This window comes from Epinephelus fuscoguttatus, linkage group LG17 (assembly GCF_011397635.1).
Source record: "Epinephelus fuscoguttatus linkage group LG17, E.fuscoguttatus.final_Chr_v1".
Taxonomy (NCBI): Eukaryota; Metazoa; Chordata; class Actinopteri; order Perciformes; family Serranidae; genus Epinephelus; species Epinephelus fuscoguttatus.
In genome coordinates, this window is record NC_064768.1 from 5,843,266 (window position 1) to 5,970,814 (window position 127,549).

General features: G+C 41.7%; 4 protein-coding genes and 1 long non-coding RNA gene across 7 annotated transcripts in view; all 5 read right to left on the bottom strand.

Annotated features, from left to right (window-relative positions):
* Nucleotides 1-204: 204 nt before the first annotated feature.
* Nucleotides 205-36,755, bottom strand: LOC125904261 (pleckstrin homology domain-containing family O member 1-A-like). Of its 2 annotated transcripts, none has more exons than XM_049601570.1 (10): nt 36,515-36,755; nt 29,078-29,224; nt 15,902-16,042; nt 12,227-12,331; nt 11,898-11,999; nt 11,445-11,765; nt 11,186-11,283; nt 8,996-9,158; nt 8,723-8,835; nt 205-2,791 (listed from the first exon to the last, which is right to left on the bottom strand). In XM_049601570.1, the coding sequence occupies exons 1-10, from the start codon at nt 36,539-36,541 to the stop codon at nt 1,969-1,971; spliced, it is 2,040 nt and encodes a 679-aa protein (XP_049457527.1). In that variant the 5' UTR covers nt 36,542-36,755; the 3' UTR covers nt 205-1,968. The 2 variants fall into 2 exon arrangements, with proteins under 2 accessions (XP_049457527.1, XP_049457526.1); XM_049601569.1 differs by having other exon boundaries at nt 205-2,794.
* Nucleotides 36,756-37,385: 630 nt separating this feature from the next.
* LOC125904323 (saxitoxin and tetrodotoxin-binding protein 1-like) lies at nt 37,386-51,909 on the bottom strand. The gene is made up of 6 exons (XM_049601665.1): nt 51,830-51,909; nt 48,705-48,844; nt 48,513-48,598; nt 47,736-47,867; nt 39,078-39,197; nt 37,386-37,705 (listed from the first exon to the last, which is right to left on the bottom strand). Exons 1-6 carry the CDS (start codon nt 51,896-51,898, stop codon nt 37,665-37,667), a joined length of 588 nt encoding a protein of 195 aa, XP_049457622.1. The 5' UTR covers nt 51,899-51,909; the 3' UTR covers nt 37,386-37,664.
* Nucleotides 51,910-64,512: 12,603 nt separating this feature from the next.
* Nucleotides 64,513-78,161, bottom strand: LOC125904252 (toll-like receptor 13). Its single transcript, XM_049601540.1, has 4 exons — nt 78,068-78,161; nt 73,767-76,274; nt 65,860-65,977; nt 64,513-65,194 (listed from the first exon to the last, which is right to left on the bottom strand). Exons 2-4 carry the CDS (start codon nt 76,258-76,260, stop codon nt 64,963-64,965), a joined length of 2,844 nt encoding a protein of 947 aa, XP_049457497.1. The 5' UTR covers nt 76,261-76,274; nt 78,068-78,161; the 3' UTR covers nt 64,513-64,962.
* A 12,277-nt stretch (nt 78,162-90,438) lies between these two features.
* vps45 (vacuolar protein sorting 45 homolog) lies at nt 90,439-108,840 on the bottom strand. The gene is made up of 15 exons (XM_049601582.1): nt 108,584-108,840; nt 105,980-106,114; nt 105,839-105,899; nt 105,215-105,294; nt 104,897-104,965; nt 98,534-98,671; nt 98,335-98,445; nt 97,012-97,146; nt 95,398-95,511; nt 95,059-95,226; nt 93,051-93,209; nt 92,062-92,169; nt 91,763-91,884; nt 91,491-91,622; nt 90,439-90,690 (listed from the first exon to the last, which is right to left on the bottom strand). The coding sequence occupies exons 1-15, from the start codon at nt 108,674-108,676 to the stop codon at nt 90,609-90,611; spliced, it is 1,707 nt and encodes a 568-aa protein (XP_049457539.1). The 5' UTR covers nt 108,677-108,840; the 3' UTR covers nt 90,439-90,608.
* Nucleotides 108,841-116,962: 8,122 nt separating this feature from the next.
* Nucleotides 116,963-127,549, bottom strand: part of LOC125904340 (uncharacterized) — a 20,483-nt gene continuing 9,896 nt past the window's right edge. The window contains exons 2-3 of one of the 2 annotated variants that reach the window (XR_007451429.1): nt 119,535-119,615; nt 116,963-117,354 (exon numbers count right to left, since the gene is read on the bottom strand). This is a non-coding gene — a long non-coding RNA (uncharacterized LOC125904340). Of the gene's footprint in view, nt 117,355-119,311; nt 119,398-119,534; nt 119,616-127,549 lie in introns of those variants that run through there. The other variant, XR_007451430.1, reaches the window with a different exon arrangement.

Here is a 127,549-nt window from a genome sequence, read left to right on the forward strand (position 1 = left end):
TATAGTGAATCAATTACAAATAAATATTTTTTTCTAGATATTTCTACAGCAAATATAACAGATTCCCTTTGTAAGTAGGCTGATAGGGGTGTGTTTTTTTGCTGTCTCTGTTGTGTGTTTGAATAACCCAATGATGATTTTGTCCCTCTGTGTTTGCATGTGGGAATGGGATTGGTTGTGTAGAAATGACCACTCCCTATTTAAGATGGCTTCTCATGAACAAAAAACTGTTTGCCTGAAGGTCTAGTACCGAAACGTCGCAGTTGATGTAACAATTTTATTTTATCTTTTATTTATCTATCATTATCTTTAATTTTTTTACATTTTTTTTTCCTCTCTTTAATCTTATTCTATTTAATGTCCTTTGATTTTGTCTTGTGCTGCTCTGACACTTGAATTTCCCCCCTGGGGGATCAATAAAGTATATCTTATCTTATCTTATCTTAAATAAATTATACATTGCAAGTTAAACAGTGTGTGGAGTCCTTTTGCAACTTTTTGAACTTTTTGGTCTTCTCTCTCCAACACACCTGTCTTGTTTAATAGATGTGCAGAGTGTTTCCTTTGTTCTAGATTTATATTAAGAAGAAACTGTGAAGAAAAAAATCAATTTCATTAGATTTTTTAGGTCGTCCTTTAAAAACAGTTAGGGTACTATTTGTGCTAATTAAATTGATGCAGCACTAAAGCACAAATATCAGCTGATAAAATAAGCTGGGTGCTGCTGAATTACCTGATCTGGAGATTCTGTCTTGTAAATGTTCCGTTTTTAAAATCCTCATGGTTTCAGATTTGTACTAACCTTGTATGTATTCTTCATTTAATCTTATATTAACCACACAGCAAATCAGGAGCCAAGTAGTATTTCGGCAAAGAAAAAAGGTACATATTGCACAGAGAGTGGGAGGAGCAGGAGTTTACATCAGTTTGCCCCCAAGCAGGTTAATGAAGCCATGCTTTTTGTTCTGTTACATTAGCGAGTACAGTGTCAGAGAAGACATATTCTTTGTTTCTCACTGACATTATTGCTTATTCTCTCTTCATGGTGTAGAAAATTAAACTCCCTGATTTTTTCTTGAAGCTTGTCAAAGGTCTGTGAGATTAAAAATATCAACAGTGAACAGTGAGCAAGAGGGATGTTTTGGGAAGGATAAAGTGGGCTACAACTAAATCAGAGATTGACAATTTAGATTATTTTAACAGAAATATCACACAAGAAGACATAATATATATTAGTAAATAAATCAGGTAACAGATATTTAAATTCTTAGTAATCAGTGTCAATATTGGAAGTCCATATTTGGTGAATCCCACCAAACACCACTGTGCCCTTAGGAAACATAATGCTCTTCGGTGCCTTCATGTTTTTGTCATATTGAAAAAGTTTCCCATTGTATAAATATTGACATCTTTGCTTGGAAAAAAAAGTCTCTTTAAATGACAAACTGTCTTTTTTCATCTTCACAAAACCCTGAATATCTCTTCCAAAAGACTCTTGGGGAAGAACTTGTCTTTGAATTTGACAGAGAGGCTTTTCACTTCACTTTCAGCGATAAAAGACAAAGAAGAAAAACGTGCAGCACCATTAGAGAAGGTGAAGGGGAGTGCCTCTCCATTAAAATTGTATTTGCTCAAATTAAATGTGACACATCTGTCACACAAAGAGACTTTATGGAATAAAAAGGGCAGCAGAAGTGAGAGGGCATCTGAGTGATGACAGTCTGTGCACTGTGGAGGATTAAAGTCATTAAACCTCCTGGGAAGAACTGTATCGCTGGTTTCAAAATTATCCACATTTGCTTAAGTGTTCACGTGCATCCCACCATCCCCAGATTAAAAGATGAAAAACATTTGAGGAACAGAATTAAAAATCCCAAAATTCTGCAAATCCGTCTGCATGCTGAAAAATGCTGCTACTCCCACTGAGAAAATTCAATCCAATGAATATTTGTAAAAACAAAATCCTCATCAAGGTGTCTCGGACTCGTCATCCTCCTCAGGTGATGTTGGTGAGGTAGGCGTGTCATCCTCATCTGCTGGTACAGTCACTGTGGGCAAACCAGCCGCCGCTGCTGTTGTCATCTTCTCATAGGTCCTCCTGCGCTGCCGCCGCAGTGTCTGGCTCTGCAGCTCCTTCACCTCCTGCAGGACCTCCTGCGCCTCCTTCCAAGATGACACAGCCTCCTCCAGGAGGCGCTCTGCCTCCTCACGCCTTCTCTCAACCTCCAGGTCCTCTGACAGCAGGGAGGGAAGCGAGGAGGGCAGAGGTGGAGACAAGCGGTGTTTGTCTGGGGTTTTGGGCTGCGGGGACTCGAACGATCCAGAAAGACTCGGGGAGTTCTTCTGACTTTGACAGGGTGACCCCTTGCTGTTCCCCAAATGAGGGGAGTCTGTTTCACTCCCCTGTGGTGAATCAGATCCTTTAACCTGAGAGGAACCAGATCCTCCGACACTTGGAGGTGATTCATGTGATTGCTGTACAGGAGAGTTGTACTCCTTGTTGGGACAAGAAGAGGTGGACGATCCCTTGAGTTTTGGTGAATGGACTGTGTCGGAGCTCTTTGTCCGAGGAGAGTTGGTGGCATTCAGACAGGGTGAATCTTTCAGTCGGGGAGAGTCGTTTGTTTTAGCGGCAGGTGAATGGGATCCTCTGGAGCGAGGCGATTCGGTTCCTTTGGAGCGATTCCTCTTGGCTTTGGATCGAGGAGACTCTCTTCCTCTCAGACGAGGAGATTCTTTGCCCCGCAGTCGAGGAGAGTCGCTGCTCCTGCTTCGCGGAGATCCAGATGACCTGCTACAGGGGACAACAAAAATCAGTTAAACGTTGATTCTACTTGATATGACAGGACAAATTTTAAATTTTAACTGCACAAGCTGCAGTGTTCAAACCAACAGGACTTGGCTGTACATTTGGCAATTAAAACTTGGCTGCAGGCATTTAAAACCTCTGTATGCTTCAATATATCCAACCATCTCGATATTCAGGGGGCTTGACCACATATTTGGTGCTTTCCTAATCATTCCAAAAACCATGCCCACTTCTTGCAATGACTTGTAAATTGTGTGCATGACCAACACATTCTCACTCTGAACTCACATATCGACGTTTGGTCATGGACTTTCCACGTCCACATACACCCAGGGTGTGTTGGTTGTTGATGTCCTTGGACACCGTGTTAAGTTCTGCCTGTTACATGCATTGTCTTCTTTTCAAATACACTTCAGTTTTCACAGGACGTTTACCATTTACATCCAGTCTCTTTTAAAATAACTACACTATGTGAGTACAACAACATGAAATGACATCTTTTTAATTCCAACAACTAACACACGTGGTTGGGTTAGGCACCAAAAACACATGGTTAGGTTTAAGCAACAAAAGCATGTGGTTGGGTTCAGGATATAAAAACACATCAGATTTAGGCAACAAAAACATGTCAGGTTTAGGCAACAATAACACATGATTAGGTTTAGGCAACAAAAACACGTGGTTAGGCTTAGGTAACAAAAGCACGTGTGTGGGTTTAGGATAAAAGAAAAGGGGTTGGCTTTAGAATCTTATGGGACACGAACACCACTCTCTCGGGTGAAAGTCTGTATTTGTTGGACCCACCCTTCCTGCCTGCCCCAGTCAAACTTTCGCTGCTTAACTTTCGTCCTTGTCCCGTTGTGTTTCCCCCTGATGTTGCTGGGCGCTGTTAAACTATAATGGCAACCGGCTGCATATCATGCTGACATTAAAGGACGCCTTTTTCCGTTGGTTTCTGATGCAGCAAGTCACTGCCCAAGCACCAGATTTCAAAACTCTGGAGTGAGACCGGGCTTGTATGGGGAACTGCGCATTGGTTCGACAGCCCATTGGTTCGACATCCCATTGTTCCGACCATATTAAACTCATTGTTCCGAAGTCTGTTCCGAAATCATCATGATCTCCTGTAGTTAAGGTCTGGTTAGGTTTAGGCACAAAAACCACTTGGTTAGGGTCAGGAAAAGATCATGGTGTGGGTTAAAATGAAAAAGAAAGTGACAAACACATAAGCCGTGAGCCTGTTCCGCCTCAAGCCGGTCGCGGCACACCATATGCCCGCCGCGAGCCGTTCAGCACCGCAGACAGTTGGACTAATGGGATGTCGAACCAATGGGCTATCGAACCAATGACATGGACCCGCTTGTATGACAGTAGCTGGGGATTAAAAGATTTAGTCCCCCCCTCCCATTCCTAGTAGTGGTATATCTCACACTCTTTCCAACGGGTAGGGCTAGCAGCCGCAGCAGTAGCAGCGTGTGTGGCTGGAACCGCTGCCCACATCACCTATCGGGGGGTAAGATGTACACTCACGCAGACATAGTTTAACTTACACAAGTTACAACACATCCCATTTACTGTTACAACAAGCCCCAGGCCCAGGCTGATAATATAAAATGTCTGCAACATTTCTCCTGCATTGTTCAAAAGCCTACTCAATTACGAGTGCTGCTAAGCTAAAAGCTAATGATTAAGCTCAGAGTTTAGTGATAGAGAGGACAGGAGAGAAAGAAGAGGGAGAGGACAGGACAAGAGCAGTCAGTGGCGCAGCGGCTCGTAGCTAATGTCTGTAGGCTCTCCACCTGTCAGTGAGACAAACATGAGAGACGTGCAGTCTAACTGACGAGGAGCAGTCATTACGCGCGACTATTACTCACAGTTGTGAGGTGCGCAGCGGCAGATCTCACAGCACACTGTTTATAAACAAGTTTACCAGTTTAATTGCAGGAAATGTTTAGTTGTTAAGCCATTTCTCATAAGTATAGACATTCACTGTATATCCACTTTTCTACATGTGGCTGCTGCTGGCTTGAGTCTTAGGCTGACCAAATGTCCTCTTTTGCCCGGACATGTCCACTTTTCACGTCCTGTCCAGGGCATCCGAGGGGTGTTTATAAATTGATGATAATGTCCGGTTTTCCTAACATAAATATATAACAAAATAAGATAAAATAGGAAAACTTGTCTCTCTCTTTTATTTTATTTTCAACGTTTAATCAAGGCGGGCGGCGGAAGGTCCGAGGCTTCCAGCGAGGGGAGAGGTAGAAACAAACAGCCAATGTGTGTGTGTGTTCTGTTCAGGTGTTGTCATGTAAATAACAGTCCTGGTCCCCAAGCAATAAACTTATAAATTTATTTTTACACTACATTTTCACTGACAGCTGACCGAATCCGCCCTGAGCCCGAATACAGTTTATACATTTTTGACCAAACCCAGCCCAACCCGTCGGGTAGGCCTACCGTCGGGACCCATCGGGCTCGGATCGGGTAGCCACACTGTAGTGTGTGTATGTGTCCCCTATCTATAGGGGCCTATCTGAATTTCTGTCTTTGAGAGATATTATTTTGTAATATAACTGAATTTTTTATCCATACATATAAATTTTAAATATATTGAAATGAAAAGGCATCTTTGAGTAAACTGCGAGTAGGCTATCTCATGGCCGGGCCGAGTGTCCTCTTTTTTGGAAATCAAAATATGGTCACCCTAGTCTTGACTCTCTCGTTATCAATAACTTGCAATGCTGAAATAAATGTTTAAAGTCAAAAAATAGCAATTTATTACGAACAGCCACCTTCCACCTAATACCATTGTTTGTATTGCTGGGTGAATAAAGAAGAACTTGTATACAGGTAGGGTAAGGACTAATACAGTATAATGCAATAATTATAATTATCATTACTTTTGATAACATTTTTTAAAACCTTTGATTTGAACATGCTGACAGCTCAACACTGCAAGACAGGTTTCAAAGGAGAATAAGAGAAAGAGAGAGAGAGAGAGAGAGAGAGAGAGAGAGAGAGAGAGGGAGATCAAGTGGGCGTGTAAATACCATAATCTGATATCTTTCATCTGGAAAAAGGCAGTTATCTGATTATGAGAAATCTGATAAACAAACTTAGATTTTTGCCTGATAATTACTTTATTACATGTGTACATGTTAATTTGATTTCAATCATTTTGTTTTAAATCTGGACATGTGCAGGTGGACTTAGCCAGTGCTAAGAAAGGTCCTATGCCTGCCTGTTGGAGAGAAAGAGAGAAGATTAAAGCGTCAAATTGCGGTAAAAGATGCTGTATAAAAGACAGGCTACAACTTTTTTCCCTTGTCCCCCCTGGAATTATTCTCTAAAATTTTACTGTTTATTGTCTCCCCCAACTATGAAATGGGATTTTCGCCCCTACCTGACACACCAAGCCGATGGTCGGCTGTCGTCTAAAGTCGGGCCGTCGGTGAGCGTCTGTCGCCCTAGTTTTTGCGGTGTGTCCCGCACCATCAGCACTTAGGTGTCGGCGTCGGCAGCTTTTCGACTGATGGAGCATGTTGATGGAGCTTGAGGACATCACTCTGATTAGCTGTTCAGGTTTTATTTCCTCACCCCTGTAGCGAGTGAATCTGCCTGTAGTGAGACCGGGGCTAACCTGTGCTTCCTCCTCACAGTGTGTTCACCCCAGGCGCGAGGCGAATTTTTCGCGCAATAAGATTACATACAAAGTCAATGTAAAGACATAAAACTCACTGGAGACAGATGGATATTTATTTTGGTGCTAATACTAAATGCAGGCTCCACTTCACCGACGGTGACTGGGATGCTCGCCCTCACTGCAGGTGTCTGGGTTATGGAGAACGCAGGCAGCCTTCACACACTTCTCTGCCACATCTGGATGGACCTCAGTGGTCAACAACTGCCCCACGTTGTTCCGAAAATGGAGGACAAGCTAATAATAGCTGTTTGTGGCCACCCTGAGCTTTATGACGTTATGTCCCCAAATTATAAGCTTCGGACCAAGAAAGACCTGGCGTGGAGGAAAGTGAGTGAGGAGGTTGGTCTGCCTGGTAAGTTTTGAAAATTGATTCCAACTATCGGCTGTACGTTTCTATCAACAAAATTAGCACTAGCATTAGCCCCAGTTAGCACAACTGATGAAGCTTGCTTTCTGGCCGGCATACTTGTCTGATTTACTAGCGGTGTGAACACACTGTGACTCGCATGAATGACTCGCGTGAATGTCGGGAGTAAAAACAAATATTCCAGTGGTCAAACTCGCGCGAGTAGAGTGAGGCGAATATTTTACTTACGCAGGTGTGAACACACTGTCAGGCTCCACTTCACTCAGCTGCCTGACAGATCCGCTGCTTCTTCCCACTTTAACCTGAATAATATAGCGTTCACACCGGGCGCAAGTGAAGCGAATTACTCGCTCGTAACGCAAGTAACGCGCCGCGCGTAACGAGTGAGTTTAGACGCCTGACCATTTTGTTAATTTGCGTTATTGCGTCATTCTCGCAAGTAGCAGGGAAGCCGGCTGTGCTAACTGGAGCTAAGCTAGTGCTAACGTTCATAGTACAACCATTCTGCAAACTAATTAAGGACACATATTTACAGAACTTACCAAGTAGACCAGTCTCCTCTGCGACTTTCACCCAAGCCTGCTCCTTTTTGTTGCGGTCTCTGTAGAGTAGATACGTAGTATCATATAGCTCTGGGTAGCCGCACTAAGTTTCTCTCCCATCTCGGCATCAACAACTGGACGTCAGGGCATCAAGACGTCACTGATGACCATGGCTGAGATAACCACCATCGCTGCTTTGTACCTGCTCTGAAGTCCCAGATGCGTCGGAGGGCCAAACGCCGTCGTTTTTGGGTTCACCCTATCCTGCATTAGTGCATCCAGCTCGGCGAGTTTCACCACCTCCTCCAGGAACTCCGTCTGGATGATAGCCGCTTTCAGAGGTAATTCAGGCTGACTGGGGCCCAGTTTGAGGACCTGTTGGCGAGGGTTGGCGCCAGGATCTCCCAGCAGGACACCAACTACAGGCGCTCCATTTCAGCTGCGGAGCATTTGTCCATCTGTCTCTGGTGAGTAGCAGTGTGTCAACAACGTCCAGCATGACTGGAGGGAAGCACAGCCAGTTAGCCTCCGCTAGCCTCCCAGCTAGCCCCGGCTCTCCGTTTGGATCCAACAGGAGCACCGAGCCCTGGTTTGTTATTCAGGTTAAAATGGGAAGAAGCAGCGGGTTTGTCAGGCAGCTGAGTGAAGTGGAGCCTGCAGAGGAAACACCAGTGCTCGGCTGCAGATAGAAACCCCTCAGCTGACAGGATGTACCACTCTGTCACTACGCTCTCTCTCACGCAGGCACAGAATGTACGTGCTACTTGGCCGTCGGATGTAGTCCGTGTAGTGTGTTCAAATGCAACTGACACAGGGCGACGTGAGGCGACGTGAGGCGACTTGAGGTGACGTAGACGACGCAACAGTTGGCTTTCTTCGCCGCTAGTTCTTTGTTGATGGTTTGGTGTGTCCGCACCTTAAGGAATATCTTGCAGGCAGTTTAAGATTAGATAAGAGCCAGAGCTTTTACAGTTACCATTAAGGCCTGGTTGGACCAAAAACCTGGTGGTCAACAGGGTTCTGGATGAAGCTAGGTCCAGGTAGTTAAGATGAAACCTCTATGATTCATCCAAGACTGTTGCTGAGCTGTCCTCCACAAGGAAGTTAAGGGTGTAAGTCAAGTAATAGTCCATTTTCGTCGGAGTACTCAGAGGACTGATCACAGTGATTACAGTGACTTGGAAGTGTAAGTAAAACCTGATCAAGTGTATGTGAGACATTTTGTGTCACAGATAGAAAGACTCCAAAGACCTATGGAGGTCAAAATATTATTACATATTAGTAAAAATAATAAAACCAACCTGGAGTGAGGAGAGTCTGAGCCCCTGAGGTGGTGGAGGCGAGGGGAGTCGATGCCCTTCAGGTAGGGTGAACTGCCTCCTCGTTCTCTTTCTGCTTTGGCCTTCTGCAGCTCCTGTCAATCATGACAGACAACGTTAGCCTTAACTGAAGTACATTTATTAATTTCTGCATTTAAGTATTTGCTTCTGGTGACCAAACTGTCCCATCATACAGCCAGTCAATCAAAAACCAACCAGCCAAGCTCAATGAATTCATGGAAGAAGCGGTTGTACCTGCAGTCTCATCTCCTCCAGCAGCTCCTGAGCTCTCTGCATCCTCTGGGCGATGAGACTCTGCAGCTGACCGACTGGCTGCACTGAAGCCCCGCCCCCAGCCTCCTCTTCGGTTGGACAACGCTGAAGAGCTGAGCGCAACTCGGAGCGAATCATCGCTGGTCTGAAGAAGGTAAGGAGGAAGAGGAGAGAGACAACATAGACAAAAGAAAAAGTTAGAGATAAATAAAAAGACTTTTAATTTTGAAATGTTATAGTTAAACACCAGAAGTAAACTTAGCAAGACCATAACCTGAGTCCCAAATACTTTCCCTTTATGCTGATAGTTTCAAAATTATCCATTAATTTTTTTCTTTCTTCCAAGCAGCCATTGTTCTCACTTCATTTCTGTGAAAATCGTCTTGCCATTATTTAAAATTTGCTATGCGTAGACAATCCAAGTTACCCTACTCACAAACAAATCACAAACCAAGTGGACTTGTGGACAAGTGCAGTCAGCAGCAATGCTGACCCTTAGCGAGACTGTCATGGTAATTTTCGTCTGTCTGCATTCCAACCTTTTGGTAGTTACAAAAATCATGATTGAATGCAGGGTATCTAAGCTACCTTAGGGTGCTTTCACACCTGCCCTGATTGATTCAGTTCAAACTCAAGTTCGTTTGCCCCCTGGGGTTTGTTTGTTCAAGTGTGAACACAGCAATCGCACTCAGGTGCACACCAGTTACAAACAAACTGGTGCGGTACATTTGAGGTTAGAGTGTGTTCCTACCAAGATCTGAACCAACTGCAGTCACATTATGCATTGTTTGGGTTAAACAATCATGAACATGTTACAGTCCTGGAGGATTATCAATGTGTGCCTGCTCCTGTACTGCCTTAATATGCACATCTGGGGCATTAAACATTGTTTTCTAGTTGGAGCCATGCCTCGTTTTCAAACTGTATGGTTTGCCAAAAATGAAAAGTCTCGCCACCAGACAATCAGAGATCTCCCCCTTCTGATAGTCTGGGGACACTCCTTTCTAAACTGTGTTTAACACACCGGAGAAAACGGCCGGCAACAAAGCAACGCCTCTTGCATTTTTGAAAAGGACACGCCCTCCCGGAAATGTGCGCTCACCCTTTTCTCGTCTGCAAGGAAACAAACACACAGAGACCTTGAAAATGGATGCCGAGAGATTTAACTCAGTTTTATCAAACGTGTGCTCAGTCCACAAGATTGTGGAAACGAAGGACTTACAGCGACTTTGTTTAAAATTTTTAACACAGTCGGACTATGTTTACGAGCACTAGAGTTCAGCGAGCCACTGAAGGACCGCCCTGCAGATTTACTATTGGTTCTGCAACGTAGGGGGTTTTTTTTAAACTCTGAAATAGTATCCGCCCATCTAAACACAAAATCATGGAGAAAGACATCAGTCTTTAGTTAAGCAAAGCGTCTAAAGACTGACTTGTGAGTCTAAAAATGAACAATGCAAGCAATATAGTAAACGATGACCAGCGTAGTTGTCTCTCTATTGTGACATTAGAAAGTATCGCATTTATCTTGCAAGTGTACTCTTCTCCACGTTTTGTTTATTTCCTGGATTCTTCCTGAATGGAAATTCTGACCAATCAAGAGCAGCTTTCTCATGCAAGGCATTTCATCTGGTTGGCTTGTAAATGCTGCTGTGAGAACACAAACTAACTCTAAGCAATTATGCAACTTTGTAACAAAATTAGTCCCTGATTTGGACCAAAGCAAGACAATTCTAGGTCTGAAAGTACCCTAAGAGATAGGGTTAAGAGTTGGGCTAAAGGAGCCAGTTGGGGTTGTGCAAGCATCTGTTCAGGTTGCCTCCTGGGCGACTTCCTTGAGACATTTTCCAGGCACGTTCAACTGGGTGTAACCATATTTCCCGTGTGATCTAGGATTGTCTTGAAAACACCCAGAAAAATAGGAAGACACCACTAGGAAAACTGACAAGTAGGCTACCTTGCTCAGCCTGCTGCCACCATGACCCAGACATGAATAATACATAGAAACTGTATGAAGGGATAGATAATCCATTACATCTTTATATTGCTATGTTAAAGTGAATCCCTGAATGCACCAGTGGTGAGGTATTCAGAATTTGCTCATGTGGATGTGGTTTGCCGGGATAGAAGCTGTGTTGTGATGGTTGGTTTTACAATCAGGTCTTTGTGTACCTGGAGGAGAGAACTTCATCCATAGAGGCACAGCGACTCCGGCCCTGCATGCTGAACCTCTTCCCTGGCTGTGGCGTTCGCGACTGAGCCTGAAGGACCTGAAAGGTAACACAAGTCTGCTGTTTATATCTGTGGTTCGATGGTAAGTAGGAGATGTTCCGGGTTTGACAAAAAAAATTAGTTCATTTATATTCATAAAATGAGTATTGGTTTGTGTAGCAGAAGCTATGATCTACAGGGATAATAGTAGTTTCCCAACCTGCACCTGCTGGGGTTTGTGGATCTTAGAGACCTCCAAGTGGGAATGTTTGCCCCAGGACAGCTCACTCCCCCTGGGCAGACTGCTGGTCTTCACCTTGGACTCCTTGGAGGTCACCCGTAGCTTTGACACGTCAGTGCCAGCTCGCTGACGAACCCCCAAAGATCCAACTGCTGCCACCTGTCCACACGAACCACCCCTCTGCAGGTCGATTTGTAAGTTCTCCCAGGAATCCCGGGAGCTGCCTTCATAGCCCGGGGAGAAGCCATCCTCCTCAGCAACCAGGTCAAGGGTCAGCATGCCATGGGAGGAGGTGGATGCCTGGGGTGAGTGATCATACATTTTAGATTTTAAAGGTAACGTTAATAGTGTCATGCATTAAAAAGGTCTGATTAAGGAAAACGGAGAGATTTCAAATTACAATATGAAAAAGATATCAAGAGATCCCAGTACCACGGCCATGAGGTGCCCTCTGGTCGGCAACCGGCGGCCATGAGGGATCTTTGCCCGGTCTCTGGTGGGATGAACCAGGGCACTGTCCTCCCCGATAGTCACCTGGACAAAGACATTGAAACTGAATTTAGTTCCCTCTGAAATATTAAAATGAGTTTTACAACCCCAAAACAATTCATCAGTAGTGCCAACCATGCCTCCCCTGCATCAAGGTGAAACCTATATATTGTTGAAAAGCTTTTACCTTACCTTTAATAAGGTATTTAACAATTTTATCAGTTTCATCAAGTTTAACAATGACTAAATGTCAAGAGACAAGATGCCCATACCTCGTCTAAAATGCGGTTCTTGGCTTTGATGATTGCCACATTGAGGGCGTTGACCCATGATTCCTTTTCCTCAGGACTCACCGCTAGAAATACGAGGTTGGGAACCTGCAAAACAAAAAACTTCAGTATCTTTGGTGTATGATACAGATACATATGTTTACAAGCCCAGGCCTTAACCAGCCAGACATAACAAATTTTCAGGCAACACCTGACAACTGTTTCAAGCAAAGTTGTTGGAGCCAATTTAAACAAAGTTATTTGATAAGATAGAATAGAACAGAACAGACCAGGATAGAATATACTTAATGGTTATTGTCCTGCAGTGTAAAACAATAAGAGTAGGTTTCCCTGAGTATACAGTAAAACACAAAAAACACAATACAGAACACAAAAACACTAAAACACAGGGACTTGAGTTTGATGATGGTGATGATGTTGCTAAACAATGTTTGAATGTAGTGTACAAAGTTATTTGTGTAGCTGTAGCTAAAGTCTAAAATAGCTAGTGGAATAAAACTGGTTTGGTGTAGCTAGTGTTGTTTAGTAGAATTAAACTTCTTTGATGTAGCTAATGTGGCATTAATTAAATGTAGCTATGTTAAGAGTCTAAAATATCTTAAAGCAATGGTGTGGTTAGTGTAGATAAGAAGCTGTAGGAGTAGAGGCTCTACTCCAAGCTCCCTCCGAATGTCTGAGCTTCTTACCCATTCTCTAAGGCTGAGCCCAGCCATCCCACATAGGAAACTCATTTCAGCTGCTTGTATCCATGATCTCTGGTCACTACCCAGAGCTCATGACCATAGCTGAGGGTTGGGACGTAGATTGACCAGTAAACCAAAGCTTTGCTTTCCGGCTCAGCTCCCTCTTCATCACGATGGACCAGCACCACGCCCGCATCACTGCAAACCAAACTGCTTATCCTCCTCACGCTCCATTCTACTCTCATGTGTTAACAAGACCCCAAGATACTTGAACTCCTTTGCATGAGACAGGAACTTTCTCCCAATCCAGAGGGGGCAATCCACCGGTGTCAGGCCAACCATGGCCTCGGGTTTGGAGGTGCTGACTCTCATCCTGACCACTTCACACTTGGCTGTAAACCACCCCAAGTGCATGTTGGAGGTCATCATGTAATGAAGCCAACAGAACCACATCATCTGCAAAAAGCAGAGGTGAGATTCTGAGGTCCCCAACCAGACCCCTTCCCCCTTCCCCCTTCCCCCGGCTGCACCTCGAGATCCTGTCCATGAGTATCACAAAAAGGATCGGTGACAAGGGACAACCCTGGCGGAGGGCAACACCCACTGAGAACATGTTTGACTTAACGCCTGGTATGCAGACACTATAATTTGTAAATAGAAATGTATTTCACTGTCTTTTCTCACGTGAAGATGTTGTTTACTATTACTATTTTTAATAATCATAATAATTTTACTTAATGTTGTTATTTAAGTTTTGCTAATGTTATTAGCTGTTTTGCAACTCCAAAGCCCAGTTATTATCTTCACTATATGTATGTATTTTTAATACATTTAATGTGTAATCAAGCTATTATTCACTGTATATTTAACTAAAGGTATTTGGAGCTGCTATTGTTATGTTGTATGTTCTCCTGTGTACTTAATGTTCATCTTCTGTTATTAAAACTAATATTCTTCTAGACTTTAGTTAATCTATTGTGTAGATTATCTTCTAATTTAGGTTTATGGCAGATTGAATGTTTGTTAGTATTTTAAAGAGTTGTCTTAATACTACATAACCACTGCATGCAGTTCTTTGTTGTTAATTATCAGTGAAGCTCATGTCTGATATGTTTATTTTAATATACCAACTGATGTTCAGGTAAGAGGAATGTAATTCAGTTACTGTAACTCCTGACAGATCTGAGGATGAGGAGATGCTGCATGGTTGTCTTTGTATTCTGAGAAATAGAAATCCGTAAATTACAAATTGAGTTAATATATGATATTTCATTCGTGTGTGTCTGTAATAATCTGCAGCAAAGAGAGGCAGACTGACATGTGAAAGTGTTTGGACTCTGCAGGGATTATTCAGCTGTAACTCGTCCTCTGACAGACTAATGGGATTCTGTGGATTAAATCTTTTCAGAGGAGAAAAAAAAAACAGCACAGCTCCACCAATCACTGCAGTCAATGCTGGGCGGGTGGGTGATGTAAAGGCTGATCCGCCAATCCTGAGACAGATGTAGGTGGAAATCCACCAATGACGTGGTAATGTGAGTCAGGCGGGTTAGAATAATCTCTGTGCACAGAGGGCTAACATGAGAGGATGAAGATGAAGACAGAAACACTAAAGAAACACTTCTTCACTGAAATATCTCAACAAATGTTTGATGGATTGGGATGAAATGTGATTCGTACTCCCCTGAGGATGACCTGTAAAAACTCTGGGGATCCTCTGACTTTTCATGTAGCGCCATCATCAGGTTATGACCAAATACCCGCATGGAGACGTGCGGCAGGTGCACTCAAACACCAGAGCAATACCGTTCCGGAGCGCAGGCGTTCCCAAGTGCCCATTTGTCAGGGCGCGACAACTGTACTTTGAGCTAAACTGAGTTCAACTTTTAGGATGCAGCAGCGTGCACTGCATGCTGTGATGAGAAACAACAAATCACAGGCAACAGATATCTTTCCCTTCCGTAAATATCCGTCTGAGGTAAATATGGAGGAGAAGTTGATCATTTTAGTGCAGAGTTGTCAGAGCTTTACATCTGTCTCACTGACGATAGGCCTACACACTTCTGAACAGCGCCTGGAAGAAGATCAGCTCTGCACTCAGGATTTCAGGTAAAGGGGCTATGGTACCGTGCTTGTGGAGGTTGCTTAGCAACTAATGTTTACTTGAGGCTGGCTCCAAGAGTGAGTCAATCCCTACAGACCCCCGTGTTAAAATGTCAAACTTTATAGCCTGTATAAACATCTTTACAGCCTGGTACAAAAAATGGTTTTAGTCTCTGTGGCTAATTTCCCTGTTCACGACAACTGTACAGGGGATGTATTTTTGTATATCTCACCTGTTTAAATGTTATTAAGGCTCAAAGTTATGCGCAATTAAGGGCGTGGCCACTTTGAGTGACAGGTGGGTTCCATTTGTTGACAAGCCACTTTCAAGCTGACAACGTTGGTTAAGGTAACCATGGCATAACCCCAGACTCACACAGTATAGGCATAGACTTAGCTGTCGCTATTTCATGAAGGTTAGCCTAACCTTATTGTCTTGGTCATCTAAAAAAGTCTTTAGCATTTGGTTGTACTAAAAGACCCTCTATGAAGTCGAATGTTAATTCTTTTCAGGAGGTACATTTTGTTTTAATGGTTTTAAGCCTGTTTCTTGCTCACGAAAATTTGCATTAGCTGTAAATGCACCATGCTAATCAAGCTAGGAGCTAGCATTACCTCCAACCTCTCGTCCAAATATGGTCACTTCTGGCTCCAAAAATCCAAGATGCCAACCAGACAAGGCTTCAAAACAGGAGTCCACAAACAAATGCATGACACCACTGTGGGTATGTTCATTATTTAAAGTCTATGGGGCTGACATGGGCTTTATAGAGGGTGCAAGGGTTTTTTTTTTTTGATAGCAACTGAATTTTATGTACCTACATAAAATTAAACTCTAATAAGAGTTTTCAGTGTGGATGAAGTGACTCACAGTGTTTCCTGGCTGTCTGCAGCGCAGCAAAGTGAAGCGACTATGATTTTTCTTGCTGCGACTCTTTGCTTTCCTCAGCTCCTCCGAACGCTCGTAATCAGCCAGGTCGAACACTTCCTGTGCCTTCTGCTCGTCTTTCACCTGCAAACAGACAAAAACCCAATTGTATACCTGTGGCTGAATTACATTCAAACCTTCAAGATATCAATGAATCTATAAGAAGGAAACAAGAAGCAATGAAACAAAGAGTGTATCCATTAAAATATAAATGATGTGTAATGACAATGAGGTTGTAGGCCTTTTCCTACTATAGAGATCCTTGAGAAGATTCAGGAGGTACTTAAATAGGCTAGGTGATCTTTGAAAAGGTTCCAGGTTCCATATAGATTCTTCAGAAGGACTCAGAGGTCCTGGAGGAGGTTTCATGAGTTCTTAAGGAGATAATGGGGTCCTGAAGGAACAGTGTTCATATGGTTTCTGTAGTCTTTGACAAGGTTCCAGTTGTCCCTCCATCCATTTTCATCTGCTTATCGTGGGCCGAGTTGACTGGGTAAAGTATTCCAGACCTCCCTCTCCCCAGCAACTCTTTCCAGCTCTTCCTGGGGATCTCGAGACAAAATCTGAGGAAGACCATGGGCTTGAAATATCACTCTACATTAAAATCCTTCCAAAGAGGAGCTGCTTGGTGTGTGGACTCAATCGTTTTCTATTGTGCCAGATGTTTTTTGGTTTTTTTTGGGGTCCAGCACCCACTCCATTCAGACATCTGAGCTCCTCAACATATTTCTAAGGCTGAGCTCAGACACTCCATAGAAGAAACTCATTTTAGCTGCTTATTTCCACAATCTCATTCTTTCAGTCACTACTAAAAGCTCACCACGACAGTCTGGGGCAGCGCCCGCATCACTGCAGACTCTGCACCAAGCCGCCAATCCATCTGATGCTCCATTCTACCCTCACTCGTGAACAAGACCTTGAGATACCTGAACTCCTTCACTTTGGGCAGTAACTCTCTCCCCACCCGGAAGAGGAAATGCACAGTTTTCCAGCAGAGAACCATGGCTTCAGATTTAGAGGTGCTGACTCTCATCCTGACCGCTTCACACTTGGCTGCAAACCAGCCCAGTGTATTGTGGGATTTATACTTTTGCGTCGAGTTGACGCCATACCTATGACATAGGCTCTGCATCGACATAGAGCTTACCCTACGCCATAACCTGACATGCACCTCCCCAGAAATGTAACTACACGTTGCAGCAACGCAGACCTTCTGTCCATTTTTGTAAGCTGAAACCATTTCCCACAGTGGGAACAAAACTGTTATTTACTTTAATTTGACAGATAAGAAACAAAAATTATGAAGGCAGTAAAGCCTCCACAAAATAGCATTTTAAATCTTGTGTGTGATTTAATCTAATTTATACGATGTAAAATGCCATACAGTAGGCTTGTGCTAATAACGTAAGAATGTTGTATTTATACGGAAAACGTGTTTAGTATCAGACAGTTGTTTTGTCAGTGAAGCTTGTGAGTTGTAATGGAGCCGAATTCTGTAAGGTTATCTTTGTTAAATGTTGCTGTTGTTCCTGGTTTCATATGAATAGAGGAAAAGTCTGCTAGCTGCTAGGCTAATTTATACAATGTGAAATGCAATAGGCTTGTGCTAAGAACATTAGCATGTTGTATTTTTGGGGAAAATGTGTCCAGCAAAAGACAAGTGCTTTGTGTGTGAATCCTGCAAGTTATAATGAACCTGATTTGTGTACTTGTGTTTGAAATTGTATTAATCAACTAAACTTTGCAGCCCCGCCGCCGACCAGTGTTTTGGAGGTGTAACTACAGAGTGACACAGACACACCAACGCACAAGTATTAATGCTCACAACAGCATAGGCCATGTGGGTAGGTTATGGCATAGGGTCTGCCACGCAAGTATAAATCCTGCTTATGCTGGAGGTCACGGAATGATGAAAACAACAGAACCACATCATCTGCAAAGAGCAGAGGTGCAATTCTGAGGTCACCAAACCACATTGCCTTGAGATCCTGTCCATGAATATCAGAAACAAAACTGCTGACAGGGACAAGCCTGGTGGAGGCCAACACCCACTGTAAACCTGTTTGACCTTGTGCTGAGTATGTGGACACAGCTCTCACTTTGGTTATACAGGGACCTGATGGCTTGTAGCAATGACCCCTGTATTTCCACAGTGCCCCAAACAAGATTCCCGAGAAGACACAATTGTAAGTCTTTTTCAAGTCCACAAAATACATGCAGACATGGACAAACTCCCACTACCCCTCCAGCAGCCCTGCAAGGGTAAAGAGCTGGTCTGCTGTTCCACAACCAGGACAGCATCCGGTTTGCTCTTCCTGAATCCAAGGTTTGACAGTCAGCTGGAGCCAGAGCCTTTTCTCCCAGCACCCTAGAATAGACAGTTCTAGGGAGGTTCCAGATGTCCTTGAACAATTTCCATTGGTCATTAAGTAGGCTCTAAAGGTCCTTGAAAAGAATTACTGGTGGTCTTTGAGAGATGTTTCCAGAACTTCTTGAAAGTTTCAGAGGTCATCGAGTGAGTTAACAGCTGAGCATCAGTGCTGTCGCTATGGTTACATGCAGTTTGAGAGACCTCGAGCTTGGATTGTGAACAGAAGTGAGACTGTTCACCCCTGACAGCCAATCAAAGGGTAGGATTCACACGCAGAGAGAGAAGCTGTCAGTCACCGACACTCTGAGAGATTTGGTGCAACAGAAATAATCAGAGTGTCACGTCTTCACTCACAAACACTCTCCGAGCTCATAGCTGCTGTCTGTTGTGATATAATCAGGTTAAAGATGCACCCAGACACAAACATGCAGTGACACAGAAATAACTGTAACACCTGGGTACACATTAAAAAACACCTGTACTTCAGCAGAAAGCAAAATACATTCATTCAGTACAGTTTTGAGGAAGTTGTAGTAATATCTTTGTACCTCTACTACACCTCAGAAAATACTGTACTATTTTATTGCACTTTATTTATTCTGATGACTTTATTTACTTTGCAGATTGAGATTATTAATGCGAAATATAATCAATCAAGGAATACATGACTTTTACTTTTCACACTGGTATTAATACTTACTTAAGTGAGGACTCTGAGGACTTGAGGACCTAGTTTTTAACTTCAGTTAAAACTCTTCAGTTATGTTTGTCTATTAATCTGCAGTTTATTTGGATAAAAATACAGTTTGGCCTTTAATCACATGATTTTCTCAGCTGTGTTCTGATTTAAGATTTTCCACTTTCGAAATGTATGGTTCATTAACTCTGATGTTTTGGCTCAAATAAACAACAGATGGAAGTGAGTCAAACATTTTTATCTGTGATTGTCCTGTAGGTGTAAAAATAACAGCAGAATCTGGAAGGACTCAGAGCTGGTCTGACATCAGCTCAATACATTTACAGTAAGTTCCCTTTCAGAAATCAGGAGGCAGGAGCTGGTTTTTAAAAGTATTCAGTACATCGGTTCTCTGCAGACAGACGGAACATGAAGAAAGAAGTCGGCTGCAGTTTAAATGAAAATGGAGTCAGTGAAGTAAAAAAGGTTGACTCGCTGCATTTGGTTTCCATGTTTCATTCATCAGAGATGTTTTAACTTCGTACAACTTTAATTCACAAAGTTCATCTGAGGAGGAACAGAGATCCTGCTGAGAGTGGTGTCACTGCAGCATTTATACTGCTCTGTTACCACACCAGCTGCTGCCACAGCTAAAGCTACTTAAATGTCTGTTTTATTGCTGCTTACTGTGACAACAACTATTGATACTTCTATTGTTTACATACTAGTTAAACAACCAGTGCTTCCACAAATGATAATGTCAATACTGTTATTGCTATGCTACAGAGACAGTATCTCTGTGGTGTTGGCTAGATAACTCCTTTAAGGACATGAATAGTACCTGGGGAGAGCTACAGAGAGCAACCAGAGAAAACAAACATACTTAAAGTTAAAGAAAAATCACAAAAAGACACTGCAAAAATACGGTAGGTGTTCTAGAATGTTGGGTTTCTTAAATATTAGAATTCTAGACTGTTAGGGTTCTAGAATGGTAGAGTTCTCAATTTATATGGTTCTAGAATGGTAGTATTCTGGTTCTAGAATGTTAGGGTTGTCAATTGTTATGGTTCTGGAATGTTAGGGTTTTCTGATGTTAGGGTTCTAGACTGTTAGGGTTCTCAATTGTTGATGTTCTAAAATGTTAGGATTCTAAAATGCTAGAGTTCTAAAATTTTAGGGTTCCCAATTGTTATGGCTCTACAATGTTGGGGTTCTCTGATGTTAGTGTTCTAGAATGTTAGTGTTCCAGAATGTTAGAGTTTTCAAATTCTGTGGTTTTAGAATGTAAGAGTTCTCAATTTGTATGGTTCTAGAATGGCGGGGTTCTTGAATATTAGGTTTGTCAATTTTATGGTACTAAAATATTACGGTTGTTAACTGTTATGGTTCTAGAATGTTAGGGTTTTCTGATGTTAGGGTTCTAGACTGTCAGGGTTCTCAATTGTTATAGTTCTAGAATATTACTGTTCTCAGTTGTTAATGTTCTAAAATGTTATGGTTCTCAAATGTTAGAGTTCTAGAATGATATGGTTCTAAGTTTTTATGTTTCTAGAATTTTAGGGTTCTCTGATGGTAGTGATTAGAAATGTTATTAAGGTTCTAAAATGTTAAAGATCTGAAATGTTAGGGTTCTAGAATGTTATGTCCCCTTATTGTTAGGGTTCTATAAAGTTAGGGTTATTGATTGGTATGATTCTAGAATGTTAGAGTTCTCTATTTCTATGGTTTTATAATGTTAGAGTTCTCAATTTGTATGCTTCTAGAATGTTAGCATTCCCAAATGTTAGATTTCTCAATTGTTATGGTTCTAGAATATTAGTGCTCTCCGTTTTTAATGTTCTAAAATGTTAAGGTTCACAGTTCTTAATGTTTTAGAATGTTAGGGTTCTCAAATGGTAGGGTGCTCAATTGTTAGGGTTCAAGAATGTTAGGGTTCTGTAGAATGTTTAGTTATGGGCTCTAGAACCATTATGCCCATAACAGCCCTAGATGGCTACCTTGCTGAACTGCTGTGGCTGACATGCAGGCGGTGTTCACACAGACAGTGTGATACTACCGCAAATGTAAATACTGCTACTACTGCACTACAGCTAGTACTGTGACTTCTCTAACTGGGTCTACCTCTGATTACTGTTGTTTCAAACCATCACAGAGACTTTTAAACATCACCAACATGAACATAAAGTTCTGCTATTTGGTGCCTTAAAACTTCCACATGTGCTTCCATTAATTTTACTGCCAAAGCTGATGATATTACAATGCTTTACTGCTTGAATGACTTATGTTACTAATATGACCACTAACTATACCGTTAACACCACTGCTACATAATAAAAAATGGACAAAATATGTCCAGTGTTACATTTATTAGTAATATGATATAGCAGGTGTTATTAATATGATTTAATGACAATAACAATGTCTCGGTGAACAAAACTAAAGCTAAATAGAATTCAGCCAACACTTTTGTTATTGACACCTGTGATTATCCTGCAGTCATGTTAAAATATCTGCAGGGAACAAAAACACACACTGTCCCTTTAGATCTTAACCTTTGAACAACAAAAGGTCAAACACACACACACACACACACACACACACACACACACACACACACACACACACACACCCCATGATTTGAAGTCAGATCAATTCCAATTAACAGCTCTGAAATACATCCATCACTGTGTGTGTGTCTGTGTGTGTGTGTGTGTGTGTGTGTGTGTGTGTGTGTGTGTGTGTGTGTGTGTGTGTGTGTTTTTAAATCACAAGTGTGTGTTCACATCAACGAGATCTTATGGGGTCTGTGTGTGTGTGTGTGTGTGTGTGTGTGTGTGTGTGTGTGTGTTTGTTATAGATGTAGTGGACTCTCTGAGTGGAAACTGGTGCCATTTGTCGATATCAGTGCCAGCGTGATCAATATGATGTGCTTCAGCGCTGGTACCAGAAACACACAAACGTACACAAACATAAACTTGTACTCGACTGTTTGTTATCAGCTGTTATGTTGATGTTTTTCAATTTCTTTCCATTAGTAATAATTAGTTTTTTTTTAAAAAACCTATCATTCAGACACCAATTTATTGTTTACATTTCAAAAGAAGAAGAATGAAATGCTCTAAACATTAAGTTAGCCCCCTGCCCTAAATTCAGTGGTCAGATTGATGGGATTTAAACTGTTCACAGTTTGTTTAGCTGATATTCCAACAGTGCTAACCCTAGACTTACCATGTCTGTATCCTACTGACTAGCTCATCGCCGCTCTGCAATGCACTCACACGACAGTTACCACGGATATTAGTATGGCATCATCTTGTAAACTTAGGGTGCTTTCAGACCTAGAGGCGTCTTGCTTTGGTCTGAATCAGAGACTTATTTTGTTACAAAACATAATTGCCTAGAGTTGGTTCATGTTCTCACATCAGCATTTGCAAGTGGACCAGATAAAATGCCTTGTGAGAGAAAGCTGCTCTTGATAAGTCAGAATCTCCATGCGAGAAAACAAAACATTGAAGAGGAGTACACTTGCAAGATAAATGCAGCACTTTCTAATGTCACAATGGAGGGACAACTGTGCGACTTGATTTTAGCGCTGGTCATTGTGTATTGCTGTTCGTCTAAGGCAAACCACACAGTTTGAAAACGAGGCATGGCTCCAACTAGAAAAACAATGTTTTGATGCATTGGATGTGCTGAATGTGCAGTACAGGCAGAGGCCCACATTGATAATCCTACAGGACTGTAACATGCTAATGTTTAACCCATGTGTAATGCGACTGCAGTTGGTTCGGATTGAGCTTGAAACACGTTCTTACCACAAATGAACTGCACCAGTGGTCGTTTGTAACCGGACCGAGACCACCTCTTCAAGAGGGTCTCAATCCAGTTGTTTATATGCGCACCCAAGTGCCAATACTGTGTTCACAACTGGCCAAATGACCTGCGCTTAGGGGGCAAACAAACTTGAGTTCGACTGAATCGAACCAAAAATGGGCAGGTGTGAAAGCACCCTTAGCACCCTTGGTTCCTGCATGTTAACACCAGGTTTCACACCATTGTGCAATGATTTATTTAATTGAGGGGAAGGTGGCAGAGGGGAGGCAGTTTCGAAATCAGTGGTAGGGGTGTGAGGTGGTTGCCACTGACGAGAATGCACACAGATTTTGCTCTGCTGCATAGAGTTTTTCGTGTGAGTATCGACAGTGAGTATCGCAAAAGTAGAAAGACTAATAATGAACTCTTGCCCTTGTTTAGCACTGTTTTTTAGCTAGCACCATTAGCTACCAGCCACTGGCTCAGCTGACCTCCATGTTGAGAACTGCATGCAGACAATTCATATGCTCTGAATTTAGAATAGATCCCCTTTAACCTTAAACCAAACCTTAGAAATTTACTTACATTGTGGGGACTTTTATTTTGTCCCCATAAGGTAGGTCAGTCAACACAATGTGACACTAGAGTTTACTCAAATTACACCCAGGTTCTTGTTCTTGTGTTTGATTTACAGGTGAACTCTGCAGACAAAAAACAGCTGCAACGACTGATCGTCTGAACGGTCATTTAAAAACTCGGCCATGTCCATGTTGAGAACTCATACACACTTAATTACACATAAAGCCTCTTTAACCTTAAACCAAGCCTTAGCCCTAAGTTTGACTTATGTAGAGTGTGGGGACTTTTGGTTTGTCCCCATAAGGTGGGTGAGCCAACGCAATGTGACCATGGACTTTGCTCTAATTGAACGCACTTTTTTTTTTTCTTCTGTTTGATTTACAGGTGAACTCTGCAGATAACAAATGTTTGATCAAACATCTGCAACGACTGATCATCTGAAAGGTAATCTGAAAACTTTCAGTGAACTATTGCCATTGTTTAGTGCTGTTTTTTGAGCTACCACCATTAGCTACCAGCTGTCGGCTCAGCTAACCTCCATGTTGAGAACTGCGTGCAAGTAACTCATATACTCTGAATTTAGAATAGATCCCCTTTAACCTTACAGTTTTTCTCAGTTGTTTACACACAGATACTGGTACTTGAGACACAATGACCACAACATGTAACTCATGCACCAACCCCCTGAACCAATTCTGCTAAACTACAAGCATAATTCCTGCTTTCCACTCAAATTGCAGTTCTAAAACACTTTTTTTTTTCAAAACACTACACACAATTCTCTGCATTTGGCACAATTTTCATGAAGAAAATCTCTTGTTTTCACAAAGAACACACTGTCATTCAAAATTCTAAAGTTAATTGCCGTACTATGCACACTGACTCATCACATGGGCAAACACCTGTCACACAGTTTTACAATTAGCAATCAGAGCTTTAGCATAAAAGGGCAACAGGTGAGCTTTTCTGTTTTGGAGCAATGGATGCCAACGTTGGAAACAGCGGCAGAGCCAGAGCCAGAGGAGTGAGAGTAAGAGGAGGAGGACGGGGAGGACGAGGACCGTGTATTTGTGTGTTCTGAGTATAAAAACAATATTCTAAAATATTTTACAATACACTTATGTATGTACTGTCTGTAGTAAGTGTAACACTGAACAAAAAAAGGCCTAAGTCATTAAGATGAATGGAGAAGAAGTGTTTTCCATTCTTCATAGTGTTTTACATTGAGCACATCAGTGTTCAACTGGTTCTTATAAATGTCTATTCATATGATGGTTTGTGTGTGTCATTTGAAAACAAAATACCATTTTGAGAAGAAATAACATTGTTTTGAATGTAAAGTTTCATTTTGCAGGAGAATTGAGGGGTTTTGCCCATTGTGTGTGTTTTTTGATTTGTGTGTAGAGTTCTGAGAGTATGAGGCATGCTTTCAGAAAATGTGTGTAAACAATAGAGAAAAACTGTAAACCAAACGTTACAACTTAACTGATTTACATTGTGAGGACTTTAATTTTGTCCCTATATGGTGGGAAAGCCAACACAATGTGACCTGTAATCAGAGAGATTTTCTTTCTACTTAAACACACATTCTTGTGTTTGATTCACAGGTAAACTCTGTGGACGCCAAACGCTTGAACAAATTGATGCAATATTTGATCATCTGAACCATAATTTGAAAAACTAATAATGAGCTGTTTTAATGTTCCTGTATGAAGGGATGCACACCCACCCACACAGAAGCCTCCCTCAGACTGCTGCTTTATTAAAGTGTTCTGGGTCAACATTTGAAATACAGAAACAAAACGACTGATCTGAGGACACACACACACACACACACACACACACACACACATATACACACACACGTGGGTTAACGTGAGTCATTATTCTGCTGCTCCGTGTAGCCGGCCTCCCGAGAAAGACGGGAAAAGAGAAACAATAAAGAAATCAGAGAAGAACTCATTGCGTTCCTGAAACTCAGTGAAGTGAAAACAGAACAAATGGTCTGAAATAAAAATCTTTACGTGACATATATAAATACAGACAGATAAATGTGACAAATAATCCAGAATCACAGCATTTCACAAAGAAAGCACCAAAAATGAATCAAAATTATTTTTCTTGTTTCAGCTCCCTTAAGTCAAGTGCTTCATGTAAATGTGAGGGCAGTTTAACATAAACTAAATGTCTGAATGAATCAGCAGGCAGATGAAGCAGTGATGTCATCATCATCATCATCATCATCACCATCACCATCATCATGTCTGTGTATCTGCAGATCTCTTTCAGTATAAACACAGAAATAAAAAGTGAAGCAGTATTTGTACAAAGATCTGACTCAGCAGAGTGAGAGTGTGTACAGTTACATAACAGACTGTTATATAATGTGAAGTACTGCAGAGTCAGTGTGTGTGTGAATGCTCAGCACTTCAACATCTAACCACACCTGCTGCACACCTGACCTCTGTGCTGCTTTCAGGGACTCTGCAGCAATCTGACATCTGACAATCTGTTACTTTTCACAGCAATGTTGTCTTTGATGTTTTTATCAGCAGAGAAATAAATACCAACAAAGAAGAAGAGCTTAAATGTTAGTCTGTGTTGAGAAATTCCCTCCTCATGAGGAAGGAAGGAAGGAAGGAAGGAAGGAAAGAAAAAATGACAAAAGAAATTAGGATGCAGGAAGGATGATGCAGGAAAGACGAAAGATAGAGGAAGGAAGGAAAGAAGGACCAGTGGAGGAAAGAATAAAGAAAGGAAGGATGAAGAAAAGAGGGATGAAGGAAGGAAGTATGGGAATAAAGGTAGGAAGAAATAATGATATGAGAAGGAAAGAAAGATGAATGGAAGAAGGAAAGAAAGGAAAAGTAAGGAGGAAGGATGGAAGAGAGAAAGAAATAACGAAAGGACTGAAGGAAGGAAAGAAGGATGGGAGAAAGAAGGAGGACAAAAGGAAGGATGAAGGAAAGAATGATAGAGGAAGGAAGTATATGAGAAGGAGGGAAGAAAGAAGGATATGGGAAGAATGAAGGAAGGTTGAGGAAGGAAAAAAGGAAGAAGTTAAAGATGAAAGAACGTATAAAGAAAGGAAAGAAATGAGGATAAAAGAAACAAAGACGAAAGGAAGGATAGATGAAGTAAAGAAGAAAGGATATAAGAAGAGAGCAAGTGAGGAAGGAAGGATGAAGGACAGATAGAAAGAAGGAAGAATAAAGCAGAGGAGGAAGGGAGGAGGAAAGGAAGGAAGGAAGGATGGACAAAGGCAGATATGGGAAAACAGGAGGAAAGAAACAAAAGATGAGAGAACAAAGAAAGTTTAGAAGAAGAGAGCAAGGAAGGAAGAAAGGATGAAGGAGCACATATAATGGCTGCTTTTCATTATGCTAACATGTTTCCTTTTTCCCCTCACTCATGTCTCTGTCTCATGTCTTAGCTCCGCCCAGTGAGAATGTGAGGAAGAGACCTGAGGCAGGGCCGTCACAACTGGACAGGCAAACTAGGCAATTGCCTAGGGCCCCAAGCTGGAAGGGGGGCCCCCAGAGACGGCTGACATTGGTCCATATCAATGATGAATATATGAATATATGATATGATGGAGCCCCTATAGACACAGCAACAACGACAACATGTTGGAATCTCCCATAATGGGGCCCCCTACTAGCTGCTGCTTGCGAGTGGCAGTGGAAGTAGGGTGACCAGACGTCCCGCATTGTGTGGGACTGCACAGCATTTCTGTCTCTTTTCACACGTCACGCAAATTGAGACCATGTCCCGCATGATTGGATGCCACCTGCGCTAGCATTGTTGGAGTACTGTAGTATTACAGTACCTCACAGTAGCACTACTGTGGGATAAGTTCAAAGTCCAATCGCAAGAGGTTGAGTGTCCATGCGCCGTCCAATAACGGCGCACGCTGGCCACCTGGCACTCAATGTACTGCTCCAAGGTGCCTCTTGCCTGGGGCCCCCAGAGTGTCTTGAAACAGCCCTGACCTGAGGACAGAGGAGCTGAAGCTGCCAATATCCCAAGGAGTCATTCTTAAGCAACATCAGTTACTGTGCGAAATGTATACGTCACACCCCCTGATGTAGGACACACCTGTGTTTCCTCCCTCTGAGCTCCTCCAAGAGCCTCCTCTCTCCTCGAGGTCTAAGGAGGTCACAAGAGGAGAGAGGATGCAAGGAAGCATAAGTTAGCATAATGAAAAGCACCCTAATGTAGAGTCCTTCCTTCCTTCATGTAGTAAATAATCAGATTCAGCCTTTGGTTCATCTGCTGAGATCAGACAGCAAAATACAGCTCAACCAATCAGAGTCACTGTGTGTGTGTGTGTGTGTGTGTGTGCGTGTGTGCGTAGCTGCAGGCTCAGCTGCATCAGATGATGATCTTCAATTCAGCGGCACGTGTTGACTGCTCAGGCAACAGCCTTTCTGTGTGCGTGTGTGTAAGGTCATAGAGTTATAACAACTCTCTCTGTTTCTAAATGTCTCTCCACCACTCGTATCTTTCTCAGAATGTTATTACAAAGACATGAGCGTCACATCACAGGTCACATGATCACTGACTCAGCATCATCAGAGCTGAAAATAAAAACACGTCAGATTGTTTAGTTCAGTTCCTCCCCTGAGCCACTAAAATCTCAGGGTCTCTACTGAAGCCACTTTGAAGACATCTGTCCAGAAAGGACAGCAGCTGAGTCTCTTTTTCTTCTTTCACCCAGAGACAAACAAACTGAGGACAGGACAATGTCCTCTACCTTCAGACGTTCATATCAGTTTTTAAAACAGGGAGATCTTCAGAGAGTTCATTTAAAAAAAAAAACAAAAAAACAAACACAAACAAGCTAGAGTGGAGAAGAGAAGAGATGGTCAAGAAGACCATCTCTGAACCAACAGCATGTCGAACCTTGAAACAAATGGGTGTCAGCTAACAACAGAAACCTGAGGCTACAATTCACACAGGCTCACCAAGACTAGACAACAGAAGATTGGAAAAATGTTGACTGGTTTGATGGGTCTGGATTTCTGCAGCGACATTCAGATGGTAGAGTCAGAATTTGGCATAAACAACATGAAAGCATGGATCCATCCTACCTTGTATCAAGGGTACAGGCTGGTGGTGGTGTAATGATGTGGGGGATATTTTCTTGGCATACTTTGGGCCCCTTAATACCAACTGAGCATGGTTTAAACACCACAGCCTACCTGAGTATGAGATATCGGATAATGGGCCATGTCACAAAGCAAAAATCATCTCAAACTGGTTTCTTAAACATGACAATGAGTTCACTGTACTCCAATGGCCTCCACAGTCACCAGATCTCAATCCAGTAGAGCACCTTTGGGATGTGGTGGAACAGGAGATTCACATCATGGATGTGCAGCCGACAAATCTGCAGCAACTGCGTGATGCTATCATGTCAATATGGATCAAAATCTCTGAGGAATGTTTCCAGCACCTTGTTGAATCTATGACACTATCCTCCTCTGACACCAAACAGCAGTCTACACTCTGAGCTCGCCACTCTCTGATGGACCCGTCCGTCGTCTTACCTTGGATTATTTTCTCCTCTGAGACTCTCTGATGTTTCAGTTTCACGCAACAAACAGGAAGCTTCTCAGCACATAGAAACACAGTGTATATGTACACAAATATGTAACGTTTGAATACTCATCCTCACCTCCTTGTCAGAAATGTAGAGCTGGTCTCCTCTAAGGATCACATACCGGTTCCTCCACAGCTCCCTGAAGATCCCTCGACCGCAGAACTTCCTGATCCAGCCCACTTTCTCCGGCTGCTGGACGGCCTGCTGACCCAAGTCCTGAACCTGAAAAACAACAACAGGGTCAGATAAAGACTAGAAACCAGTGGAGCCCTGACTCCAGTCCTGAACCTGAATCCCAACAACAGGGTCAGAGAGAGACTAGAAACCAGCAGACTCCTGACTTGAGTCCTGAACCTAAAACACAACAGGGTCAGACAGAGACTAGAAACCAGTGAAGCCCTGACCCTAGTCCTGAACCTGAAACACAACAACAATGTCAGAGAGAGACTAGAAACCAGTAGAGCTCTGATCCAAGTCTTGAACCTGAAACCCAACAACAGGGTCAGAGAGAGACTAGAAACCAGTAGAGTCCCGACTTGAGTCCTGAACCTGAAAAACAGGGACAGAGAAAGACAGGAAACCAGTAGAGTCATGACTCCAGACCTGAACCTGAAACACAACAACAGGGTCAGAGAGAGACTAGTAACCAGCAGAGTCCTGACCTGAGTCCTGAACATGAAAACCAACAACAGGGTCAGACAGAGACTAGAAACCAGTGGAGCGCTGACTCCAGTACTGAACCTGAAACCTAACAACAGGGTCAGAGAGAGACTACAGACCAGTAGAGCTCTGATCCAAGTCCTGAACCTGAAACCCAACAACAGGGTCAGAGAGAGACTAGTAACCAGTAGAGTCCTGACTCGAGTCCTGAACCTGAAACATAACAACAGAGTCAGAGAGAGACTAGAAACCAGTAGAGTCCTGACTTGAGTTCTGATCCTGAAACACAACTGTGTTTCAGGATCAGAACTCAAGTCTAGTTCTGTTCTAGTTCTAGTTCTGATCCTGAAACACAGTTGTGTTTCAGGATCAGAACTCAAGTCAGGACTCTACTGGTTTCAGTCTCTTTCTGAAACTAACAGTTTCAGAAAGAGACTAGAAACCAGTAGAGCTCTGACCTGAGTCCTGAACCTACAATAACAACAACAGGGTCAGAGAGGGAGAGAGACTAGAAACCAGTAGAGCCCTAACCCAGTTCCTGAATCAAACCCAACTACAGGGTCAGAGAGGGACTAGAAACCAGTAAAGCCCTGACTTGAGTCCTTAACCTGAAACACAACAACAGGGTCAGACAGAGACTAGAAGCCATGAGGAAAACAACAGAACGTTCAGGGTTCAGGTCTTCAATAAAGGTACAGAATTTCAAATTCAAACCAACATCAACTAATAAAGGAAGGAAGGAAGGACGGAAGGACGGAAGGAAGGAAGGAAGGAAGGAAGAGAATGAAGGAAGAGGAAAAAGGGAAAATTATACAGACATAAAAGCAAATGAGGAAGAGATAAAGAAAGAGGGAAAATTAAGAATGATGTGAACCAAGGATGGAAAAAGAGGAAGAAAGAGGAGGGAAGGAAGAAAGGACAGAAGATAAAAAATAAGAAGAAAGATGTAAGGATGGAGGAAGGAACTAAAAAGAAAGGAAACAGCAAAAAATAGAATAAAAATGGGAAAAAATGCTGAAGAGAAGGAAGGCAAGAAAGGAGATGAAGAAAGGAAAGAAAAGAAAAAGGGGGAGGAGGAGGAAAGGACAAAATAAAGCCAGCAAAAACGAGAGATAAGATTGTGTCATGGATAACAGAAAATGTCACAAAGGACATTAAAACATCAAAATATTCTGAGCAGCAAGAAGAAAAACAAGATAAACATGACGAAGGAGAGAAAACCACGACTGGACTGAGATGACAATGGATGAAATGACAGAAAGAGAGGAAGAGGAGAGGAGACGGGTTAATCAGGATGAGGAAGAGGAGGATGAGTTGAGAGGACGTTACAGAGAGCAGAAGAAGACCATGAAGCAGGACAGAGAGGTGAGGTAGAGGAGTAATCTGTTCTCTGTCTGACCTACTTTCATTATATAACAGAAGGCGGAGAAGAAACACATCACAGACGAGGAAGTAGAAGAAGACCAGCTGGTGGGTTTATCATCGCTGTGATGAACTGACTGGATCTGTTCTTACAGAAGATCTGATCAAGTGATCAATCAATCAGTTATTGGTCAGAAAATGAATCCTCTCAGTGTTTTAACATCTTAAATAGGAGTTTTTAGCCTGACTGTGGTGCAGTGATGCAGGTAAACAGCACGTACCTGCCTGTTTGTGTTTAATTTTTACCTGCCTGCAAACACACACAGGTACATAAACAAAACTACAGCCAATCATGTTACAGTCTGTCATGTGATCTGTGACAAAAGGAGACTCTTGTCTTTAGTCTTTAAGGCCCAGACACATAAAACTGACATCAAAGAACCAGCAGTGATGAAGGCTGACTGTTGAGTCGCTTCATGTCACCTGTGTCTCGGCTAAGAAGTGTCTCTTCACACAGTCGATCACACAGGTAATTAGTCGGCAAGATTTCATTGGTCTCTTAGTTGCAGGAAAAAAACAAAAAACGTGAAACTCTATTAGGAGCTGCGACTTGTCAAAATAAATCAAAACCTGTATAACTGGACCATATGGGAATTTAATTTGAAAGGACAGACACAGGAAGAGGCCACGCTCAGCAGTCAGACAGGAGTCACATTACAAACCAATCACAGCCAACAGATATCTTTCCCTTCTTCTGTAAATATTCAGTCTGATAAATATGGAAAAGTTGATCATATTAGTGCAGGGCTGCCCAGAGCTTTACATCTGTCCCACAGTCAATAGGCCTACACACTTATAAACAGCGTCTGGAAGAAGATCAGCTCTGCTCTCAGGATTTCAGGTAACTAGGCTATAAGATGCTTGTTAAGGTTGCTTGGCAGCCTCAGACAAAACCTACAGCTGTGCTCTTGAAAGCTGGCACAGAAAAGGTACCACCCAGTACCCAACCTCGCGTTTTCCAGGCGGTTAAAGACACAACATGTGTACGGCCCCTAATTTGCAGGGATGGTACCTGTGGTTATTCCACAGGCTGATTAATAACATGTCGGGCAGGAAATCCAAAGTGTGGGATCATTTTGAGAAGGTGAAGGACGAACCCAAAGTGATATGTAAACTCATCTTCATTCGTCAACTAAAACATGATGTGTCATCTGAAACATGGAAGTAGCTACATGCCCATTAGCCACTTAGCACAATCATTACTGCTTTGCCGACAGCATCATTAACAGGCGGCTCGCTCAGTGTGTGACGTGCACTTGTAGATAAAATACAGGTCTATATTAATGAAGGTTCATTAGTACGGTTTTGTATTTCTCTGTAATGCAGCACAGTGTCAACAGTGTTAACAGTGTTACTGATACAATCCATTCTTACACCTTCAACTCAAACCATTGTGTTGCCCCACAAAATATAATTTGATAATTAAATTAATGTCATAACACAGCTAATCAGCTAGTCAGCTAATGGTCCTAAATAACAACTAGGAAAATTCTTTGTCAGGGGCAGCACTATTAACAACACAACCTGGTGTTGAAAGCACAAAAGATATTTACTGAGTGCCAGCGAACACTAAGACAAACAGTTACGAACCGTTTCTGCTCAGTGGCTACCAATAAAAAAATTCTACTAAACATAATCAAGCAACAACCTCCAGACCTGCAACATGAAGCCAATGACATAGTGCCAAAAACTGCAATTCCTCTAATGTCCACTTGAGGCTGGCTCCAAGGGCGAGTCAATCCCCACAAACATCCATGTTAGAACTTTACACGTACAGATATGTAATTAACATAAACTTACGTACTGTAAAACTTCAGTTAAAAGCCTTGTCCCAATTAAACGCCCAGTCCCTTTTACTTGCCTGGCATGGCAACACATTTTGACAAATAAAGGCCTGTCTAAATTAGAGGCCTGGTCTGGTTGCCAAGCAGTCCATTTTTCTCATAGACGTTCTTCGGATACATAAAACCGGGTTGTTGGCTACCTCAAATTATGTGTTCATTCCTCGATTACCCTGTAAGTTATTTATATTCCTTTAGTCCATAAGGGTCCTCATACCAAAAAAATCAAAAAGGTTTTTTCATAAAAATTAATCCAAGTTGTGAGGATTGTTTGAACAGGATAAAGTGGTGTTGTGATGGTATGCTGGCTGCCGAAACTCTCTCTCTCTCTGATGTGCTGTCTGTTGTGGTTGGATCAAATGAATGATTCATAATTGATATATTATCTGAAGCCTAATTTTTAAACAAGTAATATCTATACCGGTTTAAATAAACAATTTGATTGTATTTCCTGTAAAAAGGCAAAAGGTTAAAGGTGCAAAAGGAATTAAAGGCCCATCCCAAATATAGGCCTGCTGATTTAAGCAGATTATACTCCAGGCTACTAACTGAAGTTTTACGGAGGTTAGGTTTAGACAATAAAAGTTACGGTAGTCAAGTTTAAGAAAAGAAACATGGTGAGGACATGCCTTAAAATGACTCAAAGTTCACACAGCTCCGAACCTGTGACTTCAGGGGGAAGTCCTGGTCAAAAGTCTATTTTTTGTGACCCACCAACCTGTCTCCTTACAAGCACTCAGGAGTTCTTCACGTGATCCCAGCCTTTCAAAATACATTGGATATGTACAAATTTGGGTGCTGAGACATTGCTGTAAACACTGATTGATTTAGTTTCAGCACCGCGGAAGTGGCCAGCTCCTGTTAAGAGCTTCTTAAAGAGTGATCTCAAGCAAAATCTTAAATGGATGCAGAAAGTGAAAAGAAAGCAATAGCCTAATTTAAAAAGTTGCATCTATTGAAAATGCATTTAATCTATGATTCAATTTGAAAGCTATTTCTCAAGACAAGTTCTGTAAGTAGGCTACCTTGTCCGCTTTCATTCTGTTTATATCTTAGCAGGAGCTGGCCACTACTGTGGTGCTGAAACTAAATCAATCAATGTCAGGCACATCGATCATCCACCACTTCATCAGCGCATAAGTCACACACAGCCTACTTATTTTTCATCTTATTATTATTTTTCTTCCACCACATTTCGGTGCGTAACTTGTGCCACAGCTCTGAGCGCATATAGGGTCTTCATAAAACATAGATTCAAGATTCAATATGCACAGTAACGACAAGCGTTTTCCTGCAGTTCGTTCTTTTCTGTCACCAATTAACGCCAAACAACATAAATCTGAAGTATGAAATAGATCAAAATATATACGGTGCGCACTGTTTTCCTTGCTTAGTGTAATACTCCGTCGTAATTTACAATATATACACATTATAATAAAGATATGGGATATAGTCAAGATGGCACCACCCGAGTGGCAGCTGGTTATAGTAGCTCTGACTAGTGATGTTACAGCTGATACTGCAGTCCCGAGGCCTGTGTCGAGTAAAGGGGGCACGTCCAAATGAAGCTTGTGTCGAAGCCCGTATCGTTTTTCAGGATATCACGTGACCAAAGACAAACGAGGCCCCATTTCTCTGGAATCACGTGACTGCCTCGTTGTGTGATTCGAGTCGGGAAATACATAAAGTGTTTTGCGTGATCTGAGGTGATTCTGAAGATCGTTAAGTGCAGAGGATTGAGTGACCCAGTCACACAAGCACTCTAACCTTCTGTGGACACACACACACACACACACACACACACACACACACACACACACATATATATGTATATGTGTGTGTGTGTGTGTGTGTGTGTGTATGCACTTTATTGATATACCACGTTCAGGATAGATTCATTTCATCTGGCTTTACAATACCTCATAGGGGGAGTCTGACATAATCATCATCATTAAGCATCATTATGTGTATGTCAGATCCACTGACATGTAGCCCACATGTAATATCACAGTAGGACTGCTGTACATCAAATGACCAGCAGATGTCAGTACTCCTAAATGAGCTGTTAAACGGGGCTTCATGTGATCGGCCCTTTGGCGAAGCAATCCGCCTGAAAGATTCGACATATTCACGGATCCTGATCTCGTAATTACGAGATCTTTTCTCGTAATTATGAGATCCTAATTTTTTTTTATCCAGTGAATGCAATGCGCTTCCGTACCTGATGACAACGTCAGCTCATAAATCACATAATTTTTAGAAACATTAATGTGATACATTAATGTGATACATATGAAACGTACAAATGTAAAGTATCTGTGGTTTGAAACGTACAACACCAACATTTTCTTCTGTCTGCTGGGCTGCAGATTTTTCTGGTGACCCTTCAGAGGGGCCAGACCCCGAGGTTGAGAACCAATAGATCAAAGTATGTTACTGTATATAGTGTAGCAGCTACAACAGCAACATGCTGCTCTCATGTTGGTCAGTACTTTTACTTTTGATACTTAGTTGTAATTAAGTATTCTTCAAATGTCGTATCAGGACTTTTTCTGAAGTAAAGGTTCAGAGCACTTTACTGTGACTGAGCAGATTAGCTCAGATGTCATGGGACAGACACTTTCACATGAATGAGACTCAGTTTTAATCTGAAGATCAAATGTTTTACTTTCAAAGTTTTAACCTGGTTGTTGGTTCGAACAGGAGTATAAAATCTTTAGTTTTATGTTTTATTAGCTGGGATTAAATCAGAACCAAAACTCAACAGCTGAAGCAGCTGAACAAAGTCAGCTCAAATTGGATTTTTGTAAGAATCTAGCTCTCAGTGTGGCTTGAACTGAGCGATGTTGCTGTTTAGTCATATTAAATTGATATACACTGCAAAATGAGAGCTTTTACTTTTCATACTTTCAGTAGGCCTATATGTTGATGCTAATACATTAAAAATCATGGTTTTCAATACTTTAAATATTACCCCAGAATATCTACATTTATTCATATATTTCTTCTGTAATCATAAACAGATCTGTGACATCAGCGCTGATTATTATATCTTTAGATTATACTCTGTATTTAAAGAGAAAATGAGTTTTGTTGTTGTTATATATTTATATAATAAAAAATATTTTGTTCATATAAACAGTTTGTAAACAGAGTCAGATTGATGATTGTGTTTTCTTAAAACAGATTATTATGTGAAATAATTAAAGCTGCACAGAATGCTCCATTAATAAGGAATATTAGGCTATAGAGACATCTGTTATTATAAGAATATTAAATTTATCCTGCAGTTTCTCCTTCTCTCTACAGACAAATATAAAATGTAAATGATGTAATGTGAATATTATTGTGTCAGTTTGATGCTATCTGGGTGTATGTGATGATATCACAGAGCTGCTGACTGACACAGTGAACATGGTGTTAATGTTTGATCATCACCACAGCGCTGCTCCCTGAATAACAATCACTCTGTTAAAATATTATTATGGGATGTTATGAATGGATCGATGATGAATGATACCAACACATTCGATATTAAAAGATTATGATAGAAATATGCTGAAGAGATGAATCATTGACTGACTCCTACCCGTCTGCTCTGGTTGCTTTTCTTCATCCTCCCTCCTCTCCTGTCCGCCGCGCACTCACCGGAGAATCCCACCGACGGGGAGGAGGTTCGGTCCGGCCCGGCCCGGTGGGAGGTTCGGCTCGGCCCCGGTAGCTCGGTGCCCGCTAGATCCTGGTGTCGGTGTCGGTGTGTCCGTTAGTTAGTCCGGTTCCTCTTCAGCTCCGCGTTTGTTGTCTGAACCGAGGTAGCATCCTCCCCGCGCGCGCGCGCGCGTGTTTGTGTTTGTGTGTGTGTCTGGAGGCAGATGCTCTCTCTCTCTCTCTCTCTCTCTCTCTCTCTCTCTCTCTCTCTCTCTCTCGCTTTCAACATACGTGCACGAGCTCTGGCACGCGGACGTTCACAGAAGCCTATGTTCCGGTAAAAGGAACCCGACAGCGCCATCTAGCGACATACAAACTCACACACCTTAAACAAAGACCCAGTGATTCAAAGAATACACCCCACACACACACACACACACATTATAATGAACACTGTACAACATGTTTCAATTCAGCTTGTTTATACTGTCGATAATATCGCCTTAAGTATTTAATACTAAATACATTAATGACACATCAATAAGAAATTAAACTAGGCTTACAAGGAGGCTGATGATAAATCAGCAGTCAAAATGTAAACTGTTTTTTTTTCTTACTCATCATATTTTGAGTTTATACGTCAATATTTTGATTTAGAAAATCAGCTCCATTATCTGTCTGCTATTAGGCTATAATTTGTATTATATGGAGGAACAAATAGGACTGAAAAATAAATAAATACATTTGTATGTCCAAAGATTTATGATACCAAGCCAATATTATTAAAAGATATTATCAAACTTTTCAGTAGTATTTTTTATTTTTGTGATTTCTCACCTTTCATTTTCTCTTCTGTGTAGAATTTAGCTTCCATAAAAATACATGTAGACAATTCAAAATTTACTCTTTGTATTTTAATGAAACATTTTGTGAGCTGATTAATAAACATGTTTGTCTCTCAAAACCAGAATGAGAAATTCAGAGCTTAGTGTTTTCTGACAACGATAAAAAATACACTCCTGATATTAGCTGTTTGTATATATTCTGCCATCATTAACATCTCAGTTTCAGTCTTTCATCGTTTGTCTGTCTCAGGCTTCTTTCTCTTCTTCCGTCTTTTCCAGACAAAACCCTGCAGAGACAAGGATGAAGATGTGAGGATGATGAGTCTGTCAGTCAGACGACACAATTTAGCCTCAATGCTAATACTTCAGCTTACACTTATGCTTCCACTCGATCATGCTAAGGCGGAATTTATACTTATGCATCGAATCGACGCTGTACCTATGATGTAAGCTCTGTGTCGACATAAAGCCTATGCCGCACCCCACACTGTAGCCTGACGTGGACCTCCCCAGAAAAGTAACTACACGCTGCAGCACCGCAGATCTTCTGTCCATTTTTTGTTTTTCCCACAGTGGAAACAAAGCTTTTATTTACTTTAATTTCACAGATAAGAAACAATAAATTGTGAAGGCAGTAAATCCTCCACAAAGTAGCATTTTAAATCTTATGTGTGATTTTCATGACTTCATATGAGTGGGGGAAATCTCCGCTCATTGGTAATTTATACGATGTAAAATGCCATAGGCTTGTGCTAATAACGTTAGCAACTTCAGCCTGTTACATGCATTGTCTTCTTTAGAAATACACTTCCGTTTTCACAGTAATTTTACCATGTACATACAGTCTCTTTCAAAATAAATGCACTATGTCGGTAAAACAAGGTAAATTGACATTTTTTTCCCTTTAACAACTAATCCACATGGTTAGGTTTAGAAAAAAAGAACAGGGTTTGGTTTTATAATCTCAACGGAAGTGAACGCTACTCTCCTGGGTGACGGTCACTGTTTGTTGGACCCATCCACCACTCCTCCCATCCGCCCTACTTGGACTTTCAATGCCTTAAATTTCATTTGTGTCCCATTGCAATTTCCCCTGATGCTGCCAAGCGCCATTAAACTATAACGGCAATCAGCAGGGTATCATGACGCCACAAGTCACTGCCCAAGCGCCGGACTTTGACAACTTTGAAGTGAGACCAGGTTGGATATGGGGCTGGTCCATGTATAGACAATTTCAAGTTGATTTGGGATTTATAAGAGGAAACAGTGTACTGGCAGGTGTACTCATGGATTTGTAAATCAGAATTTTTGGGGGCATACGTACATTTCCTCAGTGCGGATTCTCCACAGAGTTTTATAAATGAGGCCCTTTCTTTATGCAAAGGTAGATTAACATAAAGGTTGGCTAGGTTTGGGAGTCTCATCTTTTTAAAAAGCAACTTCTTAATTTCTTAATTCTTGTACATCTGATGGTGGAGCACTAAATCACTTCAGAACAGCGAATGCTAAACTGTTAGCATGCTGCAATAGAACCAGCGTTCCACCTGAGACAAGTGAGTCTGTCTGATTCGATAAGATGTTTTCATATCCGAGCAACTCAGTTGACCAACAGGATCATTTGTCAGAAAGATGGTTTGTAGTTTTATTTTTCTCTCTGACCTGCCTTCCCGTCATAGGTGAACTGTGATGACATGTTGAATTTCAGACACTCTGCCACCTTCCTGTGGACACTCTGAGCGTCTTTCAGCTCCTTGGCGTCCAGGTGTTTCCCTTCCCTTCCTGAAAGAATGGACAGGAAGTCATCATCAGTGATGAGGTGGTGATATTTGCAACATGAGGAGACACTGCAGAGACAAATACCATAAAAACTATTGAAGGAAACAGTAAAGTTTTAGAGTCACGCATGTCTTAAGATACAGAATGTCTCTGTAGAGCTGATGTTCCATGTCCCCAGAGCCAGTCTGCAACACCAGGGGTCAGCATGCCAAGGTGCCTGCCCCTGCCTGCCGCCCAGCACAAAATGATAGTGGTGCCAGAGGCCACTTACTGTATTCTTGTGGTCTGTTGGCAGATCCCAGGCGACACTTGTGAGGAGAAGGAAAGAAAAGTAGGAAAATAAAGGGGTAGATTTTTGCTGCCGCGTTTCAGCCTCTTGGCCTTCGTCAGGGCATATTCTGTATGCACAGGCGTGCAGTCAACTTATAATGTTGGGTGCTTCCGGTTGAAAAATAAATAAAATAACATAAAAAGCAAACTTCAAGATAAAGTTTTTCCGGTGATGGTTGTGAAGGTAAAAACATGGGGGGAAAACCTATGTATGTACGTATGTATGTATGTATGTATGTATGTATGTATGTATGTATGTATGTATATGTTTATGTATGAAAAATGGTCTGCCAATCTCTTCATTTAAGCCTGGAAATTCCATGGCATCAAATTTGAAAATCCAAAAAGTTTCTCTGAAGTAATATAGAAAATATTCCACAGGGCCAGATCTAAGGCCTCAGACTTATTTGTGACCAAGATCAGGACTTCACAGCATAGTCACACAGCATGGCAGAGAGATTCACTGAACGAAAATACAAACCCAACATTATCACAGATGCCGGAAAGCCACTACACCGGATAGATAATCTATACTGCATGACACCAAACCAGCTAAAGTAAACACCAACCAAACTTTTTTCACTACTACATACAGCACCCTGGCACTTCAGATCAATAACATTATCAAATCTAACTGGAACATCATCACACACTCAGGCAACTGTTTCCACCCCCCCACCCCCCTGGAATTTCCAGGCTTATTTATTATGGATGGATGGATGGATGGATGGATGGTAAAACACTTCAAACTTCATTTTTGAAAAATCAAACCTATTCAGGACTCTGACGTAGGTGATGATGACAAGATATAGGCATATCATGAAGAACTCTGTATCACGCTTGCGTAATTGCAACATGAAACCAGAACTAACCAGATCAAATGGATGCAGTGTTACAACAATGCAACCCCTCTGAGGCTAACTTTACCAATAGATGTTAACATGTGATTCCTCAAAACGTTTTTTTAAATAAAATATTTAGATGGGGGTTTTTTTCAGCAATTTTGTCAGCCATCAAATCAATGTTTGGCTGTAGGTGAGCATCCATGGCCCTTCTTGCTGTGGTGTGTCTGGCACCGTTGACCCTCATCAGCACTAGTCGGCTTGTTTTCAGCGGTTTCAGCATGATGAAATCGGCGTCAGAGACAGAGGAGCCCATTTGTGAATGAAATCGCTCTGATTGGCAGTTCAGCTCAGTGCACAAGAGGAGAAACGGAAGTGAGGAAAGTAAACAAATAGCTGAAGTTGAGGGAGTGAGATCAAAACAAACTTGTTACATAAGGTTAGATTATTTTTCTTTATCCACAGCTCTTTGGCAGAAAAGTTTCATGATGGTTTGTGTTATTGCTCACTGGTGCACAGTAAATATGTTCTGTTCCTTCATAATTGGATTAGGTTGTTAATATGCTAACTGACTAACTTACGTCAAGACGGTTTCCCTTCTGGTTTCCCTTTTTGAATGGTGAACACAGACGACTGTCGTCTGCTGGTATGGAGAGTTATTTTCTCTGATGCAGGTGCCAAAAGTATGTGCTGGTTGGCCACCAGTTTAAGTTGTTTTGGCCGAGACACAGCAGGGGGCCTTAATTAGCTAGTTCTCTGAAGTCTGTTTGGTTTGTCTGAGCCGCAATACTAAAAACTAACACCTAAACACAGAGTCCCACGTTGAAAAAGAAATATGAGCTTACGCTGAACAGTTGAACAACTGACTTATGAAACTTTCATCCATCATTAAAGTTTTCAGAACAGGTTTTTATTCGCATATTTTTCACACCACTTTACGTGGCCGGCATGCACCAGGCTATAAAAGCCCCACCTTTCACATGCACCCACTGATTAACATTGACTGAAACGGGTACTGAGTTGCCTTGAGCCTGGGGAGATAATCTCCTCACTCAGAGAACCAAGGTCACAATGTAACCGAACATTCTCTATCGTATCGCGATTATCTCCGCACCCCATAGACCACGGAACCGGGGGGGCCAGGGGGGCCATGGCCCGGGTAACTTTTGCACTCTGACATAGAGGGCTGCATTGGGATTGGGTCCCGCCGGGTCCCGCGGCTTTCATACCAATTTGCCGCTTGATATAACTGTCTGTCTGTCTGTCTGTCAGCTACATCTGTCATGAGACAAATATGAAAGAAGACGTGCAGTTTATTGCATTTCACCGGCGACAAGCTGTCATTACGAGCAACTATTACGCACATCTGCGTGCTCTTTATAACTCACTGTGTGAACCTATGCTGCATAATAAAGATTTGCCCCCTCGTAATATTTAACCGCCCTCTCAGTAACTTCATCCTGGCGCTGGGCTTGCCTTATCCTCAATCACTGTGTGATTATATAAAGGTATAAAAATAAATAAATACAGAGGAGGAGAATAGAATATGAAACAGCCTTTATTTCATTAAAAACTAAATGAAAACAACGAAATAGGTGCGCTATTCCTGACCAGTGCGTCAAAAGACATGCAGTCCAGGGAAACGAAACAAACAACCCCATGAATTTCTTTATTAATAGTCTATAAAATGACGTGTTTTCTCCTGCAGGACGGGAGAAGACACAAAATCAATGTATCTCTATTATTGTGCGGGCATAAATTCTCAGAGTTTTGCGGGAGCGGGCGGGAGTGGACATACACATTGCGGTTGAGGGTGGTAATGGTCAGAAATTCAGCGTTCTGGTTACTTTTCAGTAACTGTGCAGCTGCACTTGTTTTGTTGTTGGGTGTGTGTGTGTGTGTGTGTGTGAGTGGCTCTGCACATCAGTCTGATATGAGTGCTGACTTGTGATGATAATGAATATGATGTTGATTTAGATTCAAGGCAGCAAGATGAGTTTGAGGACTAGATGTACTTTGTTGTTTGCTATAGTTTCATCTTTGCATTTATGTGTAAATAGGCTTGGCCTGTTGTGTGTGAATGTTAGAGTGGGATCAGAGGGGCTAATCTGAGCAAGCATGTGTTCGTGTTCATGCGTGTACTGTAGATGTGACTGTGTGGCGTCGGAATAAAAAAAAGTGCTCTGCAATGTTATTTAATACATCAGTAATACTGTCTGTTTCAATGCATATGCCCCCCCTCCCCCTCGCGTGACTTGAAATTATGGCCCCCCTTGTTCAGATGCGTTCCGCGGTCCATGCCGCACCCAGTAGTTATATCATAACTATGGGAACTGTTTGAGACACATCGTGAGGGGCCCCAGGAGACAGAACAAATGCACAAGCCCTCCCCTGGCAATCGAATGAGACGTCCCCGCCACCAGGTGCATTAACAACAGAAAATACCCAATAGGAGTGTATTTACGAAAAAACACCAATGAACTATAAACAAATGTACAACATCCTGCGCATTCATTGTGCCACTGTATCAATGCCCAGGCACCAAACGCAACCATAAGAACGACCAACCCCGCCAGACGCAGGGGTTGGTTGCAGTTCCCCCAGTCTTTTGGCTGATGTCACTGCCAAAAGAAAAACCACTTTAAGAGACAGCCACTTAATGCTGACTGACTCCAGAGGCTCAAAAGGTTCCTGCTGCAGGGCAGCCAACACCTGACCCTGGCCTGGTGCGCAGGAGGCTTGCACTGCGCACCAGGAGGCCAGCCTTCGGGAACTGAGAGATGAGGCTGCAGTCACCATCTGCAAGGCTATAATCCCCTGTACAAGTAGCCTTGATAGCTGCCACCATGTCTCTAAGGGATGATGGTGATTTTTCGGCCTCAAGCAGCCCCTGCAGGTACCGGTGCACCTCTGGGGCTGCACATGTCAGTGCATCGATCTGGTTAGTTGGGGGCATTGTCCCTGGTTGGGAACAGGTCGGCCACTGCTCTGCCGAAGCGGTGCCAGATCTCCCTGACCACCTCTGGGTGCAGCCTCCAGTCCCCTGGATTTGGGCCTCCCCTGGAGAGAAGTTCCGCCCCCTGGTTCACCATCCTGGCATGTGCATGACCCTGATGGACAGGAACCATCACTATGCCTAGGTCATTGTGCTATTCCTTTGTGCTATTCTGCAGAGGTTTGGGGAGCCCAGGCCCCCTTGCCTGTTGACATATGCTGCTGCCACTGTGCTGTCGGTTCTTACAAGCACGTGACGGCCTTGCAGACTCGGGAGAAAATGCTGGAGGGCCAGGTGAATGGCTTTCAGTTCTAAAGCATTGATATGCTGGCCCTTCAAGTGGGTGCTCCAGACACTACTGGTGCCCCTGTCCTTGTGGAGTGCACCCCAACCCTCCAGGGATGCATCCATGACGAACACTGCCGCCTGCAACTGTCTCTGCAGACAGAGCCCCAGGCTGAAGCAATGCCTCTGGACTGGCTGCATGTGTAGAAGAGCTTGTACCGGGGCTGCCATAAGACCCAAGTGGCAGAGACACAGCCACCATGTGGCCCTGGCACCAAGCTGAAAATGAGAGAGGCAGGTCCTGATTGAAACCTGCCTCTCCTGTGTGTCAGACTCGACTCCTGTTCAGAACAAGAAAATAGCGAGAATAATACCCTGCCCTCAGATCTTCTTCCTGTACTTTCCGGATAGCTGACTTTGTCATGAGAGCAGGGGCGATTCTAGGATCAGAGGTTTAGGGGTGCTGAGCGCCCAGAGAGCTGCCCAGCCAGGCAAGATAAATTTCACTGTTTTGTACATTTTAACGCAATTTCATTCCCACATTTGTGAAAGAAAAACACTTTTTGGGAAAGTCTGTGACTAAACCATCAAATTTGATAAAGGTTATTTAAATGCTGAGCCACAGCAAAAGAGGAATGGATTGGAATCATAAAAGAAACATATCGTAACCCTAATTTCTGGGGCTGTATTTTTGTTGTTAAAATATTACGTTACAACCAAGTACTGTATGGTTTTGACACTTTTCTAGTTTGTTAAAAAAAAGAACATACAGTAAAAAAAAATAAATAAATAAATAAAAATCTCTCAAATTTTAGGGGTGCTGGGATTCAATTTAGGGGTGCTTCAGCACCCCCAAAAATGGGCTCTGAGGTCTGCCTCCAGAGCCTCCCATGCTGCCTGAGGGCAAGGGAAGGCTGGGGGTGATGTTGCGTCAGGACTGAGATGGGGGCTTGGCTGATCCCTGGCCACTGCTGCGTCCTCTGACCCATTTAGTCTTGCCACGCTGTGCTGCATCCAGCCAGCCCCGCAGATCTGGCCCACAGCCTATCCTTCCCCGATTGTCAACTGCAGCCATACAACGACAGAGCCTTGACTAGCATGTCCCTGCGGTCGGTGTTGTAAACCAACTCCTGACCACCTCCTTGAAATCAGAAAGGAGAGGCTCAAGGAACCATTTGGGTCGCCCCCCTGTTTCGCCTTCGAAATAAGAAGGGGTGGGACCCTGATCAGCTGGCAGGTCAAACCCCAGAGCCAAAGCAGCCCAGCCAATAATTTCCTGAAGGAGAGGTGACTGCTGGTCATTTTTCTTTACAGGCACCTGCTGCCCCTCTGAGACCAACTCATCATTCTGTAAGGGCCCAAGGCCAAGAATGTCTATCTCCTTGACCCAGGGGAGGAGGGGCCCCTATCCAACCCAGCTATCCGCTCACCCCCTACTGAAACTGTAATAATGGGGGTGGGGGAGCACCCTGATGGGCCCCTGTCCCCCACTACCAGACCTGCCAACCTAGAGCACTAAGCTGGCTTTTTTTTTTTTTTTTTAACACTACAACCCACACAAAAAGGGCCCTGTTGGCTTGCCAGTCTCACTCTCACTCCTTTTTTTTTTTTTTGGAGACGTCACTGTAGCAAGACCAGAATGTGCAGTCTTTAGCTATAGCAATGGTGTTGCTAACTGTCTTTAATTAGTTTCCCTGAGCCAACAGATGCGAGTGTGGCCAGAGTATGGATTATTTTCTTTGACATCGGACAGCAGGAAACTTCTACTGGAGGGAGATGTTTTTGTTGTCGTGAGGGAATGGGAAGCCTGTGTAGGTGCAAACCGGAAAACCAGCTCGACCTCGCGGTGTCTAACAGGTAAGCCGCTCACAGCCCCCGGACTCTATAGGGTTCGAGCAGGCAACTAAATCCTCGAGTAAAGACGTGAGCTTCCCCCCAACTTCGTTGGGTTTGAGCCAGCAACTACCTCCTAGAGGCACGCTGCTCCCTGACTGAGTCAGCCTCGAGCGAGCTGCTATATCTCCACCGTGCGCAAACAGACAGGTGCAATACATGGATATGGCACCCCTCTCAAATGTTTCACTCTTTGTTGTCAAGAAGAAGAAATGGCATTTAGCTATCCTAGAGAGGGACCCGAGAAGGCCAGCTCTCCAACCTAAACGAAGGTAGGTGGACAAAACGCTAAACTCCTCTCTCCTTTCTTTCTGCTCTGACAGGTGGAAATCAATGACTCAGTGAGTGCATGCCCAAGGTGGGGCTTTTATAGCCTGGCACATGCCGGCCACATAAAGTGGTGTGTCTTAAAGATGATAAATTTTCCACGTTGATTATCCCAGATGGGGATAATTCCCATAGTTATGATATATAACTATTGGGTGGGGAGATAATCTCAGTGTGATAGAGAACACATAGTTAAAAACCAAGTAAAAATAACCGCACGCAGTCGCAGCAGTACAAAGTACAGAGGACAGACTTTAAACCAGGGATATTCCTTGTCATGATGATGATGAGGACGTAATAGACAATGAGACCACATATAGACAGAAAGAAAGACATTGTGGAGATACTGTAGAGAGGGAGTACAACTCAGCCCCTTCAGATAGCCACCATGTCAAATGCAAGACATGGAGAGAGTGGTGACAGACAGCAAGGGAACTTCAATTGAGAGAAGCAAGGGAACAAATGTGTATTCACGTTTTGTCTCATATCTTCACAACGAATAGAACAATAAATGGATCAGACTCAGTGTGTAAGGTTTCTCTGTGTAACTTTTTCTGTTTTTTGGGCGGATGGGTTTAAAAATTGCAAACGAAATAAACTGACCCAGTATGCAAAGGCCTTAAGACTGGAATTATGGTCCTGCAAAGATCCACATAAATATCTCTGTGGATCTGTGTAGAGAAGCATGTTATATGTCCCAGAGGAGCTGACATATGTTAACATTTCCATTTTTTCCCCTTTTTTCCTTATCTGGGGCTGGGTCGCAGGGGCAGCAGGCTAAGCAAAGCACCACAGTCATCCCTCTCTCCAGCGACACTCTCCAGCTCCTCCTTGGGTGGAGTTCTAGAGTTCATAGAGTTCTTCATGATATGCCTATATCTTGTCATCATCACCTACATCAGAGTCCTGAATAGGTTTGATTTTTCAAAAATGAAGTTTGTGTTTTACCATGCATCCATCTATCCATCCATCCATCCATCCATCCATCCATCCATCCATCCATTTCCCACCACTTATCCGAAGCTGGGTAGTGGCGGCAGCAGGCCAAGCAAAGCATTCTAGACCCCTTTCCCCAGCAACGCTTTCCAGTGCCTCCTGGAGGACCCTGAGGTGCTCCCAGGCCAGATGAGAAATGTAATCCCTCCACCGTGTTCTCAGTCTGCCCCAGGGCCTCCTACCAGTTGGACATGCTCGGAACACCTCTAGCGGGAGGCGCCTAGGAGGCATCCTGATCAGATGCCCGCACCACCTCAACTGAGGTTTTCTTGAAGGAGCAGCGGCTTTACTCCGAGCTCCCTCTGGATGACTGAGCTCCTTACCCTAACCCTGAGGCAGAGCTCAGCCACCCCACAGAGGAAACTCATTTCGGCTGCTTGTATCTGCAATCTTATTCTTTTGGTCATTACCCAGAGCTCGTGACCATAGCTGAGGGCTGGCACATAGATGGACCAGTAAATCAAAAGCTTTGCCTTCCGGCTCAGCTCCCTCTTCACCATGACGACCCGGTGCAGCATCCACATCACTACAGAAACCGCACCAAACCACTGATCCACCTCACGCTTCATTCTACCCTCACTCATGAACAAGACCCAGAGATACATGAACACCCTCGATTGAGGCAGTAACATACATTAACATGTTTTTACTTAAAATACGTATTAAAGAAACAACCAACAGGTAATCAAACTGACTTACTTCCTGCCCTGACAAACACATACTGTCAAAGACATTCCTTTCTGACCTGATGATAGCTCATTAATGTTTGAGACCTAAGGCCACTGTCATCAGTCCTGTCGTACTGGTCCTTGTAATGTCTCCTTATCACCTGTCCTATGGTGATTTAGGGTGCTGCTGATCTATGTGTCTTACTGTAAATGAGCAGCATCTTCCCTGGTGTTCCCTCAAAGACTCCGCTGTAGATGATGAGCACACAGTCAGGACAGCCCTGGTAGATATCAACTCGGCCCTGGTCATCGTATGGAGACACCTGACCATCGAAATCTTGGGATGCAGAGAAAAATGAAGTAAGAGATTCAGAAAACCATGAGACGAGACGCACCAGGGAGAGCTAAAGTCTGTAGCTTTTGTCCTCGAGAGCAGAGATGAGTCTCACCCTCACGTTTCTTTCTCAAGGTCATTTGCTGGAATTTTTTTCTGTGTTGATGAAGCTATGCTAGCAAACTAGTCCTGCTTCCAGTCCTTGTGCCAAACTAAGCTCAACATACCCTGGACCAAATCTATACAGTAGCCCTGTTTGGACTCAACATCCTGAAAGTGACTTCAGGAACAGAGCAAGGAGTTCTGGGGCAATTTCAGCCACTTCCGAGGTGCATTAAGAGAAGATAAAGTGTGAATAATTCAAATGTCCAGCACTTGTGCAACACTTGTAGTATAAAGTACAACAAGAACCGAAATGCGTTGGTCCAACAATTAAGTTGTTCTTGAAACTAGAGGTCTAGCTGGACTTTGACACTATTCAAAGCTGACTGGAGCTGATCAGAAAAGGAGTCTACTTGTAAGATTCAGGGACATCCCAACTTTACAACCATTTGATGAAGGACAAAGTTTGAAGGCAAGACACTGCTGATGACGTTTAGGTTTGTCTAATGAGATCTACTTCCAATGGTTGGCCTCTGTGGAACTCACTGGCACTTTTCAGGTGGAGGGTGTGGTTGGACGTCTCGGGGTCAGGAAGTGACATGTTGCCACGGAAGATCAAACACTTTCCAAAACTGAAAAAACACACAAGATCCTTAATCTATAATTCGCATGGCACGTCCTGCTGAAAAAAGGATAATGATCTTTCTCTATACTGTATCACCCTAAATGGTCCCTTACGCTTTGTTTCTCTCGATGAACCTGATGGTTTCGTTAGCGTCTCTCAACTCCAGCAGGGAGCTTGTGGCATTCATCAGGAGCTCCACCCCTGCTGGATAATCTGAGAATGCCTCAACCAGAACCCAACGCACCTCCAATACCTGCAGGGACAAGCAGTTAGGTCAGAAACATCCATGCAAGCATGTGAACACAGACATTTGGATTTATAAAATTTTCAAATCTTTATTCAGACACAACTCCCATCACTGTGTGTTTTCTTGTTTTCTTCCTTCTGTGCAGTAAACATGTGTATGCATTCCACCACAGACACCATGTTTGTTCACTACTGTAGTTATGGACACACTCTGATTAGCTCTATATTCCCCCCTTTACGACTGATGTTTGTTACCTCCGCCGGTGCGTAAGAGCACACGTTAAGTACATTAACTATGGTTGCATGTTTGTGCCAGCTGAGTCCAAGCCCTGGGGAAGTGCGCCAGGCTTTGGAGCCAAACAGTCGTACTGCAATTTCCTTAGCTATGGAGGAGCTCACTGGACCCACTGAAACCACAGACGATTTGCTGGCTGTATGAGGCTCTTTAAGAAGATTGTTACAACGATATCACAGAAGCTTATCATGATCCTGGTTTTTGTGTATATTCTGTTATCCTATGGCCTTTGTTTTGGAGATTTTTTTCTTGTGTCATATTATTTATTCATGTTTAATCTGTTTCCCGTTTTATTTTGTAGATTCTCTCTTCATGCGTTGTGTCTGGTTTTACTTCCTGTCTTTGTGTGTTTTCCTGCCTGTTTTCTGTCACACTTGTCTCCTTAGTCCTTCCCTGTTCCCAGAGTCTTCCCTTCACACTTGTTCTGTATTGGTTTTGTTTGCTCCACCCTAGTGTTTCCCTCCACACCCTTGTTGTCAGCCAATCCCCATTTCCCTTCTTTTGCTTGTATCCACCCTACTCCAGCTGTGTCTCATTCTTGTGACTGGTTTTCTGTGTGTATATCTGGGTGTATATCTGGGTGTTTCCCTTTGTTCCTCATCAGTTTGTCCTGTGTTCATTCTTGTGTTCATCCCTGTGTTCTTGGTGTCAATCCCTGCTTCAATTTCTGCCTGGTGTTCTGTTTGGATGTTTTATCTGACTGAATTCATCTCCCAGTTGGTTCTCAGTTTAGTTTTCGTTCTACTTTCATTTGGACTTCCAGTTACCTGCTTTATCTGGATGGTTTTTTTTATCAGCTGCATTAAAGTTTGCTTTTTGTTAAAACTTCTACCTGTCTGTTACTCTGCATTTGGGTCCTCCCTGAACTGATTCATGACAAAGCTCATGTGAAGTGGAACAGATTGGTACATTAGTGAAGTTAATGTCACTGGTGCATGCTGCTGCCACAGTTAAAAGGTTGTGTAATAAAACAGATCACCATCAGGCATGAGAGCCCTGAGATGAAGTCTGGGCTTGTTCACAAGCTGTCAATTTCGTTGTAGATCTTGAAAACAACTCACTGATAGAACAAAGCAGGCATACCTTAATGCATTATCCACATCTCCATCAAAACTCACCATTCTCAGAGTGTAAGTTGTTGGAGGTTGATGTGTTTCCCATAGCAAAAGGGATTTGGAAAATGCCAACAGGAAAGGAAATGGGAATGCCGGCTGAAATCAGCAGCCCAATGGCAGGCTTATAGCCACAGTCTACATCTGGTACATCAGACTATCTACTGAGAGGCTTAATTTTTTAGTTTGGTGACTGAATGGCAACTATATGTTCATCTAGTGATGACGGGTTAAGACTGTGGTTCAGAGCCTTTTCAGCAATGATGAGTTTGATGGTCTTGTCTTTTAGATATTTTTTTTTATTTAGGGATATGTTATTGTCATCATTTTTAACCTCTTTTTTTCAGCCCATTCTCATTCCAAACTCATTAAATACCGCTGCTTTGTCGGTGATTTTGGCACCAAAACCCACCTTTTGTCGTTGCATGATACACCACCTGGGAGCATCAGTGTGTAATGCAGCTGGAGGTGATCTTTTGCAGTGCTACACAGAGGGGTAGTGTCAGTTCATAACGCGACTGGACAGCACCTGTCATGGCGTTATGATACACCACAGGATGGCGTCAGGCTGAATTGCTGCCAGTAACAACGTAATATTAAGAGCTTGAAAGTCTCTACAGGGCAGGCAGGATGGGTGGCGCTTGGGTCCTACAAACCCCGGACTTTCACTTGGTAGGTTGGGATTCACTTGCTGTATGAATGTTATTTTCTAAACCTAACCACATGCTTTTGTTGACGTTCCAGCATTGGTCACATCATCCAAGAACATCAACATCACACACAGGAGGATACCTAGTGCGTAATATGTAATAGTTGCATTTGGAGTGTGTTTTGAAAAAAAACATTCAAGGCATTGCCAGCAAGTTGTATTGCTGTTCCTACAAGGTCAACAAAATGTAGTATAACATTTACCTTGTCGTTACATTTTATGCCTGTTCTTTTAAAGGTCCTTCTAGGACAATGGTTCCCAGGAGCGTTGCTAGGAGTTGAAAACATCCGGGGCTTTAGCCCGGAAGTGTGAACAATTTTTTACCCGGGTGTCCAGGGGTTTCTCCCGCAGGAAAATTTTGAATAATTCCCTGTTACACACGTGATTTTAAAGTATTTTGACAAAGAATTTTGACAAATAAGTCTTCTATTACTGGGTTGCCCAAATTGTTGGTTAAAAACCCTAAAGTCCCCCAATTGGGGGACTTTGAGAATAACTTTGCAAACACAGTGTGAAAAAATGCGCTAATCACGAAGAATATAGTGATGTTGCACATCAAATTAAACAGTAGAACCTGGGCTACAAGGCTGTAAAAACTCTTTTTACATGCCCCAAACACATGTCAAACAACAACTAAATGAATAACAACAAATCAAACTCCATACAGCGCCGATGTGCCAACCCACTCGCCATATTTCGGGCTCTAACTCAACGCCACATTATGCAAAACACACACCATTCATCTCAAATGAAAGCAGAGAGTGCCGTTTCTACACATATCTGCCAAAGCATGCTGCACCAAAGCATCAGAGAGATAGAGGCCAAAGAACAACAACAACAACCGAAACCGAACGATAGTTGTAAAATTTCTCTTACCTTTTTTTTGTTTTGCCATGAAAAGTTTATTCTACCGGTAAAACACAGTACATCCTGATAAACAGACATGTTGTGTTCAAATGAATCCGGACGAACGTGACGGGCTTTAGGACCCGGGGGGAAGCATTACAATGACCACATACAGCAGCCGGGTTCTGCTGACTCTGACTGGCTTACAGTGCTGTCAATCTCGTGTTGGTGGGTATAGCGTCATTCTATTGGCTCTAATGAATCAAATGAGGTGTCAATCACTCAAATGGGCCAATCCGTTGCAGAGATAGAGCCTCCAAAGCACAGAAGAGAAAATCTGCTTCACATTTAGATGGTGTGTGTGTGCATCTGGACTTTGCTTGAACATAAAGAAATGTGAATTGCTTGCTCTTAAATATTGTGACATCCCTTCTATTTCTAATATACCTGTAAAAGACTCTATTATGTACTTAGGAATCGTTATCACTAAAGATGGAGAAGCCAGATGCAATTTAAATTTTGACTTAATTATTGACAAAACACAGAAAAAAATGAACCAATGGCTGCAGAGGGATTTGTCATTGAGAGGTAGAATTCTACTAGCCAAAGCTGAAGTAATATCCCTTCTCACGTATGCTGCTTTATTTGATGTTAACAAAAAGGTCTCAAAAGATATTGACAAGATGTTATTTAACTTTTTATGGAGGAACAAAAATCAATATATAAAAAAATCAGTAATTATGAACTCATACAATAAGGGTGGCCTTAACTTTTTAGATTTTTACACTTTAAACAATACATTCAAAATAAATTGGCTAAAACTATTTATCAAGAACCCATCTTCAATTTGGAACTTCATACTAAATTTTATTTTTTCTAAATTAGGAGGCCTAAATCTCTTCTTATTTTGTAATTATAATACTGAAAAGGTCCCCTCAAAACTATCCAGCTTTCATAAACAGATGCTTCTTTATTGGTCACTGATTTATAAACATAATTTTTCCCCACATAGGTACTACATATGGAACAATAAAGACATCGTATATAGAAACAAAATCTTATTTTACCCATATTGGTGTTGTGGTTTGTATCTCGCTGCTTTTATTTTGATAGCATGTTCCGGTTGTGTGTGGTGTTTGGGTAACTTGACTTTTGTTCCTCCGGAGGCACCCTTCCCACCTGCTGCGTCGAGGAGTGATTGGACTCACCTGTTTCTACTTTGCCAATCAAGACGCCTACTTTAAGCCTGCTGAGACACTCCTCGACGCCAGAGTATACAGAGAACCTCCGTGGTATCAGCTTGGCTCTCGTTTGGTAACTTTGTGAATTTTCTCCTGTGCATTTTGGTGAGTTTTGTAACCGTGTCTCTCCTCCGTCTTTTCCAGTGCCTCCCGTGCCCTCACAGCCCAGCACTCTCCGGACTTCTTTTGTGTTTTTGATGGACTCTGGCAGTTTTGGTTTTTTGTGGATTCACCTGCCCTTTGTGAAATAAATCATTGTTCAAACCTGCTCCGTTTCCGCTCCTGGTTTACTTACAACATACTTTTGGTTCATCAGTTGTTTAATTCAAATGGATCATTAATGACATATCAAGAATTTTTGTTAAAATATAGTGTCCTAATCCCTATTAGTGAATTTAATATTGTTATAAGTGCAATCCCTGCTGGAGTAATTATGTTATTTAAAAGTACAGCAGGACAGAATCCAACAGTATTATCCATTGATCCAACCAAACTTGAAATTGGTCAAATTTGTTTCTCTTCAACAGCAATAGTACAGTAATCGTCGTATACGTTCATTATTTCAGAAAGAAGTTGTATCAGTTCCATATGTGGTAGCTTACTGGAACAACTTTGTCAATAATCTTGACTGGAAAAAGATTTGGAACTTACCTGCTAGATATATGATAAATAATAAAGTAAAAGAAGTATCTTTTAAAATAATTCACAGATTTTACCCATTCTAAAGTTTCTTACAACGATTCAAAAAATATATAGGTGTCAATTGCTCTTTCTGTGAAGGAGACTCTGAAGATGTTTTTCATTTATTTTGGTCTTGCCCTTTCTCTACCAAATTATGGGAAGATATTTGCAACTTGATTTCTACTTGTATAGAACCACATTTTTCTTTTTGCTTTGAACGTATATTGTTTGGCTTCATTGATGGTCCATCTGCGAAAAAAAAACAATTTTATATCATTAACATTATTATACTGTTAGCCAAATGGCATATCCATAAATGTCGATACACCAACTAAAAACCACTCCTTTCCATCTTTGTATATGAGGTCAAACAATATATTAAAACTATCAGACATTCTACTAACATGAAAGCCATTAAGACTTTTGATTTATGTGCTCTTTTTAATGTATTCATGTAATATGATATTCTGGAATGTTGCTACATAATGTATGTAACCCCCTGGCGGTTGTCATTGTACTTTTATGTTTGTTAATAAAGATTTAAAAAAAAAAAAAAAAAGAAAGAAAAAAAAAAAAGAAGACACTAAGGGTCCAGATTTCCCCTTAGGCCCTGATCACACAGCAAGCGTTTTGCAGGTTGCAGTCAGTATGTAGTTTCTAAAGTCAGAGTGCAGAAATGCAAGGTGTGTCGGAATGCAAAAACTGAGCAAAAAGCTTCAATCTTATTAAAAACAATTACAAAAACCCGCCTCCAGCTGCTAAAACGCTTTCTGTGCGATCAGGGCCTTAGTCATCAGTTCAAGGTCCCACCTCTTATTACATTCAGCGTCATACTTTGTTTGGCCATGTCGTTGAGCTAGTTTTCTGTCTCTTGTCAAGTAGCTGTCAGCTAGTCACTCACTCTGCAGCAGGAAACAGCACATCATAATACAAGCTCTGATCATAATACAAGCTCTGTGCAGGAAAGTTACTGTACTAAAAAGTACAGTGCTTTTTTTTTGTTTGTTTGGTTTTTGTTTTACAAACTTGACACATTTGTGAGTTACTTGCAGTCCATTCAGAATGGGCCCACAACCCACTTTTGGACTGTGACCCACCAGTTGGGAACCACTGCTCTAGGATCAGGCATGGAAACTAGTAGTAATTACTGTGATACACTGTGTTGGATAATTGCTGTGCAAGTCTCTGTATTTGTATCAAATGAACAATAATGTAATAAATAATGTGTGTTTTGTGTGTTTCCCACCTTGTGCAGCTCCTGGCACTCAGCACCATCATGACCAGCAGAAACGCTCTGGGCAGAACAGACATCCTGGATCAACAGTACCTGCTGGGTTTGCTGGGAAGTTGAGGAAACAGTTGTGAGGTGAGATCAGAGACTGTTTTAAAGGCCTCTGAAGTCTGAAGGATGACAACAAAGTGTTTCTGTGTGGTTTTAAGAGAAGTGGCAGCCGTCCAGACTAGCATAGGCTGAACCCTGAACCTATCAGGACACAGGCGGATCGACTCACTGCTGTTCACTGCTACTGCTTTCACGAAGAAATACTACACTTTTGCTAAATCAATCTAGTATTTCTACCACTAGTTTTGGTACTACTGCAGCTTTTACAAGACCAAGAACTAACAGTACAGCTTGACTTTGACCTCCACTATTGCAAATATTCCTACTAGTGCTGCTACAGCTACTACAACCACAGTGATATTTCTACTATTGCTGCTCTGAACCAGATCATTGTTATTTTGAGATTTTACTTCAACAACTGGTTATTTGATTATTTCAGTTATCATTAATATTGATAATTCTACTGGTGATTATTCCCGTAGCAGCTTCTTGTTGCAGGACATCAGTCTGCAGGTGTGTTGAGGACACAAAGTGAATAACAAACAATCCCACTCAGTTTGCACAGACTTTGACATGTTTTTGGGATTAATCAGGGACAACTCTGTTTATCTTTGACTTACCTTGACAATAGATAAAAAAAAAAAAAAAAACAAGGCTGTGATGTCTCAGTATCAGTGTCTCAGGGTTGTGGATAAAACTGTGTTATAGGCAAAGTCATACCTTTTACAACTTTTATGACCTTAGGTTGTTCTGATTTTTCAATAGTTTGGGATATTTGGAACAAAATGTCAAACTGCAGAATGTGCCATGCATTAGTGATAAAAACATTATTTTTAGGAAGTAAAATTCAGAGATTCACGGTTTTGATTGAAAGATGTTGGTCTGCTAGTGATGGTGTGGTTTGACGTTTGTTTAGGTCTAAACTGTCCCTTAATTTGCAAGATAACGGTACAGGCTGCTTAAATCACTAATTTTTTTTTTTTTTTTTAAAAAGTGTTTAACATGATATCGGAGCAGAGGCATAATTTAGAGCTTAACTGTCCCCTGTTGAATATTGATATTAAAATGAGTTGAAGTTCCCTAAGCCCGCATTTATAATTACTTAGGGACTGTTCTTTACTTATCAGAGGAGGGGGTGACTTTTTTTTCTGACCCTCAAAAAAGCTACAAATATTTTTTTCCTTGAGCCTCCCTGTGTGACTGGCAGAAAATCCATGATTTTCCCTCCACCATAAATTATTATTAGTAAGTTTATTATTAGTTTAGTCATATTTTTAAAACTTACCCTTTGATGTTTTAAAGTTAAAAGTTGAGGATGAAACTCATCACTTCACTCATGTCGTGCAAACAGTTTATTTTTGGCCAAATTTTAAATGAGACGTAGCTTAAAGTTATTTTGATGAAATATCACTACTTCAAGCTTGGATTTGGTTGGTTTTTTTTAAGCCCAGTTCAGAGAAAAGATTCACAACGACACAAGTTGAAATGTGCAACTACTTGTGCCGTTCTGCAATGTTCTAAAAACCTGTCAGTTCTTACTGATGCAACTAGATGAGACGGTGTATGATCTCTATGCAACAACTCTATGTACTTCCGTTCTGATTTGCAGCTTTTCGGGTTTATTCTGTGGCTGAATATAATTTGTAGCTTCTTAAAATAAGAATGCTGACAGTGATAGTGAGATACTGGCTACAGCTGCATTTGCAGTAGTGATTAAACAAAACCAGCATCAGATGGACTGTATTCATAATCAATACACCACAGTAGTATAAACAACCAGCACCCATTAAACAGTCAGTGAGAATGTGTGTATGTGAGGGGGCATAAGCACATACAGTGAGCAGCAGCAGCGACCCACCGTCTGACACGCACACCATGAGGACTCAGAGCAGAGGGCTCAGCAGGGATGGAGCACCTGCTACAGCATGCAAACACACTGTCTGTGGTCATTTTGATTTGACCAGCAGACTTCACTACAGGCCCATTTGACCAGATGAGTTATAGGTGACACCATCAGCCAGCTTGAGTCGAGTTCAGACTGGTCAACTTTTTAATGCAATGCTCTAAAACGATTTTGTCTCGTAGCAAATCATTGGTCTGAACTGGGCTTTAGGGCTGTCAAAATAACGCGTTAATTTTGATAAACTGATTGCAAAAAAATGAAGGCAATAAAAAAATTAATGCTGATTAAAGGCGTTCCGTGGTGCCCTTCGACCTGGTGCGTCATTGAAGGCCTTGTCAAATATCACATCAACACAAAGCATTTAGCAAAGAACCCGGAGGTTCAAGCTAACACAGCCTCTGACGCTAGTGAGACCAGCGAAAGCACGTGAACACACATGAAGGCGGTGCCGATGTCTCACGGTCTCGCGCAAGCGAACACATGTCAGTGCAGTGTACAGAGAGGCAATTAGAACTACAGGCTACAATGAGGCTAAAAACAGAGTTCAGATGACGTTTTTCCAAACAACTTTTTATGTCGGGGCTTCAGGACACTTGGATCACTACGGACGAGCAGTATGGAAATATTTTGTGGTTTCAATTATGTGTTTTTGGATGTTTTAATCTGGGTCGCCATCAGCCATTAGGTGTGCAGTTGTGCTGCAAAACCCTGTTTTGATTTATTAATTGAGTTTTTTGGGGGTTTTTTTACATTCGTTATGTCACCTGTAACAGATCAGTAACAGCTCTTCTATATCATAGCATGCTACGCCCTGTGACACACACACACACACACACACAGAGGTTCTGTGTTAGCACAAGTCTTTTTTGCAACTGCAAACACAGAATTTAACAAATATAATATACATTAATGGCAAAAGCTTGAGCTGGACACTCTAAGCCAGTGGTTCCTTCTTTGGCTCGTGACCCCACTTTGAAAAACTTTGGTGACCTCAGACAACCACAGACACTTTTTTTTGCTCAAATTAGGGTAATAGGCTACATTTTTTCGATCAAGGCTTCAAATTAATGTTGAATAAACGAATCAAATTAAACCATGCATAATGGAAAAAAAGCTATGTAGCTACAAATATGGGCTATATCTGGTTAAAACTTGTATTATAATGCTCTCGCTGAGGTTGTGTTTTTAACATTATAAAGATGAATTTAATTTTAGCTGACTCTGACCATATTATACAGGCATCCTCTCACCTCACAGCAGCAGCCCCGACCTGGACGCACACACACACACGACGTGAACATGGCAAGTACAAGCATTAAGCCCCCGTTTAAACATTTAAATCAGGCCTATTCAATTAGCAGCCCAGAAGCAACCTCTGAGACCAGGTGTTAAACGGCCCGAGGCAAATTTAATCAAGACCGTGATACTAGTAAGCGCCGATGTTGTCAGCTCTTATCGTTACTTTTTAAAGTTTTGGTTTCATGTATCAGCATTCTGCAGCCTCTCTCCTGCTCTCTGCATGTCAGGGCTGATCTCTTACTCACAGCAGGGGCACGCACACGCCACACACACACACACACACACACACACACACACACACAACAGCGTGAAGTCAGACATCAGCAGAGAGGCCGCGGTGCTTGTCTCATCTCGTCGTCCTCTGCTTATCCAGGTCCGGGTCGCGGGGGCAGCAGCCTCAGCAAAGAAGCCCAGACAGTCCTCTCCCCAGCCACCTCCGTCAGCTCTTCCGAGGGAACCCCGAGGCGTTCCCAGGCCAGCTGGGCAATGTAATCCCTCCAGTGTGTCCTGGGGCGGCCCTGACCTGAGGTCTCCTCCCGGTTGGACATGCCCGAAACACCTCCCAAGGGAGGCATCCGGGAGGCATCCTTACCAGATGCCCGAACCACCTCAACTGGCTCCTCTCGATGTGGAGGAGCAGTGGCTCTACTCCGAGTCCCTCCCGGATGTCCGAGCTCCTCACCCTATCTCTAAGGCTGAGCCCAGCCACCCTGCGGAGGAAACTCATTTCGGCCGCTTGTACTCGCGATCTCGTTCTTTCAGTCACTACCCAGAGCTCGTCACCATAGGTGAGGGTTGGAACGTAGATTAACCAGTAAATCAAGAGCTTTGCTTTCTGGCTAAGTTCCCTCTTCACCACAACGGACCGGTTAATCGTCCACATCACTGCTGATGCCGCCCCAATCCGCCTGTCAATCTCCCGCTCCATCCTACCCCCACTCGTGAACAAGATCCTGAGATACTTAAACTCCTCCACCTGAGGCAGGACCTCCCCCCCGACCTGGAGTGGGCAATCCACCCTTTTCCGGCTGAGGACCATGGCCTCAGACTTTGAGGTGCTGATTCTCATCCTAGCCGCTTCACACTCGGCTGCAAACCGTCCCAGCGAGAGCTGGAGGTCACTGTTCGATGGAACTAGGAGGACCACGTCATCCGCAAATAGCAGGGACGAGATCCTCCCGTCACCGAACCTGACACCCTCCACCACTCGGCTGCGTCTAGAAATTCTGTCCATAAAAGTTATGAACAGAACCGGTGACAAAGGGCAGCCCTGGCGGAGTCCAACCCTCACCGGGAACAGGTCCGACTTAATGCCAGCCACACGAACCAGACTCATGCTCCTTCGGTACAGGGACTGGATGGCCCTTAGCAAGGGGCCACCAACCCCATACTCCCGGAGCACCCCCCACAGGATGCCCCTGGGGACACGGTCATAAGCCTTCTCCAAATCCACAAAACACATGTGGACTAGTTGGGCGAACTCCCATGCCCCCTCCAGCACCCTGGCGAGGGTAAAGAGCTGGTCCACGGTTACGCATCCGGGACAAAAACCACATTGCTTCTCCTCAATCTGAGGTTCAACTATTGACCGGACCCTCTTCTCCAGCACCCTGGAGTAGACCTTACCGGGTAGGCTGAGGAGTGTGATCCCCCTGTAGTTGGAACACACCCTCTGGTCCCCTTTCTTGAAGATGGGGACCACCACCCCAGTCTGCCACTCTAGAGGCACTGCCCCCGATGTCCACGCAATGTTGCAGAGGCGTGTCAGCCAGGACAGCCCTACAACATCCAGAGCCTTGAGATATCCAGGGCGAATCTCGTCCACCCCCAGGGCTCCGCCGCCGCGTAGTTCCTTCACTACCTCGGCGACTTCTGCCTGTTTCTTCACTGGAATACGTGTTGGTGGGACTGAGGAGCTCCTCAAAGTATTCCTTCCACCGCCCGACAATGTCCCCAGTTGACGTCAGCAGCTCCCCGCCCCCACTGTAAACAGTGTGAGCAAGTTGGTTCTGGTAAACCGTCCGGCGCCTCAGGGGGGGACCTGAGGCGCCGGACGGTTTACCAGAACCTCTTTGGAGCCGATCGATAGTCTTCCTCCATGGCCTCACCAAACTCCTCCCACGCTTGAGTTTTTGCCTCCGCAACTGCCGCTGCTGTGCTCCACTTCACCCGCCGGTACCCGTCAGCTGCTTCTGGAGACCCACAGACCAACCATGCCCTGTAGGCCTCCTGCTTCAGCCTGACGGCGACTGGCCCCCGCGGCCTTGCGGCCACAGCTTGCAACAGCCGCCTCGACGAACAAGGCCCATTCAGACTCAATGTCTCCCTCCACCCTCGGAACGCAGTCGAAGCTATCCCAGAGGTGGGAGTTGAAGATCATCTTGACTGGTTCTTCCACCAGGCGTTCCCAGCAGACCCTCACTGCACCCCGGCCCTCCGCCTCTCACCCGGAGGAACTCCAGCAAAGGAGAGAGTCCAACCCCTCTCAAGGACTGGGGTTCCAGAGCCGGAACTATGTGTCGAGGTGAGGCCGACTATATCTAGCCGGCAGTGCTCAACCTCTTCCACAAGCTCTGGCTCCTTCCCCGCCAGAGAGGTGATATTCCATGTCCCAAGAGCCAACTTCCGTAGCCAAGGATCAGACCGCCAAGGCCCCCGCCTTGGTCTGCTGCCCGATCCACACTGCACCGAACCCTTCTGGATCCCTCTGAAGGTGGTGGGCCTGCAGGGGGACGAGCCCATGTAGCCGGTTCGGGCTGGGCCCAGCCGGACCCCATGGGCGAAGGCCCAGTCACCAGGCGCTCGCCCACGGGCCCCAGACCCAGGCCTGGCTCCAGGGCGGGGCCCCGATAACCCTCCGGGCTGGGTACGCCAACTCTTGCTGTTTTTCATCATGAAGGGTCTTTTGAACCGTGCGCCCGACAACACAGCTCCTAGGGTCATTAGGGCACTCAAACTCCTCCACCACGATAAGGTGACGGTTCTCAGAGGAGTATAACTTAGGCCTACTCTTGTTGACAATAACTAGGCTTGTTACTGTGAGTAGACCTAAGTGCAATAAAACCTCTGCCAATAAAAAGCCAATACTTTATCAATACATGTGATTAGCATGTAGAAAGCCATATTTTAATGCACGCTGTCTGACAAACTAAAATGAAAGATGCTGCTAGAGAGATAGTGTGTGTTGATAGATATTGTTAATGTCAATTATGCTTCTGTGCATTGATAGCTCTTTTTTATTCTGTTTCTGCATTGTGTTGAGGAGGGCCATGCATATCTATCTATCTATCTATCTATCTATCTATCTATCTATCTATTTGTCGGTCTATCTATCTGTCTGTCCGTCTGTCTGTCTGTCTGTCGGTCTATCTATATGCTAAAAAAAAAGTGGATCGGTTGCTCGCTGCTGAAAATGGCCTAGTTGTAATTGTAATTGAATACCCCGGACCTAAAGATTGTGTTGTTGCTGTTATTTTTGTGTTCTGACTTTTATTTAAAAAAAACAAACAAACAAAAAAAAAACAATATATGCCTGTAATATTGGTAGCCTATTTCTTTTTCTCTCTTTCTCGAAAATAGTATTAAGTATCGAGTACCATCCTTAGTATCAGTATCGAGTTTGATATTTTAATATCGTGACAACACTAGCACTAATAGGCCATCACTCACTTTTGTTTCCACATTTATGTTTAAAATAGAAGTGTCAATTTGAATAGCTTGCATGCTTGATTATCATGCAGTTGACAGACAGTGTTGATATTGGCAATGGTATCAGTTGACAAGATATGTTTATAAATGGCAGTGGCAAGGCCACTCTTCTCACTGTACCTTGCACATGTTTAAAATAAAAACATGAATATATGAACCTGTGTATTGTTTGAATAGCTTAGTGGTGAATGCACAATGACAAGGTACGTTTATACATGGTACTAGGCCCAGGTTAATATAAAGCACAATTTAATATACAAAATATATATAGTAGGGGGTCCCTGCTCCAACTCTCCATCAGTCTGGGGGTCCTCGACCTGAAAAATGTTGAAGACCTCTGCTTTAGAGGGCGTTATGAGAACCCCAATAGCAAACAAGAGCACAATGAACTGAAAAATAAAACCAGAAAACTAGAAGGAGCACAATGAACTGAAAAGTAATACCGTCATAAAAAACTACTTGAAATACTAGAAAATGCAGGGAATAAAGGGGGTGCTGTACCGGGACATTACCCTGGAAATCCAGAGCTCTCATGAGAGCACAATTTGAATTTGCTCAGCGAGTCACTCTGGCAATCAGTAATGATGATCATTGCCCATGCCGTTGGAGCCGAGCTGCACCAATCACATCGGTGTATCTGATATAGGCAAGCCAGAGGTGAGCTAAACAGATGACGAAAGTGCTGCGACGATAAAGTCCGGAATCAGTCAGTAAACATTGCAAGATGGCTACGGATGAACACCAGTTGTTTGAAACAGCTTTGGCTGCTACAATGAACGAGTTAGACTTGGCTTTTTCTCTAAAAGAGGAACAGAAGACAGCGCTCAAGTCTTTCCTTTGCAAGAAGGACGTTTTTGCTGTTTTGCCGACCAGATACGGCAAGAGTCTAATCTACCAGTTAGCTCCGTTGGTAGCGCTCTGGATACGTCACCCTGTGTATTGTTCTGATTGGTCGTAGTGTTATCCAGTTGCGTGCAGTGATATTTTCAAATGTATGCTTGATGCCACCCCTCAAGTTGGGCCATTTGCATTACTCATAGCCAGACCCTAAATCTTTCTAGATTTGGGTCTGGATTTCCAGGCTACCGGGACTTAAGAGTTTTATCTTTATTTTAAAAGTTTATTTTTTTCATGCTTTGTTATATATTAACTGAAGGGGTGCTGTACTAAGACATAAGAGATTGAGTTTTATTAAAACGTTTATTTTTGCATTCTTTGTTACACATTTTGCTTTATTGTACAATCTTTATTGTTTCTATGCAAAATTTCTCAATTAATTTGATGGCCTGAACTGTATCTGTAATTAACTGAACCTTTAATTACAGTAAAAGTAACTTTAACTTCATATTGCTTTGAGGTGTAGGGCAGATATTCATTAATTCAAGCTTTATTTTAACTTGAAATTACACTGAGGGATACCCCTTATTTCCAGTATCGTCAAGAAATATCAGGGCACTGTTCAAGCAATAGGTGACCCACCCCCTATTTTGAATACATTGATGTATTTTTCAGAATTCAAGATCAAAACTTGAATTTTCAGTTTCAAATTAAATTTTTTAAAGTACAAAACATTTGGCCCCAGTAAAGCTCCATTCCTTCCCCACTTAATTGGCACAACTGTTAGCTGTTAAGTGCAAATATTTGCTAGTTGCATCAACTCCAAAGAAACTCCCGCAGCCGTATGGGAGTAACACAAAATGAAAATTCACTTCGCATTTGGTGTGAACACAACATTACACTTAAACTGACAACTCAGTGCTTACACTCAAACACTTCAAACCCTTTGAGTGCTTCAAACAACACGTAATCGCTTTAAAGATTCAGTGTGTCAGATTTAGGGGGATTTAGTGTCGTCCAGTGGTGAAGATTGCAGAATAAAACCAGCTGAAACTTCTCCTGGTTAGAATTCCTTCAGTGGTCATTGTTCAGGAGGTTTTTACCAGGAGCTGAATTATCCACAGCGGTCTCTTCATCTTAAACAAATCAGGTGATTTAAACCAGTAAAACAGTTTCATGACAATTTGTTTTTCTCAAGCTTTCATGGTTGAGGGGCTTCTACCTATAGTCACTGATGCAAAAACACAAATGTCCTGTCTACAGCCAGTGTTTGGTTAGTCAATTGTGGGCTACTGTAGAAACGTGGTGGTGCAACATGGCAGTCTCTGCAGACAAGGACCTGTTCCCTATGCAGATGTAAACAGCTCATTCTATGGTAACAAAAACACAGTGATTCTTATTTTCAGGTGATTATACACTAAAGAAAACAGACTTAATTTCTGCCAGTATATCCTCCTAAATACACACGGGAGCTTTAAGTCTTCAGTATACTGTAACTCTTGTCCATCTCACAAGTAAACAATTCACATTTTATTGAGTTTAACAGTGTTTAAAAAGATCTAAAAAAAAATCAGCATGTTAAAACATTTTAATTTTCTTGAACTCAAAGATTTCAATTGCAAGTGTAGGTATGACATTTTTAAGACATGCTGTACAACAGGACTAACAGCGGAAATTCCAAAGCTTTAGTAAAATATGGTGATGCCCTGCTACTGAGTGAAAATATTTCACTAATGGAAACATGGTTTTAAAAATACCTAAAGGAAACTGGGAGATTTAATTTGAAAAGAATGTACTCCTCAATACTGTGCTAGAACTTACAGATGGAGAACATGCAGCAAAACACAAGTCAGATTTTCTGAATCAGAATATTGTCTGTAAATTAAAACAACAATCTCTAACACATGTCCTGCATTATTAATTACCAGAGTTACAGCCTTTCCCCCCTGAGGATACCCAGACTTGGTTTTGTATCATTTCCTGAAATTTCGGGTAAGGAGGAACTTGCTCCTAAAGTGGCAGAAGATGGAGGAAGCAAAAGCAGAACAAGAGACTACAGATAAATGTTGTGTGTTTCAGTTCCTGAAGAGGAAAATGAGTTCTGTGAGGCTCCACAGACGCTCTCTGTTGGGACTGTGGTCCAGTGATATTCTCAGCATCCAGTCAGCAGGTTGTTGGTCTCGATGGGAGCTTCCCCTGTCTCCAGAGCTCTCCATACGTTCTGCCAGAAGACTCCTGTGTGTTGGCCGGCCTGCGGCCAGCTCAGGTAGGTGTGCCTCTTCACCAGCTTCCTCATGTGGTGGTATGGAGACAGCTGATAGGCCGGGATCTCCTCCAGGAACAGCAGGATCAACACGTCCTTCTGCTCGTCAAACAGACGGAAGCTGCAACAACATGCACAGGACAGACGGTGAGGACAAATCCGAGGACTGAACCAGTTTATGAGGCTGCGAGATAAACACATTCTTAATCAAACCTCGTCAAATATCAACGTTTGGTCATGGACCTTCCACGTCCAGATACGACGTGAAAGATACCCTTGGTGTATTGGATGTTGATGTTCTAGGGTGCCGTGTCAATTGAAGCCTGTTGCTTGCATTGTTTTCTTTCAAAATACACTTTGGTTTATTTTACATACATTCTCCTTCAAAATAAACGCACTACGTTGGTACAACACTGCAAATTGACCTTTTTTTTTCCTCCAACAACTAACGCACTACGTTGGGTTTAGAAAAAAGAACAAGATTTGGCTTTAGAATCTTACAGGACACGAACACCGCTCTCCTGGGTGACAGTCAGTGTTTGTTGGACCCATCACCCACCCCTCCCGCCCGCCCAACACAGACTTTCGCTGCCTTATCTTTCGTTCGTATCTTTCGTAAACTATAATGGCGACCAGCCGCGTATCATGCCGACGTCAAAGGACAGTTTTTTTTTCATTAGTGTCTGACACCCCATGTTACTGCCGAGCACCGGATTTTGATGACTTTATAGTGAGTGGGTTGGTGAGATAAGAGCAGCAAGTGCTGACAGATGTGTGCGTCCCCACCTGGCCATCTGGATCTCTCTGGAGCACCATTCGCTCTGCAGGTAGCGCCGGGTGATCACACAGATGGTCTTCCTGCTGCCGTAGATGGCGTCTGTTATGTTGTCTATGATGGGTTTACCTGTGGAGACATTTCGGACAAACTGCAGGAAATCCACATGGAAAAAGAACAACATGGTCACAGCTTCTGAAGAAAAGCCTGAAGTTTGGCACCATTTTGGTAGTTGTTAGGACCTAACTGACAAGTGATATTGAAGGAGGACATTCAGGAAGAGACACAGGTTTTTGCCTTCAGATGTGTTCCGACATCACATTGTACACTAGGCTGTTTGAAGTATACCAAATATTTTAGTAGGAGATTTCTGGGGTGCTTGAGGCCCTCTGGAATTAACTCTTCCTAATTGTACGTTCACACCAAATGCTGCCAGAGCTGCAAAATAGCTGAATTCACTCTAGCAACGCCGCTGGTAAAATATGTGTGGCAGCGAAAGCAGCTCAAATCACTCATGACATCAAATTCTGAACGTTTGATTATGCTTCTTTATTTATTTTATAAAGCAAGTTACTGGCTGGAGCACAGAAATGTGACTTCGTGCATTTGCCTGAGTACAGAAACTTTCATGTTTGGACAATGAAAAGAGAATAAAAAGTCTAAATAGGTCTGACATTTAACATTAAACACACACAGCCTGTGTTGCGTTCAGGCGTTGTCACGTAAATAACAAATTCCAGCATTTCAATAGGCTGTAGCACAACACAGCAGCATGTCAAGGGGGACGAACCTGAACCAAATATGAGCAAAATTTTTTGATTTGTTATCCCCCCCCAAAGCTGTAAACCTAGGGGAAACACTGTCAGTGGTTTGGGTTCAAGTGCCTCCTGTGTGATTAGTTAAACTGGTGGTAAGGAGAGCAAATGAATTGCATTCCCGCCAATAACAAGCGTTCCAGAGCACAAAGAAATTGTATACGTGCCATTGTCCACACTTGTGTATCGATTCAACACGGAAGAAGACACTCTTGTAATTTGTGCTGCCGTGTGGTACCTGCGTGGATATAGCCACCGTCGGGTCTGGGTTCATGATATCCTCCAGGGCCAGCACGGGGAATATCATCGGCTGGTGTGGGAGCTGCGGTTGGATGGGGAGAGCTTCCAGCGCTACTTCAGGTTGAACATAGATCAGTTGGACAGCTTGCTGCTTGTTTTGAAGTAGGAACAAATGTGTGGTAGGAACTAGAAGTTTCCAAGGATGTTCCCTGGGTTCCACACAAGCGATGGACATCTACATTCCGATTGGTTGCTGGTCATTTGCAGCTCAAATGCGTCATAGCTAATTTGCATAAAGTTAACCAGTTTTCAACTTTCATTTGTAGCGCAGTTCGCCAAATAATAATTTGGCTCATTGCTTTTGCAGCTCAAAACGCCTCTAGTCGCCACATGTCCATTGAAAATGAGTAAGACCTGTCACCTTTGCAGCACTGGCAGCTTTTGGTGTGAACGTACAGTAAGTCCTGCCTCTTATCACTCTGCGCACCAATAACAGTTGAGTAAACTTCGGCAGGACCTCTGTCAACTTTCCCCTATCCTGTTATACTTAGATATGTTTTGTACTAGGCCTGCCTATGTTGACAAAAAGTACAGACTTATAATATGGTTAAAAGATGTGGCTGTCACAATCTTTATGGACAAATGACATTGTACTGTTGTGCCGTACAAGGATTTCTAACAAAGGCCTACACTTTATCTATAAACTTTTGGGCCTACATGTAACAATCAAAGCCTGAGACCACATGTTGGCGCCCAAAAGAACAAAGGAATCAGTCAACCCCCTTTCTCTGTGTGAATCAGCTGATTCAACCCCCAACACAGCACCCCAGCTGACCAGCAGAGGTCCCTTGAAATACACAGCTCCCATTGGGTGAAATCCGCCATGGCCAACCCCGCACCGATGACGTCACGCCGGGGTATATCATCACAAAGCGTACCTGAGGGAAACGCTTCTGGCTGTGATCCTCATAGCTAATAGAAGTACCCACGACTGTTCCTAAAGCTTAGCAACTCGTCCCACGTGGCGAACGCTTTAGAAAGAGTTATTACTGTGCACAGTTAGATGCGTTTTAGGCCTACGGATTTCCCTCGCTGGTCGAGCTGATCTCCTCTCCCCTCCCTCACTCTGTGCGCCGAGGAACACAGAGTAGCCCGGTATGAGACCACGGATTGACCCTCTCACCCGGATGCCCGCGGATCACGGTTTGGTAGATAACAAGGACTGCCTGCTTCAAGAAGAAGGACAAGGACCCCCTTCTTTCCCCGAGTGATTCCCCACTACAGCCGGAATTAACTCGCCTCGCCAGAGACTTGCCCCCTCGCCGAGGACCCGTTAGCCGCTGTGAGCCGCTAACCACTTCACCTCTGCCGTAACAAAGGATGCACGAGGAACGACCGACACATCACTCCACCTTCTGCAACAGTAAGAGGCTTTAACTCTAGGCAGATAGTAGTTAGTGTGTGTTCTTTTTAAGTTTTGTAAGGGCTTGTTGATACGGACCGCCGCGTCCGATTTTGGCTGCATTGATATTGTAAAAATATTGCCTGTGTTGCTGCTGTCTGTTATTCTTCTGCCCGTTTGTGTTTGCTTGTAATACGTAGTGATCCGACCTCGTCGGACCGCTATTGTGTCGCCCTGCACGCGGGACTTCCCTCTCTACCGGCTCCCCTCCTTTTTTTTGAGTCGCATGCTTTCTTGGCGAGCCGCCATTGCGTGACGTAGCTTGCAGCGTCACAGCCACCATCTTGCTACGCTCACACGCCTCTCCCTCTCTCTCTCACACACCCACTCACTCAGACACACACACACACACCACACACACTCACACATTCTCGCTCACTCACCCACTTTCTCCCACACACACACACACACACACCCTTCTTGATGCTTGCTGGTTGATTCAGTAATGTTTTATAGTTGATAGGGTTTATAGAGCAATGTTGATGTTGGTTGTAAATTAATGTCATCAGTGTGAATAAACCCTGTTATACTGCAAAGAGAAGTTGCTTTGGTTTTTCATTGTATACTGTGATGAAGCTGGTTGACAAAGTCAGTGCCTGAGCTCCACTCCTTCCTGTTCATCTTACAGTTGCTGATATCTCCTTAGAATTAGCTTCCTAAGTGAACACTCTTGAGACTGAATTTACGTCTGATCATTGGTCCGGGTTTTCCCGGTGGTGCCCCGCTGTAAGCTAATTTGATTATTATGCTTATGTAATAATTAATTAATTATTAATTAATTAATATTAATAATTATGAATTATTGCCAATGATCATATTTAGCTCCTCCTCTTCCCAACAGTACATAGTCATATCTTAAGTTAACAAAATGCTAGCTAATGTATAACTACATCATGAGGAGTTAGCCTACTGTCAGATCACCAACATCAGGTTTGCTTTGTCCATATTTCCGTGGTAATGTTAAAGAGATTTGGAAAAGGACGGATAGTTTGGTTGCTGAATTTTTCATGAAGCTATGAGTAATAATTTGCCAAATAAGATTACAGCTAACGTTCCTTTGTTTATATGTCTGCTAGGCTTTGTGCTGCCTGTGAAGACATGACAGCTCCCCCAAAGTGAGGGCAAAACATCTCAATCACCCCCTGGTGGCTGGCTGCAGTATGGGTCACAAACCCCATCCCCTCCATGTTAGTAAATGGAACATGAGCCACTCTAAAAAAATCAAAGTATACATCAAATAAATTTTTCCCAGAGATGGTTTCTGTTATTTTAGGTTGTTCTTATCCAGCTAATGTTTGTTCAGGTGTTTGTTTTTCTGATAAGTTTGGTTTTGATTAGTTGTTTGATGGTAAAAAAAAAAGGGGGTTTTGACCAATAATTGACAGCTGTGTGAGTCAGACGGTGTGCTCACAATCAATGGCTCTACTCGCGATTGGGTCGAACAGGTGTGTGGGCGGTGTGCTTTCAGACCTAGAGGTTTCTTGCTTTGGTCCGAATCAGGTACTCATTTTGTTACAAAGTTGCATAATTGCCTAGAATTGGTTCAAATCAAATGGCTGTGCAAGAAAGCTGCTCTTGATAGGTCAGAATTTCCATGCGGGAAAAATCCAGGAAGTAAATAAAATGTTGTAGAAGACTACACTTTAAAGATAAATGTTTGATGCACTGGATGTGCGGAATGTTCATATTAAGGCAGTACAGGAGGAGACACACATTAATAATCCTTCTGCACTGTAACATGGTCATGTTTAACCCAAACAATGCATAATGCGACTGCAGTTGGTTCGGATTGAGGTTGGAACACGTTCTCATCACAAACGAACCACACCAGAGTACGTTTATAACCAGACCGAGACCTTCTTGAAGAGGTGGTCTTGGTCCGTCTTGGTCTTGGTGTGCACACAACTATGATTGCTGTGTTTACAGCAGCCCAAACAAACTGCACTTAGGGGGCAAACCAACTTGAATTCGATTGAACAGAACCAAACAGGACAGGTGTGAAAGCACCCCGAGAATGGAAGCCTCAATTTGTGTAATTTTGCTTTGTTCATGACTGTAATATCATAAATACACTGCCTGGCCAAAAAAAAAAAAGTCACCACCTGGATTTAACTAAGCAAATAGGTACGAGCCTCCTATTGGATAATTACTGCATGGGCGATTATCTTTCAGCTGGCAACAAGTTATTTAACTCCAACTGGTGCAATGAGTTGCTTCTCATTTCCAAAACAACCATGTCGAAAGACACATCCCGTGGTCGTGGAAAAGATGTTAGTCTGCTTGAGAAGGGTCAAATCATTGGCATGCATCAAGCAGAGAAAACATCTAAGGAGACTGCAGAAACTACTAAAATTGGGTTAAGAACTGTCCAACGCATTATTAAAAACTGGAAGGATAGTGGGGACCCATCGTCTTCGAGGAAGAAATGTGGCCGGAAAAAAATCCTCAATGATCGTGATCGGCGATCACTTAAATGTTTGGTGAGATCAAATCGAAGAAAAACAACAGTAGAACTCAGGGCTATGTTTAATAGTGAAAGTAAGAGCATTTCCACATGCACAATGCAAAGGGAACTCAAGGGATTGGGACTGAACAGCTGTGTAGCCTTAAGAAAACCACTAATCAGTGAGGCTAACCGGAAAAAAAGGCGTCAATTTGCTAGGGAGCATAAAGATTGGACTCTGGAGCAATGGAAGAAGGTCATGTGGTCTGATGAGTCCAGATTTACCCTGTTCCAGAGTGATGAGCGCATCAGGGTAAGAAGAGAGGCAGATGAAGTGATGCACCCATCATGCCTAGTGCCTACTGTACAGGCCTGTGGGGGCAGTGTTATGATCTGGGGTTGCTGCAGTTGGTCAGGTCTAGGTTCAGCAACAGTATGTGCTCAAAGAATGAGGTCAGCTGACTACCTGAATATACTGAATGACCAGGTTATTCCATCAATTTTTTCTTCCCTGATGGCACGGGCATATTCCAAGATGACAATGCCAGGATTCATTGGGCTCAAATTGTGAAAGACTGGTTCAGGGAGCATGAGACATCATTTTCACACATGGATTGGCCACCACAGAGTCCAGACATTAACCCCATTGAGAATCTTTGGGATGTGCTGGAGAAGGCTTTGCGCAGCGGTCAGACTCTACCATCATCAATGCAAGATCTTGGTGAAAAATTAATGCAACACTGGATGGAAATAAATCTTGTGACATTGCAGAAGCTTATTGAAACAATGCCACAGCGAATGCGTGCCGTAATCAAAGCTAAAGGCGGTCCAACGAAATATTAGAGTGTATGACCTTTTTTTTTGGTGGTGACTTTTTTTTTGGCCAGGCAGTGTATATCCTTCCATCACACACTGGAGTCCTTGCTGTCTGCCTTTTGCAGCTATATTGCCTGATGCCCAGAAACTGGCTCATAAACACTCTAATAAACACACACTAAAAAGAACCGCATTGCCATGCTTCTGTTTATCAAGCATATCCAACGTGACAATAGTAATTAAGGAGGGCAGGACTTAGGATCACTCAATTAGTGATTCAAGTCCATTGTTCAAATGTAAACTTGTTACAGTTGCTCACAAATCCTTAAAAGTGTTCGGACAATACTTTGCACGAACTAGTTTCTTTTGTGTCTGTGCGCAAAGGTACCCCATTCTTGCATTGTCCCCCCACAGGATACCTAGGAGAGAAATAAGCCCTCTCCAAGTCCACAAAACACTGACTGATCAGTAAACTTCCATAACCCTTCCAGACTGGCAAGACTAAAGAGCTGCTTCAATATTCTACAACCGAGATGGAAACCTCATTCATCTTTCTGAATATGAGGTTCAACAGTTGACTGACGCCTTTTTTTTACAGAACCTTGGCAGCATGTTAGGCAGTTCATCTTACCTGCTGAGACAATCCCAGGCCTCCTCTTTCTGGATAGTCTGATGTTTGCAGAATTGGCCAACTGAAAGTCATATCTGAACACGTCCGTTACTCCCTCTGACTTTTTGTGATTCTAACCCTAACTTTTAACAATGGAGGTGCTAAAGAGGTTTGCATCCTAAAGTTAAGCTTATTTACCAGGGTGACAGGGGTAGGCTGGAAGGTGGACACAATGTTTCCACACTATGGGTAAGGACAACATTAACGGTGCATCGGTGGATTAGTGGATAGAGCAGGCGCCCCATGTACAAGGCTGTTGCCGCAGCGGCCCGGGTTCGAGGTCCGGGTTTCCCTCTCTCTCTCCCCCCTTCACACTCAGCTGTCCTATCAATCAAAGGCAAAAACGCCCAAAAAAATATCTAAAAAAAAAAAAAAAAAAAAAAGGGACAGCAGTAATCACTCAATTAGTGGTGATGCTAGCTAGCTCCCACCCAACCCTACCATAATACTAGTACTACTACAAAACTCAAGAGCAGGAAAATTAATCATGTGTAACCAGTCAAAAATGTTCTTGGCAATTAACTGATTATGGTTAACCACTGTCATCCCTATTTCTTACCTTCATACACTGTAATAGTTACTGTGTAGAGTGGGCTTACTTGTCAAATTGTTGTTGTTTTTTCGGCATGTTTCAAAAATTGGCAGTGTGAGGGAGCTGGGAAGCATCCCCCTCACTAAGGTGACAAACACTGCACACATACAGTAAAGTTGGATGTGTTAAACTAATACAGGAAGTTTTCTTTTGGTTGTTGTTGTGCTTTTATTTTGAACCCTTCTAACTCCTCTTTGTCTCTGAGGTCAACTTCCAGGAGGGCGTGGTTTCATGGAGTGCACACATGAGCCACAGGACTCCAGCTGGCTTCAATAATGGAGCTGAACCAAGAGTGTAGGAGCAGAGAGGGGAGGCGGTAGAGGGTTTGTGTTGAGTTTGGCTTTTGTTTGGTCTCTCTTCAGTTTATTATGTGTTTTGTTTAGCCTGTATTAGTCAGCATTTATTTGTATTGTGTGTATGTAAGTATTAGTGGTTAATTTGTACATGTATTGTATATAGTTATGGTAATGGGGTTTTGGGGAATCTTTCTATGTAATGGTACAGGCCAGGGGTAGATATGCCAGGTGAGGAAGGCAGTTTGGGTGTCAGAGAGAGGGGGTCAGGTTGGGGGATACGTCTGCTGCCAGAACTGCTGTTGAGCCTGTAAGCCTTTTTTTTTCCCCTTTTTGTAAAATCTTATGCTTAAACTGAAGATCACTGACTTTTTGTACCTTGCTTGTCTTGTATAAGTAAAGAAAAAACAGAGCTCTGAACAATCCCTGCTGGTCATGCTGCTTATTTCCCCTTGTTACATCTCAATCCTGCCTGGTTTCATCCTGTTTGTAAGGGATTACCACCTACAAAACCTTACAGGCAGATTCAACTCTGATGAATTATGCTACGCATACAAAGAGACAGACATGCAGAGTTAAGTGTTTACCTGGTTGGAAGTCTCTGTGGTGCAGACAGAGTCTCCAGCCCTGCTCTCCCTCCAGCACTGGAAGCATCTCTCTGTAAACCCAGTCCTCGTCATGAACGTTGTAGGAGATGAAAGCATCATAGTGATGAGGAGCGCCCTTTTTCCTCTTCCTGCTGTCGTAGAGGAAGGCCAGGAAGAGGTAATAGGTGTAGGCTAGCTGCCACCTCAGAAAGTGGTAGATGAAGGATGTGAGGAGAGTCATCAGTGTCAGGCAAAAGCTAGAAATGAAGCAGAGGAAGCTAACGTCCATCCAACAGGACTGGACGTCAAAGTCCAGCAACTTTGTTCCTTGTTTAGCCACAGGAAAGGTACAAGTGTACTGGTAGGCATTAACAACCTGTGTTTGGTTGTTGTTCTTCACCCATTGGATAAAGCCAGTGTTAGAGCAGTTACAAGTGAAAGGGTTACCAGTCAGGTCCAGGTATGTCAGTGCAGGAAGAGACTGAAAGACCATCTCATTGATCACGGTCAATTCATTGTCTCTAACTGTCAACACTGTGAGTGCAGAGAGGTTGACCTGGGCTAGAAAATCCAGAGATCTGAGCTTGTTTTTGGAAAGGTCGAGAGCCTGCAGGTTGAGGATTGGCTGAAGCACTTCAGGGTTTAAGACTTGCAGATCACTTTGAAATATGTGAAGACTTGTCAGGAGGGGAGTGTATTTGAATGTGTCTGGGTGAGGTGACTCTGTAAATAATTTCTCCGCTCCAAAGTAATCTAAAGAATTCAGACCTGTCAGAAAATCAGGTGAGATTTCATGATACCAATTATAATTTTGTATCAGTAGACTCTTCAAGAAAGGTAATGGGAAAATGGGTAAATGTGTCTCATTTTTTTGACGAGAACTCTTGCTGTCATATGAAGACGTGAGATGTATTTTGAGGTTTTCTAGGTGTTGCAGTCCTGTAAAAACCTTTGTAATGAAATCCTTTTCACCAAAAAATGGTGTAACTGAAAGATTTTGAAGATTGTCCAGTCCTTCAAAAGCCCCCTTATGGGCAACGTAAAATGTATCTGATTCTAAATACAGAGACCTGAGGGAAGACATATTCTTAAAGTCATCTGTTTTGAGTTGCATCAAAGTATTCATGTTCAAATCCAAAACTTCTAGTTTCTGTAAATTCAATTTGAAGAAATCAACAAGTAAATGAACCCCATTTTCTGCAACGTTCAGGACTTTCAAATCATTCAGATCTTGAAAAGCACATCCCTTGAGTGTTGAAATGCGATTTTGGCTGAGATTGAGTTCTACTAGTTTTGTCAAATTTTTAAAGTCAGAGCAGTCTAACTCGCTGATGAAATTCACACTCAGATCTAGGATTTCAAGTGTGGAGAGGCCTCTGACACCCTGTGGTGCTCTAGACAGGGAGTTTTTCACTAAGTCCAGGCGTCTGAGCTGTTTTATTGATCCGAGGGAAAACTCGGACAGCTCTTCCAAATAATTATATGATAAATCAAGCTCAGTAATTTCAGTGCAAGACTGAAGAAATGTCTTGTTTATACTGACAAAGCTAATTCCACTCAAATGAAGACTTGTCAGAGCAGTCATTTGGCAGGCGATGTCTACCAGATCTCTTTCTCGGTCATGGTGCCAAAAGAGGAGTGACAGTTCCCGCACTGACTCAGCACTCTTCAGCATCACTTGGTACATCTCACAACTACTGTCAAATACAAATAACTCCAAAGTAGTCAGGCTCCTCAGAAACATTGGGTCTGGTACATCCCACTCAAAGCCAGTGTTAGCATTTAAATGGATAGACTGAAGATGGGGAAAAACGTCTCTTGTAATGCTGAACTTTTTCATTGAATCACTACATAGCCAGAGTGTCCTGAGGTTTGATTTATTAAAAGACAGGTCATCTGACTGAAAGGAAGTGAGACTGTTAAAATCAGCGAGCAGATCATTCAAGTTTGGTAGTTGTAAGATGGGCACAATGTCGGTTATTTGATGTAGGTTGTTATATGTCAGCTGTAACGTCTGTAAGCTGATCAGGGACTGAAAGGCCAGAGGGGAGATGTATGTGATATGGTTTTTCTCCACTGACAAAAAAATTAACTTCCACAGGCCCTGAAACATATAGTTCGTCAGGTTTATGAGGTTGTTTGAACCCATGTCAAGCTCTATTAACTCCACCTCTGCAAAAGCTCCATCATCTACATGTGAAATCAAGTTATTTGCAATTTTTAAATACCCAAGCTTTGAAAAACGGCTGAAATCTGTCCTGTTTATCTTTGAGATGTGATTGAAGTTGAGATCTAGAGTTACTACAGTTATGAGAATGTCATCAGGAACCCCAGTGAGGTCACGATCTGCACATTCTACCCAAGTCACATTGTTGTCAACAGTGCAGTTTTTTAGTGAGAAAGCCAGCAAGGGGTTAAAAGGAAGCAGGACAGACGGAAGTAAGATGAGGAAGCTCTGTAGAAAGAACAGAGGCCAACTTCCCATCACTGACATGCTGATCTTCAAAACTGAGAGAGAGAATGAAAGAAAACAATAGTCTGCAGTCAAATAGCTCTGTGAGGATAAACTTTCCTTTTCCTCGTCCACTCATAATTTAATTCAAATGTAATTTGGGGGAAAATATCCATCTTCTTGGTGTAACGCTACAGTGTCAGTTTGCGTCAATGTAGCTAGTGTGCAGAGATGGGCAAAAATACATCAAAATGTATTTTATATATATTATACAAAATACCGCTCCAATAAATGTATCAAAATAAAATACAAAATACTGGTGCCAGAAAATGTATTAAAATAAAATACATGTATTTTGTATTTTCAAATACAGAAAATGCTTTTTTTCTTTTTCTTTTTCTTTTTAGCAGCGACCCGCAGCTCTATAGGTCACTCAGTTGATCGTTGGTTGGTTGGTTGGTCCACAAAGCTTTTCATGAAAAACTCAAAAGTCCTTGATCAAAAATGCTCAAAATTTGCATACTACAACTAGAGACCATGAGTAACTATACCAGAAAGAATACCCATGATTTGTCCATAGGTGGCGCTATACTAACCGATTCAGATCTTTTTGTGAATAACTCAAAAAGTCCTTGACCAAAAATGCTCAAAATTTATGTGCTGCAATTAGAGACTACAAGTAACTATGCCAGAAAGAACAACCATGATTCGTCCATTAATGGCGTGACAGTAGCAAATTTGGTCGCAGCTATTGCAAATTTGCCCTTGTTTCCTCACAATTTGGTGTAGGCTACCCTAAAATATTATTTATTGATTCAGATTTAGATTCAGACAACTTTATTGATCCTACGTGAGGCATTCATTTGTAGTATACTCGTCCCAAGCATCAACCACAACAACATACAATTTCCTATGTTATGCGCAGTCCAGTAAAACGGACCACTAGGTCAGTGAAGGGCACATTGAATGGCCCAACTTTAAAAAAACATATAGATAAAAAAAAAATTAAAGTAAAAAAAATATTGTTACATACAATATTATTATTATAAGAATGTGTAGCCTATTATTTTTGTTTTTTGATTTGTGGAGAAAGTATTTTGAGTATTTTAAATACAAAATTACTCCACTCAAAAGTATTTTGTTACAAATTACATTTGCTTTTTACTGGCCTTATACATAATACAAATTACAAAATACTCAAATGTAACTGAAATATGTATTTTAAATACAAGTAACAGAAATATTGCTCATCCCTGTGAGTGTGACAGTTGGTTAATTAACGGCTGTATTTATATTTATAACACCTGTGAGCGGAGTGATTTTACTGTTACATGTCCCAGTGATGTTGTACTCTATATCAGCATTCATGGAATGCCTCTCGTCCAATCAAATTACTCGGTCGGAGCTAACTGTTGTATAAATATATATAGGCTATACACACACACACACACACACACACACACACACAGACACACATTTCATATTTCATATCTCAGTGTCAAGATAAAGGTCAGTGTCCTCATACAGTTTATTTCTTTGACAGTCACAGTCCAGTTGTTTATTGGTTTGTTTCTGAGTGACAGATTTACACATCATTGAAGTCTTTATTTACTGAGACATGTCTCAGGTTTTAATGGTGCAACCTGTAAGTCACTAGTTTGAAAGTAGTTACAGGTAACTTAAGAAGGATTTTATGTTCGTCTCTATGAAGAGGGTTTAAACGCTGCATCATATTTCTGCCGTCTGTCAAAGTTAAACCTTTCAGAGTGCTGTGCTGATTTATCCAGCTCTATTTACTGATTAAATCTTTTTATTTCTTTGAATAATCTGGATCTGAGCAGCTACTCACCAGCCAGATGTTTGACCTCAGACTCCGAATGATGCTCCGGCTCGTTCTACGTGAACTGATATGGGAAATGAGAGGTTGGTGCTCCTCTTCAGACTGTCAGACTAAGACTGAAGAGTGGAAAGAGGAAGATCTGTGAGATGTCCGCACACAAGGGCGTAGGAACCGGAGGGGATGGAGGGGACGTGTCCCCTCCAATATTAGAGACAGGCGCATTTGTCCCACCCAGTTGGGACACAGCGGCCTGCATGCGACAGAGGTTTAAGATGAAACAACGGCAGCAGCTCAGTTTAAGCGCTTTCTTTCTTATGGGAAAGAAAAGAAAGAAAGACAATGTGACCGGGAGGATAATACTCCCAGATACCTATGTCCTTGTCCGCACAGTCACCTCTTCTGTTTCCTGATGACTTTCTGTCATTCTGAGGTCAAATCTTGTTTTTAAATTGTTCAGACTCTTCACTGTCTGCCAGGACAGTTGAAAGAGGAAGACTGCAAAGATATATAAAACAACAAACTGAACAAACAAAAAGACTGGAGGGAGTTCTGTTTTTATCTACTATCCCCCCAAAAAAGTTAATGCATCATTGAAATGAGACCATGGTTGTTAATGATAACATTAAACTTAATAAACTTCACCAGGAATCAGACGACTTTTTTTTAGAGAGAGAGGCCTATAATAACCTCGCTAACACATTACACAGGCCTACTTAATACTGTAATCTGCATTCATAATGTCATATGACATAGGTCCGTGTATCATCCGATCATTCAATTATTCCATTCAATCTAGCAAACGAAAAATGAAAAAACTAGTCAATATTTCGTTTTTCTGTTTTTCTGTATAACCAAAAAATGGAAGATTGGTGTTTGTTTTCCTATTTTCAGCTCAAAACAGAACAAATAATAAACTGGGAAACCAAAATTAAATAATAAATCTAATTTATGGTTATTGATTTTCCCATTTCTCACGGTGTCTTTGTGCTGCGTGAGCACGTTTTGCGCATACGTGCATGAAGGCTACATTAGCCTACCCATGATCCTCAGCGACAGTTACCATGGTGAAAGATGCAACAGACCGGTATGAGCGCCAAAAGTGGAGGCTACCGAAAGTTCCATGGTATGGTCCAGTCCCAGCAGACCACTAGAATCTCACGTTCTAATGGCCTCACTCGAGCCATACATGTCTATAATTAATGATATGTTTATGAATGAAGTGACATATCATGAGAGTGTGTGTGTGTGTGTGTGCGCGTGTTTTTAACAGACTGGATCTACTTATGGTCGCAAAATGATGACAGGCTACCTGTGCTCAGTTGGGGTACATGCAGGGGAATGCCAAATTGGAGGAGCTCTGAGAGCAGCCTAGTAAACTAGTTTGGATACTTTACAAATGTCATTTATATAAAGGATAAATAGTTTAGGTCCCAAAACTGACCCCTGGGGAACACCACAAGCAATGTCCAAACATATTAAACTAAGTAACAATAATAATAGCGGGAAAGACTCAATCATGGCGGTGTTTGGACTCACTGAGGAACATAGCATTCATTTAGTTGTTTTCAACATATTGTGTCAGGCCAGCTTTGCTCTTTATTAGAGGCCATGCTTAGCGTTTTACGATGACTCTTGTTAGGAGGAAAAAGTGAGGAGGTGTTACAAGCCACTGGCAGTCCAACTGACGAGATTCTCCGCCTCTTTTGTTGCACAGCTTGGAAGTCAGCCTCTGGTACAGCCATGATTTTTTGAGAATTCTGCTTCCAGTAAAAGGAGCCTAAATGAGTGCAAAAATGTATAATGTATAAATAAGAACTAATTCTTGAGACTGACATGAATGCAAATTAATTTAGTTTTATCTGAAATGACAGTAAAAGTTTGACATTGTTCATGGCTGCAGTTTGAAATGTGGGACTTTATAAATGTTGATGCAGAAATTCAAAGCCCACAATATATTTGCAATCTGATTGTGAAGCAACATAAATGTTCTGTGTAAATACAATAAATCTTTAAGACACAGGACTATGTTTACCTAAACTGTAAACTGACAAGGTAAATAAAGTTGCTCAAATGAAGCAGCTCTTGTTCCTTCTGAGTCAAAAATTTCCAATGCATTGTGATCTGTCAGGATGAGTGGTTCGTTGCTTCCTACGGCATCTTTTGTTTTTTCAATCATAGATGGGACACTGACCTCCTGCTCAGTAAATCTTATAACCACCATTCTGCTGTTCACAAGCTTTCCACTCTGTAACTCTCCCAGGCTGACAATCCTGGAATTCAGAAAAATTACATTTAGGGTCATTCATAATGATGAACATAGAGAAGTGCACATAAAACATTTCTTTCTGTTGACAAGGACATGGAAATTTAAAAAGAAAATTATCTCACCTTGTAAAATATTTCAGGGATTGGGCCCTGGGTGGCAGTGAGGGACTTGCTGAGCTAGCCAACCTGGAGAAGTGAAACTGGCTGTTTGAGGAAGGAGTAGGAGGGGGCCTCAAAGCAGTGACATTACCACTTGCATCTGGTGCAGCCTTGGCCCCTTGTACCTCGTAATGGGCCTTATCCCTGAGGTTGAGTGAACTAAAGTGGCCATCCACTCTGGGGAACATTGCCACATTGCTATCACCAGCAGGGTACAGACTCTGGCTGGTTTTTAAATCAGCAAAATCTGGGTAATGGAATTTACTGTATCCGTAATACTCTTATAGATATAGGTACAGCACTACAATCAGCAGCCAGTTTATTAGGTTCACCTAGCTAAAACTAACATGATCCAATACAACAGTCCTGCAATAACTCATGACTGGTTAAATGTAAAAGTCATAATGTCTAGTTTTAGATTAGCATTGCTTTAACTGTATGATCATTTTGATAATGATGGTGGTGATAATGAACTGTATTACATTATACAGAGAGGTGTTTCTGTCATTGAACCTAGTCTCATTGATATAAAGAGGGTGCGCAAAATACTAGAAACACCTGTCAGTACGACACAATACAGTTCATCAGCACTATTAACTGCAACTTCAAAAACACCACCTATCAACACCTCTCTAAAACGCAAGTCTGTGCGCTCCCATGCCTTTTCCCTGTTCACCTCTGTACTGAACATAATAACCTTCATGAAGGTATGAATTATAGCAGGACTGTCACATTAGACCGAATTAGGTTTATCTTGATGGACCTAATAAACTCGGTTGAGTGGGGTTAAGGGCCAGGATGGGAGGCTGTTCGTATCCCATAACTTTACATAACTCCAACAGATTAGTAATTTATGGATTAACATGTGCTTGGCAACTAGGTGTCTTTAGAGTTCAGCTAGTGTCGCACATTCTGTAAATGCAAAACTTAATGCTAACAAACTAGCATGAGTTAACTAGCTACATATCTTTGGGAAAGAGACATATTATTGTTTGTAAACGTTAAGCAGCGTTTGATGACTACCATATATTACCTGAAATATTTTAGCAATCTTTTCTACCGTCATGTCTTTCTCTCTCAACGTGACCCTCCTGGCGGCCTTGAATAGCACAAAGGATGCGTCCATCTCCATCTCAGCGCCTGTGCCTGCTGAGTTTCCTGCAACGTTAGCTGGCTCTATTAGCATGTAGTTGCTCCCCATGTTGTTGTAAATTAGATTTATTATTTTGTTTTCATTTCCTTGTTTATTATATTTTCTGTTTTGAGCTGAAAATAGGAAAACAAACACCAATCTTCCATTTTTTGGTTATACAGAAAAACGAAATATTGACTCGTTTTTTCGTTTTTCGTTTGCTAGACTGAATATAATAATTGAATGATTGGATGATACACAGACCAATATAAGCCCGTTTTACACAGGAATTGTGCAAATTTGCAGAAAAGCCCAATCAGTCTTTTTTTCAGCATTGGCAGTGTTATGCCCAGTCTAGGGGTGTCTGGGACACAACATGAAAGGCCCCCATCTTCCCTAAGTCCCAAGTAAGCCACAAGAATACAAATGTGTTTAACGATCAAATATTAATTTATTATAATAAATGGGACAACAGAAGTGAGTGAAATAATAACTTCAGGGTGGACTAAGGCCAAAATAACTAACAAAACAATTCTATCCAGGGAGTAAGTAAATAACCTAACCAAATAATAAGAAACAAATAACAAAAATCTTACCTCCCCAATTAAATAAACAGGAGAAAAAAAGGGTAAGCAACAAAACTGGCAGTCCACCCCTACTTTACAATATATACAAAAGGCTGTTTCATTACAATAGCCTACGATACAACAATGTGTGTGGCCGGGCTGTGGCACACACCTATTGCACACAGAAAATACAGCACACAGAGAACATGCACAGGGAACACCCGCAGGAAAACACACACAAATAAAAGAAATTACGACAACAGTCGTAACAGGCAGTATAAAAACAAAATCGGGGAGTGCGGCAAAATGCCACCTACTTACTTTATTTTTATACAGAATGTGCCTTTTGCGGGGCAATGGGGGGCGTGAGCAAGTAACAAAACATGTAGCTCAGCGTGTGACGTAAACAGTGACGTGGGAGGGAAGCCGCAGCTGGTCAGTCCTTCTGCGATTCTCTTGTAAGTCGGCCCGTCCTTCACCGTCCCCCTCTTCTAATGGTTCATGGCCTCTTTGTTTGCGAGGGCAAGGAGGGTGCACAATTCTTTGTCTCCCCAGTTGTTCATCTTTACAGTGTCTGACAGGTTTGGGTTTCCCTCTTGCTACTAGCTGCTCGCTAATTCCTGCTATCAGCTGTTTCCTGTTTATCCATTGCCAGTGGCTCGCACGTGCGGCGTCATCAACAGCCCCTCCCATGGCTGAAGGCTGCCTCAGTCTGTTTAAACTAAAAGGGTTCCGCCAATATGACTACCCTACGAGGTGGAAAATTGGGCACCTCGGATCAACTCGCCAATCCGGTTCTGTGTGTCTAAACGCTCGCAGCTTGCCGGCAAAACGGCCTAACATTCGCAGAAAGTCTGGCAGTGTAAAAGAGGCTAGTGAATGTGTAATAAATAACTTTTAAGAAATGAGAAATAGCAAAAAGGAATTAGTAAAAACCAAAATGGGCATTTCATTTTTTCATTTAGCAACAAAAACAAATAGACCACTTGACTGTGTTTTTCGTTTTTGGTTTAAAGTGAAAAAAAAAAACATGACTGTTTTTCATCTTAAAATTTAAAAGAAAATAAGGAATTGCCATTAACCAGGGTCCGTGTATATTTTGGCGGGTGGATTTTCTGTTCTGAAATGGGTATTAAAAAAAATTTAAATTAAATTTGTCAAGGTATAGCCAACTAGTAGCTATAGCTCTTAAGCAGGCCGTCACTCTGAGGCTAACAATAATATAATGATAATGATAGTGATAGTGATAAGCTAACTGGCTAACTCAGCTAGCTTACCCTGCTGTGTGTACTGAACAGACAGTTAACGTGGTGACTGCAACAGTTGTATTGTGCTTGCTTTAGTTAATGCTGCTATCAGCAGCAAGTCACAGACATGAAGTAAAGAGCTAAAATGTCACTGAAAACGCTTTTCTCTGACCAGAGCCATGAAGTGTACAACCCTCTCCCACCACCTCACATAATCTTTTGGATTATAAATTAATTAGAGGCAATTTAATTCATCCTCCCCTTATAGCATACAATAGTATCGTCATTTAGAGAGCTGGTATTTGGAAAAGTTTCCCCAGTAGTCACTGATGAATATTCATTGAGAAAGGGTAAGAAATAAACATTTATTTATTATAAGTTGACTTTTGAATTTCTTGACAGATCTCAACTCGTAGTCTATACATGACTGATGACACAAAGGTGGCCTTGTTTCCTGGTGCATCTGGTGTTTTCAGCTCATTGGACCTCAGTCCAAGAACTCACTATGAGGTTCATGGTGAGGACGAGGACACCCCAGGACCTGCAAGTAGCACAGGCGACATTTTTCATTCATGTGCACACCTGCAGCCACTAACCCCAAAGTGGACTGCCTCAGCCCCCCCTCGAGCCACTGTCTCTAAAACCTTTCATAGGTAACCTCAGCCTAAATCATTGTTAAATGACAGTGAGACAATTTATAATTTCAAATTTAGAAATTAAGGGGAGGGAAATAAAATATAGTTAGATTTCATTGTAAAACACCTGGTTAATGCCTGATATGATCATATCAGCCATTCTTTGTCTCCCTCCTTGCAGCTAGTTGTTGTTGTGTATTAATAGTTCATACTACTTGCATTTCATCTGTTTCCATTAATTTACATGTATTATGCACATTTTGAATTTTTTGACATAATTTTCATTACCTCCACTACTTCGTTTTTGCTATGTCTTGGTCTGTCAGCAAAATAACTCAAAAAGTTATTTGCAGATTTGTATGAAACCATGTGTGTAGATTTGTCCTGAGCCAGGAAAGAAATGATTAAATTTTCACATTTATCAGCCCAAAGATAGAAGAAAGAATAGGGATGCACAATCTGGATTTTTTTTCAGCTGATACTGATAACTGATAATGACCTGCTCCTCATAGCCGATATAGACAACTGATAAATTCAGATGTTTGTATTTTTAGTAAGTGCATATAACCTGTAGTTTCGGCACAACTGAGGGTCAGAAACGTTCAGATTTAGTGAGCAGAGATAAAAGATTTAATATTTCACAGCTATGACTGAACTAGATCTAACTGACAACAAAAACAAACAACAGCTCTAACTCTTAAAATGTTCACTTAATTTTTCTAGTAAAGTTCATCAAAAAACTTTACAACTTTTATAGAGCATTTTGCCTACCAATTCAAATGAAATGCTGTGACAATCTGTCTGTCAAATCAGATATTAGTATAGCCAATATTTATCTGCTAATATATGCCGATATCTATATGGGCCCATATTGCTGGATAAACCAATGTCAGGTATTTATTGTGCATCCCTAATATAAACGTCCCCCTCCACTCAGAAATGTTTTTCCTTGGAAACAGTTGGATTTTTGAGCAACAACAGTTGGATTTTTGAGCTTCACTGTGCAGAATGATGTGCACAGTTTGTCACTAGAAGACTGTTTTCACATTAGTCTGCTGAAAGTGGAATGTTTCTCCGTGCTTATTAAAGATCCAAGTTTAAAGGGGGCCTAAGAGCATGATTTGTGAAGTAGTTTGGAAGCGGAATCTGTTAAACTTACACAAGTATGATGTGGAAACCTGAAGCTTGGAGACATCTTGTGTCCAACAGTTAAACTTTTGAGACAAAATATATTGGTACATTTATAGACTGTGGAATTTTTAATAAGGTAGAAGGAACAGGCGTAATTTTAAATATTGTAATAAAATATATTTGACTCTTTCTGTGGAAAAACAATATCAGACACAAACTATTATTCAAAGTACAGTATTTTACATACATCTTAAAACACAACAAAATCATTGGCATGTTTTCTAGTTATTGTTGGTATACATCATCATTAACCATTGCCAGGATTATGAATGCTCTGTGTGCTATAGCAATTATTTTGATATATTTCTACAGATCAGTATACCTTGCTGAGGTGGTTGGTGGGAGGTTGAGTCCCAGCAGAACGGTGGTGGTTCAGTTTTTGAAATGTGAGGCCTGCAGGGGATCACTGGAAAAGTACAAGACGCCATTGGAAATCATGACCCTGTGGTGTTGACTGATGTGCAAGGGAATGCAATTTTGGAGTCAGAAGGAACAACAGGTGGGTAAATTTAATTTTGTTTAATTTTTTAAGTCTAAACTTTAGTGATTGAATATTAGATGGCACATGATTGCTAATGTCTGGACCAACCACTTAAGTTGTAGTGGTTTTTCCTGGTTTCCACCCACACAAAGGGTCACAGTACTGGAAACAAAATGCACGAAAGATTATTGCTATACAAGAATGGGACTTCCAGGAGTTGCAGGACAAAAAAGGAGGAGAACAAGGTAAAAATGTGTGGGAATCCTGAAGTATTTAAGTTGAGTAAAAAAGGAGAAGAAAACGCTGTCATCCAGTACACATTAGGGACAGATGGGGACACAGAGATGGACTAGTTTTTCTCTTTTTATTCATTGATGAGTTCATCGATGAACCAGTCTTCACAGATTTTGCCGAAGTATTATTGGCTGATAAAACGTGTGGAACAGTTGCAGTTGACCTCTGTGCATTGTGCAAAATGTAGAGCGAACACCGAAGGCAACAACATATTAGTTAATGGTAACAAGTTAATGGTCTGTCAGAGGCATTTTCTGTTCTGAGATCCCTTTTTGAAGAGGAGTAACATTTTGCATTTTCCCACTCAAATACTGTAGGCATGTTGTATTATTTGTTTCATGGATTCAAACATTTGTCTCAGAGTTCTTGTATTAGTGATGTGAATTCATTTACATGTTTGGGCTGGATGATGCATATTAGTGTTGACTGTAGCGAGACTAACATTTATCTTTACCAAACATCCATTACCACAAGTTAATTGTTCTAGTTACTAATTTAAATTCTTTAAAGTTGTGGTTAAGAGAGAGCAATGCCTCTTTGTATGGAGCCATGTTGTTGTCCACTGCTCTAGAGAATTCTGAAATATCTGAATATTTCTCTGCAAACTGATTTTCAACTCTCAGGTTTGTCATATTCAGTTGAAAAATAGATCAACTCCAAAAGTAGAATGTTCAGTCAGTGATCCTATGGCTGTAAATGTCCACTAAGTTCAAATAGAGCAAATGCCTTTTCACACATTGCGATGAGTTGTTGTTATGCGATAGAGCAATGCTTCTTTGTATGGGGCAAAGTCCCCATTCATTGCCCTCGAGAACAAGTCTGAAATGTCTGAATATTTCTCTGCAAACTGATTCTCAACTGTAAGTTTGTTTTGTTCAGTTGAAAATGGATCAGTTCCAAAAGTGGAATGTGTTGTCAACGAGGATCCCAGCTGTTGGCTGTAAAGGTCTGCTGCTTCAACTGAACAACTGAACAGCTCCTGTGGGACTTTTTGGGACAGCCAAGTTGTTTGGTACACCGTTACCTGTAAAATAAAGAAATTAGTGCAGTTCTTTAAACTTAAAAATGCTTGCTGTAATTATTTTAATCTTCACAACACTGGTTTATTTCACCTGGAATTCGGTGAGATTTCCATGACTCCACCAGTGTTGTAAAACCAATCTGACACAACTGGACAGTCAGGTTGGACACATAGTATCTCACAAGGCCATCATTCATGTCTAGTTCTTCTTGATCTCATTTGTTCTGGTGTATTCATAAAAAACATGTGACGGTCCATTCAGGAAAAATGGTCATTATGCAGAATTCCTGTAAATCTGTAAATTTACTGACCCAGCAGTCAGTATGCACATTTAACAGGAAATCTGCATGCTGAGCACTTATCTGGCTATTATGCACGTTGACTGATGAGCTAGTAAATTTACTGTTTTTAATTTTCCCAAAGTTAGATAAAAAACAATACTCATCACATAAGTAGAATATAAAATTTGAATGACTACAGTGTGCTGGCTTCTGCAGTTGTTTTAAGGATTCAAAAAAATAACCAGATTAAAAAAGTAAACCCCTTCTTGGCAAAAGGTAATGTATTTAATAACATGTTTACTCTAAAATTTGGAAAGCATAGTAATAATAAAATGTATGCAAGAAAACTTTATGCTGAAGCAACCACACAAACTATGGAAATGTACCTTTGTGGAGGAAGTCTGTAAATAAGGCCTTCTCTCCTGATTGTGGCGATGAGATGACAGCAGCACCAGCGTGAACAGCATCAAGTAAAACTCCCTGCCATGATCACCTGGTCCCAGATACCATATTGGATGAAAAAGTCCACTTAAAACTTCACCATTCCAAATCAGTTATTCTCAGTAAAATGGTTTATAACAATGATGCTAAGCAGATATCATTTAGTCACATTTTATAACTAATGTGGTAGTCACGTATATGCAATATGTACAACTATTTCAAAGGCTTAAAAGGGACAGTTTGATTTATTTGGTAACAATATGTTGTTTTTTGTCATTTGCAGCCTAACTTTTCACTTCAACATTTGAAAAGCATAACTGATTAGTGGGTTTGGGGTTTATGGGTTTAAGGGTTTAAGAATATAGAATAGCGTCTGTAAATGACCAATGCAAAACACTAGTGGGACGTAGGGCTAGGCAATAGGGAAAAAAAATCAAATATCACAATATCTTTTACTGAATACCACAATGTCAATACTTTGACTACTGTTTCTTTCCTAAGATATAATACACATAAGATATTTTTAATAAAGACTCATTAATAATGTGGATATAATGACCAAGCAGGTAGAGGCAGAGAATAGAACAGCTACCACAGTCTAATAAATACCTAAAGACGCATCTTTTTACTTTAAAAGTTTAAAGCAGCCTTTAAAACCAGAAAGAGACTACACTCATTTCTATACTGTCTTGAAAATATCCCTTGACTGTCCATAGCAATATACAGACTATTACCTGAAAACATCTTCATAGATGGTAAGGTTGTTTTTTATTGGCATAGTAGAATGAGCAACAACCTTTTTGCTGAAGCCATCAACAGCTAAAATATGGGTGACTCCAAACATAACCAGTTTTTCATTTTGGTCCATAAGAATCTTGTGTCCCATGTATTCAGCGTGATATGGTACAGGGTTGAGATTGCAGGCACCTTTAAAGAGAAAAAAATGTAACTACTTCATAGTATTAAAGTGTTGTTAAATGTAACTGTCTATTTTTATTATCCCTGTCAAAGTGAAAAAATTAAAAATACATTTGGCACTTGATCTGGTTATACTATAAAACCATACGTTTTTAAAATCTTGTGCTATAACTGCAGCTAAACAAACACCAAAAACACACGAGCTCATAGTTACACATAAATTACACAATTACAAATTACAGTTTGATTATGTAAAAAGGGTAAGGCTGAGACAGTAACATGCCTGAGGCCTTGCTGCACAGAGCGTGAGCTCCCAGGAAAGTGGAGGACATCTCAGCCAATGAAAACGCAGTTTTTCATTCAAGGGCGGGGCTTTGAGCTAAACTTGCTTGGATTGGATGGGGAATCCTGTCTCAAGCTTTTTAGTGGAATATGAGGCGCAACGAGTGGTTAACCGTTTGTGTACCAAATTATTGGTGGGGACATTTCAGCACTTGCTGGGTATTAGTGTGGACACGACCCCACCATCCCCACTAAAAATTACGCCAGTGCTTGATTTTATGCATCAGTTCATCCATGTTTTAAACTGTTTTAAGTGTCCTTTTGTGTTGATCTGCCTTGTCTGTTTTATGTCCATTATGTCTATTCTAATATGAAGCACTTATACTGCATGATTGTAAAGCACTTTGAGCTGCATTTCTTGTATGAAAGGTCCTATAGAAATAAAGTTCATTATTATTATTATCATTATTATCATCACCACATAAACATGGATATGAAGCTGCAGACTTGAGCCTTTGGCTCTTGTTAGCAGAAAGCTAGTCTCTATATACAGACTCTACATTCAGTGAATGTAGAGTCTGTGGGCAAACCCCGGAGATCTTGCCTCTGGAAGAGCGGAAGAGCCCCGGTTTCCAGTTGTAGGCTGTTTGTAGTCCATGTGATATTGACCAATCACGTTTGAGCCGGCTGCAGTTGTTGCCAGGTTAAATGCTCCGTGCGGTGAACTAACAAGGCGGGACATAATTGGCGTCACTGCAAACTCTGAATCCATCGCAATGGTGCAGCATATTTACTTATATATAAACGTATAAAAGTCAGAAATGGAAATTCGCCTCCTCCGCCCAAATCAAACCGGAATGCCAAAAAAATGGGGGTCTGCCCCCAGAGGCTATATCGCCGTCTGCCGGGAAGTCTGACGCCGAATACAGCTGATGGGTTCCAAGAATGGCAGAAAGCTAAACGATTAGCAACATTTTCTCTCCAACTCTAAAAAAAATCATCAATATTGTCATGTGTTTTTTGTTTTCATTTATTTTCAGACTCTCTTTTAGATCAGTCCGTCTTCCTGGTTTGGGTTGCTTTGCAGTGTAGACAGTTGTTGCCAATGCTGGAATAGCAACTTTATCTGCAGGATTCTCCTCCATTGAATCAGGCTTCCACCATCTTAAGTGACGTGCACACACGTCTGTATCTGTAGAACAGCCAATAAGAACGCCATCTCTGAAATGACCTGTGATTGGCCAAAGTCTCCCATCAGGACTAGATTTTCTAAAACCTGAAAACAGAGCCAAGAGGAAGTGCTGAAGTCTAGTTTTCTCTCAGACCACTTGAATATGCTCAAAGTTTATTGTAGGATTTTTGCTAAATGAATAAAACCACCTATCCTAGCTTTAACTATAACTGTTAAAATATTTCAAATGAAACCAGAATCAAACTGACAGTAATGTAATGAATAAGACAAGTCTGTCATATTTCTTGGTGTTTTATTTTAACTTAAAACATTCAGTTGGTTTGACATGAAACCACACAGACACTTCAGAGGGGGACATGGACACAGAATATAATGTTGAACTGTTCCTTTAAACACACATGAACACAAAATGACCGCAGACTGAGAGGAGGGAATGTTGTTGTTTTTAGCGTCTGCTGCCATGGCGACCACTTCCCTGTGCTCTGTCACCGCTGTGACCTGTCGCCATCATCACTTCCTCCAGGAAACTGAGAGAGAAACAAACAAACCCTGATGTCACTCAGGTACAAATACTTCAGCAATATCACACGAGAGGGAGTGATGTTGCACTGTATATTGCCACGGTTGTGATTCAGACAAGGCCGCAGGCCGAGTGCCGAAGACAATTACAGCCGTGACGATATACAGTAAGCTCCAACATCACGACCTCGAGTGTGATATTGCTTTTATACAACAGTTCAACAACAGCTTAAACACCAATGCTGAGTAAGGAAATGTTAACAGAAGGTGATGAAATAAATTATTTAAGTAAAAAAAAAAAAACAGTACCCCCAGTCTGTTGCCAGGCAACGCAGCACACACGCCAGGAACTCACAAGCTACTTTGTATTTACATTGATCTGCAACTGTTTAACTTTGTCCAGTTCGGCTGATGAAACGTTGGCAAACCTGGATGTTGGCACGGCCGGATTCAGCTTCCTCGTCCTCTCCTGACGACCACTGATAATTTAATTCAAATGTAATTTGGGGGAAAATATCCATCTTCTTGGTGTAACGCTATATAGTGTCATTTTGCGTCAATGTAGCGAGTGTGACAGTTGGTTAATTAACGGTTGTATTTATATTTATAACACCTGTGAGCGGCGTGATTTTACTGTGATGTTGTACTCCATATCAGCACTCACGGAATGCCTCTCGTCCAATCAAATTACTCGGTCGGAACTAACTGTTGTATGTATTTTTTACTCCACTATATTTATAATAATCGTTTTATCTGCCATGCTGACACAATGTGTGTGTGTGTGTGTGTGTGTGTGTGTGTGTGTTACCTTTTGGTGTTGTGTATGGTGCTTCCTCCCAGGACGATGCGGACTCCAGGTGTGCTGCGGTTCAGGTTGTAAACGGTTAGAGCTTCTTCATATGTGGTTCCACCAATAAGAAACACCACAATGTCTTGAGGCCTGTAACACACACACACACACACACACACACACACACACACACAAACTAGCATGACAATGAAGCTAAAGACATTTGGAATAAATAGGAAGTGACTTTTAGACATGTTGTGTCTCTCTGTTTTTGTGTGTGTGAATGTTACCTGTCCCTGAGACTGCTGGGCCCCAGGTATGGGAACTGACTGTCCTTTAGTCGACCTTTGATCAGCTGATCCAGAGTGTCATGAAGCAGAGGCTGATGCTGAGTGTACACATTCTCTACACCCTAAACACACACACACACACACACACACACACACACACACACACACACACACACACACAGGGAGTATTGTAATTATCTTGTACAAAATAAACAAACATTAAAATATAAACATTAAATATATAAAAGGTGGAGTGTAGGTGAGGTGTATGGTGTGCAGATGTGTTTGTGTGTACGTACCTTGAGGCCTTTGAAAAACTGTTTGGTGATGGCAACAGCGTCTGTCGGTGTGATGAGGTCACTCCCTCTGACTCTTTTTCCTCCGTACTCCACCACCGACTTCACCATCTAAAAAAAAACACACACACAAATCTTTATTAGTCAGTAAGTAACAGTCATGATAACCAACTTTAAATTGAATTACTGTAAATCTGGGGCGTTTCTAGGGAGGTCTGGGTATAAACTCAGACCCTCTAGGGCTGAGGCGAGGGTGTATTTTTTTTGGGTGGTTCCTGCTGTTCTGCCTGAAACACTACTGCCTTTCTTTTTATTTCACTGCATAGAGATTTAATTTTTAATAGTGATGTTAAGACAGGGCGGCATGGTGGAGTAATGGTTAGCACTGTCACCTCACAGCAAGAGGGTTCCTGGATCAATCCCAGGAGGGAGCCCTTCTGTGCGGAGTTTGCATGTTCTCCCCATGTCAGCGTGGGTTTTCTCTGGGCACTCCGGCTTCCTCCCACAGTCCAAAGACATGCAGGTTGGAGATAGGTTAACTGGTGACTCTCAATTGTCCGTAGGTGTGAATGTGAGCGTGAATGGTTGTCTGTCTCTATGTGTCAGCCCTGCGATAGTCTGTCGACCTATACAGGGTGTACCCTGCCTCTCGCCCGATGTCAGCTGGGATAGGCTCCAGCCCTCCCGCGACCCTCAAGAGGAGAAGCGGTAACGAAAATGGATGGATGTAGATTATGTTCTTCAAACCAATCTACAGTCATTTGTCTCTGATCAGTCTGTGAAGGTGTCTGTTAAGCAGCTCCACCTGCTGGCAAAGAGATGTTAGTGCAGCCTGACCTGTTGTAGTTTACTGATTTTTCGAACTTGCTCAGTTGTATTGTTCCAATTGTTAGTCAGTAGACTGAAAAAGAAGCCACGCTTTGTTTTGTCCTTATGATTTGTGTTGATTTCGGTGTCCAATCTAAGCCAAGTGTTTGCGATGACATCATTACCCTGCGATGCCGCTCGGACACTCCCCTCCTGTTCAGCTCATCCATCAAAGCCGGCAGGATGCTGCTGCTGTGGCGTTCATATCTCAGAGCATAGAGCATGACAAGACGGACAGCATCCAGCTCGGAGAGACGAGGATTCTGCAGCAGCCGGCGGACGTTCTGAAACAAACAGGAAGCACAAGAGACGATGAGACAAGCTGCAGACACAAACTCAGGAACTGGTTCTTACATTCTTTAATACAACAGCTTTATATTTTCACTGATGTTTACAGTTTGATTCAGCAGCTCAATGTTAAAGAAGTAAGATGTTTGTTTTATTTCATTTTTATTTATTTAACCCATATTTAACCAGTTAAGTCCTGTTGAGATCAATGATCTTTTTTACAAGGGAGACCTGGCCAAAACAGCAGCACACAAAAAGATACAGTCAAACAACCACACAGTAAAAGAGCACCTACACACAATGACAAGACTCAATGGACTCATTCATCCTTGTACTTAGAGCTTTAAAGTCAGGCAGAGAGGTGTGGTTGATGATGGTGGTTGGTCATGTGTTTGTAGGGGTGGGGGAAAAAAATCGATACAGCATAGTATTGCGATATGTTGCATAGCGATTGTATCCATACATAGGTGCCAGGTATCCATCTTTTATTGTATACATAATTAATTTCTGCAAATACACATTTCAATACAACTTTTGGTACTAGGCTAACAAAATTAGTTGCTTTTTCGGTCCACTAGATGATGCTAATTTCTAGTTTGTTTGTGTTTTTTGCCTGGTGATGCCTGTAGAGGTCTCAGTCAGCAGTATTTGGCAGGAAGTTCATCAAAAACGTCATTTGAACTCTGTTTTTAGCCTCATTGTAGCCTGCAGCTATAACTGCCTCTCTGGGCACTGTGCTCACATGTGGGCGCTTGCGCGAGACTGTGAGACATGGGCACCCTGTTCATGTGTGTTCACATGCTTTCGCTGGTCTTGCGCACACACGTGAGCACGGTGCACACAGAGGCAGTTAGAGCTACAGGCTACAATGAGGCTAAAACCAGTGTTCAAATGACATTTTTCCAAACAACTTTTTATGTTGGGGCTTCAGGACACTTGGATCACTACGGACGAGCAGTATGGAGATATTTTGTGGTTTCAATTATGTGTTTTTGGACGTTTGAATTTGGGGCAGCCTCCATTAGGTGGAGTTGTGTTGCTACTCCCTCTCCCCTTGGATCTCCGCAAGTGTTGTGAGGACTCTAAAACTTCACCTGAGCCTCCATTGGCATATGGGTGAGTAGATAATGGCTGAATTTTCATTTTTGGGTGCACTATCCCTTTAAAACACATGAACCCAGGTATGTGACTCCACCCCCATGTTTTTTCACCGACACAGCTGTACCCAAGCTCTATGGAGAAGTGAAGCATAAAGCTGAGGAATCTTTGAGTACAGCAGGAAGGGTGGCATTAACTTGTGACACCTTCAAGGTCAGTGGATTCATATATGACTATAGCGACACATTATCTCACGGAGGACTGGAGACTGCTGTCTCAAAATGCAGCACAAGAATGGAACAGACAATGTGTCTAACATGGGTGTTGCCATTCAGTTAGCAGGATACCTGCATGTAAAGTGTCTTGCCCAGGCTTTTAACCTGGCCTCTCTAAGGGCATTAAATCTGCCCACAGTTTAGTCTGTCAGGTGTATGCAGCATTTCTAACAGGTTTTATGTCTGCTTTACATCACATTTTGCTGCAATAAAAATGATTAAAGTCAGATGAACAGACGGTAAAGGAGGTAAAACTGATGGTGACAAAGTTTTCCTTTGGGGAAGTAATCTGCAGTTGGAAAATAATCAGCAATACTCAGCATATTGCAATACATTTAATATCACAATAGTATTGTAGCATGACCTAAGTATCATGATAATATCGTATTGAGGGCCCTCTGGTGTTTCCCACTCCAAGTGGTTTGTGGTGGAATGGTTGTTAGTTGGTGCTGGTTGTTAGTGTTGTAGTTACCTGCTGAGCGCTGGAGTGGTCGTTCTGACAGGACAGCTCCTGCTCCACCTCTGACACCTCCATCAGCTGACGCTCAGACACCAGCCGAGACAGCTCACCCACCACTGTCACATGTTTGGACACAGTGCCTGACATCTTCTTAAACTGAGGGTAGTTATCAACAAAAGCCTGCAGACAGAGAGAAAAGAAAAAGACAGACAGACAGAGAGACAGGTGATGCACTCTGAGGACACAAACACCAGGAAAAAAAAGTTTGGAGATTTCAACCAGCAACCTCTCAGAACAGCTGTCTGTCCATCTGTCCATTCCACTGTCTGCCTGTCTGTCTGTCTTTCTGACCTTCATGTCACTGATGGACTCCAGCTTCTGTTGTTCTTTCGGTTTTTTCTTCTGGAAATCTTCCATCAGGTTTTTAATGTTGGTGCCGATTTCTGCAAAGTTCAGGTACAAGTTCTGATGTGCGCGCGCACACACACACACACACACACACACACACACACACACACACACACCATTTTATTAGTCAATAAATCATTTTATTATTACTAATCTTGTTATTATTATTATTATAATAAATAATATTACTTAAGAAACGTATATAACACGTTTCTTAAGTTATTTGCCTTTACACATTAAAAAATTGATTTTTTTTCTTGTATGACATTTTAAATAGAGTCCGTCAGAAAACTACAACATGTCATCATACCCAGTGCCAGGAGAAGTACTCAGATCTATTACCTCAGTAAAAGTACTAATGCTACACTGTAGAAATACTCTGTTATGCAAGATTTACACTCCTGTGTCAAATTGATGGTGTATCTACTGCGTAGGCTCTGTGTTGATGTAAAGCCTACGCCGTAGCCTGGCTTGATCTCCCCAGAAATATAACTACACATTGCGGTGATGCAGACCTCCTGTCTATTTTTGTAAGCTCAAACCATTTTCCCTCAGTGGAAAGCCTTTTACTTTAATTTCACAGACAAGAAACAACAAATTGTGAAGACAATAAAGCCTCCACAAAATAGCATTTTAAGTCTTGTGTCTGATTTATCCTGGCTTCAGATGAGTAGAGGCTGCCATAGGCCTGTGCTAATAACATTAGCATGTTACATTTGTTTGGAAAACATGTTTAGCACAAGACAGTTGTTTTGTCAGTAAACCTTGAGAGCTGTAATGGAGCCGAATTTTGTAATGTTACCTTTGTTAAATGTTGCTGTTGTCCCTGGTTTTATATGAGTAGAGGAAATGTCTGCTAGCCACTGGGCTAATTTATCCTATGTAAAATGCCATAGGGTTGTGCTAAAAACATTAGCATGTTGTATCTGTGGGGAAAATATGTCCAGCAAAAGACAAGTGCTTTGTCTGTGAATCCTGTGAGTCATAATGAAGCTGGTTTGTGAAGTTGTGTTTGAAACTGTCTCTATTAAGCCATGTTTAATGTGTGTTTAATGTGTTTTTTGAATCAACTAAACTTTACAGCACTTCACAGAAACCCCACCGTCAACTAGTGTTTTGGAGGTGTAATAGCAGAGTGACACTGACACACGACCAAACAAGTATAATTGCTCACAACGGCGTAGGCCACATGCATAGACTTCAGTGTAGGCTCTGCATAGAGCTGACACACAAGTATGAATCCACCTTTACACGTAAATGTCCTGCATTTAAAATTTTGCTCAAGTTTATGTACAAAAGTATTAGCATCAACATATATTTAAAGTACCCAAAGTAAAAGTACTCATTATGCTGAATAACATATATATATTGTATTACCATTATTGATGCATTAATGTGTTTATCACCTGAAATGTAGAGCTCATTTTAATCAATGTATACTGCTGGGTAGATCAATCTATGAAAATACACCATGATTTACTATCAATTATATTCTGTATTAATCTGAAGGTAAAAGTGCTTCATTCAATGTTCTCCGTGTTCTTTGAGCAGACTCACGTTGGCGTAGAACTCGTCGTTTTCTGCAGACAGAACCACCTCCTTCAGGTCTTTGCTGATCCCCGGCACTCTGGAGAGGTCGATCCTGTTGTTGTTCAGACCCAGCAGCTCGTGGACCATTGCCTGGTACGTCCACTGAGCAACACATCAACACATTAACACATACAGTAAACACAGACACTTCATTCATAGAGAATGTGAGTGAATAAAGTTATCACTGTATAACTCATTAAGTGCCAAGGCGCATGTCAATTAAATCTAAATATGAACATGTTTTTTAGGAATAGCTCATTAAACGTGCACATTTAAGTTGATTTTATGATAACACAGGAAACTATGGTGGCCCTGAGAGCTTAATTCTCTGCAAGAACCACACAACACAACAGAAACTGTTTCCAGGGGACATTAAAAAGTGATGCACATAGCTGAATTTAGCCTTCATCTTATAATTCACCTGCCAGTAGAAATAATCTGACAAAATACACACAGTTAATTGTGAATCAGGCTAAAGTTTGCTCCTTTTACATGCCTCTTCAAGGCAGAAATTTCACACCGTTATTCCGCCTTGCTGTGCTGTGTTAAAGGTACCATCATGAAATGAGGGGACAGAGTTGTCTCACCTTTAAGCCAGCACTGGAGGTAGTAACAGCACCGAAACGATGTCTGTATGAACCACAGGTTTGCAATAATATCTAGATACTGTATGCCAAGATGGAGTTGCTCACCTGGTGCATACGCCAAAAAAAAGCAGCAGCCGATAATGTCCACAAATTGGGAAAATAATGCACATTGTTTCATCACAGAAAGTGTCCATATGAAGTTTAAAATATTATTCATACCATCAAACTGCAATATATTTTGTCTGGAATTGTTAATAGTTTGTGATTTGTTTTGGCCTTTGAATGTTACTTGGTGACAGTTTTTAAAGTAACTACAGCAAGTGAACATAATAGCTTGTTTTTGGCACTGGCTAATACTACGCTAAAGCTTAACACTAGGCTAGCAGAGGATATCTGCAATAATATCTGAATCATGTGATCACAATGTTAATTTTAAGCAAAAAAGAGAGTAGACTTGAACAGCTTCACAGGACAGAAACCATGACAACAGCAACAGTGTTTCTGTGTGAGCTATGTGCAGCACTTTCAGTTTCAGGGCCACCGTAGGGAACTACATAAAATCATGAATGCATCATTATTTGAGTAAGACGTTGAATTAACAGCAAGAAGAGATCATTGTTTCCTCTAAGTAAACTTGTGACTGTGTCAGTGCTGTTTGTGGTTTAAAGCTGATGTCATGGTGTGGTGCGCTGTGATAGGTCACCTGGTTGAGCAGCGGCGTTATGGCGTCATCGCTGCGGTCGAGGATCAGCAGCAGAGGAGGAACTTCAGTTTTCCTGAAGTCAAACAGCTCATACTCCTTTGTGATGATTTGCTGACGGGTGGAGCGTAAAGGAGGTTAATGTTAACATTTACCTGAGAGATCTGTGATAAGTGTGATGAGCATGTGTTGCTGTGGAAACCTTGACACTCTCTGCGAGGCGTTTGGACATGTCGGAGGACAGCTGGTAGCGGATCATTGGACATTTCTTCAGGGAAAGAAGGACGGAGGTCAGACCCTGAGTACACCGAGACAACATGGAGGGCTCCCAGCTCCGACCCTGACGAGTACACACAAATATGCATACAGAGAGGCCGTGGTGAACGTTATGCTGCCTGTAACATCATCCAGCATGACTGGTTTGGCAGTCGGTCAGTGATGGTCTGGGGAGGCATATCCTTGGAGGGTTACAGAGACCTCAACGTCATAGCCAACGGTACCCTGACTGCTGTTAGGTACGAGGATGACACAAAAGCCTACTAAATGCACAAAATAATGTGAAATGAATGGATTGCCAACCTAAGGGACAGCCCGTGCAGCAGTTGCTAAGTGATAGGGTACACTTTTCGAATTTCTGCTACCAATTAAAAAGAAGTATAGGCATATGGCCAATCATCCCTGTGTTCTACCTATTTTTACCTGTTTACAGACACAGAATTGGATGCAAAAAATAAAGGATGTGATTAAGAGTGATATAAATAAACCTAAAGAGGGAAAAACAGAGTACCAGTAGAGGAATCTGGTTTTATTTGGAACTCTGACATTCTAAATTAGAAGTATGTTTTCAGAAAGACAGGACAATATGTGGTCCGGGAAAGAAGCGTCATTGTCTGGGGGCACTCACTCAAAAAACATACAACAATCCGAATGTGTGGCAAACCTATCCATGGCACTAACTTATGTAACACGACAATCGTTGTTGATTTAGCCAACAGTAAATGACGTTCAAAGAACTTTTTACTAGCCAGGAGCGATGCAGGGGCAGTCAACGAGCTAACCGTAACCTGAGCGAATGTTAGCCAGCTTGCTGTAGCTAAAGCCCCGTTTCCACCGAGCAGTACAGTACGGTTCAGTTCAGTTCAGTGCACATTTTTTCTGTTTCCACTGTGAAAAGCTGTGGATGGTACCAACAGAACTGTTCCTTACCATCCCAATTTTTGGTTTCCCCTTTGCTGGAGTACCTAGCACACAGATCTAGTACTAAAAGGTGGAGCTGTGAACACTGCAGTCCGTTGATTAGTCAATAGCGGACGTCACTCTGCTCAGGGCTGAGTTGCGGCTGGTTTTGAGGCTCATGTAACCACTGCTCATACCGTGGAGAGTTTTATTAGTAAATTGTAACTATAAAATGAAAGGATGTTTTGCTGCCTCTCACAGCAGATGTAGATTGAGAAAAAAAATAACTTAATTAAGTGGGCTGACTGACAGCCACTTTTAGGGTGGAATGTTTACTTGTAATGTTACTCAATGCATCAGCACACTTTAAATTTCTTCGACCATTACGTTAGGTTTTATCGTCTGTCTTGGATGACATACACTTTCTTGAAACATTCATATATATCTTAATTATGTGACCTGCATATATGCTAATCCTCACTTGGAGAGAAAAAAAATGTGTCGCAGAGCGTCGCTCCTGTGGGCTCCAGCAACACTAAATCCCTGCACTTGCCTGAGAAGGACTAAATGCACAAAGCTGCTATTTTTAAATATCCCATGGAGAGAGACTCTCACTGCAGCCTGTTCTATTTTGTTCTGAAAATGTCGGCATGCAGCCTCATTCTGTGGACGATAAACGGTGCTAAGGTGCAGACTTCCATCTGTGTCACCAGTAATGAGGAAATACAGCGAGTGCTGGACGGAGCAGTGAGTGACAACAACCTCGCCCACATTTAGGGTACTGCTTGCAGTGGAAACACTAAGGTCTAGGTCAGAGCCGTCCTCCCTCTAAGTGAATTAAGTGGCTGCTTAGGGCCCTGTGGCCACTAGGGGGAACCCAGATGGATCCACAGTAAACTGAATTGTTTACAACAATTTGAACTTATTTATGATTTTTAGATATAATGATTAAGATACTGATATAAAGTAATGGACTCCAAAAATTTTTTTAAAAATGCTAATGATAAATGTTAATGTTTTTTCCTACCAGGCCCATCATCATCCCACACTGAAGCTGACTCATCATCAGCCCCTGGGGTTGGTTCCAGTAATACATTTGGTAAGTTTCATGTTTGCTGCCAAATTGTGGATGTCTTTCTTGGAAAATTAAATTTTGTACACAAAAGTTACTGAAGCTTTTCCAACTGATCTTACTCTCAGATCCAGTTGAAACTGCTGATCAAAGCCACCCAACATCTGTTCTTGAGTAAGTGAGTGTAGCAGTAAACTATGGCCCATCATGTTGATAGAGGTAAAAATGTAATGCATGAGGTTTATAATTGCATACGGTATCTGGTTTTGTGTATCCTTAACTGTCTATTTATGGCAAAGTACGGCCCCTGGAGCTTATCCTGCTTAGGGCCCCCAGATGTCCAGGGTCAGCCCTGGTCTAGGTACCATGTCTGAAGGGTTACGTTTGGTCTGTCTGTCACCACAAGTGTTTGGTGGAAACAAGGCTTGAACTACTCTACATAGATCTACAGTTAATTGCTTCATTATGTTAGCTGATAAGGTATTTGCAAATCTTAAGCTACTTAGTAACGTGGAGCAAATGGTCCAAAAGAAATATAGGAACACTGTAGATAGTAACATTATGTCATTCTATCAGCATGGTGCTGGTCAGTCTCATGTTTGTTGTTGTTTTGAGCGATGCTCATTTGAGGCTACAGAGCATGAGCAACAGGATGCTGACTGCAGTTCATCTAACAACCTTGGAAAGAGGGGTCACTAATAACAAGCATTTTCTTAAAGTTACATATAGAACTTTAGTTGTTAATAGTTGTTATAAAGCAGACACTGTATTCATCACTTACTTTATATAATACTTGGTACTAGGTACACACTCACTATTTACTTAAGTAGTACTTGGTACACTTGGGCCCGGATTCACAGACAAGGTTTATATCAAGCCAGGAGTAGGCCTAAGTCAGACTAGTTAAGCTAGGCATTTAAGTGGCTGGCATGAACGTGGCTTAAATTTGTCTTAGTTAGTCCTGGAGTGAGCATAAATGAGAACACCTGGGTCAAGCCTCGTTAGATTAAGTGGGAGCACAGCCTGGTAGCCTAATGGTGCTAACAAAAACCTGGAATGGAATTGAGGACAGCATTGCTGGAGGGAATTTTGACACCAAACAATGGCTGAAGCTAAAAGAACACGCTCAAAGAACTACACTGAGCATGAAAAAACTCTACTTAAACAAATTGTGGGAAATCATGCTGTTATTGAAAGTAAGAGCCATACTGCTGCTACTGAGCATAAGAAGAGGAGTGCTTGGGCTGCCATTTGCAGTGAATTCAATGCAAACAAAAATGTAACCACAAGAGCAGTACAGCAACTGCAGCTGAGATATGTCCATTATGATCCGTATATCACAGATGTCATATAGTTCTGTGACATTGTTTATATTGAATGATATCTGCCTTCACAGACTCTGTGGAAGAACATCAAATTAGATTTGAAAAAAAAAAAAAGAATACAGAGACCAGAAGAGAGAGATTTACTACTGGTGGTGGACCACCACCAAGTAAAGACAAGACAGATGAATTGGGTGACTTGTTGTCTGGAATAATAGAGGACCAGCAACCTCTGGATGGTATACCAGATGATGACCATTTGGACAGTGGACATGAAGCACTGAGCACAAATGGTAAATGTTCCAAAGAAAGTAACAGTTCTGTCAATCATTCTGTACATACAGTACAGGCCAAAAGTTTGGACACACCTTCTCATTCAATGCGTTTTCTTTATTTTCATGACTATTTACATTGTAGATTCTCACTGAAGGCATCAAAACTATGAATGAACACATGTGGAGTTATGTACTTAACAAAGAAAGGTGAAATAACTGAAAACATGTTTTATATTCTAGTTTCTTCAAAATAGCCACCCTTTGCTCTGATTACTGCTTTGCACACTCTTGGCATTCTCTCCATGAGCTTCAAGAGGTAGTCACCTGAAATGGTTTCCACTTCACAGGTGTGCCTTATCAGGGTTAATTAGTGGAATTTCTTGCTTTATCAATGGGGTTGGGACCATCAGTTGTGTTGTGCAGAAGTCAGGTTAATACACAGCCGACAGCCCTATTGGACAACTGTTAAAATTCATATTATGGCAAGAACCAATCAGCTAACTAAAGAAAAACCAGTGGCCATCATTACTTTAAGAAATGAAGGTCAGTCAGTCCGGAAAATTGCAAAAACTTTAAATGTGTCCCCAAGTGGAGTCGCAAAAACCATCAAGCGCTACAACGAAACTGGCACATGTGAGGACCGACTCAGGAAAGGAAGACCAAGAGTCACCTCTGCTTCTGAGGATAAGTTCATCCGAGTCACCAGCCTCAGAAATCGCAAGTTAACAGCAGCTCAGATCAGAGACCAGATGAATGCCACACAGAGTTCTAGCAGCAGACCCATCTCTAGAACAACTGTTAAGAGGAGACGGCGAATCAGGCCTTCATGGTCAAATAGCTGCTAGGAAACCACTGCTAAGGAGAGGCAACAAGCAGAAGAGATTTGTTTGGGCCAAGAAACACAAGGAATGGACATTAGACCAGTGGAAATCTGTGCTTTGGTCTGATGAGTCCAAATTTGAGATCTTTGGTTCAAACCGCCGTGTCTTTGTGAGACGCAGAAAAGTGTTTTGCTGGTGACACTGTTGGGGATTTATTCAAAATTGAAGGCACACTGAACCAGCATGGCTACCACAGCATCCTGCAGCGACATGCCATCCCATCCGGTTTGCGTTTAGTTGGACGATCATTTATTTTTCAACAGGACAATGACCCCAAACACACCTCCAGGCTGTGTAAGGGCTATTTGACCAAGAAGGAGAGTGATGGAGTGCTGCGGCAGATGACCTGGCCTCCACAGTCACCGGACCTGAACCCAATCGAGATGGTTTGGGGTGAGCTGGACTGCAGAGTGAAGGCAAAGGGGCCAACAAGTGCTAAACACCTCTGGGAACTCCTTCAAGACTGTTGGAAAACCATTTCAGGTGACTACCTCTTGAAGCTCATGGAGAGAATGCCAAGAGTGTGCAAAGCAGTAATCAGAGCAAAGGGTGGCTATTTTGAAGAAACTAGAATATAAAACATGTTTTCAGTTATTTCACCTTTTTTTGTTAAGTACATAACTCCACATGTGTTCATTCATAGTTTTGATGCCTTCAGTGAGAATCTACATTGTAAATAGTCATGAAAATAAAGAAAACGCATTGAATGAGAAGGTGTGTCCAAACTTTTGGCCTGTACTGTACAGTATATTCCACTGTCCGTGTCTATCTGTATTTTTATTTCATTCTAAGGACCACATGACTTTGTGAATCTAACAGTGCTCTTTTCCCTGAGGAAATTATTCTAACGCTGTTGGAAGAGCCAGTGCACAGTGACTGTGCACCCTCCACATCTGGTATGGCATCCCAGAGAAATGACATGAAAATGAGAATTCTATAGGTTGAATTGGATATGAAATTAAAAGAGAGCTGCTCAAAGAAAGATGCATGAGCAATGCTGAACAATGTAATGAAATACTGTAAGTTGTGAAAATAAACGTTTTCTTACTTGGCAAGAGTGGGAGTATTGTAGTAACCACAAACTGCGATTTAGATCAGCCTTGGTTGAGTTTCTCATTTAATTAAACGCATCTTTTTGTCTAACTGAAGTGCTACAATGTGAATGCAGCATAAGGGAATTTAATGTACAGACTTCTCAGTTCACAAATGGCATTGCAGACATTGTGAACTATTCTACACACTGTTGCTTCACTGACACCACACAAATCACCAGTTTCAAGATGAAAGGTTGCAGATGCCAAGAACCTCAAAGTGATCAGAACTGGGAGAGAACTGGGTACAGGCCCTCCTCTTTGAGACATAGAGGAAAGTCTAGGCTCAAGCAAAGTGATTATCTCCAGTGCACTTTCTTTGTACATATGAAAGCGGTTTCGGAAAGCTATTTCATCAAACTGATTCAACAGATTACTCCTATCCACAAGTATTTGTCTGGCTGGCCTCTGTAGTGCATATTGGTCTTCATTTAGATATTCCAAATACTCCATGCTCCAAAACAGTCTGTGCTCCCTTTAAACCCGCCTCTTTGAAGGATTAATTTAAGCTTCAATTTAGTCCTAGAGTAGCTCTAATCCACCCTCTCGCAGTCGGCTTTGTTTAATCCAGAACAGACTAAATCTACAACTATTTTAAGATAAGTCTGTGCAAGTGACTTAGAGTTAAGCCAGCTCAAACAGCATTTTCGTCTCGGACTAGGCTTAAGCCTTGTCTGTGAAACCGGGCCTTGATGTTTAGCTTCCTGTTAGAGGCTTTAAAGAGTTAGAAAGGTTTGTGGTTTCTCACCCTGGCGACTCCCTGCAGGTTGAGGGAGAACAGGTGAGGATTCACTGCGATGAAGTCTCCATAAAACTCCTGCACACACACGCGCGCACACACACACACACACACACACAGACGTCATATGTCAAACTTCTCAGCTTTGTGTCTAAACGATTAATTAATGCACCAATAATTTTATTAATTAATAACTGTATTGTTTGATCTTTAGACAACATGTGCACACAAAATGTCCATCAGAAATGATCTAATAACTTACTTCAATAACCAGAGTAAGTTGTAAAACAGTAAACACTGAAGATACTGGATGTTGGATGGACTCACCTGGACTTCAGCCACCACTTCCTGTTCATCAGCCTCAGCAAGAGCTTTGATCTCACTCTTACTGATGACATTACTGAAGTCTGGAACACGCATGAACACGCGCACGCACACACACACACACACACACACACACACACACACACACACACACACACACACACTGCAGTCAGAAGATTTAAAACTAAATATAACATTTAAAAAGCTCAGACAAAATTAAAAGCTTCAAGGGGTTGAACTAACCTGTATTTGTTTACATTTAGTCAAACTGTCTCCATTCAAAGTGTGTTGAATGATCTCTGAGCAGCTCCTGTTTGCGGTGTACCCACGAATGTATAGATAACTATCACTGGATAACTTTGACACTGAAGATAACTTAAAAACATGATGATTCTCAGGCAAGTTCTGCAGCTTCCTTTTTCTGTGATTTCTAAGTGGATTTATGGACGTTTATTCTGGATGGACACCACAGAAAAAGGTATCTTCATTGAGTGTCAGTCACGCTGAATCTTAAGATGTGTCTATCACGTGTGTCAGTGTGATTACTGAGTTATGACTCCGGGAAGAAAAAGTGAAATTTGATGATCCTCTATCAGTGTTAACACTTTGAGTGTTAAAGTAACTTACAGATGAAGTAGACGCTGTACTTTGGTCTCCGTAGCTCCTGGATCAGATGTTCCACATTCTCCTGCAGAAAACAAACAGACAGACACTCAGTATTATTATCACTAAAACAAATGTTATTATCACACACAGGTGGTTCTGTACCTTGGTGGGTCTCAGGAAGCAGATGGCCTTCAGGTGTTTCATGCTGTCTCTGTTCTGAGAGTCGATCCGTTCAAACAGGTAAACCTCCTTCTGCAGGATCTCTGACTGAGTGTAGACCACGCTCACTATACTGGTCTGAACACACACACACACACACACACACACACACACACACACACACACTATGTATATAAATATATATATATAATAGTGTACAGATACATCATCAGGCTCTGGGGCCTCATTACAGAAATGTCCACAATGTGAAATCCTCTCATTTCAGTTTAGGATGTCATTCAAGATTTTCACTCTTTCAGAAACATGTTTCATTACTGCATTTACAAAACAGTCTTATCTTACCTTGGGATAGGAATTTAGCTATTATCGAACCAGCCTAACTTAGGGATTTCCCAGGTTAGGAATCCTGAGTTAGGATGGCATAGATTCTGTCCTTAAATCAAAAAAACTGCCAAAAATGTGTCTGTATGGCAAAGAAGACAGGACAGCAGAAGAGATACCCACACACCAATGCAATGAGGCTGGACAGCCACAAAAAAGTTTCATAGGCTGAGATCAATGCAAAAAAACCCATCAATTTATCTAGAACAGCTATGCACAAAAAGAAGGATGCTCAAAGTGCAAAAAATAAGAAGTGATTAAAAACGGCAGCAAATGTTTCAGTCCTTGACTTTTGTCAATGCCACATGATAAGGACTCATATTTCTTCTCCTTAGGCCCAATCCCATCTCTACCCCTTAAATCTTCCACTTGATATTGAGTGCGCTCGTTTGCAAGATAACCCTTGATGAGAGAAGTGAGAAATATTAGGGTAGAGATCTTTTCCTAAGAAATGAGACACCACTTCATACAAATCGGCGTGGCCGACGTGCAGGCATACGTCACACGTAGTAGCGATGCAATGAAAATGCTGGTGTTCTGACAAATGGAGCTAGCCACTCAGAATGACCTACCAGTAGCGAAAGAATCTATCAGAATAGACTACAAGTTCTATAAATGTAGGTAAAACTAGAGCAGCTCATTCTGTCAGGTAAATATCTATCACAATGTGGTTAGAGTAGGCCATTATATAGGGTAGGAATTATCCATCAGAATATGCTACTACCTCTATAAATGTGGTTAAATGTAAGGTTGTGTTGCCTGGTATGGTTTTGGTGGGGTTTTTTCCCGTCACTTAAACGCACCATGAATGAGCAGTTTGTGTTAGAAGGTCATTCTGAGTGGTAGCTCTATTTGTCAGAACCCCGGCACCAGCATTTGTGTTGTGGCGTGTGTGTGCTATGTTTATTCTTCTCCGTCTGATGAATCAACGGAGAACAAATGCTGAAAACAGGAGGCGCCTATGACGTCTTCTAGTTCTGATCGATTTTGTTCGGGTAAGTCGATTTGTTTAAATATTTTGACACTGTGTTCAACCAAGTTGCTGATGAGTTTACGCTAGTCCAACCATCTGTTGTTTGTATAGCCTACATTCCGATCATACAGTAAAAGTTTTTTTCCAAAACTTGCTGACTTCGCATGGTATTCTGGGAAATTTCATCTTCCACTTCGTTGAAAGAGTGGGTCGGGGCTCCCTTGGAATCTAGGGCGGGTTTTAAGTGTTGGAAACCACTTCCACTACCTCACTTCTGTTTTGGGACACCACTAGCCTAAACATGAACACACACAACCAAGTGCAAGTGAGTATTTCTAGGGGAAGTATGGGTATTGGGACAGGCCCTTGTACTGCCTTACTGCACATAAACAAAAGCAACCAATCAGAGCTGAGGAGTCTCTAACACAGCTGTCAATCATATCAATCACTGGACTGCAGTCATGTTAAACAAGGCAGCCATGTTGGAAACAGTCGAGCCCACTGGCCGGACCAACTCTCTCATTTTACATCTAAATAGTACACAAAAATATGTATTTCTGAGAACATCCGAGGCAATAAACCGGCAATGCAGTAACAGAATCTTGATTCATATTTGATCAGTACTGCATAGTTTTACAGTTTGACCACAGTTCACAAGGCTTGATTGACATCTGCATCCCTTGACCCCTTGCCTCTGACTGGTTGTTCTTTTTGTTTAGGCATTGTGGCTTCAAGCAAATGCCATTAGAAGCACTACAAGGAGGATCGGGATTTCTTAAGACTATCTGTCTCATGTAAAGAGTTAGTCACATAAAGGTCTCCAACTGTAGTTTTAACTTGTAACTACCAATGCTAAATATAGCAAGAAAGTAAAATGTAAAATGTCTGTTTAAAGGGAAAAAAAAAGTGTCTGTGTATGTGTCACATACGCTGTATGTGTGTGTGTGTGTGTGTGTGTGTGTGTGTTCACATGTTAAAAAACGTTAGTGCTCGTGATTAGTGATATCATCATCTTCATCATCAGTTGCTCTGATAACATATTAGTGAACAGACCTCTGTCTCTCACTGATCAGTCCGATATTTAAACACCGTTTGCAGGATGTAAACAAACAGCCGACTGACAGACAGTAACGTTATTAACATATAGAAGCCTATAACTAGTATATATACACAGCATAACTATGTAACTAGCACTTCATATACACTGTAAACACACCCGGTGTGTCTCTTACCGTCTCTCTGTCCATCAGCAGCACCTTCATCCCGGGCCCGCTGTTTTCGATCATCTTCGAAATGTACTGCTTCACCGCGAGCGTCACGTTCATGATGGCGACGCAGAGTGTAAACAACAACAAAACAACGTCAACGACAAATAAACAACAGCAGCAGCGGTGGAGGATCTATTTCAGTCTGCTAGGAAATTTTCGGAGAAAAATCAGCTGAGCTGCTGCGACAACTCTGCTGCGAGCCTCCTTCCGGGTTGGTGACGTCTTACGTCGTACCAATGACGGTAAACTTCTTCTTCTTTTGGTTTCATGGCGGGTTGCAACCATCGCTTATTAGGGTGCATACCGCCATCTACTGTACCGGAGAATATAGTATGAGTTACTATCTATGGTTACTATCCTGAACAACTGTACATCATTAGGTAGCCTAACTAATAATCCTTTTTTTTTTTTAATCAAATAATAATAATAAACAAATAATAATAATAACAACAAAAACCAACCTTAAATTCTATAATATAATATTGTCTCCTTCACATATTCAACTATAGCTGTTGTTCCCAAAATACCCTCAGGACTCCACTCTCTACCTGTCTTACCAATCTTTTGAGGTAGTTTAGTCCTTTCTTCCCTATACTTTCGACAGTGCATCAATATATGTTCCACATCTTCTGTTATTTTACATTCCGAACACTCATCTGAAGTACTTTTTCCTATCAAAAACATTGTTTTATTTAGACTTGTGTGGTCAAATCTTAATCTTGTTAGGACAGTCTCCTCCCTTCTATTGCCTCTATACACTCCTCATGTAGTAATGGTTTTTTGAACACTATAATATTTCCTTCCGCTGTTATCTCTGTCTCATCTGTCTTGCCATTTCTTCATTATTTCTTTTTTGAGTATTGCTTTAGCTTCTCCTTTACCAAGGGGTATATCTACAATATCTCTCATTGCAGTTGCTTTTTTGGCTATTTTATCTGCTCCTTCATTACCTTTTATTCTAACATGGGCAGGTACCTAGTTGCACTTCCACCCCAATCCTATATAACCTGAACAAACTTTGCTGAATTTCCAGCATTAAATCTTCCCTGTTAGATGTGGTAGTTTGTATACTGAGAAGGACAGTCATTGAATCAACACAGAATACTACTCTGTCAGGTCTTACTTCCTCCACCCACTGTAGGCCTATGATGATTGCCATCATTTCTGCTGTGTAAACTGACATCTGATCAGGTATCCTATTTCCAATATTAATATTCATTGATGGTATATGTATTCCTATGCCTACTCTATCCTTTTCATCTTTGGACCCTTCTGTATATATATCTAAATAACTATAACACTTATGCCTTATATAATGACTTGCTAGATGTCCTATCACACTCTGCTCCCATTCTTTCTTTAACCCCATTATGCTTAGATCTATTATAGGTCTCGGGAATAGCCGGGAGGGACATTACTAATAGGCGTAGGGGTATTAAAACAAATGTTTTCCAGCCTATATTCCTACGATTTAGCCTTTGATATCCAGCCAAAGCCATTACCTTGAAATTTATTGTATTCCCAACATTCCTGAATTACACTCTTGGTAGAGTTTTCATTACCACACCCCTGTAGACAGCTCCCATATGTAAGCATAAGTTTATCTCTTCTTAGATCTAATGGTACTTCTCCTAATTCTACCTGTATTGCCTTAATTGGTGTTGACCTCATTGCACCAGTGCTTCATTTACCACTCTATCAATTTTATCTAAATGTGATTTGGCAGCTGCGCCATACACAAAGCAACCATAATCTATTATCGACCTCATCAAAGCCCTATAAATATACATCAATGCCTGTTTGTCTGCTCCCCATTCTTGCCCCCCACTACAGCTCTCATTAAATTAACAACTTGTTTGCATTTTGATTCCACCTTTCTCCACATGTGTTTTCCATAAGCCCTTTTGTTCTAACCAAATACCCAGATATTTAAATTAATCTACTTTCTCCATGTCTTGTCCATATACTTAATGGTTTACAAGGGTTATATAAGTGATCTATTGTGGAAGTGACTATTATAATGTTCCCATCTACTTTACATATTTCCGTAACTACACATTCCATTTCTGATGTGGTTTTTATCCTTCTAAATGCTATCCCATCCCTTATAAATATTACACAACCTCCACCTTGATTCTCACTTCTATCATACCTTACTGATGGATATCCAGGTAGAATAAAATCAAGGTGGGGCCAAAGCCAAGTTTCTTGAACACAAGCAATATCAGGTTTAATTTTGGATTCTGCTATAAACTTTTTGAATTCTTGACCATTCGCAATTAAGCTTCTAGCATTCCACTGCAAGAGATCGAATACCATTATAAGATTAAAAAGCATTCTGAGACCCTCCATCATTATTTGTGCTCAACAATCCATGTATATCTTCCGCTCTCACGTCTTTAACTCCTCAGCCACCACTGTCTTAATTCTGTCGCTTTTTCTTTGTCTTGTAGCTACATTGACAACTTTGCACATGAAAGCTATAAAGCTCTTCTTCTCTACAATTAAGGTGTTCTTCTCAACATTGCACGCAAACTTCTTCTTCTTCTTCTTCTCCTCCTCCTCCTCCTCCTCTTCTTCTTCTTCGTATAAGAAGAGTATAAATAAATAAATAAATAAATAAAATAAAATAAATGAAAAATGATTTAAGAAAAGAGGAAATTAAATCTTTTCCATCAGCCTTGTATCTTTTAGATATATTGATGTCTGAGTATATCATTTGGTTCCCTATAGTTAAACATATCTTGGCTTTCTCTGCTGCTGTTATCAGCGCCCTCCTTTCCTCCTCATATGCTCTACACTCCAACAGAACATGCTGGACAGATTCAGACTGACCACATGTGATTATATTTGCCATCAGGGTGTTTACCTATTTTATGTAGTGTATTATTCAGTCCCGTGTGCCCTATCCTAAGTCGTGTGATCACTGCCTCTTCCCTCCAGCTGCTGCCCATCCTTCTTCCCAACCCAACCTGTTTCTGTATTAGGTGTCTTGGATGTCCCAGTATTCTTGACACACTTTTTCCACATGTTTCGTAATTACTGATTTACCCTCTGCCCTACTTAACAGAATTTCTGTATCTACAGTGTGTGATTTAAGTGACTGTTTGGCCAGAAAATCTACCCCTTCATTTCCTTCTATTCCTACATGGGCAGGAACCCAAATGAAGCAGACCATCAGACCCCTCTTGTGTATTCTGTTCAGTAGATTATGTATTTCAGTTATGAGATCTTGCCTACATGACTTCATGGTTTGATACTTGTAAGTGCTGCCAAACAGTGTGATGCTATTAGTGCATTGTTACGGTTGTTTTCTTCTATCCACTCCAGAGCTAATATAATAGCTGAAAGCTCAACTGGATATACTGATAAATGATCTGTGGTTCTTTTCTTGATATGTACTTTGTGGTGTGGATGAAAACTGCAGCTCCTGTTCGTCCAGTATCAGGGTCTTTTGACCCATCGGTGAAACTCATTGTTTTGTCTGAGAAGTGTCGTTCCAGATAACTCTGAGCTACCCTCCCAGCAGAGACTTGCTTACTCCTTTTCTTCAGTTGTTGCTGTATTTCAAAGTTTACTGATGGTTCAATAAATAGACAGGGAGGAGTACATGAATATGGGACTGTCGGACTGAATTGTATATGATCTAAACCTGCTTGTTCTGTTTTTATGTTCCCTATCCATCCAAAGCTCATAAAATTAGAGTCATTATGTTCCCAGCAGTCCTCCAGGATGGCTTTAGCAGGCTGTAAAGTACTATGCCCTTGAAGATTGACCCAGTATGCTAACATAAGTTTCATTCTTCTGTTCTGTTCCCCCCATTTCCACTTGTATGGCTGCTACTGGAGAGGATTTATATGCTCCACTACATATCCTCAGTCCCTGTGCCTGCTGTACATCCAGCTTTTTAAGATGACTTTCTGCTGCTGATAAATACCCTATAGACACGTAGGCTAGTGTTGCTCTCATAATTGTCTGATATATATTTAACAGTGATGCTCTGGTTGCTCCCCAGTCTCTTCCTGACAGGCATCTTAAGAGACTATTGACCCTTTTGCACTTATCCCATACTTTATCAATGTGATGCCTCCAAGTCAACTTTTCATCCAACCACATTCCTAGTAATCTTATGACTCTGACCTGCTCAAATGTTTGGCCATATAGTTTCAAGGAGATCTCTTTGTGATGTCTAGTAAAACATATCCCTTGTGTCTTTGCAACAGATAACTTAAAGCCCCATTCATCTGCCCACTGCTCCACCTTCTCAATTGCTGCCTGCAGTCTCTTCTGTATATAATTCAGATTCCGTCTCCTTATCCATAAGGCCCCGTCATCAGCATACAATGACTTCCCTATACCTCGCTCCACTTGCTCAAAAATATCATCGATCATGACATCAAACAGGACTGGACTGCAGACACTTCCCTGTGGTGTTCCATTCTCAACTAGATATATTTTAGAATATTCTGTACCCACTTTAACTTCTATTCTTTTCCCAAACATGAAATGTAATACCCAGTTGTACAGTTTTCCATTTATACCTAATTTATTGAGTTTGATGAGTAGTCCCTATTTCCATAACATATCGTATGCTTTCTCTACATCAAAAAATACAGCAATCACCATTTCTGTTGGTCTGAGCTTTCTTTATTTCTGATTCTAGACATAAGACACTATCCATTGTCCCTCTTCCCCTAAGGAATCCACTTTGATAATTAGACAATATTTTTTTACTCTCTACTAAATATGTGCAAAGCAATAGTGAGCACAAGTTCTGCGCAGAAATTAAGGAGGAGTGGGTTTATTCCTAGCATGAAACTAGCTAGCAAGCGATTTAACATAGGTAACAATAACATTAGTATTCTTGTTAACTAGCTTAACTTGCTATCTATTAATTAGTCATCATTTAGCTAACGTTATCTACATGGAGCTTACACGGGTTGTTTGGGACAAACTGTGCAAGGTTTTTTGCTTCTTGCTAGCTGGTTTGTTGAACATAGTTAAAACAAAGCAGCATTGCCCTGCAGCACACGTCTGGTCTATGCGATTGATTCAGATCACAACAGGACAGCATGTGTAGGCAGGGCATCGAGCACACCATAGAGCTGATCTGGGAGCTGTGTATTTGGCCACATATGGGAACATTGATCAGATGCTGTGTGGCAAAAGATATGCAACCCCGGGTTTGTGCTCCTATGAGCCATCTTCCAGGCCTAATGAAATCTTGGCCATTGACTTCTCATTGCTAGAGCCTGCTAGGGATGGGAGGGAACAAGTGTTGGTGCTGACAGATGTTTTCTCAAAGTTTACCCAGGTTGTCCCTGCCAGAGATCAGCAGGCTTCTACAGTGGCGGATGTGCTAAGGAGTGGTTCTACAAGTATGGTGTCCCAGCTCGATCACACTCTGACCAGGGTTGCAGCTTTGAGAGCACCATATTCCAGCAGTTGGGTCATTTGAAAGGAATTAAGAAGTCCAGAACCACTTCCTATCATCCCCGGGAAATGGCCAATATGAACGTTCGACCCTCCATGACCTCCTGCACACCTTGTCAGCTGACCAGAAACACAAATGGCCAGAGTATCTCCAGCAGGTGGTGTTCAGCTATAATATTATGCCACACCAAACTACAGGTCAGTCGCCGTTTTTGCTGATGTTTGTTCGTGAACCACAGCTGCCTGTAAACTTTCTGCTAGGCCGTGTTGAGGAGCCCACTACAGGCGAAATCTGCGACTGGGTCCGGGAGCATCACCGACGACTGCAGGTGGCCGTGGAGAATGCCCGGCAAAGGATGAAATGGGCTGCAGCCCATCGGAAGGAGAGGTCAGACCAACAGGCCCAGGGGGAGATGTTACCAGCGGGACAACCTGTTTACCTCCGTAACCTCTCCCATAGAGGGAGGGATAAGATCCAGGATGTCTGGGCCCCTGAGATCTTTCAAGTGGTGAAGCCCACCGGCAAGGAGGTTCTGTGTATGCCGTCACTCCACTGGACCGATTGACAGAAGTACACCATGTACATCCATCTATGTTTAGACCTGTACATGTTCCTGACCCTGTCCCTACAGCTAGCCCTAGCCAAGCTATGATAAGCCCTGATGTTGAGGAGCATGACCTGTGCGTGGTGGTACAACTCGCAATTAGACCAGTGAGCACTCGGCCAGTCACACAAAAGACTCCGCTTGAGGTGAGCCCAGTGTCACACTTAGGAGCTCCTGATGCAGCTTCACCTAGGGCTGCAGCTAGCTCCAGTTCCTGTCCAGTTTCCCCTCCTGAGGCAACGAGAAGGTCTACCCATGCGGACAGCCGGTAGACATTCAAATCCCCACCACTTGCCAGTGACAGTAAGGAGTAGGGCAAATGGGGCTACAAATTCCCAGATACTTAGCCAGCAGTTCTGTGCCAACACTATTCAGACCCTGGTCTTAGTAAATTGTCGGCCCATCAATTTAAGACCCCCAGGGTGGAATGCAGCCAGTTATGTTCCTCTTGAGCCACCGTATAGGGTCAGGCAGGCCTCAGCCCCTCCTACTTCCTATTTTTCAATTTGTTTGGCTCAGTATATAAGCCCACACCTCACTCTTGGTACAGTTTTTTTGTCCCTCTGCTGTTTTCCTTTTTCTAAGTGAAATGCCGTGATTTACCCTCTGCTTTGTACCTTAGATCCTGCTCCACAGCGACCCTTGCTCCCCAGTGTATTTGACCTTCTGTGTGAGAGGTCCTACAGTAGTAGTCAGGCAGGAGAGGTAAAGATCAGTGTTGCATTTTGTTTTATGTATTTGGCAGTACATTAATTCATTAATCTGCTCTTTTTGTAGATGCTACTGCCACTGCTGTTATGTTCATTTTGATTTTGTTTTATACTTGGTGATTTTGGTTTGCTCATTTTGTTTCTCTTCTGTTTGTTTGAGTTATGTTGGTGAAATCCTGAGCTAGTTTGTGAATCGCCAGCCAGCTCTTTGTGAAACTCTTGTTTCCCCCAAGAGGTTAATGTTATAGTGTGACAGTACTGTGCATTTAACTTGTTTTTCTCTTGTCTCTGTTTGGATGTGACAGGATTGCCACTGTGTGACCATTGAAGGTGGAGGATTTTGGTGATAGAGTTTCTCCCCCCTACCTCACACCCCTCTCACCTGTGTGTTGTGGTAGTTTTTGCACCTCCTTCATTAATCACATTTCTCTTATTTTGCTGTGTGTGTGTGTGTGTGTGTGTGTGTGTGTGTGTGTGTGTGCATGCGCGCACATGGTGCACAGCGGCATAGGTGAGTACTTTATCCCAGTCTGATTTCTCATCCCTCTTTTACTGTCTGCAGTTTGTGCTAGCCATCTTTTAGCTCTCCATTGTTTTAATGTAATTTGCTGTTTTTAAGTAGTACTTCTTTGCATTTTTATATATCTTGTACCTTTTTTTGATACTAGCTTTTAATAGGATTCCCATTTTAATATATACCTTTTTTTGTCCTATTAGATTGTTTAATAAACTGTAATCTTGGGAGAATTTTTTGTCTCTGCCCATCATTTCATTGTTACCTGTATCAGTTAAAGTATCTGTGGGCTTTTGGTTGATTTACAAATGTAATAGTATCCTCTAAACTCTAAATCAAAGCTGGGCCTTGCCACGGTCTGCCCACAGTAAAAAAATAAATAAATAAATAAAATAAAATAAATGAATAATATAAGTAAGTATTTGGCAAGAAGGAAATACACAAATTTAAAAATTCAATTTTTTTCAAAATCACCCTTGTAAAAATAAAAGAATAGGTAAATAGTTGAAGATAAAACAAAGCAATAATAAGTACCACGTATTGAATTAATTCATTTTTGTACCTTGATACATAATGTAGTAAATCAGAAGCGCCTCTTCTGACTAATCACAATATGCTAGAAAAGATAAAGAAAAATAGGAAGGGGGTCTGGCTGTGTTCAGGTGCTCCTAAAGAAACTGACTTGAATTACAACAAGTAATGTCTGAGTAGCTCAACATAAACTGTGGGGGGAAGAGGTGTTTTCGTTCCACTGATCATGTCCAGTTAAAGTCAAATGTAGTTGTGGATTTTAGTCCAAGACATCCAACAATTTTTAAACTTCTCTTGTTCTAATCGTAAAACAAATGTAGTTTTTCCATCACAAAAATGTGATGGATTACAGCAATCCAGTCCTCTACTGTGGATGCGTCCGTTGACATCCATTTTCTCGTGAGAGCATTTTTACTCGCTATCACTAAAATATTAAACATATATATTTGCGAATTCCTTGAGAATGTCCGGTCTCATACCCAAGTACATTGTCACAAAGTTCAATGGGATTGGCGCTTTAAGCACCTTTTCCATAATATTATTAGTTTGTTTTCAATTGTTCAGGAGCAGTGGACACTGCCAGAATACATGGTAATGGTTTGCTTTTTTTCCCCACAGGACCTCCAACATGGGATGTTTTTATTTGAAAAATTATTCTGTGCTGGTGTTTTAAAGAATTGAATGAATTTTTTCCATCCAAATTCTCTCCAAGACAGGGCTTAAGTACTTTTCCATTGTTGTTTATTCAATTTTCCATAAATTCCAGTTTCCAATTGTTAAGTAAAGTTCCCTTCCTTTTCCCATTTTTCCTTTATATAAGCTGTGTCATCCCCAATTAGCTCGTATAGGCCACAATACAGCTTAGAATAGAATAGAATAGAATAGAATAGAATAGAAAGAACTTCATTTTTCCCAAAGGGAAATTCAGTTGTCCAGCAGCTCCTAAAAGACAAAAAAACAAAATAAAATACATTAGAATAAGTGCATAAATAGAGATTAGATTAAAATTGTCCATCCAGTCCAGTTATGAGAATTTGTTAAGGTGCGGACACACCAAACCAACATCAAAGAATTAGCGGCAACGAAAGCCAACTGTTGTGCCGTCTATGTCGCCTCACGTCGCCCTGTGTCAGTTGCATTTGAACACACTACATGGACTACATCCGACAGCCAAGTAGCATGTATGTTCTGCGCCTGCGTGAGAGAGAGCGGAGTGAGAGAGTGGTACATCCTGTCAGCCAAGGGGTTTCCTATCTGTGCAGCCGAGCACCGCAGCATGTCCACAGACTTTTACATCCAGAGGGTCCTGGTGTTTCCTGCGCAGGCTCCACTTCACCCAGCTGCCCGATAAACCCACTGCTACTTCCCATTTTAACCTAACAAACCAGGGCTCGGTGTTCAGAGACTAGCGGAGGCTGACTGGCTGTGCTTCCCTCCGGTTATCCCTCCCAGCTAGCTCCGGTTTGTTATTCAGGTTAAAGTGGGAAGAAGCAGTGGGTTTATCGGGCAGCTGACTGAAGTGGAGGCTGAGGAGGAAGCACCTGTTAGCCCTGGTTTCACTACAGGCAGATTCACTCACTACAGAAGCGAGGAAATAAAACCTGAACAGCCAATCAGAGTGATCTCTCTCACTAACAAGCTCCACCACCGATTCAACATGCTCAATCGGCCAAAAAGCCGCCGACGGTGTGGGACACACCGCAAAAACAACTTTCGCCCCAACTTTGGTCGACGGCCAATCAGCTTGGTGTGTCAGGGCCTTTAGTGTGTGTGTGTGTGTGTGTGTGTGTGACTGGATTCAGGGCGTATTAATCAGTCTTATTGCCATGGGGACGAAGGATCTCCTGAAACGCTCTGTTCTGAGATGAGCCAGCTGCTGCTGCTGCTGCTGCTACTCCTCTGTCACTCCAGGAGGTTGTGGAGAGGGTGTCTGCTATTGTCCATTATAGCTTTCACTTTGTTCAATGTGTCCCTCTCCTCGACAGTTAGTGGGTCCAATCTCCTGCCGAGCACTGAGCCAGATTTTATAACCAGCCTGTCCAAACACTTGGTGTTTTTGTCTGTCAAGCTGCTTCCCCAACACACTGCAGCATGTCACTGTGTGATAGAACATGGTCAACATCTCCACACTCACATCAAAGGATCTCAGTGTCTGCAGGAAGAACAGGCGGCTCTACCCCTTCCTGTAGAGGGCGTCAGTGTTAGAGGACCAGTCCAGTTTATCATCCAAGAGGACCCCCAGATATCTGTAGGTGTGTACCACCTCAATGTCCTCCCCCTGTATGGAGACTAGTTGATGGTGTGACCTCTTTCTTCTGAAATAAACCAACATCTCCTTGGTTTAGGCTGTATTCAGGTGGAGACAGCACTTACTGCACCAGTCCCTGAAGGCATCCACAAGGTCCCTGTACTCCCATTTCTGATCGTTCTTGATACAAGTCACAATAGCTGTATCGTCCCAGTATTTTAGTATGTGACAGGACTCTGAGTTGTAGTTGTGAACAGGAACAGTGCTAAAACAGTTCCCTGTGGAGCACCAGTGATGCTCCTGATCATCCCAAAGAGAAAGCTTCCAAGCCTGACATACTAAGGCCACTCCGTCAGGTGGTCTATTATCCAGGAGGTCAGGAAGTGATCTACTCCCATCCCCTCCAACCGGTCTCTCAGTATGGGGGACTGGATAGTATTCAAAGCACTTGAAAAGTCAAGTAAAAGGATCCTCACACAACACCCTGGCTCCTCCAAGTACATGTAGGCCCGGTGCAGCATGTAAAGAACCGCATCTTCCACTCCCGTGTGCTCCTGATAGGAACTGGAGGGGGTCCACAGCAATAGTGACCTCTGACTTCAGGAAATGGAGGACCAGGTGCTGCAGGGTCTTCATAATGTGTGATGTTAAGGCCACTGGTCGGTAGTCATTTAACTCGGCCGGGCGCCCCACTTTGGGGCCTCTACCCCTTTTCCTGTGGGTGGGTCTCTTAGCTCCTGAAAACAGGTTATCACTTGTCACATTGTTAAACTGAAAGGATGTGTTAGGTTGTATAGATGGCCTGGCAGACTAAAGCTAAGAAATCTCAGAAAGACTTACAGTGCAATATCAAGCAGAGAAACTGATGTTTTACCTTGTATATTGTTTTTTAGGTTGTTCCTTTCTTGTTTTTCTGGTTTGCTGTTATTGGCAGCCTGGTAGTGGTAATGAAGTCCTTGGGCAAAACAAATACAGGACAAAGTAAAGTGACGCACTACTTTAATAAGATACTAACCATTATGATGAAGACTGCAACAATCTGGCTGTAACCCTTTGACAGACATGTGTGCAATGTTACAAACACTCAAATTAAGTACTTAATCCAGATTTGGCTGAGTTACATCGGCCTGTAAAAAGGGTCTTATTTGCCGCCTGCCACTGAATGAGGGCCCAGGATTCCTAAATTGTCCCTGGATTAAATATTGCTTATGTTAGTTTTAATGCACAATAATAACAATTCTAACAAGTACTCTAAGTCTGTGCATTGGGAGCAATGGACAATAAAGCTATTGCTCTGGTAACCTACAACATTAAAGCTGAATAAATATATAACCTAAAAGTCATGAGCCTTACATTCCCCCTAAGTGAAACATATTGCCCAGTAACAAATAATACATTTAGTAAATTTAGTGGAACTACTGAAGACCGGCCCGAGAAGAACAGATTTTGCTCTAGCCTTACTGATGCCTCCTTTCCTGCGTCCAGACATTTCTCTTCTTTCTTTATTTCCCGTCGAATTTGATAAATTAATATCACCATGCCGCAAAAACCGGGTATATATTTTCACCAAGCTCCTCCTTGATTGGCCAGAGTGAGCATACCTATGATCGTCCAATCAGAACAAAGCTCACTTCAAGTTTTGTATTTACCACAAAGCAGCGACCGGCAAGATGGCGGACAAGACAGGCTGTCGTTTCTAAGCTCTTGTCCAACTGCCCTGAAATTAACATGAAAACTTGATGTTGACGTGAATTTCTGAGTGAGCATTTGCTCCACTTCAAAGTACGAGTTGAATTTAAAACTACTTTTTGAACCAACATGCTGTCCGGGAAGACTGAAGCTAAGCTACCTGCAGTTTCGGCCCAAGCTAGCGCGAGGGACCATGACTACTCCCAGATGGATTTAACAACCACCGCTGGTACGAAGAGAAAATGCCCTCCTGTTACTCCAACAAAAAACTACATTGTTAGTCCCACACAAGGCGCTCATAGAGGCAACAGAGAAGCTAACTGCTAAAATGGACAACTTCGGTGTCCAGCTAAGAGAAAACTCTGTCATGGTGGCTAACATCTCCAGGCTTGTGGAGATGAATGCAGCTGAGGTTAAAGAATGCACAGTTAAGATGCAAGCAGTGGAAAAGAAAATGCCCCATCTCATCAAAGAAAATGCGGATCTGAAAGAAAAAGTGACGGAGCTGGAGAGGTACAAGAGGCGCTGGAACCTCAAAATACATGGTCTAAAAGAGAAGGATAATGAACGTATTCAAGATGTTGTCACAGATATCCTGTCCAAGATTGTGCTGCAGTGGGCTACATCGATTGAAACCTTCATTGACACTGTCAAGTCATCATTCAGTTCACCATGAGACACCACCGAGATGCTCTTTGGAAGCTGTCCAAGAACTCTAAGGGCCCTATTTAGATGGTCTAAAGCAGACAGCGGAAGGCGCATAATCCATGTCGTGTCATTGCTATTTAGATGCAGGCGCAGTTGTCATTTTCACGCCCTGCGCCCTCGTCGTCTAACTAGCAAATGAACTTGCGCTTCTCTGGGTGTGTTGGTCTAAAAATGAGGAGTGGTCAGGTGCAGTCATGGCGCATTGCTAGTTAGGTCTCTAGGGCGGGTGCACAACGCGCGTGCACTCTGCTCAGACACACACGGAGCAGCCACACATATGCAAAAGATAACAAATAAAAATATGATTACAATGTGAAAGGTTATTATTGTGCACATTAAAATATTTATCAGAAACACGTCTTAATGGTCAGTCATTAATCAGAATGATCTAATTGCAGTAATAATGATCATCATAATTTGTAATAAATTGATAACTCTAAATTGTCCGTAGGTGTGAATGTGAGCGTGAATGGTTGTCTGTCTCTATGTGTCAGCCCTGCGATAGTCCAGCGACCTGTCCAGGGTGTACCCTGCCTTTTGCCCAATGTCAGCTGGGATAGGCTCCAGGCCCCTGCGACCCTCAAGAGGATGAAGCGGTTAGAAGATGGATGGACAGATGGATAATTTATAATAATGACAAATGAAATTGTGAAATTATCTGACCAATCAATCATTTTTTTGATTGAAAACCAAAGCCCACACATTGCATTTATTTTAACATGTTATACATTATATTATATTATTATATTGTTATCTGAGTGTAGAGAGGACACACATGCAAATAAGAGGCAGAACACAGCTCTAGGAAACATGTGAAAACAATTAACAAACGTGGGTGGGGGAGAAAACGCTGAACAGGTCCTAGCTGCAGGATCAGCACCTTGGGGAGCTCCGCAGCAGTCCTGACAGCTGTGCTCTGTTATATGATGAAAACAGGTTTGAATAATATTCCACAGATATTTAGTAAGATCTTTCTTGTATTAGTGATCACACGCCTGCTTTACCCCGGGGAGCTTGGGTGCCTGTCTGCTGTCCCCATAGATTTGGTTCTGACAGGCCTTCACCTCCCGCACGAGGAGATCTGTCTTCTCAGCTGTGAAACGCTCACTCTTTCCAGTTGGTAGGTCCGCCATCTAACTAGCTCTCCGCCATGCGCTCCAATCCCGCCTCTTTTAAAGGGAATGAGAGGTGACCCTCTGATTGGCTTATTGAATGATACGCCCAAAACACACCCATGACTAATTCACAGAGTAAGTCCAGCCCTTTTAGACTCTCCGCCATGGCGCACAGTCTGAAAACGCGCTGTTTAATTAGCAAGTGACTGGGACACGCCCATGCGCCGCACGTCCGGCGCTTCAAGTTTTAGACCATCTAAATAGGGCCCTAAGACTTGTAAAGACTTAGGGATTCACTTCAAGCAAGATTTCTGCAACGCTGACCGAGAGGCTTGTGAAGCCGCATGGCCGAAAATGGAGCAAGCCAGAACTGCTGGGAAGAATGTGTACTACAAAGGTACATTAATGGTGTAAGAGTTGCACTAGATTAGATGTTCCACAGAATTCAACGGGTCATGTACCTCACACTTTAAAAATCCTTCCCTGGAGGTTCTGCGTTTAAAATATCTCAGGTTCACTCTTTTGATACATGTTGATGCATTAAATCTCTGTTATGTGTTACTGTTAAAACAATTTCTTGTTGCAATTTACTGAGCCCTCAGTTTGTATCTCAGTTATACTTCAAGGTGGGGTTTTTTTTAGATACGTTATGGCGCTCAATATTTTCTATTTTTATTCATTATATGCTAAAAGTAGTCTATAAAGGGTGAAGGGGGTAGAAACCTCAGGAAAAGCAACTGAGGAGGGATCCCTTTTCCTGGATGGACAGACATGCAATAGATGTCGTACAGAACAGGTCAACATAATAAATTAACAGTAATCCATATGACACAATGAGACAGAAAGAGAGACAGAGACAGAGAGAGATGCAGGACAGACGGTAATGACAGTAGCTTACAACAACAATAATGAAAGTAATAATATTATAATAATTAATAATTACAGCGATTGTGGTACAATATGTTGAAAGTATATATTAATATCTGATAGTATACATATGTGACAATAATTATATATGTATAACAACAGTAAAAGTATGACTAATGATAACAGCAGCAGCAGGAGGCAGTAGGCAGGACCACAGCAGCAGCACAACCACACACATCACACTATCCAGGCACCGCTGCAATATAAGTTAACCTGTGAGACAGTGGAGCACAAAGGCTCCGGAGAAGAAGCCGAGTTGACATGCAGTACAGCTGCAATTAACATAAATCTCACTTTGCACTAGGTGTAATCTCTGCATCCTATAGATTACATCCCTTTTCGAGGCTGTATACGTATCCATGTTCACTTAAAATCACTCAGTATCGAAGAACAAGAAGATATGTTTTTCATTTTACTACACTTACTAAAGTTAAATAGGGGCAACACAACAGTGATTAGTTACAGAACTAACATCCATACTTGTTTGTAAACTTATTCTTCTATCTGGTATTGTTTGCTCTTCTGCTATCTTTTGTCTTTTTTCAGTTCAAAGTTTTCTTTTGTTTCACTTAATGCTAGGGGTCTGAGAGATTGTATTAAAAGAAAATCAACCTTCCCATTTTGCAAAAATGTGAAGGTCACCGCACAAACAGATCTGCAGGTGTTGCCATACTATTACACAACTTCTCTGGAAAAAATCTTTCAGTTAGAGATCCACTGTGTCACTGGTTAACCTGTGTTTTTGTAACCAATGATGATTCTGATCCTAGGTAATATTTATGGGTACAATGACCTTAATCAAAACAAAAATATGTTTTCTGAAATCACAAAGACAGTCAGGGATCTATGTCAAAGATATCCCACTGAAAACTTAGTATTTGGAGGTGATTATAATATGGTGATAGCTGAATGGTTTGATAGACAGCCTTCAAAATATCAGTCACCATTATAATCCAGTTTTACTTGAATTTTGAAGTGTGTTTAACCTGAAAGATATGTGGCAAATAATCCAGATACCAGAATCTACACGTGGTTTAAACCTGATGGCTCAATCAAATCCAGAATCAATTTTTGGTTGGTGTCAGTTAATGGGCCTGGGCTGGAATCTACCTCTACAATTTCTGCTGCACCTTGAACTGATCATTGCATGATTAAACTTGATTTTATTTAAAAAAAGGTACTGGAATTTAATTCAAATCTTCTGAAAAGTGAAGTATTTTGCCAGGAAATAATTACAACCTTCAAAGATATAACAGACTCAAATTTAACAACTTACAGAGATAAATGGGAATTTCTTAAATATAAAGTACGTCAGATTTCTATTTCAAATAGCAAAATATAGAAAAAAAAAAGACCGAAAAAAAGAGCTAGAATTAATTAAAGAAATAAACTATATTTGTAATAAACCCTCGCTAAATGAAAATAACTGACAAAAACTTTTACTCTTTCAATCTTCATTAAATAACATTTACATCTCTAAAGCCAAAGGAGCATATATTAGATCGAGAGCCAAGTGGATAGAAGAGGGAGAGAGAAGCTCAGCTTACTTTTGTAGATTGGAGAAAAAAAAGCCAAGAGCAGAATGCAATAAGAACACTACTTGTTCTTATAGATAATCAAGAATGTACTGACCCAGATTTAATTTCCAAGGAAATCCTCAAATTGTACAGTGAACTGTACTCCTCCTCCTATTCATCCTCAGAAGCTGATGCTTTCTTTGAGCATATAAAGGAATGGATTAGAGTGGATGAGCATTACAAAAAAGTATTCCAGGCAGACATCAATATGAGTGAAGTAGAAAATGCAATGAAAAGCTTAGCTTTAGACAAATCTCCGGGTTCAGATGGTCTAACTAGCAATTTTTATAGACATTTCTGGATTTATTTAGAAGACCTTATTTTCAATATCTGTAGTATCTGACGTGCCACATGTTATGTGATGACCAGGGTCTTATATGATCAGTTAGGGGCCTAGGTCAAGATTTTATCATGGCTTAGGTCAAGGATAGATAAGCTAGGTGAAAGGTTGGATTCCATCGAGATTGTCTCTCTGTGACTTGTCAGATTTTGTCTCAAAGTTCATCAAAACAACCAACCTATATATGCAGGGTAAATTGAGCCGTTAGGCAGAGCTGTTCATATTCGCTTCGAACTCTCTCTCAGGCTTCCTAGGTGCTTGATTTGATGCTGTACTTCTTGTAATAAACCTTTTTATATACAAGCAAGACAGTGTCAGCGGAGTGTCCTTCATCATCTTCACATCATCGCTATTTAATAAACAACATATCCTAAAAGAAATACTTGATTCTAAAACTCTTCCAACTATATGAAGCAGGGAATAATCACACTCATCCCTAAGCCTGGTAAAGATTCCAAACTAATCGACAACCTTAGACCTACAACCTTACTCAATAACGATTACAAAATTACACACATTTATGTGAACAGACTGAAATCTGGTATCACACAAATCATCTCAGATACACAATCTGGTTTTATTAAAGGGCGGTCAATTCACAACAAGACTTGTGCTTGACTTACTGGAATACAATAACTTCATTGAAGATGAAGGTTTCATTTTATTTTTAGAATTTTTTTTAAAGCGTTCGACACAGTTAAACACAAATTTATCTTTCATACCCGAGAATTATTTGGTTTTGGAGAAAACTTCATTATTGTAGATAAAATACTTTACAAGGATACTAATAGTTAAATCTTGTTACCACATGGTACACGCCCAAGATTCTCGATTAACAAAGGAATCAAACAAGGCTGTCCCATCCCTCCCCTTCTATTCATTGCAGCAGTGGAAATGCTCTCAATTCTTATTAAAAATACAGACTTTGGGAAGTTAATGGTGCTTGGCAAACAACTGGCAATTGGCCAACAGGCAGACCATGCAACAATATTTATAAGAAATAGTGACCAAATTCCCAAAGTCCTGAAAGTAATTGATTTTTTTTCTAAAGCATCTGGATTAAAACTAAACCTTAAACAATGTGAATTGTTACCAATCCATAATTCCCCTCTAGCAATAATTCATAATATCCCTGTCAAATCTACTGTTAAATTTGTTGTCATTATCCAAAAATGCTATTAAATCCAAACCAGGCTAACTTCAATTATATTTTGAAGAGGAAAACGCAGTACATTAGGAAAGGGAATTTGGTTAAAGATTATGAAGAAGGTGGTCTTAAAGTTATTGATATAGCCTGGATTAATGGCACTATTAAAATGAATTGGCTCAGATCCTTTGTGAGAAACGAAAACAGCCTTTGGCTTCACATCCCAAACCACATTTTCAGGAAATTAGGAGGCATCAACTTCCTCCTTAGATGTGACTTTGAATTAAATAAGCTCCCCATCAAACTATCGCTCTTCCATCAACAGGTACTACGTTATTGGAAAATGATTTACAAACACAATTTTAGCCCCCATAACACCCCAATATGGAATTGCAGGTATGTGTTACTGAAAAGTTAATCTGTATTTTTTCAAAATTGGTTAGAAAAAGGAATGTGGTCTGTGCTGAATAATACAGGAAACATTCTGCCCTTTGAGGACTTTTGTTCTAAATTTAACCTAAATGACAGAGGTCAGTACAACAGTGTTATCAAAGCAATACCTCAATCTGTTATTGTGATGTCATAAAATTTATTTCAAAACAATGTAAGCCCGAATCTCCCTTCCCTTTTGGTGAATGGTCATAACTTCACTAATTTAAACTGCCTATTTTCACAATCCGGCAAACCCTCGTTAAAGAATTATCTGTTCTCATCAAACAGAAATTCAATTCTACAATTCTTCTCTAAAAAAGAGGCCGAGAGTCTAAGATCGAAATTCTTCAAGTTTCCTGTTGCGACAAAAGCGAAGGAGGTCCACTTTAAGATTCTCAATGAAATATACCCCTCTGCTGAATTCTTGAGACGTCATTTTGGTTTAGATCATAATAACTGCTCGTTCTGTGATGAACACATTGAAACTACAGATCATTTATTTTATGAATGTAACTTTGCTCATGCCTTTTGGGATGATTTGCGTCATTGGTTGTTTCCTAAATTTGCCAACTTCTCTAATCTGTTTGGTTTACCGGTGAAAGATCCATTACATAACCTGGTAATCAACTCAATCATCATTCTTGGAAAGTTTTGTATACATAATAACATATTCATGAAATCTCAACCAAATTTTTTCACAAGGAAATGTGTCTTTACTTTACTAGAATGCAATGAAACTTTGCAAGTTAGCATAGGATCTTAACCTTACAGAGAATCCCTAGCTCTATTCTGTTCCTTACTGAGTTTACTTTTATGTATTTATGTGCATTTTTTATTTATCTTACTTGACTTTTTTTTTTTAATAAATATTATTTTCTATTTTCTCTTCATCCACATTATCCTTATACACCCATTTCGAGGCTTGTCTGTTCCCTTGTTCTTTATGTACCACAC

Bases quoted from the DNA above. Each gene is read 5' to 3' on its own strand.
- LOC125904261 (XM_049601569.1), bottom strand. From the start codon at position 36,541: ATGAAGAAAAGCAACCAGAGCAGACGG. The intron at 29,225-36,514 runs GTAGGAGTCAGT...GTTGTTTTTCAG, and splicing joins AAAGCAACCAGAGCAGACGG to GTTCAGGACTTGGGTCAGCA. The intron at 11,284-11,444 runs GTTGGGAAACTA...GTTACCTTTCAG, and splicing joins ACAAACCCCAGCAGGTGCAG to GTCCTTCAGGCTCAGTCGCG.
- LOC125904252 (XM_049601540.1), bottom strand. From the start codon at position 76,260: ATGTCAGTGATGGGAAGTTGGCCTCTGTTCTTTCTACAGAGCTTCCTC. The intron at 65,978-73,766 runs GTAAACACTTAA...ATGTCTCCACAG, and splicing joins CCACAGAGACTTCCAACCAG to GTAAACCCATCATAGACAAC. The intron at 65,195-65,859 runs GTGGGGACGCAC...ATGTTGTTGCAG, and splicing joins AGAGAGATCCAGATGGCCAG to CTTCCGTCTGTTTGACGAGC.
- vps45 (XM_049601582.1), bottom strand. From the start codon at position 108,676: ATGAACGTGACGCTCGCGGTGAAGCAGTACATTTCGAAGATGATCGAA. The intron at 95,227-95,397 runs GTCAGAAAGACA...CTCTGTCTGCAG, and splicing joins AGTCCATCAGTGACATGAAG to GCTTTTGTTGATAACTACCC. The intron at 93,210-95,058 runs GTAACTACAACA...TGTTTGTTTCAG, and splicing joins ACCACTCCAGCGCTCAGCAG to AACGTCCGCCGGCTGCTGCA.
- LOC125904323 (XM_049601665.1), bottom strand. From the start codon at position 51,898: ATGTCTGTTTATCAGGATGTACTGTGTTTTACCGGTAGAATAAACTTT. The intron at 48,599-48,704 runs GTAAGGGACCAT...GTGTTTTTTCAG, and splicing joins TTCATCGAGAGAAACAAAGC to TTTTGGAAAGTGTTTGATCT. The intron at 47,868-48,512 runs GTGAGTTCCACA...CTGCATCCCAAG, and splicing joins CCTCCACCTGAAAAGTGCCA to ATTTCGATGGTCAGGTGTCT.